The sequence below is a fragment of the Periophthalmus magnuspinnatus genome, chromosome 5, assembly GCF_009829125.3.
Source record: "Periophthalmus magnuspinnatus isolate fPerMag1 chromosome 5, fPerMag1.2.pri, whole genome shotgun sequence".
Classification (NCBI taxonomy): Eukaryota; Metazoa; Chordata; class Actinopteri; order Gobiiformes; family Gobiidae; genus Periophthalmus; species Periophthalmus magnuspinnatus.
In genome coordinates this window covers 28,741,895-28,856,571 of record NC_047130.1, presented here as the reverse complement: position 1 = coordinate 28,856,571, position 114,677 = coordinate 28,741,895, and the positions used below count along the sequence as shown (strand labels likewise).

Here is a 114,677-nt window from a genome sequence, read left to right as displayed (position 1 = left end):
GTGCACTATGCCACCACGTGATGGCGCACTTGCATCGTGTCCTGTAGCAGAACAGAGTCTCCACGATGAGTGTGAGACAAGACAGTTCATTTGGCTTTCACTAATTCATTATTGCTGTGATGTAACTGACACTGACAGAGGTTTGACTTTATGTGGAGACTATGATGCAAACTGATTTTAAACAAACAATTAACTTTCAAATATCATTAATGATCCTCATTTGTGACTGTGTTTATACTACATGTTAATTGTGAAATATAATATGTACCCACATCAGCTGGTTAAACATGTGGACAGTGAGAGCAGTGAAAACAAGGACATTTATACCTAAAATCAAAGAACTTTTTTTTTTTTTTCTAAAGAATAAGAAATCGTTCAGTAAAAAGTAGGAGAGGAGGTTCTAAGAGTAAAAGTAGTTTACGTCTTATAAAACGACTAGGCTGCTGAAAGTAACAAAGTACTTCCACTCTGTCCCTTTGCTCTGAAGCTTAAACGTGTAAAGGAACAGGTGCACGAACAGTAACAGATTGTTTTTACACTGCACAGGTGGCTACTACTGTCGGTCTTGAGTGATGTAATATTTACTGGATAATTCTCAAATCCTGTCCAATGTGAAATGTTTACAGCTTGTAATCTAAGACACGCTATTGATTTACAGAGGCTCTGACGCTTTATGGGTTATGTAAGTGTTATGTAAGTATGTGTTGTTGTGGAGAGCTGTCAGGTTAACACGCTTCAACATGTTAAAACCATTAGGTAATGACATTAAGATTCATCAGGGGAAAAAAAGCTTTATTAATATTCTAATGTATATCAATAATACATTATATACAAAATATATATACAACAAAAATCTTCATTTACTTTTCAAAATAAAAATCCAAAGTACCTTTTTTTCTTTCTTTCATTTTTTTTCGTTTTTTTTTTTACAAAACTATTATTTTTGTTTGAAATATTACATTCACTCTTTTTTGCCACATACACAATAAAGCAAACATAACCGAAACATCTGCCACTGTTGTGTTGTGTCTGCGCGTAAAGGCAACAGCATGAGCTAAAGGGAGGTCGTGAACTGACCAGGAAATGGGGAAAAATCACATCGTTATCTACACGTACAGATGGCAAACAGCAAACGACCTTCGGCTACTGAAACACTGTATCAAAAGTAAAGACGACACTTGACGGAAAATAGACACAGACTGGTCATGAGTATTTGTAAAAGCATGTGTGGTCAGCTCACTCCTTAGCAGATATGAGTGACACGCCTCTTACAGTGACAACGCCCTGACTCCAGACCTGTCAAATGTGTCAGAAAGTTCCAGGGAAATGAAGGAGTGACAGAGGCTACGAACTGGTCCTCACTAATAACCAGACCAACATTCTAGTCTAGAATAAACGTTGCAGTTAAAAGTAGATCACTTAGACCTACTGTATACATCAGGTAGCTTTAAGCAGCATCTACAAGGGGCTGTTTAAAAATGTACATTCATAACAAACCACTGTGTGCAAATGCATTCTGGGCTTATCTGTGCCTTACATTCCACTTGAGACATTCAACAGTGAAGCTCGCCAACTTTGCAAAAAAAAAATCCTCTTCATTGTTCACAGTGATTCCACGCGATAACCGGTCAGCTTTTTGAGCCTTCACACGGGCGCTAAAAATTGCCTCCGTAATAGTTTATTTTGGGTGTAGCGACTCAAAAAGCCAACAAACTAAGAGGACACCAGTGCATTAATCTTGAACATTCAAACTTCTGATATTCTAGTCTTTGGTTTCCACATTGAGAGGAGGGATTTTCTTTAAAGCTTTATGCAGCGTAGAGTCCACTGAGGTATGATGGAGCTGTGGCGAACCCGATCTGGAGGACATGACGAGAGATGAAGAGGGCAGCGTCTCCTGAGGTAAGCTGCTCACACACGGGTACATGACCGGCATGCCCCCCGGATACCAGCACTTGTCCAGCATGGGCAGGTAGGCAGAAGCCGCGGCAGCTGCTGTGGGTGGGATGAGGTAGAACGGCAAGCAAAATGGCGGCTGGTTGGGGGAGAAGTTGATATAGTTATCCCTGGCAGCAGTCTCTTCTGAAAGTTTGGATTTCTTGGTCGGAGGTTCGTTGCCCTCCTGCTTGATGTGTTCATTAGATTGGTCCCGTTTGTCCTGGTCTCCGCCGTAGCCGCTGTCTGTGTCTGTGTCACTGCCGCTCAGTTCTCCTGTCCCGTGAGGGTGAGTCCTTTGAATGACGGGAACGCAGTTTTTAGCCTGTGCTAGGGGCGGCATAGTGGCAGCTTTCTTCTCTGTTGTGTGAAGGGCTGGTGGTTCTTCAGGATGACCTCTGCCCTGATGGTGGAGGACCTCGTCCGCGACTTTGTGGATGTGGCTTATGACGTGGGACACGCTCAGCTGTCGGCTCTCCTGGCTGGCCAAGTAGTGCAGAACCTCTTTGGCGCAGAGGTGGAAACCAGAGCGAAACATCTCCTCGCTGTCAACTGAGCCGTCACCTCCATGGTCACCTTCGTAGGACAAAATTAGAAATTTAATATAATACAGTTGGTATTTCTGTTTGTGTAGTAGTGATAAAAACAAGAAGTAGGATTCCTGTGCCACAATAACGACACTGTAACTAGTTTATTTATGAAGCAGTTGTATATGCAGTTATTTTACTGTATATTACAACTATATTAAGAAAAAAAAATGGTGTTTTGGTTTTTATAAGAAAAACATTTGTAATGTCTCTAAAATGTCAATAGTGTAAATGCCCAGGAAAGTTTATTATATAAAACATTTTGCCTTTTTATGTATATCATAAATGTAAACAGCAGCATAAATAATGAACAGGAAAAGTAGAGTTTAATATAAATGTGTTCATTTGGAAACATACTTATTTGCAGATCTTTCTGCAGGGCGATGATCTTCTGCTGTTGTTGCTCCAGGAGAGTGCTCAGGGCCTTCACATGCTTCAGCGTGAGCTCCAGCACCACGGCTTTCTCCAAATGGCCCAGCGTCTAAAACAGGAACACCTCCGATAAGCATGTTGATCTTTCTTATGTAACGCATTCTGCAGCTGAACTGGGGACAAGTCTAGAACGTCTGTAAAGTCATGTAGTCCAGTACACACACACGCAGACTATTCAACCTCTATTTACATTTGTACTAAATGACCTGTACATTTGAACTTAAATAATATAGTGTTTAAAAATATTCTTGCTTATTTTGTATTACAGATGATACACTGCTGAAATTGTTTGGATATAATGCAGTTTAATGCATCACCTCATGTGTGTCAAATCAACACTTACTGTAAGTTTTAGATGTTCTGGCAGCAGATCCTTCAGCTGGGCGATGCACTCATTGATTCTGTCACGTCGTTTCTTTTCAATCAGCCTGTGTGGCAGCTTATATGTCTCCTGAAGATAAAGGAAAGTGTTATTTAAATTCCACTGAGGTAAAAAAAAAAAAAAAAAAAAAGTGCCTATTACACATACTACAGCCTGTTATTGTTTTTAGGCTGTTGTCGTTACCTTGTTCTCATCCCCACGCTTCATCCCTCTTCTGGACTTGTACACATAAATAGGAAAATCCATTCTTTGGAGAAAAGATTACAGCATTAGTTATTATTAGCTGTGATAATAAAGTTAAAGACACATGAACAATGGGCTATATTTAAGAGTTACTTTGCTTACTTACCCTTGCATGTCAGACATATCCAGCGATGGGTGTTTTGGCACACAGGGAGGCGGTTGCGCACTAGTTATCCTCTCCATGTCGCGAAATACAGACGGAAAACTTGAAAAAAAAACCTTTTAAATAATCCAAAGGTCCACCTGCTCCTGCACTTCAAACTCCCAAAAGCGAAAAAAATGAACTTAAACGTCCTGTAATCCGCGGAGAGCTGGACGCGCTGCTGTCACACTGAGGTCCGAACACTTCTGTCTGTCAGAGGAGTATCCACGCCCGATTCAATGTGAGAGCGCGCGGGGTGGGTTTTGACTACGTGTTAAATAAACCCTGTGACTGCAGGCACGTCCCTGGGCGAGAGACACACGCTCTCCGTCACATGAGCCTCACGTGTTGGACGGCGCTGCTCCCCTCCCTCCTCCTGGCGTCCACACACTCACAAACACTCTCCCTCCTCCCGCAGCTCAGAGAACAGCTCATTGCTGTAGTAGTTCTCGGCTGGGGCAGAGTCAGTCCCGTGTTGCACCATGCTTTGGCAGTACTGGGTGTTTACGCAGACGCAGAGGAACAGGCCGTGTGTATTAGGCTATTATTGGCAGGCTATTGTTAGTTGGCTGAACACTGATAGGCTATAATGAAGATAACTTGTTGCAACCAGGTTCAAAAATGTTATAAACTACACATTTCCAGCTCAGTTTACTGGTGATGACCTGGCACAGAGCTTGGTTTCTTACATGACATGATGTGCGCACCATTACTGACATAAAAAAAACATATTTATTCAGACTGGCCTTCAACACCTAGTAATGTTGTGACACATTATCATTATTTATATTTTGTTGTATTAATGTATTTTATTCTATTTTATTCTCCTATTTTACTGTTTTAGTATGATTTTAACTTGTTTTAATTTGATTTTACTGGAAAGCACTTTGGTCACCTTGAGTGTTGTAAAGTGCTCTATAAATAAATGTTGATTGATTGATTGATGACATTTCTGTAGGATTTGAAAAGGCCAACTACAAAGTAACTAAAACAAACCAAACAAAGTATAGTCAACTACCCGAAATAGCCCGTCCCCAGAGCTCCATGGGTTAAAACTGTTGCCTGGCACTCGTGGCGCGCGCTCATTTCATATTGTAACAGTTTAGTCGTTGGCACGTGCGCCTGGCTGCGGGGGGGATGCTCTGCTGTGTCTGCATGTGTCTGCGTGTGTCTGGGCTCCACTGGAAGCACTACAGCCGTGTACCCAACAGCTTGTCACGTTGATCTCCTCATGGCGGCGGCACAACCAGGATGGTGACGTCAGGCGCACAGATGCCGAGTGATCCCGAGCAGAGCACCGAGGAGCAGCTCTGTGCACCGAGGAACAGCTCTGTGCACCGGGGAGCTCCATCACAGACATAGAAATAACCAACATGGACATGGCTCCTAGCAGAAAACACCACAACACAACTGAAGGACAAATCACTATTACTGTTTTTGTTTGTTTTTTGTTCAAATGTTGGGATTGCTTTAATTATTTGCATCTGTTTGTCATGTTACGATTAAATTATTGTGTCATTGCAATAATAATAATAAAAAAAAATAGTCTAGGCCATTAACCCAAGTAGGAATAAAGAGTTGAAATGGGCTGTAGAAGCAGGAACCCTTCTTAAAATAAATGTAGCCTACTGTCAGGTGTCTACATCAAACTGGCATCCAGCAGTGCGCACTACATCAAACTGGTGTCTACATTTATTAAAGTAAATAACAAAGAGGACCCTCCTTATACACACACATACTCTCTCTCTCTCTCTCTCACACACACACACACACACTGAAGACACTATTAAAAACTATAAACTTGTCTATCTCAGGACTCTTTTCTGTCCTTTCTGTAGAGTCCGTTCACTTTACCTGTGGAACTCATTAAACTCTTCTGACTTTATGTTTCATACTCTTGGTCCTCTTTGACAGACACCAGAAACTGAAGAGATTTCCTGTCCTAATGACCATGTGCGGATTAAAAATACCCAGTTGAGGCCAAACATTGCTGGTTTTAGACGACACGGGACGTCACATGTCCATGATAATTATTTTTGTACAACTAACAAGGAGCGTTTTAGATGACTGGAGCACATCATTTTACTTTATATTTAGTTTATAAGACCAGAAATATGTCACGAAAGATGCACGGAAAATCTGTTTTACATGATGTATTTTTGATTGCGCTCCTGCCAGTGCAAGAACTGACAGAAAATTAACAATATGGATGTAAAAAGGCTATATAATAATAATAATAAAAATGCATTTATAAACCGTGTTACATATTTAGTGCAATAATATCCAAACAATAAAACCAAAACACAAAGGATAAATTCAACAGTTTAATAAATAGTTCTACTTCAATATACAAATTTCCTCATAGTGATTTCAAATTTATCCTAAACATACAGTTTGTGAAACTATTTCCTTTACTGCCGTCTATACAAAGCTCAAAGCTATACAAGCAAAGCAACATTCTCTAAAAATAATTACAATCGCAAAATTATACGAGTTTAACATTTACAAAAAAACAGAAATATGGACAAAAGAGGCACGTATGAGAAAAGGGGGAAAATGTGCTTAACTTTATAACTTCACAACTCCTGAGTCATAAAAGCATGGGCGACGATGAAAGACAAATATAATAAAACACACTAAGCCATTTTACACAAAGCAGAATTTATAAAACAATTTATCACAGAAATATGTCAATTATTGTTTCCGACATGTAAAAATCTAAATATATTGCTTTTGCCCAATATACTAATGTCTATTATCAACAAAAAAAAAGTCCAGCTTATTAAATACATCTACGTTAAACTAAGTACAACCAACATCCCCTTATGATATCCAGTTACAAAAACAAACATCAACGAGTTTGCATAAGTTTAGATATTGCACAACAAACAAAAATAAGATAAAATACTGATAATACAAAAGAAAAAATACCGCAAAGTAAGAATACAAAAGGCCTTGATCGTACTACTTAATTTGGCACCAATAAAAATACAGAACATAATGGGTAGAGTTTGAGTGCTTGGGTAAAGCTACACATACGCTAGGTTACCCTACCGTTACAGTGTACGTTTTATAAGCGACGGCGCTCCTTTGTCACTGTTCTAAGCGGGCTGCTGCGGGTTGACGTTCATGTGCTGAGGGTGTCCGAGCAGACCGATCCGCTGCTTCTGCTTCCTCTGCTCTGTCATCTACAAAACAAAACACACAAATATCGTATTAGAACTCGTACCTTTTTGGAAAACCGTCACCCCGTCCGGTCCGTCGTCTCTCGCTGTTTATCATATGGAGAGGTGCAGAAAGAGAAGTTGCAGTCAATCATTTACCATCATCTCTCTCTCTGACGAAAGCAGCGGTATATTTACACTAAGACTGAAACTTAATTTAAGAGACCAAGCAAAGCCTATGAGTCATTACACATTTGTTTTTTGTTTTAAGCTTAAAATTCAAGTTCGTTAAAATTGTTGGCATCAATTTATGCCCCAACACTGAAACAGAATGATTTAAAGTGAAAAGAAAAGTGGTCGTGTAATGAGTATTTAAAAAGAAATATTTGACAAAGAAATAAAGGTCAAAGCAGTGTCATTACAAAAGCACAGAGGCACAGAATATTATGATGTTATGTACATTTGTGTTTAATTAGAAATAAGGTCAAAGTTTATATTGGTTATTCAAATTAGAGTGTACTATTCTGTTTATTGTTTTGGAGTTTGTGCTCATGTGCAACTTTAAGCAACAATCTGTCTGGGTCAAAATGTCTTGGTGACATTCACTTCCTCACAGAGAGTTCTCATTTCAAGGGTAAAGACATTTATATAATGGCTTCACCAGGAACCCTGGAAAAAGAAGTGATTGTGTAAATTTGGTTTAAAGGTGGGAAACTGGTTTGTCATCAGAAAATTTCATTTAAATATAACAAAATGCTTCAGTCGAATATTAGTCACTAATGACCAAATGGACAATGTGTCAAACATAAAAGTCATGTTTTAAATGTATTCAGACTCAGAGATACAACATTATATTTGTGTGTGTGTTTCAGAATCTAAATCAACATTTTCCTATCCAAACCTCGCAATATAATTATTTGGATAAGTATTTATGGATAAAAAACACAGACCGCTAAATAAGAAAAGAAAAATGTTTAAATAAGAAAAAAAAAATGAAATGTGCATTAAGTGAACTGGATACACGTATTCATTGATCTGCTCAAAATAAGTAAATAAATAAACAGAGTTAAAGAATTGGACACATTTGTGTTGTGAGGTATGACTCATCCTCTTTTAGTAAGTGGTACGTCTGTCAAACCGTCTGCGTCTCTGGTCTGGGCTCTGACCTGTTCTTTGAGCTCGGTCAGTTGACCCGACAGGTTAGACACAAGCTTCATGGTGGACTCCAGCTTCTCCTGCAGGTTTCGGATCTCATTCTGCTCTCCGTCGGCATCGCTGCTCACCAAAGACATGGCCCGCATGCGAGGAAACCAGTCCAGGTTATGATCCTGTCAATAACACACAAGTGTGGTGCAGATAAAGTAACTGTTTTCATTATATTTACAAATATGTTCTTAATATGTAATTAACCTCACTAACTGAAATGTACAATGCAGTCCTGCAAATCTAATATTATCCTATTTGGGTTTATTAAAAAAATGCACAAAAATCAGGGACTTTCCGTATTATACTCACATGAGTACACGAGTATATTTAGAAACAGCCTCAACACACAAACACACAAGACACAATTTAACTATACAACTATACCCTAGAATATAAATTATTCTGTTGTTCATTTCCCAACTGAATTCATGCACAAGCAATTGAGGCATGAACAGTATGAAGTACAACGAGATAATTAAAATACAATTATTAACAGGTTATTTTTAAATACTTAATATGCATTTAGTTCTTTCACTTTGTTAGCATTTCTTCCTCTCTGTTAGATGTGTTTTCAGGCTTCATTTATCATTTAAAATCCAAACCGTCTTATGTTCCACTGTTATGGCTAATCTGATGCCTGCTTAGTGTAAATCAGTCTCTTTCTACAAAACACAAGTCATGGTCAGTGTGACTCAAATACTTGTGTTTATATCAGATTGTTGTTTTTTATTCCACAAAATATTTTCAGCAATTTGGAAACTTGCAGAAAATGAACACGTCTGGCATTACAACACTGTGTAGTTTGTCAAGTTTGTGTCGAATTTGTATTGGAGTGAAAAGTGAACCTGGACAGAAGGACGACATTCCTCCACTCTGCCATCTTCTCTGACCACTACATGCCAGTGTTATTGTGCTGTTTGAAGTCAAGTGACGGCATTCTCGTGTATTTATACCACACAGCACGCACAGATATTACACACAAGTACCATTAGATTGCAGAAGTACAAGTGCTACAGTAGCATGAATGAAAGATAATGTGCAAGCTCGCCAGATACTAAAAAAACTGTAGAAAAAGTCCCCCAGCTTTCAGTGGTTGTTTTGGAGATGGTTGAGGTGATGTCCGAACCACAAAACCCGACCTGGGTCAGACAGAAGGCCCAGGGGAATCACACAAAACTAAGATGATGCGCACAGAGGAGTCATTCTGAGAGGACCAAAAGATGCTGTGAACATGTTCCACTTCCTGAATGCTGTCTGTTTACGTTCTTCCATAAATATGCAAAATACAGCAGAAAACAGGAAGGTAACTATAAATGTTTTATTCAAAATTTTGAAACCGTGCTACCGTGCTAGGGTTTCTCTTGTGATAATCTTACATTTATATTTTGCTCTTAGAGTCTATTTTTAGTTTATTTTTAAATTCTATTTTTAAATTATTTAAGCTATTATTTATTATCTTGTTTTATTGCATGTTACCATTTTCCTGCTGTTCTTGAACTGTGCGGTGCAGTACTGGAATTTCCCCACTGCGGGACTAATAAAGGCATATCTTATCTTATCTTATGCATGTCCAACACATTTAACCTCCTCCTGGGTTGTCCTTACCATAAAGCCAGATCAATATTTCCTTCTGTATGTAACCTATGGCTCTATATTTTGCTAAATTTGATTGACCTTTTAATAATGAAATACTCACTCAACACTGCTTTCATATTCACAAACTGTACGAGGACCCTGGACCTCCGTGTTAGGTAAAAAAAAACCTAAAATTGTAAAATGTAAAATTGACTACGGCAAAAATTGGGTCACCGACATGCACACTTGCCCTCACTTTGCCCTGGGTGGGTGGACTAATAATGAATTTAATGATCAATGTTGGCATTATAGAAAAATAGAATATGTGCAAAATAGCAAAATTAAATATGAACCATTTATTTCAGGTCAAAGTTTCAATAAAAAAATCTGTATTTGTGACTTGAGTAGATCCGAAAAGGGTCTAGTACTAGTGGTCACTTGTAACTGAATCGTTCCTGGTGCCAAAAAGTCCACCGTTCACCGTCTGCTTAGCCCCTCTTTCCATCTCCAATGTTGACAAATGCGAGTGTTTCCAGTAAACAGAGAAATGCTGCCAGGACCTTAAGACTCAACATCGTTCTGTTCAATGGAAATGACGGAAGTTCAGTTTTCATTATTATAACCGCACGGGCCATGACAGAGAAACAGGATGCTCTGTGGTTAAAACAGCAACAAAAACCGTCACAGTCATGCCACAAATCACCTGACGGCCCACGCACTGACGATATGCTAAATAATGACCAAAATATTCACACATTTCGACAAAGAGGTGCTACTTGAACCTGGTAGTGTGAACGGAGAAAGGGAACTATTTTATGGTTTATGCTGCTTCTGTTTGGGCGTTTTTGAAGAAGGAAAAATGCAGTATATAAAGTTGCTATCTTTTGGCACCTTTGAAGTGACATTTAACGTAGAGCCAGCTTTGACGTCAGTCCCAGTCATTGTCAGAGTATGACTCCATTTACTCCTTTTATTTCAGTCTCCCTCCCCATTATTGCAGCATCAGATAAACACGATGGAAGAAGAGGGACTTTACACACTACAGAAGCACGACTGTTCACTCTGATCATTATTGAAGTACAGTATAGGGTTTAGTTTTTACACTGTGGGATCTACAGAGGCATACGTGTTGTTTTCAGCAAACAATAATTCATGTTGGATTGTGTAATGAAGAAGCTCATACCACTGTCATCTCAGCTCATTTTGAGCACCCTATAGTTGTTAAAAGTGATGTAGCCTGTATAACAAATAAACATAAATGAAGCCACAGAGAAACAGAGGCCTTTGTAGACAGCACATAGAGTGCATTGAGGCCAGTGCCAGGCTGCTGTGAAGGGCTGGGCTAATACTGGGGGTGACTAGGTCAGCTGACGGGTCACTGAGGTCTTTAGCACCTTGTGTGCCTCCCGCTCAGAACATAGCACTGAACTCACTTTGAGTAATGGGCAAAAGAATGGGCTTTGATCCCAAATCAGGTGATTCTTCACAAGACCCAGATTAAGAACAGAAATAAAAGCACCCAAGTGCCCCCGTGGCATTAAATGAGAAAATGTGTCCATTCTCAAGACCAAACCACAACATAAATGTATATATTATACACAGCCTCAGGTCATTTCTGTGCTGAAAAAGTCTCTTTATCTCAAATACAGTTGAAAAAGAACTAGTATTTATTCATGGATAAGATGCATGTAATATCACAACTGAAGGATTTTTATGCCATTTAAACTAAGGCATATTTGCATTAAATGCTTTATATCCTTTGACATTATGGGCTAATTGTATTTATTTAAATTCACTTTAGGTTGTAGAGCACATTACTGTCCCAGGTCTGTTACGTGCCAATGAGACGTGGATGATGTAGGTTAAGACCTGAGTGTACTGATTAAAGGGTGGCTGCTTTGGGGATTAACATATGTTAAGTAGTGGCTCTGTCTCAGTTTTAATGCTCCATTCACAAAGCTGACTAATGTGTTAATACTATGGTCACGGTGGAATTATATAAGAGAGTCTCAGGCCAGATTAGGCCATATTTACCTTTGTTTTGAACCATACATTTGCAGTAAATTCTACATTTGACTAGACTGAAGATGCAGTGTATATCCCTTACCCTTATCATTTCCGCCACATAACTTTCAGGTCCAGTGTATTCAGTGGAGTCTTTCACTTTCACCAACACAATGAAGAACAGGTAGTGCCACATGTTGTGCTCAACTTTAATGTGCTCCTCAAACGTCACAGTCTTATTGTCAAACTTGTCCCTTTCCAAACCTGAGGATAGAAACATAATTCATTAATGCAAACATGAACCAAACCGCATTTTGAATTAAGTTTTATAGTTTTATAGTCAGTTTTATTGGATTATTTCTTTTGGACAATTCACATTATTGACTTTAAATTTTATGTCAAGAAATCACAGCTAATCTTACTGACCGAGAACAACACTGACCAGAGTGACTGTATTGTCTATCATGGTCAAAACACATATGGCAACAGGAAGAAACAGAGCTCCTCCAAAGCAGCACCTGTCATGTCTAATACGCCGTTCTGGGAAGAGGAGGCGTTTTGGTGTTTATGCTACTCTGAAAAACACCTCCATTTTGTAACCAGACCTTATGTGAAATCAAAGGGCTGCAGACTCGTCCTGAACATACTTGATTTAATGGAACACAAGCAGCGATTTAAATTCACACCTGCCGCTCACATGCTGCAAATAGGTTTAAGGTGAGGTATCGATTTTACATTACACATAAACTCAATTTCCTCTTACAGTCAAGTCGGTTTAAAACACAACACTGAAAGCAAACTGAAAAAGGTTAGGGTTCAAATTAGTACGCACAGATTGTACGTAGATTATGAAAGCACCCACCGCAAATAAAACAAGTGGTCTTGAGAATTTCCTCCTTTTTCTGCTTCTCACTTCTTAAGTCTGCAAATGTGTCAATGATGACACCAAAGATGAGGTTGAGGACAATGATGATCACCATAAAGAAGAAGAGCAGGTCGTAGATGACTCTGGCTGCAAACAGAGGCTCCTGTCGAGGTAAAAACATGAGGAACATATTGTGAAATGGACCTCAATGACAGTTCAGGGACTAGCAACTCTGAATATCAAAATAATCGCACTGGTTCAAAACAGTTGAAATGCCACAAACAGTAACATGACCCTAGTTCCCTGTGGTTACTTTGCATCTCATTTCATTCTGCAACAGTTAGCATGGGTTCTTTGGTTCTTTCCAGGATCTCCAACTTCTGTTTATGTGTGAATTAAGGTCTTTAAATTGGCCCATGATGAATCAAATAGAGCAAATGGTTAAATCAAAACAAAACATTTAAAAAGGTGATGCTCAAGATTAAATTAAACACCGCTAGGCGTAAGTAGGTAATGCAAACCGAACAGATTCCTACATAAGTCAGCGTGAGTCATGTTCTCATGGTATGGGTCAATGTACGTTTACCCTGCAGTGTACCAAAAGTCACTGACACTTTTAAATCTTCAATAGCTCCTATAATTCTTAAGTTAAACTCACCAAATTTTAGCAGTAAGTTAAACTAAACCTTCCGAGATTTTTGGCAATATATATGGTTGTAATTGTTCACTTACACTTGAACTTCTCAATACTTAAACTAGGGGAAGTAAAAATGACCAAATTTTCAAAAATAATGTATCCACCATTTTCACACTTTGCATAACATTTGAAACCATTTCCGGGCTTATCGCTCTTATTTCATCCTCGATATCATGTTTTAATTCGTTTCTTGTCTGAGGTTTATTCACAAACACCTTTTCTTTAAGATCGCCCCACAGGAAGAAATCGGGACTAGTCAGGTCTGTGGAGATACTGCCCCCTCTCTTTGAAAAACACTTATTATTCCTTTAATGTCATTTACGCTCGGGGCATCTCTGGTATTAAAATGTCGACGGTGAATTTGGCCCATGTGACTCAAAGTTCCACTGTACAATGAGGGTTCGTTCCTCGGTGCTGGATTTGCTCAGATTAATGTGGGAAGGGTCGTTCTAAATGCTCTGAAAAAATAAAATAAAAATATTTAGAAACAAAAGAGTTATGCTTTTTTTCAACTGTCAGTGACTTTTGGGCCACACTGTATTTGTAATCTTGTCTTCCTGCTGCATGTGTACTACTACTACTTTTTAAAATCATGCTTGTAGTCGTTTTACGATATGCAGTATTTAAGACAAACTAACACTTTATAAATCCTCATCATATATTCATTACATTTATCACCATTTATTGACACTCTTGATGAAACTGATAATTATAAAACTTTGCAGCTGGTACAAACAAAAAACAAGATCCACTATTTTGGATGTTTACGTAGTTGAGTATTTATACCTCTTTGGAGGGTTTGCGCAGCACATCTCCCACGCCTCCTCCGCTCCTCAAGCCGTGACTCAGGACCGTGACAATGCACATGAGAAGAGAGTCACAAGTTCTCTCCTTGTCTTCTATGACCACGGCTGACGGCTGAACAGCGACAACAGCTATAAAAGACATATCAACAGAATTAACTGCTACTTCCTGCATGGGGATGAATGCACTGCTTTGTCTGCACGGGCTTTACCACCACGGGACATGCCTTTGATAACAGCAACCATGAAAACAGGCTTAAAAGACAGACTTAAAAATAGAACAAAATTAATTAATTACACTGAAATATTCAACGCACGTAATGAATAAATAAGATCAAATTTGCCACATATCAAATGTCATAGAAATACTTTTATACAAGTCAGCAGACCGCCCCAATTAGCCAGTGGAATGCATTAGCAGACACACACTAGTGACCTGTGCAGGATTTAAAACGGTTGACTTATTAGACCTGGTTAGGGTCAGTAAGTTTTCTGAAGTCACTGTTAGCAGCAAAAATGCGGCATCACGGAGCAGACGCCCTGAGCTTCTTATAGACCTGATGCTAAACTAATCGCTGACCTGTTGACTCCAGAAGCCTCACGTTAGGTTTTAGACTGAGTTTCACTGAAAAATAAAAAAACTAAAAAACATAGACAAGTCTAATCCGTTACCACCAGGCAGCCAGGTTTAAAGCCCTGCTAGATGAACTGAGTCACACATTCGCAGACAGTCATGCTAAACACTTAAGAATCCCCAAATATGCCAAAAACGTACTTTGAACTCTTTGACCCAGTTTCTACACAAAAAAAGATATTTGCTGTATTTTTTAGGCACCACACCAGTTTGCAATGTCCTACAATTACCTTAGAGTTTTTGACATCAGAAGTTTTTCTATTGTTCTTACTGCGTGTAGCTTGAAGGCACAAAAACCATGGAACAACCTCATTTCACCTGCGTTACTGCTGGTAAATACACTGTCTGGCCCCCCCCAAAAAAGGTCACACACTCTAATATTTCGTTGTTGCACCTTTAGCTTTGTTTACGGCACAAATTCGCTGCGGCATTGTTTTGATTTCGCTTCTCCAACGTCACAAGATTTATTTCCATCCAGTGTTGCATTAATTTTCCACCAAGATGTTGCATTGATGATGGTCGAGTCTGACGCTGCACAAAGCTTCTCCAGCACATCCCAATGATTCTCAATGGGGTTAAGGTCTGGACTCTGTGGTGGACAATTCATGTGTGAAACTGATGTCTCATGCTCCTGAACCACTCTGTCACTATTTGAGCCCGATGAATCCTGGCATTGTCATCTTGGAATATGCCCGTGCCATCAGGGAAGAAAAAATCCACTGATGGAATAACCTGGTCATTCAGTATATTCAGGTGTCAGCTGACCTCATCCTGCTGAACCTAGACCGGACCAACTACAGCAACCACAACATATTTGCTTCGTTAAATCCAGGTGGTGACTTTTTTTTGGCCAGGCACTGTGCATTTCTCACACTATGGAGTTGCTTAAGTTTAGCACTTTTAAAATCTCTATTGGTTAAATTTTTGTAGATGTGATGACACAATCTTGAGTGAACCACAACATTTAAATGGTCATTTTATTTGGCATGTTACTCGATGTTTTGTTGTGTATGTGACCTACCATCTGCTGGAGCCTGAGATGAGCAGTTTTCACCATTTTCTTTTCGACACACACCTCCTGAAAAGAACTCGCCAACCATGCTCGCTCCATGCTCTGTTTACGAGAGTTTTAATGAAAAATCATGAAGGATCTTGAAGTTAAAAAAGGCACTTTTACATTGTAATAAATGCTACATATACAGTAAATGGTTTCTCTGGTGTATTTCTAATGACATGCAAAATATGTATATGGTCTGTACCTAGTGTCTTGTTGGGTATCCTATCCACCGCCAGAATGAAGTCATCTTTAAAGAAAATGTATCCCACGATGGAGAAGAGGTACACGAGGATGAGGGCCAGCACTGCAGTCAGCACGATGGAGCGGCCGTTGCGGGTTACACTCTTTATCACATTCAGCAACGTCTCTTCTCGATAAATCAAATCAAAGAGCTGCGCGAGAGAAGAAAGCATGTTCGAGATTGCATCAACATGGACAATAACTGTGTAAAATAATACAACTTAAGGGTCACTTATGAGTCGTCTAAATGCGTACCAGCAAACTGTAGAAGAAGACGTGGACAAAGACGCCTAAAGTGCAGATGATCAGGTAGAGCAGGTGGTAAAGAAATTCCACATCCAGGATCATGGCTTTGTATCCTCTGGTGAACGTTCCACGATTTCCCACAAAGCTCATCAAGAAGATCACTTTATTACACAACTGAAGCAAAACAATTTGGGAAAAATACGTAATTGTGATTTGTTCTGACAAGCATTGTGGTTGTGATTAGATTTGCAATTTCTGTTTTAAAAATAGGATTCTGTTCAAAGTTCACATTTTAAACATGAAACAGACTGAAATATGAACTGAAAAACTAATACAAGAATTTCAGAACATGTTTTTAAAGATGTAAATCACAGAGTTAACAGGTTTTTATGCAGAATATGAACAGGATATTTGGTTGTTTATGGCATTTCAAAAAATTGTAGCTGTTGCAATTTGCTAATTAACAGAACATTATCTATGGACCTGTTGGATTTGTTGTTTTCAGTTTGTTGAATACACTGGTGAATACTTTCCAACTTCTACAGTCAAACCAGTTTCTTTCAGTACAGTACAAACTTTAATAATACTGTTTGGAAACTAGGCGGTTTACGGCAGGCACGTTTGGAAATAAACGCTTCATAACATATTTACGTAACAAGGATAATGACAAAGCATTTGACTAACCGTAGCAGAGTTGACTTACATTAAAACACCCGAGCAGCAGCAGCGTCGGTTCCAAACCCACAGAGAATATAAGGCGTAGGATGGTGGATGCTATAAGCGCCCGGATACCATGAGGTTGAGGCAGGATGATGACAATCCCCAGAGAAACAAACATGGCCACCCACAACAAAGCAGAAAGATGGGGCTCCAAAGTGCCTATTGAACGAGAAAAACATACAATTAGTCTCATCAATATAACAGTACTGTAGTTGCGAAAGCTCGGATCCACCAAACTACTCAAAATTCTTTACTAATTTAATCTGTGCATCACTCTTTGTACTCATTTTTAAAAATAGGTGAGACAGGTTATACTTTTATTCCTGTGAACTTTAACTTGACGTAAAAGTAGCACCATGTAATTAAAATAATAATTTGACTTGATAGTGCATTACATAAATAGTAAAGATAAACTGCAAACTGAATCCAAAACATAACACATCACGTTTTACATAATCTGTTTGCACAAGGAAATGATGAGATCCTTGTAAAGATCTTAATCAGTTCACAAACGTCTCCTTTTGAGGTGTGTGCGGTGTAAACATCACATGACAGAAGTTGCATAAGTCTAGCCGTCTAAAAATACTTCACGCTGGCTCAATTATCTGTGGACTGCAGTACTATATTCTTAATGACCAACCCAGCGTGCGTTCGGTCCAGACACACAGCCTGTCACGCCACCACGCCTAAGCCCATTCATGTCTTACCTTGCTTACGTCGCAGCTCTAATCAGATGATTCTGTTCCTCACTGTAAACCACTTCACACTTAACCAGAGTGCTTTCAACGTACACTTAGTGAATGAATATATTTATTAGAGCACATGACTAATAGCGAAATTATGCCTTATGAAAATACATTTACTGAAGACTGATTTCTGCAGATATTAATATAGTAGTACTTAGTAAACACCCATTAAACCAACGTCCATTATTCCACAGACATCTTCGTATCAGCGTAATAATGTTAAAACACATATAATTTAATATTTTGCAGCACAAATTCTTCTTCTTCTTCAGACAAGCCACATGTACGAAATACCACATGGGATCAAGCACACAGGTCTCCCAAGTTTTAGATGTGCATGGCTTTTTTCAATATTTCAGCTTAATCTGTCGTTTCTAAAAGGTCATTTTCAGTTCATAAAAGGTTCAGGCTTAAGCTTGCATAATACAGCAAACATGTTTTAATCCCGAGCGGGGCAAGTGAGATTGTGATCGTGGGAGAGGATGTGTAAATAAACAAACAAAGATGAACGTAATGAATAAATTAATTTAACAACAGAGGGTAAGATGAACCTTCAACACTACGCTCCAAAAGGTTCCTAAAATTAGAGTAACTAAAAAAGGAGTTCCTGCTTTTTGACCTCAAATAGAACCTTGATGGGCAACAACTCTCATTTTATCATGTTTAAGGAGTTGTTAAAATGTCACTGTCCACACTTATATTTTTCTTAACTGTCAGATTTTTGTTCCTCTTTAAATTAATGCCAACAAAATGACATGGCATGAGCAATAAATGCATAAAAATAGCACTTTTCTACATCAAATATAGCTCTTATTACCTCATTTGACCATGCAGACATTCTGGCAACGAGAAGGTCAACCGTGTAGATGCCAGAAAGAATCAATTTCCTTTAAGGATTATGTTGTTTACAATGCAGTAGAAAATCAAATTAAAAATATGTTACACTTATACAACCCATGACCAAGTATGTTAAAAAAATGTATTTATAGGATGTGAATTTTTGCAAACATCTCCTATTTTAAGTAGCGAAATGAGAAAACCGAGCACTTGCATTCACTATTACTGCATTAATTCCATGTTATCCTTTTTCCTAATTAGCTAAAGTGATACAAAAAATAACCAAGAGAGAGAGGTTATAGTTTCCAATCGTTAGAGCTTGTACAGTATCAGTAAACAGGGTCAGGCCGGAATATAAACAGGTCTTTTGTGACAGTGCTGCAGTGTGCGATCCAAATCTACAGCTTGTATTACAGGCTCTTCACACCTCCCCTTGTGGTACAGGGGCTGTCAGGCTACACCCAAACCACAGCACGCACTGAACTCAATGGCTCATGCTCAACTATAAAAGAAACGTTTAATGAAGCGGCAATTATGTTCACAATGACTTTTCAAATCCATTTTTGTTCAGAGTGTTCAGTTATGGATATATTATAGTTAGCTTACTGCACTGTTCACTCTTCTCTTGTGAACTTTGGCTTGGAATAATGATGTGTAAATAAAAAAAAACCCATAAATAATAATAGCTACGCAGTATATATGTTTATAGATAATAGAATAGGCCAATCTAAGGTGTGATTATACGACAATCTGCAGCGTCAGTGTGACTAATTCGACTAGCGAGTATGACTAAATGTACAGACAGGTTGGCAGATGGTACTAGTTACTCATCTTCTGAATGAAATGGAAGTCAGGCAGATGCATTAATACAATTAGTAAAGCTACAGACTAAATTAAAACCTCATTGTGCCAGTACCACACATTGTCGTTAGCTTATACTGTGCTTAAACTGCGCAGTCTGTGCTGGAAGTTCACTGACCTCCACGGAAACCTTCCAACGGATAAAAGAACGCCACCAGCAGGTTCATGAGGACGGCCAGGTTAAAGGAGATGCTGCTCCAAAAGGACATGTTCCTCGAGCACCAGTACAAGATGGGCTGAGCTGAACACAGAAGTAAAGTTTAATTTTAATCAGAAGTTAATAACGATAAGGGATTGTGACATTTCCTGTGAATAATTGAAGTTTATTAATTAAAAAATAAATAAAAAAAATACAAGCATAACAACAGAGTCTATAATGTATATGATTTATTTTAATGATTATGGAAATGTCACTATATTTTTATTATTATTATATTGTTAATGTTGGATAATTGAAGACAAAGCACAAACTGACAGTGCTGGAGAGTTTATAGATTATATGTTCCTCTGTAAATAAATTCTATGGGTTTTTACTGGGTCACACGTTGCAAAACTGGAGTGACAAAATGTTCAAGGGAATATGACAAAATCAAAACACTGAGGGCTATTCACGGCAAATCCCTTATATAGGCAAACAAAACCAATACTGTATACTCTTGTGCATTTTTCACAGGAACATTAAAGGCAGTATTTGTATCCACACCACAATATGTGACTTTGGAGTTTACTTTGACCCCATATGTTAAATGAGTAAAGACTGAAGTTGCACAAATATTTAACAGTCTATTCAACGAGCTCTTGGGACCAGGTCAAAACTATACTTCAAATCTGTCATTGATGCCTTTGAGCTAAATATATGTTTGTTACTTCTTGCTTGGTCTTTGTTGGCACTGCAGATGGAGCATGTTCTTGAGGCCTGAGCATGGCACATAACAACACAGCGTTCACGTCACAGGTAAACAAACACAACTACCCATCGTAAAAAAGGGAAATTGTGATGATCAGTGATGATTTGGAGTTCCTCACTGTTTTAACTTGTTAGTACTTCTAAATACAGCAATACAAACATGTGTGAACTGCATAATCTCCTGTTTATATGCTTTTTTCCCCATCCCTCCAGGTCCTCACGTTGTATATCTCAGTGTCATTTTGATGTACTTATTATGCTTCAATAGGAATTAACTAAAATGTTTATAATCAGGGGCTGTTTGAAGGTAATGAAAAAAGCTATTGAGCTAAATATGTATTGTTGTATTGTAAATTTTCATATTATTAAAAGGTAAAAGTACAATGGGATCTGAAAAACTGTGTGGAATTAGGAGGGATGCAGGAAAAATGCAGATATATGGAGATAAAAATAGGGAGGAAAAAGACGCACAGGGAACGTTGTTTGTGCTACCAGTGGCCTCTTGAGTACCTCGCAGCTTCTTCTGCCAGATCATTTCATTGAAGAGATCCTCAGAACGGAGGAAGAAATCATTGATCTTACTGCCCTGCTCGTCGCGCTCTGTGCTATAGTAGACGCGCAACTTGGACTCGTGTGTGAGGAACTCGCAGATATTGGGCACAGGAAAGACAATCTGCTCCATGGTGCGGTCAAGTCGGACAATCTGGAAGCCAAAAGTAAATAAATAATTAGTGGAGCAGTTTTTAAAAGAAAGTAAAGCTAATATCACATTTAAAAAGACAATTTGAATAGTCTCGCTAACATCAGGAGAATCTATATTGGCAACCTTCAACACGTACCATAAAACTAAAGATTAAACTGTTTTATTGTGCTTTGTATTCTTATTGTAATGTTTATGTTATGGTCTTCTGTGTTAATGACCGAGGGACAACTGATAATAACCAATAATGGCATATTCACCGTGCTGGATTACAGATTATATCATTATGCATTGTATGTCTCTATCTAATAAATACATGTAAAAGTTGTACATGTAAAAAATGCATGAACAGTAATAATAAGATGGACAAAAATATGAAGATGTGCAAGAGCCTGAACCAAACTACAGACCTCAATTTGAGCGGTATGTTTGGCGTAGAACTCCAGAGCCTCGTCTCCTTCTCCGTAGGTGCCTCCTGGCTTCAACATGGCCTGTAGCTCTTTGTTGTGACGCGCCAACTGCAATGACGTCACCATGAAACAGTTTGACAATGAGACACAGCCCTGTCATTGTCTGACTGCAAGCTGTTTGTTAGGAGTATTATTAAACTATCAAACACCAGGTGTTCTTAAAGGTGTGAACCAACATCTGATGGTGGACTGTGTTTATGTCAGGATGGCAATGTTGGCGTGTCTTTAGTATCTCATACTTACTTGATGTGCCAATATATAGATGTTATGTCCGACATTGCGTGGAGATGCAGAGTGCTCCTCTTCAGCGTCCTCACCTTCAGGGGGTTCCTCCACCTCTATCTCACCCTGCATGTAGGCCTTTTTAATCACCTCTACCTGGAAGATATAATTAAATATAATAATGATATAATAATTGAAAAGGCGTGTCTAATGATTTACAGGAAATTATATCATTTTCATTGTAAACCATGTAGTTAACTATCATCAGTGAATCTTTAAAACAAGGTGCATAAAACATATTTTTCAAGTTTTTCAAATACTGTGGTCATTTCACACTACAAAGTTATTTTAGAAACTCATTTTTAACCAACATTTTTCCCAATAAAAAACTCTGAGTTGTTTCATACACACCAGCTCTTTGGGCCTCATGTTGTAAAGTATTCTCTCAGCGTTCTCACTATCGTGTCGACTTTCCATTATAGCAAGAAGTAGCTTGGAGGCATTGTTCTACAAAACAGAAGTAAATTGACATTACGCTCTGTTCATGCAACACACAATCAGTTTCTACAATATGATCAGTTTCTAAAACATGATTTTTACTCACTTTTAGCTCAAGCACCAGGTCCATTCTCTTCTTGCCAAGAGGATTAATATCATTGAGGATGAGGGCGATGATGATGTCAATGCCATTGCACTCATGAGTAGCAATACAGTTCTGGAAGAAGGATAACCATTATGCCACATTACTTTTATTTGGACCGGCACATACTGACCACATCATAAACAACAAACACATTTAACACGCAAACTGTTTCCATCAGCTCATTTTTTAAGCAAGACGGAGTATTTAAACTATTAACCAACAAATTCCCCCATAAAATCTGTCACGAGGCAACGGGAAATGGGAAAGATCAAAAATGACTATTGTGTTGAAATAAAGACCTTTTGTAGCCTGCCACCTTCAGCCCATTTAGATTATGGGGAATTGAAATCAGTTCAATGGGTCCTGTGTTTAACCAGTTTCTAGTTTAGTCATGTCAGTTTCACAGTCACCAGTAAACGACCGCACATGAGCAGAGAGAGAGCAGTCATGTGAGCAGAGATAATGTTATGCCAAAGCACAAACACAGGCACACTGCCCAGAGGAGGTGAAGGAGGTTAAGCAACAAGTGCCTATCAACAAGTCACAGATATGGAAGCCACCCAAGCAGGATAAAGTGGAGAGCAAGAAACACGAGTAACTAAGACTGAAAATATAGCACTGGTAAAAGATGAGGCGACTGATGACTGTTTTCATGTTTGTTTGATAGCATCACCTAGTCACTATATCAAAATTATAGATGACCTGATGGAAGGGTGGCAACAAATCTCCCTCACACACTGCCATCAAGGTCCAAAGTTGCTGTTTTTTCCCCATCATTCACTTCAGCATGTGTAAGTACTAATTAAGTAACATTCGTAAGTAAATATGATTATAAAACCAAGTCCAGCACTTATCTTCAAAGTAATAAAAGCTGTGTTGCTGTACCTGGTTTTCATGGCATGGGCCCTGGCAGTATTCAGTCAAACTTTCAACAGTCTGGTTGATTAGTCCTACGTTCTTCTCATTGATGTAGAGTCCCAGAAGACCCAAGCCTCCGGTCGTGCTGCCACAAATACAGTCGAGAAACTGGAGAGTCTCACACACCAAGTTGTAGTTGTTTTTGTTATTTTGGTTGCGCAAGAAATTCTGTCAAATTCAATGAATACAAACCATTAGAAAAAAATACACAACTCATTACTACAGTTAAGAGATAAATAAAAGATTCATTGTCCAAAATAATTATATTTAAAATAACCACAATTTTGAATAGAACACACTAGGCCAAGTCATGTGAAACATTTGGCACTGTGCCTGACACTAATTATCTGTGTTGTTACATACTACAGGACTTTTTCACTGGTGAAACTATGAAACGAGATTAAGAGATTAGCCAAACGTTAAGTTATTAAGTGTGCATTTGATAAATACTCCATCCAGGCAGTCTGAAAATGTAGTAGATCGTACAGGAAGGGCATAACCCTTGTGCAACGAGTGAGACGACACAATCAGTGCAAAAAGGAAGTCTTCTGTCTAGGCTGCCTGATCTATTACTACACTTCATAGTGAAACCAGACCAAACAAGATATGGAAGCAGCTGCCAATGGTGCTAATTTTAAAAGTTTCATTTCAGTGTAAGTGATAATGTATATTAAAACTCACTTAATGGTAGCGTGCAATACAGTTAGGGGCATTTAGACGAGAACGATATTGAGAAAAATTCAAATCTACATTGTGAACACCCATCAGGAATGTAGTACAATGAACCTGTAAATCACATAAGCACACAGAATGGAAACGACTGCACAGTAATATCACTTTTCACACTTATTTGAAAGATAAGACGACATGTTTGTTTTATTTTTTATCATGTCTTTTTCCAGCCTTTTTAAATTCATTTTTATGACAAACTAATCATCCATTTTCTTTCGCTTTATCTGGAGCAGCAGTACAAACAGGAATGCTCAAGCCTCATTTTTGAATTTTGTATATCTTCAACAATTGCGAGGTTATACCTGTACATCTCCCATCAAATACACAACATTTTGTATATTTTTTGATACAGGTATTTATATAACTTCATTTAATAAGCTAAATGTAGACTTAAACAACTGGAATGAAATGAAGAAACAACAACTCATCAAAACTAACTGTAGCACTGACAGACAAGAGCAATATTAAAAATGTGAGGTAGCCTGACCTGTAGATCTCTGTTGTGGTTCTCACAGAGCAGCTGCATTAGGCGTAAGATGGGCTGCATGATGGTGATGATGACGCTCATCTCGTTCTCGTCCTGGCTCTTGTCAGCTGGAGCCAGGGGGGCGCCGTCTGCTCCTGCCTGATGCTCCTCTGCCTCTACCTCGCGCCGGTAAGTGTTAAAGGCCTTTTTGGTGACGACCGAAGCCTCCACCAGCTGCTCCTTCATCTCCTCTGTCACCACGGCCACCACTGGCACATCTTTCACTGGTAACAGAAAGAAACAGGTAATGCTTATACATATTTATTTGACATATTTACTGTGTCAAACTGCAATTCCCCATTATCTCTGTCTCTGAAAATGAGCACTAGGACCATCCCAGTTCGATGGACTATTGTCATCAGGACTGAATGATGGTAACACTTTATTTTAGGGCACACTAAAATAAAATAAACAACATTAACTAGCTGCTAATTCACAAACATGTAAGTGGTTAATTCTTTCTTATCAAGACTCCTTATGCACATGATCCTAATACGTTAAGTAAAAACTTCATTTCTCGTGGTTTTATTAACACTTAAAGGTACTGTATGTAACTTTCTGGAGGTGGCACATCACCTGCATGATTTATCCATGGAAACAGAAAGTTAAAACCATACTTTGGAACATTCTCCATTGAGTATACAGTGGTCCCTCGGGTTATGTTCTAAAAATAACCCACAATATGCAAAATCTGCTAAGTATCAGCTTTATTTTTTACAGTTATTCTATATGTTTTGCAGCTGTAAAACCCCTCACCACACACTTTATACACTTTTGTCACACAGGCATTAACATTTTCTCACATTTCTCTCTTGTTTAAACGCTCTCAAAGTTCAAACCTTCTTATATTATTTCCCTCTTCCTCGATGTTTCGCTTTAAATTTGTTGTTCACGTCCCCCTGCTCCAGCGGTATTGGCAGAGGCGCCTCTCCGTGTCCAAAAGCATTTCTTAAATTTGCCCGTGCAGAACGTTTCATCGACATTGTGGGTTTTGTCCGGGAAGAAAACTTGCAAACATACAGCACTTCAGAGAAATTCGTCTGAACACATTCTGTACTGTACAGGAGACACCGCACGGAGGAGACTGATGGACAACGCCAATCAGGACGCAGAACACACTGTGCGCTAATACGCTGTAAAAAAACCCCTGCAAAATAGCACCAAAAAAATCTGCGAAACAGCGAGACCGTGAAAGGTGAACCACGATATAGCGGGGGACAACTGTAGATACTGTATGTTTTATGCTATACCGTGAAAAATTGTGAAGGACTCATGTTTTTCTGTATTTTTTGTGCAATAAAAACAACAACGAAAAAACATGCTTTGACTTACATACTGTGTCTTTAATTAATATAGTTTACGCTTATATAACAAATTTATGAATACAAGTATGCAAATTAGCACCTAGTTAGATAAAATGTAGTGTTATCTAATTTGTGACATCATACCGTTTGGTTATGTCTGACAAGAGTGATTATAATTAAGATATGTTTAATTTAGTTGGAATTTTTGTAATAAACGTGCCTTTCTTCCGTGCTGGCGTGTCTTTGTCAGGTGGTTCCTCATCTTTCTTCTTGCTGCCCAGGTCACTGGTGTTGACTGTCACAGTGGCTTTAATCTCCTGCTGAGCGAGCTTCATGCGCTCATAGAAGACTTTGAAGAACTTCTCAGATTTATTATCACCCGTTAGACGATGGTAGAATGACCTCTGGAAAAATGGGAACAATATTATTTAATTATGTGTACTTCATTATGACAAGGAAATAATGTGTGAACGTGCTAAAATGTATATAAACTTTCAAGTACAAGGCTTACTGCTGTCTCTGTACTGAAATGCTCAGGGCTAATTAGCATTATACAACAGGATATATCATTTCATCGAGTCTTATTATTAGCTGGGCTCTGTGCCAGGCATCTATTCAAAGATGTTGCATAAACCCCATCAGGCGGTGCCAAGAGCTCTGTATGTTCACCTGAATCTACACCATCTGCTACGTGCCCTTTGGCCACAACACACTTTTGGCACATTGAAAATGACCATGGGCATCAAACAACTGTGCAGATTCAACAAGTGCAAACATGAGAAGAAGGTGATCCTGTTACCCACAGTATGCAAAAGAGTTATTCTCAAAGTCCTCCCCCAACAACACGTAGACAACCTCCATCAAGTGATATCACATAACGCATAAAAGGTTTCAGAATAAAAGGATCAGTCTGGAGATGCAACATTTTATAGAAACATCTGAAGGCACAAGTCTAAAATATGAGTCAATTTTAAAAGTTTTGTAAAACAAGTTGCAAATTCTTTTGCATTATGTTGTCAGTGCATGTGATTTATGTGTCAAGGCTGAATAATACATCTTGAGACAAAGCGAAGAGCAGAAGGCCACTCCGGTTGAGAAGTTGTTTTCCTGCAGTTCTACCATGTTCTGTCCCATTTTCCTGTCGACAATCCCTCCTTACATAAGCAGTGCCTGTAATCAGCTGAGTGGTTACAGTGAGGGCACAGTGTGCCTGACTGCTAACACTGTTACATCAGAGCACACAGGGCCAGCAAGAGGGAGAAAGGAAAACCCTGCCCTACTTTTTACTGCCAGAATGGCACGGAGCAAGTGCGTGGCGTGAGGGGTGGAGTCCAAAAGTGGAAGTAGAGGTTGGAGTAAGCAGGAGTTATCACATACACAGTTTCTGGGGCACTTTGAAAGTCTCTTACATAATACTCTTTCCAGGTTTAGTCCAACTGGGAGACTGAGGACTTGCAAAAATTGCAAGATCACTTGACTGCATTTCCTGGCTGCCATGACAGTAGCAGAATTCATTAGATTTAGGCTGTTTTTCTCCCTTCAAACTTTTATGCAATAGTTGTTTTTCCTGTGTTGGTTGACAAGAGAGGGTCATTCAGTTATACAGATCTGATTAGAGTCTGCTGAAGTCTTATGCAATAACGCCAACCTCTCGAGACAAAAACAACAACTGCAGGATAGAAACGTTGGCAGATTAGAATTGAAATGTATCTCATGATGAACCACATTTAAATAAATATCTGCACATTTTTAAATTGGACTATATGCAAAACAGTTGAGAAGCAAAAGTATATTTATTTTTGAAATACTGTGCATGCACAGTGTTGGTTACATAATTAACAGGGTGTAATAACAGGGTGTAATCTAATAGAACTCGCTGCATGTAGCACACAGACACTTTAATATTTTCCCAGCAGATGATTGCCATTGGATTGCCTTCCTTATGCAAGACCTCTTAATCAGATCAGAGTTACCTTGAAATATGTGGATCAAATTGCAGACTTGTTCACTGCCGAGTCATTATGGAAAAAATTAAAATTCTGTCAAAATCTGTCTTTTTCTAAGAGAGGCTTGTCCATCCATGGCCTACAGCTTTAAGCCTCCTGGGAACTGCACTGAGCCAGTCATGAAGAGGCTCCTTATTCTTTGCCCTGCTGTAGATTTGACATGTCAGTGTAACAGACCACAGTTTCCTGCACATCAGTAGTCACCCCAGTATTTGGCATAAACACAATGTACTTATGTAAGCCCTGTTTATACCAATAGCACTCCATCCATTTCCTTTTATCCGGCCTTTCACGCCTTGGTGAGTAACAAAGCCGAGCTGTTCCTTAATGGAGATCTACTGAGGGCACTCAGACACCACAGTGATGATCATCACCACTGACATGGACAGATGCATTACGCTGTACACCAAGCCTCACAGAGGAAACATGTGCTTTTGTTTAATAAATATTTATTTTTAATGATTAATCTGAATGCTTTTTATTATCAGATAATAGAAACCAACCCATTAAATAAGAGCTGCACAAAGACAACAAAGACATGTCAAGTGTCTTGCCAAAGAGCACAATAATAGTATGGCCTGCTGACATTCAGATAATGTGTTCAACACATTTACCAACTGCTGCACACTATTTAAAAATGTTTAAAAGTCAAAGATTCCCCTGTGCACCTTGTGATAGCACACATGTAGACACTTTATAGGCATATGCACAGTCTTTTTAAAGCTTTCCAAGAGGAGTGTACAGTGAATTTGACAGGGGAGCCAAACTGGGGGAGTGTAACTCACGCCTGGAGGGAGCAGCGTGCCACAACACGCCTATTGAGTAACAGCAGCGGCACCTGTTTGCTCTTGTGACAGCGCAGGGATCTGAGGTCATAAGGATGGTGTTGAGTAGAAAGATGAGGGGGGGGCTCAGAGAGCTGCTCTTTGGCACGTCTTCTCTTATATAAGCTGCATAAACAGTCTCTCTATGGAGCGCTTTTGGATAAGAGCTTTCTAGTCACTAAGTATAACCTGTGTGCATGTGCTGATGGGCTGCCCAAATGAATATGAAGGACAGGCCGTGGTAGATGTGTGCGCTACTAAATGTGAGCTACGTGTCTGCTTGGATGAGTCAAGAGGCAACTTATCGTATGCAAGCTTTGAATAACAACCTCCAGGAGAGTCATGTCAAAACACGCTATCTTGTCCTCATGATCTATGTATGCTGAAGTTATTTAAATCACACAGCTCATTAGGTCACTGATGAATCACAGACATTTGTATAGTATAGGGAAATGTTACACTACTTGCTTCACTTTGGTCTTCATGGTACTACTTTGCGTGGATTGATACATGTCTATCTCAGACTGTGATGTCCTGAGAAGATCTCGAGTTTACAACAGATATGTGGCATGTGAGACAACAGGGCCAACTCATACACAGTACAATGATAATGGAGGCCAGATAAGAAGTGGGAGCTCTGACCCATTTCCTTTTAAATCCAGTAACACTTAACCCATCCTTTAGGCTTGCCAAATCAGTTTCAGAAACAACAATGAAATATCCACAGATTCTTCTTCCTGCCAGCCGTTTCCCAGAATATTTCCAGTTTGCTGAGCTACGACCCTGTATTACCTCAAAAACCAAACAAACAGACCCCTTGAAGAAATCACTGGGCTTGTTTTTGTCCTGTTTTTCATTGGAGACAACAAGAAGTCTTCTGTGCAAAAAGGAGGCCAGACTAGTGCAGGTTATGTAAGATAGGGAAATGTGATGCATCTGGTGATATGTTGTAAATTCTCCCCGGACCCTACATGATCTCTGAACAAAGCACACTTGTGTTCGCATCATGGCAAAACAGATGCAAAACATTTGATACAAGATAAATCATGTTGACCTGGGCTTTGAGAAAAAATAAACCCAAATAATCTGCAAAGTGTTATCCGTTTTACTCTACATTTAGTTCAGGTGAGTTACCTATAATGAACCCATGGCCTGTTTCTTATTGCTTTCCTTTCAGCAACTGTGCATGATTAAGTCCAACTGGAATGTTTGGAAGCCTTGAGCATCATTCACTCGAGCAGCACCTTATGTAAAAGACGTCATGCGAGCACTTTTGTGGTCGCGCTCAGAGAAGTCAGCCTCTGTCAAATAATTGTTCTATGTAATTACACAACACAAACCACAAACACCAGAGTAAACAGCATGTGTGCACTGCTGACTGAACATGCAAGCACACTGCACTGACAAACAACAGTTCAATACTCTCACTCTACTGCGGAGCTGCAAAAAGTTACTGTGTCAACATGTGGTGAGCTACTTAAAGTAAAATGCTCTGTTAGAGTAAAATAACCGTTCTCAACAGCTTACCCATCCATTACAAACACATCTGCTTTATTTTTAAAAGCCAATACCATGTGCAAGTATTTATCATTGTGGCCAAACTGCTTCCGTACAAAAATGGCCAAATACACAAGTGCTTTATGGGAACCAAGCATGTGATGAAGCAGTATTTTTCTTTTTATCAGCCTCAACTCTTTTCATCTACAGTCAGTCTTTCAGATTAAGACTGAATATTTCAACTCTTGACAGCACTTCACAACTGTTAGATAACAGTTGGTTACTGAGGCGTAGCTGTGAGGCGCAGTGTAAGAGAATGCTTGGGTTACACTTGATCACAAGGCAGTTACTTCAGAGGTGACAGAAAGTGTTTAGTGTTGTCTTGAACTTTGTAACCTCACTCACCTGGATGACTGTGTTCCCGCCCTCCAGCAGCGCTATGGCCAATAGGATACTCTCCTGGAAGATCCGATCACTGGTGGCGTTCATGATGAGGTCGATCACCAGGTCAGATGCTCCCTCTCTGTCCAGGTGACACTGGACCTCAGCCAGACTCAGCTCTCCTCGGCCTCCGATCCCAGAACTTACAACTGCAAGTAAAAAACAAAACCATAGACTAAGTACTACATCAACTGAACACACACACACTGCCATTTACTGGATAGTTACTAGTTAATTTAAGCAGTTTGGATGATGTCAGAAAGTGCTCACAGTAGGATGTATGATGCCCCTCATTTCCTTTTACCTTTGTACGTTTATAAATAGTATCTGTATTTCCTCTTTTTCTATACATCTCTTATCTCTTAGTATTTGAGCATTTTCTTGTGCTACTGGCTCACCACCATGAATGTGTGGTCAGATTAAAGGCACCCATCAGAGACATCTCTGACTGAATGAGCCACTGAATCAACAACACATCCCATTCTAGAGACTGTTGCCAGGCAACAACACGTCCTTGGTTGTGCTGAGGAGACGGTCTCCGGCTCACTAGAACAAGCAAGGGCCAAGGGCTTAGCTCAGAGCGAGGCCATGACTGTGAATATGATCAGATTCTCCTCTCACTTTAAAGCGCCAGCCACGAACAATGAGTCACAACTGTGATGAGACAAGAAGAGACTGCAATGAAGAAATGTCAGTTACAAATAAACAATCTGTTACATTGTAAATGTCATCCTCGATAAAGCAAGATTAAGAAGCTGAGTATAATGGAAACACTTGCAGTATGTTGCTACAACCCATACAATTCATACTGCAATATGGAAATTCACATAAAGGTGTCTGTCAATTCACATCGAAGCATTCAGGACACTCCAAAGAATACAAAAGTTAGGCCTATCTTTAGCAGTTATACAAAATAAGAGCATAGGATGCTAAGGGAACCATTCAGTGCTTTAAGCACCGCCCTCTAGTGGTCAGAAGTAAAACTATATTTTTGTGTTGGACCCAAGCCTGGATAATTGACCACAGCTGTATTTATGCTTGCACTGTGCATATTGGCCTTTCAGAGAGTGTGGATTGATTTATACAATCATACAAACCTGTTGGTGATTTTCCTGTGGCGCCAGAAGTCACAGGTCCATTGCTAAAAGTGACGCTCTCTCGCCGTTGTCCAGATTTGACATTACCATAGTAACGGTTGACCAAGATTTGGCGCAGAGCTTCTCCCTGTTAGATATAATGTAAGTTACTGGTTTAAACACAGACTCTAGTTAGCAGTGACAAGGTGTAGCCTCCTGTTTACTTCTCCACATGATAACGTGTAGGTACACGCACAGCAAGTAAACTGAACTGAACCAGTTTATGTAAAGCAGTTTAAAGTTACACATAGTGCACATTTGTACCATTTGACAATCTCATGTTGCATTGCCCCAAGAGTTTTGCAGGCATTGGACTAGAAAGAATACACCTAAATTAAGATTCAAAAATATCCAGAACCTTGAAAAGCAGCACTCTTCTACTACACTCTTCTTAAAGCAATGCCCTACCTGTGACCCACCATGAAACAACATTAATTTCATGTAAGACTCAAGTTTAATAATATATCTGTACAGATATTTAAAGTGGACTCTAATATATCAAACCTTTATCATGTCATTTCCATCCTGAAACGTGGCACATGCATCTCAGCTGACACGCCCTTGAAATACATCAGAAAGTATTTCATTGCAACGAATGACGAATGCACAGTGACCAGATAAAGCTGTTCTAGAGTTCAATGATCTTCTGCTTTATCATAATCACAAAGCTATATTTAGATAGTGAGTAAACTGATTCAAACAAATGACCTTTAAGGCTCTGGATTTACATTTGTTGATTGAGCCGACTCTGTTGCCATAGTTACTGGTATCACATAACGGTGGCGATATTGGAAATTTTGATTGTTTCAGCTGATATCGGTTCAATCGATGATCTATTTTGGTCTATAAATATGTGTAATAAGACTCAACAATGCTGTGCCAGAATACTCTGTTATATCTTCACAAAGCCGTTCTGTATTTACTTACTGTTTTCACTTTTTTTTAAAACTCATATGCCGTTTGTGTTTAAAGGAAATAAAGTATATTTTCAGTTTCTGCCCTAGTATCGGATGATATTGAATAGCAGATACCAGACATCTTCAGATTAGAAATACCAATTTACGCAATCTTTTATTTTAAGAACTGTAGTTAACTTTTACCCCTGTACTTTTTGGACCATAGTTTCCACACTCTCTTGAATATTAATGAATTCCTTGTGTAATTAATAACCCAGTTTATGAAACAGACAGTGTGGTCATAAGAGACACTCGCACAAGTCTGAAACAGAGCTTGGACGGTCTAAACCCAGCACCTACCCTCTTTTGATCCTCCAGTTGCTTCTGTGGCAGGTTTGGATCAAGCTCCTTAAAGGTGAGGTGAGTAAGCAGCAAGCAGTGAGCAGTGAAAAGAGAATTGAAAGAAGATCCAAAGGGTAGTTGTGAAAAGATTAGAAATTAAAACAGCCAGTTAATACAGTGCACATTAGTTATTAAGCATGTGAAAGGAAATACATAGGTTTAACAAAGAAAGGGAAAAATCAGAGGAAATGGTGGGTATGTCATGCAGTGTTTCATGCAAGAAAGTTTAAAAAGTAGACGGTAAAATGGATGGGAAAAACATAACATTAGGCCATAATATAGATATACATTATGGCAATTCCTATCAAAACTACATTAGACTTTAGTTCTCTTGGGTTTATGTTATTTGTCATGTTCAATTTTGCTGACAATAGGTTTAGAATGGTTTAAAATAGTACCGTATTTTCCGGACTGTAAGTCGCTCAGGAGTATAAGTCGCACCAGCCAAAAAATGCATAATAATAAAGAAAAAACATAAGTCGCACTGGACTATATACTTTTGGGGGGAAATTAATTTTACAAAATCTGAGACCAAGAACAGACATTTTATTTTTAACCCTGGAAAACCCATGAGGTCAAATTTGGTCAGTGAAAAAAATGTCAAATTTAACTTCGAAAGCCCAGAGTGCCACTTTTGACCCCTGCATAGAGACACCTAGTGGATGAATGTTGAACTAAAATGAGCCAGAGTTGTAGTGACAAGATGAACGACCACATGCTGTTTTGCTGAGATGGAAAACGAAACAAAATCGTCTTCTCCGCAAATGAGCGGTTGGTAAAATTGTGTTTGTTTTTGTTAATCTTTTTAGTAATAGCTTGCAGAATGTCTAGACGTATGTTGAATTTATAGCAGTGATTTAATGCATTGTTCATAATTTTCCAAAGACGAAAATGGTTCTTGGGTTGGTTGAATATCAGTACAACGCGCTAACGTAACACATTTATATTTATTCAGCTACATGGAGCATAGACAGAACTGAACACCTGTCTGGTTTGTTAACGTAAGATATTAACAGTTAATCAGATAAATAAAGCAGAAAAAACAAGCAATAAGTTTACTTGACTCGCTTCTGAACAACTCCAGCAACTCCAGTAAATGAAACGCCGCTTCCACTTCCACGTGGTTGTCATATGGTACACAAGCCTAGAGTGCCCTCACACGGAGAAGATGTGAAACTATATATTTTAATAATTTCACATATAAGTCGTGTCTGAGTATAACACCCCTGGACAAACTATGAAAAAAAGTGCGACTTATCATCCGGAAAATACGGTAATCATCTGAAGCTGGTGTTTAGACTCTGCATTACAGGAGAAATTTAAAACACAAAGCCTAATTTCAGCATGTAGTCCCAGAGCTTTGGTGTGCCGGTTAAGCACTATGGAGATAACAAACAGCCACACAATCAAAATGAAGCAACTCTTATATTATTTAGTACAACTTTTAAAACTTAAACTTAACAATTTCCTCATATTGTGTATGATTTCTTGGCTAGTCAAGACCATCTCCTTGAGTTCAAATGGACGTGATCTACAGCTGAATTAGAGAAAAGCAGAACCAGGCCAAATAAATAAATAAAAACTGCTCCTTACAATGAAAAGAATAAATAGGCAAAACAATAAACTCTGATAATCTGAGGTGAGATGCACGGCTGCTTCGGAGTTTGGCCTGCGACTGATCTTCTGTGTTTGAAAATACACACACAACCTGGTCTGGTTTCCTTCCCCAACCACATTTGACGTGAAAATATGAAGAGAAGACACAGAATTGTATGGAAGGTTCAGCTGAGGGTTAAGAAAACGCAGGAAAAAAACACCAATAATCTATACAGTTATGATCTAGTTATAATGAGGTCTCTTTTGACACTGAACACATGTACACAATGCGCTAATGTGCGGATTATTTATGGTGAAATCTATTAGTAAACAGCCATCTATAATGAATGTGAACACACCTCAGCAGGGGTTTCGGGCTCTGGAGGAGGAGCCAGCTGGTTAAAACAGAAGGATGAGGTTAGTCAAAAGGCGAGTGTGAAGTTAATAATGCTGCTCTAAAGGGAATCCAGAGACTACAAATGTCAGGCACGATTAAATATGCAGTAAGGGTTTAGTCTAAACAAGAAGCTACGGGACTCTCACAGCAGACACAAACATGATGCTGTGCTCTGGGCAGAAAATGAAAGCATGAGTGATAAGCAGCAGCCAACTACTGCAGCAAAAAGCACAACATGTCTGCGTTTAAAGACAAGCGTAAGATCAGGATCCTTCCACCACGCTTCAGTATGTTAGCTACACGGCTGTCCAAAATGTTCTCAGGGGTCTCCAAAAACCACTGTCTGCGAGGTACAAAGCACTTCGTTTCCCCATTTCACGACACAACCACTGGTTTTCTTGTATCCTTAGAAATTTTTTAATAATAGAGCTGTTTAAAGACGTGGCCTCACAATTCAGGATTGTAAATATGTGCAAAAAAATTACAAAACCTGATGTGTATTTGAAGGCAATAACATAAATGTATGTGTTTGATGAGGATAAGACATAACATAAGTCAAATCTCAAAAATGTCTGACCTTTAAAATATTTTTAGAAGACTAAATAAGTCGAGCTGTTAGTTTGATTAAATGGATACAGATCAGGCATGCAAAAAGTAGTAAGTAAAGTTTAAGCTGATCTAAAAGGTAAACTTGAGCATCATAGACCTAACTTTGTGTTTAGATATTTTCACTACCGACTATAAGAAATACTGAATCAAAACGTTATTAAAAACAACTATTTAGAATTGTTATTTTAAATTAAAAAGCTATAAAATTGCCTTCTTGATGCCAAAATGCACAAAATCAAGATTCTACTAATGTTACTGTTTGTAAAAGTTTAAATCAAGAGACAAATGAATATCTGACACTTCCTAATATGGACAAGGGCTGTAGTTTGTTTTGCTGATTAAAAATGTGACTTACTGGAATTTCCCTATGATAAACATCCTTTTACATCAGTGCATTCTTAAGAAACGCAACAACACGGCACATTATACTGGAATATGACATCAAATGCCACATCCATTTAATGTTTGGAGCTGTAAGTGACCCACTTATTATACACGACTTCCGCGAGTTTCTCATGTATCATCCAGCACAGGAGTCCCCGGGAGCTATAGACAATATTTTTTCTTCCCGGAATTTGAAATACAATATTCAGACCTTAGGGACAATGATTGTGCAGGTGTCCGTAAGGAAGTAGTGTGAAAATAAACTGTACACAGTTATTTTAAATAATTAACATGTGGCTTTTGTAATCAAAGTAACACAGGTTTTTTAAGTTATTTCAATTAGAAGTGAGAGAAATGATGTGCTGATTTGTAATTCATAAATTACAATTAAATTTAAAGACAATAATTTATTTTTTTTTTTTTTAATGCAGCTTGTAAGATACTTCTCCTCATAATCAAAATATTAAAAAATGCAGCATTGCACAGTCACCGTTTTAATTCTGCACCTTTTTCTCCTGTGCATTTTGCTGACGAGTATCACTGAAGGTCAAATATTTGCTGAGTGAATATATTTCAAAAAACTGAAAAAAAAAATTAAATAAACCTGTTGCTGCTTATGTAACTGCTGCCAAGGACTTGGCCCCAGTCCAAGAATTGTGCAGCGTTTAGCAGTTTGGAATGTGGAAGAGCATTGTGCACACTTCAGAAATGTCTGCAGCGCCCCCCTCTGACCAAAAAGGACAACAGCAGCAGGTCTGTAAGAGATTAAACAGGACCAAGAGATGGATTCACATGGGAAGGTGAAGGTTAAGTAGAAACCTTTCCCCACCTGGTATTTGTTAAATGCTCAAAAAAGAAGAGACCAGAGCAGAAATGAGTCGACTTTAGGAGTAGTAGTATTTTAGGGTTAAGAGGATTTTTTTAAGTTCAGAATTACGGCTTGAAACATGAAAGATTAATCTATGTTAAAATGATCAAAAGTAAATTAATAATTCAATGAAATATAAACATTTGTGATTCTGTTTTATACATCGCCTTTGTGAGTGACCAGCTGATAGTAAACCCTGTCTAAAACGTTCTCACTGGTCCATATAGTTGCAATAAATGTATAAAATAATGTAATATTTTATAGATTTAAAGTTTTTAGTTTGTATTTAAATAATTTGAACTGTACAATTGTCCAACTACCTCCAAATGAGATTAACACTGAAATTATCTCTCAGAAGTGGCTTTTTCAAGGTGAACTTCCAAATAACTCTATATCATATACTGTGTTTTTTTTTGTCTTTTTTTTACTAAAACATATTATCCAAGTTGTCTGAAAAAGAGTCCAGATAACTGTGTGCACAATAACTGAGAAAAGACCAGAAAAAATGAGGCATGTGTGAGATTCTAGTCGTAGAAATGTGTCTGCACAGACCACCACTCCGTTTTAAAATAGCTCCTTACATAAGCTGGGCCATGGTTACGTACTCAGAAGCTCAGAAGCATCCTCAACACACCAGATAACATCACTAGAATAAGATATGATCCCTCGACCCCCATCACCCCCGCTCCCTCCCGAACAGAGGGATCATATTCCACACTCTGTAGCAACTGTGGATAATGGCAGATCAGTCGCGACAACGGAAGGGGACAGACGAGTCATGACTTTTGTCCGGGCTTCTACTGGATCATCTTTGATTACAGAGCAGTGACTGTGTGGGTATCCAGGGAGAGTGTATTTCTAGTGAGTGAGAGAACGTGCTTCAAACATTTACCGATGATGTGATAAAACAAACAGGGTAGCTGAACTCATCCTGAGATTCTTCAGTTGGGCCAGGGAGGTAAGTGACATAACACGTGTGATAGCTTACAACAGGTTTGGGCTATCTATTCTACTCAAAAATATCTCCCCTCTGCTTTTGTTTAGCTTAGCACGAGTGAATGATCCGGCCAAACGGTGTGTGCCAAGAGCTTCCACAGGGGAGTATGTGCAGATTTTTTTTTCAGCTTCACTATATGGGAGGAGCCAAGAGGACAAAGCACTTGTCTCCAGCAAGAACAGCCCATTTTTTTGTGCAAGCTGGGGATTTCCACTGTACTCAAGTGGTATGCAGACGCACTGTGAAGTATCAGTTGTGAACCGCAATATGGAAAGTGGGAATCAAATGCTTCCTGTCAATTTGGGAAAGACCCATACTACAAAAAACAACATCACATTCTTCACTTATCACACGCATCATGTTTTAAGGCTGAATTATGGAAAGTAGTAGTAGTAGTATAATACCTGTGTGTCAATGTCTACAACAGCAAATAAAGAAATGCCCTCACTTGCCCTTCTGATATTCAATGGGCAACAATAATAACTAATTTATTCTTTGTTTATTTATTATTTTTTTTATTTTACTGTTTTTTTTTTTTTTTCAATTTTAATACTGTTATTTTTTATTATTAATTAATTTTTAAATTTATTTATTTATTTGTGCATATTCTGTGTAGTTTTTTTTTTTTTTTTTTCATCCTGGACAACTTTTGTGCCCATATTATTGCTTTCCATAATATTACCACTTATAATGCTTACCACACTTAGCTACACTCAGCTATTACTATTATTTTATGTATTTTACTTTATGTATTTATTTATTATTTTATATGTGTGTATGTATATATGTAAGCATATATAGGGATGTATGTGTGTATGTTTATATACTTTATTTCTATTACCAGTGAGAGGGGTGGGGGGCTCTAAAATGTTAAAATGCAATAAAAAATGTAAATAATAACATTTATTTTATTTATTTAACCTTTATTTTACCAGGTAGGTCGGTTGAGAACCAATTCTCATTTTCAATGACGACCTGGCCTATAACTAGTAATAATAACTCATGAATGTACTGCTGTAAAGACGGGGGGGAGTAACAGACATTATGACTGTGCTTTCCTCTGCAACTCATTTTACACTTTTATACAAATAACAGGACACGTCACTATAAACTCATAATTTTGTTGATTGGAATTAATCGAATACTGTCACTATAAACACATTTTGAAGTGCGATATATTGCTTCAGAAAATATCACAAATAAAAATACTGAACCCGCCCTTTATTCTGCACTCTTCGGTTTTAATGTTAATTTTATGATGATTATTTATGTTTTGATTTGTTGTATTGTGATTTTAATGTCCTTTATATTCTGTAAAACGCTTTGAATGACTTTGTGTATGAATTGTGCTGTACAAATAAACTTGCCTCGCCTTGTCCTTAAACCAATAATCGCAGTGAACCCTTTTACTAAATGTACAAGATCATTTTGCACATGAGCTGCTGCAAATCATTCTCAAAATTAAATACTTATTGCATAGTAAAAACGTGACAAGAGCAAAGAAAAAACATAAACAAGTCTAAAAAAGTATTGTTCTGTCAGCTTTTCAATAATACACCAATTGTCAATATAGTTGATTATTCTAACAGGACGACTAACATCTACACTAAAGAGACAACTATTTCAAACTATTTTCAGATAATGACATTTCAGCAGACACACATAATGCACTGATAAGATTATGTGGCAGACAAACATGACTAATGGCATCATAACGCTAAAGGCTAACACAAGCAACAAGCACATGTTAACGGTTAGTAAAAGGTAAAAAATGACAACCTCAGCCCCATCAATTTCATCATCAAAAACAATCAGCTGCAAGAGAGGCATAGCGTTAGTAAAGTTAGTAAAGTTGTGACAAGATTAGACTGTTAATGCACAAACAGTTGAGCGTTTTATCACCGTTTTATGGCCTGCACATTTCTATTGCTTTCTACCAATTTAGCGTCAAATATGGTAGAGAACGAGTAAAAAGCAAAAAGCCAGTTGATTAGTCGAAGTGCAGGGCAGGGGGGCATTGTTAGAACATGCAATTATTACACGAGTTGGGAATTTTTTTTTGTAGAAGGTCAAGATGGAACCAGTTCTGTAATTTATCTGGTTAAATAATGACCATAAAAAGTTGCACTTCCTTTTATCAGATTCAGAAATTGTAATAAATTCAATGAAAAATCTTGGTCATCTATCGTGTTATTGTCAATAAATCAACACGTTTCAAGCATAAGTGAATACATGATTGCCAGGTAACCTTTTAGGGCTCATATTACGCTATTTTCTGATGTTATAATGTTGTTTCCTCATCAAAAACATAGCTGGAGTTGTGTTTTGTTTCATTCACACACGTTTAACACAAACCTCTCTAAAACACTCTGTTCCACTTTGTGATGTCATCATGTGGTAATACAGGAAGTGCTCAGATGTGTTTTTAAACTCCATACACCTTCATTTCTAGAATCATTTGGATAATTTTAACCCAGGAATTGACAATCTCGACTGAACTAAAAGGTAAAACGAGCTGTTCACTTGAAAACTACCACTTCATGACATCACAAGGTGGAACAAAGCATGATACGCTTTAGAGATGTAGACAGACTAATACAGAATATCGTGTGAATGAAATAAAACACAACTGTAGGTATGGTTTTGATGAGGTTACAACATTGGAACATGGATTAAAAAATGTAATATAGGATCTTTAATATGGCATTTCGATAGAAGATATATTTTGTACCTTTGGACATACTGATTGATTGCTACCGCTTGTCATCATAGAAGTGTTGTTTCATACTAAAAATTTAATCCTTTATCGATATGGATGTGTTACGTACCTTCTCCCCATAACCTCGGTCTTTGGACATCATTTCTCTCAGCGTCTGTAAGATTTTAATACAGAGCCTCTCTTCATTCTCCTCCAACAGCTGCTTCGTATGTTTGATAAGTCTGGTTAAATGAAAGCAAACAAATACATAGTACATTTAGGAATATATTTATGATTTATTTTAATCAAATACTTATATGTGCGTTAACATACTTTGATATAAAGCCCCCACTTTCACATTTTCTGCGAGCATCTGTGTTTTCAGGGAAGAGCAGCTCTGGACGATGCAGGACGTCAACGAGGACTGACAGTTCAGCTTGGACCAGTGGCCTCAGACGATCCTCTAATGCAGACACGATATCCTAAAGGCCAGTGGGATTATTTGTAGGATTAATATGTAAAAGTATTCAAAAATTCAAATCTGTCAACTGGACAAAAAGTTGTAGAAGTGAAGTTGAATTAATATTGTTACAACCACTAAAATCTAAATAAAACTATAGTGTGGTTTGAGTGAATTACAGCTTTTTTACAACTAATACTAGGGCAGTTTTCACGACTTTCCTCATGGCCTGCAGTAAAGCAACACAAATGTGTGACAAAGGAAGTGAACAAAGCCACTGAAGTTTTCTACTGAAAGCTGACTCATGGGTGTAACTGTCTGTTAATGATTTGTTCATGGCTTTGAGATTATGATAACAACATATTCTGGCAAGAAACAAAAATAATTACTCTTTGTTAATTCAATGTTTTACAGCTTTAGTTTCTCCTTTTAAAATGTGCAAACTAAGGACAAACAAACCTGCAGTCTTTCAATGATATTTCTATAATCCTTGGAGGTAGTCAGGCCCGAGTCTCGCCGTGAAGTGTTTTTAGCTGATAGTCTCCAGTTTAGGATGCTCTTCTGTACAACATTATTGGACTTGACAAAAAGATTGTTGACCTGGCTGTCCAGGTCCACTGGGATGGCAATGGCTCGACTCTTAGCTGGGCAAAGATACAGACATGTTTTGTTTGATGCCTAGTCCTTTAAACATCATTAAAGTAATGAATAAAATGCAGCTTACCCACATCTGAGAGAACTTTGATACAGGCCTCAACTGATGCTTTTTGAAGAGGGTTCAACCAGTTACAGTGATAAACCCTGAAAACTCCCTGAAGAAGTTGAACAAACACTGGCTGGCGAGTCTGAAAAATAACGAAACTACAAATAAATTAAAATGATAAAAAAAATTTGTGGACATAATTAACAGTATGCAAAAAGTGGAGATACTAATAAAACACCTAAGGTTTATTATGCTCAAATGAAGTTAATCTTTGTTCATACTAAACATTTTGATACAGGCATATGTACTACAATCTTGGGGTCCAAAGGGTTCCCAAAAGGTCACAGTCCCACCACAACACAACAGAATCAGTGCACTGAACTTTTAGGTCAAGTGATTACTACAACCACAAAATCTATCAGCTGTTCACAGCCAATACAGTACAATAAATACCTCCGATATCTTTCCAAGAAAGGCCGTCTGTTACAAGAAAAAGAGGGTTGTAACACGCTCATGACTGGGAAAATAACTATGCTAAGTTCTAAGAATGGGCAAGAGGTCAGAGGAATCTAATAAAACCAAACATGGCCATATCTAACAGACAGACATCATGTAATAAAAGAGAATGAAGGGGTTTTATAGAGGATTCAATCACTGGAGTCACTGTGGGCAACAAGAGGAAACCAAAAAGTGGGGAGATCACATTTCGTTAACCATATCCCAGTAAAACCTTGTGCAACACAGATCTGGGAACAAGGCATTTTATGTGCTGACTAAGCTACCAAAACTGGAGCTAGACACTCAGTGTTATACTTACATACATATAACAAGCCAACTATGCAACAGACAGGAAAAGGAAGGTTTTATGAACAGTTTTATACATATTGTATATTCTGTACCAGAAGGGGGGCATCAAGCAAAAAAGATTGAGAGCCACTGATTTACATGAGATCCTCCAATACTGCAGCCCACACAAAATCACTTTGACCTGATACAAAATATTCTGTTTGCTGCTCACATAATCATAACTGGGATGTGACTGTTGTCCGTTTACCCCTTATCCAACCATGTGTGAAGAGTTTAATATTTAATTTGCACAAATAAATCTCTGGATGACCTGACACTCTGATGAGACAAAGATTTACATGCATATGTTTACCTGAAGACTTGTGCTTTGGTCAGAGAAAGGAGAGCTGAAGAAACATGTGACGATGCTCATGACTGTTTCCGTTACATAACGCTCCAGCATGGTGTCCGCATGTTTCCTGTCGCTGGTGTTATTGCACACCTAGGAAAGAGCAGAACCAATCAAAAGACCTGTATAACGTGCAGCCAGCAGGTCACACTTCCTCCATGTGTGCAGCAGGTAACACACTGGATGTCCACTGAATGTGAAGCAGAAATAATCATGAGAGACATGGCATAAAAACATCTGAGAGGTCATGGAAATTTTACACCACCTACTGTTTGAACCACAAGTTTAATCTGACTCTATGTGGGGTGAAACTGTGGAATACTCTGGCATTGCTTTAGTTTTAAATCCAAAGTATTCATAAATTAAAGTTTTTATATAAAGACATGGTCTGGTCTGAAAATAGAAAGAGACCAGTTTAAATATAAAGTCACACTGCACTTTTCTCTGGATCAGTGTTGGTTCTACTTTATGCTCATTCCTTATCAATGCTGTATTCTTGTTTTTACCCTTTTTGGATGGAGATTATATATATATATATATATATATATATATATATATATATATATATATATATATATATATATATATTCTTTACTGAATTGGAAGCTTAAACAAAGCATTTCATTTATGTTCTAATGGACGATTAAGGTGGGATTTCATAGGTTTTCTTTCTTCCACTCCTTTTCAAGCTTAAATAACAAAAAAAAAGTGAAATGTGCATTAAGTGTACTGGATAAATGCGTTCATTGATCTGCTCGAAATAAATAATTAAAAGAAAAATGAATGAACAACAATAATATGGCGCACAATACAGTGTCCTACTTTGTGACAAGGCACCAGGAAGCACAATGCAGTGACCTATTTTATGACAATGTGATGTGATTGTCTTACCCTACAAATATCCACCAGGAAGTTCTCAAACAGCTTCCACATATGGTTGGATGTATAGATCTCTTTCATTTCAACTTCCGTATCCACGTAACAATGGTTCAGAAAGTTTATGTACGCGATCTTCACCTTTAGAGATCAAATATGAAAATAGTAAAACATATACATGAATAACAGGTGTAACAACCGTTGGGCCGTTTATTTTTACCGTAAATTTCGGACTATAGAGCACACCTGAATATAAGCCGCACCAGCTAAATTTGAAAAGAAAATCTATTTTGTACATATATAAGCCACACCTGAATATAAGCCGCAGGTTTTCATATTGTAACATGAGATATTTACACAGAAAGACGGTACACGGACACGCTTTTTTTAAAACTGTCTCTGAAAATTGGCACCAACACGTCATCAACACGGGATGAATATACCTGCAGGTTTAGAAAATAAAGCTGTACCAACACGGGCCATCTGCTTTTATTTCCTTTTGGCATCTTTTTATATTGACCAAGTTGGATTCATTGATGCCAAACTTACGTGCAGTGGCTCCATTTCCTTCTTTATCTTAAAAACTGCATGATATCCATTTCTTCGTGTACTTTCCATGATGAGGGCGTGGTAATGATGCGCAAAATGACCATTCAAAATCAAAACTAGTGAATTCTTCAGAGCATAATCTTTCCCCACGTCTGTCTCACTTTTACGTTTACAGCTAGAGAGCGCCCCCCCGTTGGCCGTTATCCAGTAAAATTCTATAAATAAGCCGCACTGTTGTATAGGCCGCAGGGTTCAAAGCGTGGGAAAAAAGTCGCAGCTTATAGTCCAAAATTTACAGTATATCTCAGTTTTAGGACATAAACAGCCTCGGACACACCTCAGGGATACAGTCTTCATGTGTAACAACTCTCACAATATCATCCAGTGGCAGCAGAGAGTTGCATTTGATCTCAGTGTAAACATTTTTGCCCTCGGTGCAGACGGCGAGCAGCTCCACCAGGTGAATGTGGTACATAAGCTGACTGTTTTCATCCATACGGTCCCGCTCCGATCGCATCATTTGCACTAAAGTCTGAAACGACGCCCTGTCATTGTAGAACACCAGAACATCTTCACCTGAGTTTACGAGCTAACGGGGAAACAACAGCAAACACATTCTTTACAGTTCTTACACAGACGGATAACTGCATAATGATTTATTTTCTAACCTCAGCCATGACAATATCCTGGCATTTCTTGATAAACTTATTCTCAGCTTTTACAATCGTCTGCAGGAACTTGAGGTACTGAACGTGTCGACCGTGAGACTCGATGCAGTGGACGAAGTGCTGAACTACGCGCTCATTGATTTCACTGCACAACTGAAAATTATTCATGAAGATGTGCTGCATGGTGATGGCCTCTAGAATCTGAAAGAGGAAACAATGATTTTACTCAAACCCAGTGAGTTATGTGATCATTTAAGATTATTTATGCGACTGGGAAGTGTAAGTAATATGTAATTTATAACGTTCAGTACATACTCACCCCTGGGTTTAGAAATAAGTTGATATGTTTGTGGAGAAGAATCTGGTTTGGTTGATTCCCTGAACAGAAGTTTTGAAGGAACTCGTGAGCCAGTTTCATTATCTCCTGCATTCGGATATCCTCACCCTGTCAAGAGAAGAAGTTCACTGGAATATTTGCATAATATCTGTATAGTATATGTAAAATACAGTATGTTAGTTACAGCCTGTATTGTATTTGTTTAGGGCCTGCAGTATTATATTATTATTGCAGTCCTGTCAAAATAAATATGATCAGTTTGGAGGAGTCATTTGTCACCTTCTCGTAGGGGATTTGTAGCAGCTCCAGAACCACACTATGAGCTCCCATGTTCCTAAGAAGTCTTTGCTGTTGCTTCCTGCTCTTCTTCCCTGAACTTCCTTCTTGAATACACAACTTACTGAGCCTCACCAGGATCTAGAAGTTGTATAAGTTTAGTTACAGAAGAAACAAAGACAAATCAATGTTTTTCTCACCTCTTTCACAACTCTATAGTTATAATTGCTGGTACTTTCAGAGTTCTTTCCATCTGAACTTGAATCACCCTAAAGACAAAAAGAAATTACTACAGGTCATTTTATTTTGAGCACATCGAGGCAGAATCTACCTTCTTTTTGCCGTCGGATTCAGGTCCATCTCCGTCCATTCCATCCTCTCCTTGCCTTTTGTAAACCCATAATTCTGATTTCTCAACTATAGATCGAAGCTGATCAAGATCTGACTTGATCTGCTTATAGTTGTCCACATCCTGACTGGTCACGAGCAGTTGTACCTAAAATGAGGAAATTATATTACGATTAAATGCACAAGCTTTTAATATAGTGGGTGTAAAGCTGGATAAATTAGCAGCGTACTTGTTTAAACGCCATGAGGACTTCCTGTCTCTGACTAAAATGCCTAAAGAGCAGGTGAAGTGCTCCAGACACAAGGGGAGGGTAGTCGTGCATGGTCAGGTGTAGCAGGACTCGGAGGAAAGTTCGTCCCCCGTGGTCATCAAGATCTAATGGGGTATTCTCCTCACTATAAACACAAACATCATTTAAAAACATGGCATTGGTAATTGCCTCATAGGACTGAATTGACCATTTCTTGAATTACCTTCCCCCAAAGATTCCTTCAGCTTGCTCTTCAATATTCTCAAAGTCCAAATTTCCTACAGTAGAAATGCATTTTGTTTGATTTAGAAGAGAAATCTAAGTGCAAAAACCTTACCATTAATATAACAATACCAAGTGCCTAACCAGGAATTTGTGGTGGGATGTTATTGCCTCCATTTTGGCTGACGGTGTTTTCATCTTGTTTGTTGTTCTCATCAAACTCCCTCTTAAAGATGCAAAGCAGGCAGGAAATCCGGTAGTCCAACCGTACATTGAGGATGAACTAAGGGATTAAAAAACATTTAAAGATAAAGATAAATGAAAATAAAAGATTAACTGTGAGTTACCTGTAGGATTTCAATGATCTTAAGCTTTGTGTCCATGACCATGATGTCCTCCCTTTCAGGCTCCACTTGTGTTTTGGGCACGTCTCCCTCAGGTTGGTGTGTGGGTGTAGTGGGCAGTAAACCTCCTCCCCGCAGCACCACCTGCGTCATTAGCTCTCCCACTCCATGAATGGACTTCATCACATTACTACCTGCAAACACACCGTGCACCTTTTCCTTCAGGTTGCCCTTATAAATAAATAGATAGAAATGTAACAGGACTTCAGTTTAGTGTACCTTTGCTTTCTTCACCCTTTTCTATCTTGTTAATGGGATATATTGTGCTGACGTGCACACAGTCTAAAATATTCAGTAATATTTTGGTCAATCGAAGCAAATCACTGAAGTTGTAAAAACCAAAGTAGATGAGGTTTCTTGCCAGGTTTACTACCTGTAAGAATAAAAAGATTATTGAACTTTCAAAATGGTCTTTCATCTGTCACACAATCCCAAAGAGTCCAGACCTCAAAAGTAAGCTTGTTTTTCTCCTTGTCTGAGAAAGGGATGTTCTGTGACACCACCTCTCGAAGGTAATTCTCCACAAAATCCATGGTGAGACAGAACCGTTCCTTGATCTCATCTCTCGTGGTCCCATCGTTGTCATAGCTGGATATTTAAACGCATCACTCAGTCAATATATTTTTAAAAAAATAATTTGAATAAAATGTAAACAAGTTATGATAATAAACCCACTCATCAATGGCAATTTCAGAAGGAATCTCAGACCACAGTCGGGCATATTTCACCGGGGTGACTTGTTCCTGGGGGTCTCTGTCCACATGCATGTGCAGCATCAGGCGGCAGAAAGAGGCACGCAGGTCAAAGGGCAGGTCCTCGTCAGACATGCAGCGCAGGATCAAGTCCACGTCCAGCTGACCTGATATTTTATTGATTGCAAGGTACTGGCGGTCTAGACACATCCTGGCAAACAGATTCAGTTGGCACCTGGAAAAACAAACATTTTGTTATTCAGTGCAACATGCATGCAGATATTTCTCCAAATATGATATTCACCTGTAGTAGCTGACCACTTCCAGATCCTCTTTCTGACCCTCCTTTGCATCCTGAGCCAGCTCACGGATGCTCTTACTCCTGATGTCTTTAGAGTTGTCCTTCCAGAAGAGCCACACCTCCTCCTCATCCTCTGCCTCTACTGGATTCTCTCCATTTGGTGAGATCTCAATCTCAAATCTGGACAGCACCAGTCTAAGAAGCAAAAACAGAGATTATTCTTATAATCTAAAATTATGATGATCACATGTTAAATGTGTTTAATTAAAAACCATGACTCACTTGGTCTCAATGAGGATGTCAGCATTACTTTGGTCCAGCACTGCGTTGCAGATGAGCTCTTGTGTTACAGGAATGGATTTGCTCATAGACACACAGAGATCTGACAAGTAGTCAAGAAACCTGGTCACAAATAAAACAAACACGTTTATAAAAGGCAAGAAACACAAAAATTCAAAAACATTCTTCAGTGCTGTCCATATCCAGTCTTTTACTTTTCTTGTTTTTTCTTCATATCTCACCTTGGTTCTTGGTTCTTCCTCACAAGAGTCACAAATGTGTCTATCTCAGCAGCAGTGATATGTTTTTCAAGTAATTTTCTGTTGTTATGCAATAAAGCAGTTATTGTGTCTTCTGCAAGAACATCATATCCAATTTGTTTTTGCATGAAGCGGAATTGTTTAGCTATATACTCCTGGAAACAAAGGATTATTTGAGATTGCAAGAAGGTCATTGTTATTAAGGGTCAAGGAGAGTTTTTTCCTGCCCCACCTGATTTTTTCTATAATCCTGCTGGGAATGTCGTAGGACTCTGTAGCATAGTCTGCAAATATGCCTAAAAGGTGCATGACGCTGGTCTCCAAGCTCCTCTAACCGAAGCATTGGTCCATCCCCGCTGTCTGTGAAAGGCGCCTGGAGTAATTTGAAAATCTGCCAAAACCAACAACAGTTGATATTTTTCCAAAGTAATAATATGGATAAATGACCAGAGTCAAACCTGCTTCAAAATATTTTGCTCTCTCATCAGTTTTTGCCGTTCCCTGTTGGGCTTGTTAACCATAATCTCCAGAACATCCTGTCCACTATTGGGAATGTCCACCACAAAGAAAACCAAATCCTCCAAGAGTTTGGTGACAAATCTGTAAAAATATACAAAAAAAAAATGACGCCAGAAACAGGAACAAGGCACAAAACCTTTTAATAATCATACCCACCTTCTTTCATTTTGTGTTATCGTCCCCTTTTCAAGTTTTCCAGCTATCGACGCCAGTACTTTACTCGCATCGTTGGCAAAGTCTAAATCTCGTACTTCTGCTGGGGGCACTGGCACAATGGCAAAAGCTTCCTTATCTTCTTTAACTGCAGATGTTCCTATCTGCAAAAAAACAAACGTCTTATTTTATCTGAAAGGAGTTTAAAACCGCTCTTGTGCACTCATCAACCTGCATGTCAGCTACTCACCCGTAACATAACAGGCTTCTCTTCCTCTTTATCGATAGGATTGTTTGTACTGTGAACCCATGTGTTTGTGCAGAGATGTCTTAGCCTCACGTAGGAACTCCTAAAAAATAAGAAATACAAATCCATGAAATATTGTAAAGCAGGGGTGTCAAACATTTTCACCGAGGGCCACATCAGCGAAATGGCTGTCCTCAAAGGGCCAGATGTAAAATAGATGTAACTACTTTTTTAACTTGTTAATTAACCGTTTCTGTATTTATTACTTATTTGAGTTTCAAATATTGCATATTAATTTGCATAGATGTAAAAATATGACTGTGTAATGACATATCTCTTGATAAAATGACATGTTAAGACCATCATATCTTTAAATTTACCATGTCGAAGGCCACACAAAATGATGTGGAGGGCCACATTTGGCCCCCGGGCCTTGAGTTTGACACGTGTTGTAAAGTATGTGCTTTGCGATGTCCACCAATTTACAATGTCACTGCGCTGTGGAATTGAAATAATATCCCTCCAGACTAACCATCCACAAAAAGTTGCTTCATAATGACAAACAAAAAGCCACATTAAAGTCTGCAACATTATTCAAACTACAATAATCAAACTGCTCCTCGTGAGGGTTTGCAAACTCACAGGACAGGCTCTTCACAATAGCTAGATGATGTTCAGGCCTTACATAACTACCTGCCAATACTAACAAGTTAACATTTGCACAGTGCTTCTCTCATGCAACAACTGGTCACACAATGATTGATAAGGAATAAGACACAGAGCAAAGAAATAGTAGAATCATTAGAACTAGAAGTACTGTTTGGCAGCACAAAAGGCCAAGATCCAAAGATACGTCATTTGTTTTTATTGGTTATATGGATGACATCTCTGTGGTTTATGGGCTAACCTTAATGACATACTTGGCATTTTGTAATACAGTTCTTTCCCCTAGATGCCTACTCACTGTGCCTTCTGTCAGCCTCATAATGAAAGCCCATACAGGGACTTTCCTTCTTCACTGCTTTTATAAACTGAAAGCATCTTAAAATGAAACGGTTTGTGGATTGTGGCTTTTAATTTCATTTTGAAAACAAAACCATAACCCATAACAACAAGAAACAAGATTCCTTTGTCAAGTATCTAAACCTCCCCAGTGATATTTAACCTGCACATGAAACCAGTTAAAAACAAAATAACCATGTGTGCATAATACCTTGGGACCATAGAGTCACCGCCTCTCAAAGTCGTTGGGTCCAGCTCAAAAATCGACGAAATATCCATGCCATCTGGAACTGGCACCAGAGTATACATGATCTTCTCCTGCGGTGCTCGTAGACGGCCCCTCAGCGCTTCATTGTCTGCATCTAACTGCAAAAATGAAACTATGTGAAGATGGGCCCAAAAAGTGTACATTAAAAATATATAGTAGAAGATAAAACAACTGAGGAAATAGGAATATGTTTGTTTTATGCCTGTGTAATCATCAGAGTATGTTTAAGAGCATAGGCCATAATGAGCCCTGGGTTCCCAATCAGTTAAACAAACTGATGCAACAAAAATGTGAGCACATAGACTGTATCTTGGATGTAAAATGTTGCACTACACTGCCCCCTATTGATTAAAATTAGAACATTTGTTTCAATGTGGACAAAAAGCAAACTAGATAAGAAATAAGAACAAGTTTACATTGACACGGTGGATTAAAATATATTTGTATGAAGATATTAAAACAGATTGTATACATTTACCTGAAAATTGAAGGGTGTAAAGTCTGCCACCTAAAAACAAAGCCACAGGATCAATATAAGTATGTGCTTTGACATGCATGGACCGTTTAATTATGAGTCTCTGGAAGAATAATATATGTCTCTGGTTGATTTAGACACAACAAAGATCGACTTACAGCAGATCGCTGCTCAGCACTCTCCTCCTCAAAGTCCTGATTAACCTGAGGGGGAACACAGAAGTAAACCTTATACAGAGAAGAACTATATGACTCCTGTATGTTACACGGGTTACACAGATAAGCAGAGGTAGCTCATACCTCACCAACTTCAGCAGCCAAGTAGCATCCTGTGGCCAAGTGTTTAAACCTAAACAGACTGTTCCAATAACCAGCGCCTCCTCTGCAGGGATCATGATGGACCACCTAAGAATTAAATTACTTAAAATTAATGAAATTTAAAAATATCAAGAAGACAAACCACACATGTGTTTAGCTCGTCACTCACCTCTATTTCCCACAGTGCTTTGCTGCTAGTGGCAGATGTTGCAGATTGTCGACCAGTTGTCCTTAGAAATACATGTTGCTTCTTTTTGTAGTCATCACATGTCAGAAACTTCTCTTGTTCTGCATGAAACAACCGGACTACATCCCCCTGTTGTAACAAACATCCACTTTAAATAAGAGGTTATTTTAGTAAAGTGCCACAGCTGTGATGTGACCCACCCCTTTTAATATAGTCTCCTTATTGTCACTCCACTTCATAAAAAGGACAACTTTCCAACTTGTGTTACAATTAACAGAATTAACCTAGAAAGAAAGAGGGGGAAAAAAAATGTAAATGTGTAATTTAATGTTTCAGACAATCTAGACTGTGTTTTCAAACCTCATTACAGCCAGGATTGTCCACGAGCTGATGGCTGCTGGCGTGAAGAGGCTGTCCAGCATTGACGGGATTAAGGACCACTTTATCTCCAATAACCACCTAAAAACACCAACATGTACAATCATTTAATACAAAACATATTTTTAAAAAGCTGTTGTAGTATTTTAACAGAAGGCAGCATATGGATTCTTGTTATAAAGTTGTTACTGTGAAGAATGGATTGTAGTGTCAAAATACAATCACAAGAGGGAGCCATTGACCCAAGTGTTGGTCTGTCAGGAGAGTCACTGTCCAGCACACTGTTGTAGCACAGTTTTGTCAGGTCCAGTGTTTTTATAGGCGTTTCTCAGATTGATCAATCCACCCGTTACATTCACAGCATTTGACGAGACAGGATACTTCCAAACCCACATGTCTCCTAACAGTTTATACAATAACTTTGAAGTAACACTGAAAATATGTAAAACAAACACCTTATAAGGTTTTCTGAGTCTATTTTAAGCTGTGATATAATTTTTTAAAAGTGCATTGAGTAAAAATGGCATTCCTATGGGTAGAATTACACCCTACGCTCAAATTAGAAGGATAAATTAACTACAAAGCTACATCTTGTTGTTGATGCTGCCTACAGAGAATAATTAAGCTGAAAGAGACACCAGGTTCTACCCACACTGTCTCCCAGGGAGCGCAGCTTGTAGAAAGGCTGGATGTAGAACCAGGAGCCCTCATTTCCCGCAGAATCCAGAGTCACTCTCATGGCGTTCTTCTCCAAAAGTGCAGGCAGTCGTTTGTTCACGGTCAAGTATTTATTGCTTTTCAAATGCAGTAACTGTTGACAGAAAATAAACACTGTTACTTAGATTTGATGCTAAATATTTCAAGACCACAAATGTTCTTCAAGACCGTATAATAATTTGCTTGAACTGTTGTAAACATAAACCATAATTACTAAAGTACTCAAATAAAAATATAACATTTTTAGATTATGTTTTTGTTTAAAATAAATTGAACTTATTTAGTGCTGTGAACTATTTGACTGCTCCACTAAAACAGTCCAACTCTACAGCAATTATTCAAAAGGCCTTGAGATAATCTTATTTCACTGAATGCTCGGCCAGTTTTATCTTAACTTACCTGAATGACATTTCCATACTGGATAATGGTTCCCAGCAACTTGCGGTTTTCAGACTCATTCTGTTTCTTTTCCAGATCGGCAGCGTGCTGGAACACAAAGCACAAGATCCAGTTACAAACCAAAAAAACATTATTGTGAGATTTACCTTGGAACCTTGAGAAGTTGGTTATCTTTTGCACTTAAGGTTTAACACTTAAGACTTGTGGTTCACTAATAGAAGACTATGAGTTGAGATAATGAAGCAGAAATTTTAATACTTTGGGGCAAGATTTGGTGGTTGGAGTTCATCCATGAAGCCAAGATAGAAATAGAAAAGCAAGGAATCATTATCATTAAATAATAATAAGCTGAAAACACTCAACAGTAAATCATTGGACTGAGTTGAAAGCATTTTATTTCAGCATAACGGTGACTAGGAATCACCTTGTACCTTGTGTTTGGTTTGATGACAGTTTAGAGAGAAGCTAAAAAGAGTTATTACGTGGAGTTTGTTGAGGAGGACTGCATCCGTGGTGCTGTTTCCTCCAGGTTTAGCAGCTTTCCAGAACTGTTTCTGTGCAGAGTATCTGTTCATGGGGCACAGCTTGAAAAGGCAATCTGGGGAGTGTGGACAGAGAATATAAGGAGGACATATATCACCAATGCACAATTCTACCAAGACAGTTAAAAGGCTGTGGAATTAAAACAGCATTCGAGTTCAAGCATAAGTCACGTTCTCGCCTTAGAAGTCTGCCTTTAAAGTCAGAATTTATGTTAGAAATTAGTATCCTTTGAACTGAAAGCTTCTCTTCACCCACTTAAGTGTCAGTTTTAAACAAGGCCATGGATCTAGTTTTCGATTGTAGGTCGTTTCAAAACTCGGTCAGTCAGGTCACATTGGAGAGGTTGGAGTGAGCTACTGCAGTGGGAGATCAATTGTGCCCATATAAGGAGGCAATTTGGACAAGAAACAACAAATGAAGATGATGTATTTAAGATCTGTTCCTATATTTTATCACCCCTTTCCGGTGCGCCTTTCCCAGAATACTTAAACATTCAAAAATGGGCCAGCTTCTATTAAACTTCTATATTAAACTCCTCTATGTATATTGTGTTTTAACTTAACCCCTTTCAGTGGCTGATCACATTATTTGGTGTGATAAGAGTAAGAGAAAAACATGTAAGGTATAAAAGGAAATGCGGTCAGCGTGTGTGTCCAGGGATTTGCCTTCACTTGGGTGTGCTGCTGTGAGCAGAGGGAAAGGAGAAAGCGAGAAAACGGGGCCATGTGAGAAGAACTGTGTCTGATAAACCAGGTTAGAGCAGAGAAGATAAAAATACTGTGGAGACGGAGGAACAGAAAAGAGTATATAGATGTTAAATGAAAAAAAATGACTCAGACAGGACCGTGGAAAGTAAATATTAATCTGACCGACTGATTTCCAAGTGAACTGACCAAGTAAATCGTGTCAAAGCTCAAATGTCATTCCTAAAACTATTTGTGAAGATACAGGTGATTAGGCGGAAGAGTAACTTCTCATCAGTTGATTCAATTATTCAAATAAATAAGTATTCAAATAATAAAAAAATAGTTAGACAGGAAAGTCCCACTGAGCTTTAGAATCTCTAGGGGAGTCTTGGCCCCAGAGGAGACACTTTGTTGTGAAGGGAAAAACCGAGCATCTGTAGGATACCAGAGCAGATACAGAGAGAAATATGCAACATCCAATTTATACAATTTATAAGCTCCTACACTTCCTCATAACACCGGCGTTAAAGCAGTACAATGTAAATGATAAATGTGAAGACAATTCAGAAAGGACCACACGAGGCACCAGCAAACATGACCTGTTGATACATTCTGACCAGAGGTGGTCAGTCTGTGGGTGTTGTCTGTCTAAAGTGGGAACCTGTGGAATATTCTTCCATTTATCTGTTGTGTTTACATTCATGTTGTATCATGTCTGTCCATACACTGTCCCAATCAAATAAATAAATACGTTAAATTAAATCCACACCAGAGAACTAGGCAAGAGAAAACCACTGTGTCACATTACACTCAATTAATTCACCTTAAAAAGGAACAATAACAAGGACCAAAATATACAGTAATTTCACTTGTCTCTCTTTTCTTTCTTAAAAATAAAATGCAGCTTTGGAATGTGTATTCATTTCAAACCCAAAAATAATGCAACAGTAGTTTTCTTGAAATGTACTTTGGCATCAGTTCTGCACAGCAGACCTGGTAAAGGGGGATGTGGTGCCAAGTCCTAACCTGCTCAGGAGAGAGTTAGATAATCCGCACCTGCAATGACTGTCTGTCTATCTATGTGAGCCGTGCTATCAGCCGTTAGCACCAGTGTGAGCACACAGCAGTTATGAATCTTTTACAAGATGAACCACTGAGCGAGAGAATAGCATTCATCTGCAGTGGTTTCATCCTTTTAAACAGCTTAAGTGGGCTATTATTACTCTGCTTGTCTGCGGGGATCGTAGGACTTAGCACAGGCCGCTTTTGCAATAAAGGTCAAACTGCTACTGACCTTATGGTGCAGTTTTCTATCAAAACTCATCAACTGTCTACTTGTTTGAATTTGTATCAACAAAAACACAATGTACCAAAGCATCTGCCATTTCTTTAAGAGGGTAATCCAGGTTAAAACTTGTTTAAACTTTTTACACTGACCAACAAAGCTGTGAGTAGTTTAATGTGACTCAAAGATCTAAAATAGATTCTGATCAAACCAGTGTCATTGTGCACAATGGCGATTAAAAACACAGAGGAAAGGTCAGTAGACCGGAGGATGTTAAGGATCATCTTGAGTTAATGGATCTAAAGTGGAAGTGTAATATGTCCAAACTGTGTGTTCCTTGTATAGTTTTAATTGGTTTTAAATGACTCAGCTGCAGGTCACTGGGTGGTTTCATTGACAGGACAGTTACAGCCTATTTTTCTTAAAACGCCTGACTAAAATTAACCTTGCACAGGGAGGGATTCTCGCGATATTTGTGAGTTCAGAAACTCACGAGAGTCCATCCTGAGAGAGTCCCGCTGTAAGGTTAATAAGACAGACGGACCAATCACAGAGCGGGAGGTTTGTGCTGAAGCCACGTACTTCAGCCTATTTTAGCAGCAATATGGAACATTTTGTTTGTGAAAAATGTGCAGAAGGTAAGCTCTTTGTGCATTTGTTTACAGCGAAGATGCAACTGGATGTAATAAAAGTTTGATTTATTTGGCTTGTTCCGCTGTTGTGGCGCTTCGAATAAATCAGATGTTCCGCGTTTTCCGATCGTTTTTCAGCGAGAGCCATCCCAGATTGATGAGTAGAACTCAATTCAGAGTGACACACATATCAATCTGACGTTAGCCACGTTAGACTAAAATTATTCCCAATTCAAACTGAACGTGTGTCTGAACCCTGTTAAAGTCTTATTACATTTTTGTGAATTTAATAGGACTGGTCCAGATTCTTCTCAGAAAGGTTGATTTGCCTGAAGATAAGTCAATTACATCTTTCCATTATTGTTTTACATGTCCATGAGCTTTATTGTTCCATTTTATCAGATAGTGGACAAAAATGAATAAATTAAGAAAACGTACAAGGGCCCACTCATAGTGTTCCATCAAAGGCCCAAAACAACACAGGTGTGATCAGTTATTATCTCTATCTGCCACTTTACTTTTTATTTTTACTTTTTAATTTAAAAGCTGGAATCAGACTAGTTGTTTTCCTTTTAGGCTCTTGAAAAATGAACAATACCTGAATGAAGCTGCATGCTGAATTCAAACAACACAAAACAACAGTTGTGCTTCTAAGGTTGTTTTCACACTGCCACTTGTTAGGTCGGCATAAAAGAGCATTTGTTCTGAGAGCGGTGCATTTGGGCCGGTGTGAACCCAACAGTCACACTCTGGACCGCAGTAAACAGCCGGTCCAAGAGCGCTTGAAACAGAAGGTCCCAGAGTGACTCCACTCACACTCTGGAGCAGGGTGAGTAAAGTGTGAATGAGGCCGACCTCAGGACAACCTAAGCAGTCCTCTGTGGCAGTAAAAGTGTTTGAAAATGATCACATTTATTTGTCTGAATGGTGCTACAGAGCTGCTGTTTGACACGTTTGACACAAGGCCATTTGGATCAAGTTAATATCAGAGACAGTGTCCTTCACCCTCTGTCTGCACAGAGACAGCGTCCTTCACCCTCTGTCTGCACAGAGACGGCGTCCTTCTGCCTCTGTGCGCACAGAGATGGCGTCCTTCTGCCTCTGTGCGCACAGGTGAGCCTGGGTCTGCCCTCTGTGTATTTAGTCGCAAGTGAAAGAAAAGACCACAGTGTATAAGGGAAGTGAGCGTCTGCATTTATCCCTTGACATATTTATACCCAACTCAGATAAGTAAGTTTGTGGATCAGCTGGTGAACTCTGTGGCTCATGTTGTGGTGTTTGGGGTGAATAATGTGCAGTGTGTGAACAAGTAAAGTAAACAGAACTAAAACTAGTGCACACGGGGGTTGCTCCACAGAGCGAAATAACGTGTGAGAAAACGACCTTAGAGTTTAAAAGGTCATTCATAAAATTGAGACTTGTGGTCGACATGTTACTTTGTGAAATCTCATGACATTTTCAGCACCATCAAAAACAGCAGCATTTTACAGCATAAATAGCACAACAGTAAATGACGGCTCTGACTCCTGCCCTTCTGCTAATTAGACCATGATTAGTCACAGCACAAGACCACGATGTGTGAGGGGATCTTTAACAAAACACCACTGTCATTTTAGCCTCCTGTCCGCTGCAGCCTTATGTGTTTAAAGGGTTTATATGTCAACATGACTTTACATATACAAGTGCCATTTCACACATCTGACTTTCTGAAAATTTGAACTGCCTAAACTACACTCTTATGCTGTAGAAAGTTTAGAGCCACAGCACAACTTTTATTTGGTTGATACTGTGTTTTAAAAGTCTCAATGTATAATAGTCATTAAAATAGCAATTATTTTTTTGACTAATTAAAAAAAAAAAAAACTCTGATAAGTCAAATACTAAATAATCAACGTGCAAAAACTAGAATGCAGTCTCTAGTTTTATGGTGTTTTATTATGTAATTTAAAAGGTTGAGCAAATGGACAACACACACACTAATATTTTGTAGGAAAACAACCAGACACTTACCTCTGAATTTCTTGGGGGGGTTGTTAAGGTCACCAGTGTCGGGTTGTACCACACAGCGGTCATCCACAAGCCTGAAAACATTTTATAATAGTTAGTCAACCAAGAAAATGGTATTAATTTTTTTTTTTTTTTTTTAATCACAAATGGCACTTATCAATTAAATTTTATATTACCTTTTCAAACACAAAGTAAAATAAAGCTTTATTTTAATTTTAGGCAATTAAATCAGACAGTCTTCTATTAAGTGCCATTTAACCAGTTTCTTTCTTGTTTTTCTTTCTTCCAAAGTCTAAAATCTGCTCCAAACTACATACTTTTACAAACAGAGGAACATCTGTAAATGCTTTGATCAAAAACACAACGATTAAAGTTGAGTGAACCTCAGTCTTGATTAAAATTGGATTAATTGCAAAGCGCTAGCATCAAAGTTATAAATAAGAGGTTAGACATTCTGCTTGAGAGTATTCCGTTATTTTTATGCATTTGTCTGATAAAAAACCTCACATCTAAAATATTCCAAACATAATCCTGGCCAGGAAGAAAAACACAACAAGGCCGTTTACGTCGCCCGGACTGGCGTTACCGGGGCCCCACCCTGGAGCCAGGCCTGGGGTGGGTGCTCGGCAGCGAGCGCCTGGTGGCCGGGCCTTTCCCCACGGGGCCCGGCCGGGCCCAGCCCGAAGGAACGACGTGGGGCCGTCCTCCCGTGGACCCACCACCTGCGAGAGGAGCCATGAGGGGCGGGTGCAGAGAGATCTGGGCGGCAGTCGAAGGCGGGGGCCTCGACGACCGGATCTCCGGACATGGAGACTAGCTCTGGGGACATGGAATGTCACCTCGCTGGGGGGGAAGGAGCCTGAGCTTGTGCGGGAGGTTGAGCATTACCGGCTAGATATAGTCGGCCTCACCTCCACGCACAGCTTGGGCTCTGGAACCCAACTTCTTGAGAGAGGCTGGACTTTCCATTTCTCTGGCGTTGCCCGCGGGGAGCGGCGGCGAGCTGGTGTGGGCTTGCTCATTGCCCCACAGCTCAGCTGCTGCGTGTTGGGGTTCACTCCGGTGAATGAGAGGGTCGCGTCCCTGCGCCTTCGGGTCGGGGACAGGTCTCTCACTGTTGTGTCGGCCTACGGGCCAAACAGCAGTGCAGAGTACCCGGCCTTCTTGGAGTCCCTGGGAGGGGTACTAGACAGTGCACCAACCGGGGACTCCGTTGTTCTACTGGGGGACTTCAACGCCCATGTGGGTAACGACAGTGACACTTGGAGGGGCGTGATTGGGAGGAACGGCCTCCCCGATCTGAACCCGAGCGGTGGTGTTTAGTTATTGGACTTCTGTGCTAGTCACAGTTTGTCCATAACGAACACCATGTTCGAGCACAAGGGTGTCCATCGGTGCACGTGGCACCAGGACACTCTAGGTCGGAGGTCGATGATCGACTTTGTTGTCGTGTCATCTGACCTCCGACCGCGTGTCTTGGACACTCGGGTGAAGAGAGGGGCTGAGCTGTCAACTGATCACCACCTGGTGGTGAGTTGGATCCGCTGGCGGAGGAGGACGCCGGACAGACCTGGCAGGCCCAAGCGCATTGTGAGGGTCTGCTGGGAACGTCTGGCGGAGCCCTCTGTCAGGGGGGTCTTCAACTCCCACCTCCGGGAGAGCTTCTCCTTGATCCCGGGGGAGGTTGGAGACATGGACTCCGAGTGGGCCATGTTCTCCACCTCTATTGTCGATGCGGCCGCTCGTAGCTGTGGTCGTAAGGTCTGTGGTGCTTGTCGCGGCGGCAATCCCCGAACCCGGTGGTGGACACCGGAAGTAAGGGATGCCGTCAAGCTGAAGAAGGAGTCCTATCAAGCCTTGTTGGCTCGTGGGACTCCTGAGGCAGCTGATGAGTACCGGCGGGCCAAGCGTGCCGCGGCTCGGGCAGTCACAGAGGCAAAAACTCGGGGTTGGGAGGAGTTCGGGGAGGCCATGGAGGAGGACTATCGGACAGCCTCAAAGAGATTCTGGCAAACCGTCCGACGCCTCAGGAGGGGGAAGCAGTGCTTCACCAACACTGTTTACAGTGCGGGTGGAGAGCTGCTGACCTCGACTGGGGATGTTGTCGGGCGGTGGAAGGAATACTTTGAGGATCTCCTCAATCCCACTGTCACGTCTTCCGAGGAGGAAGCAAAAACTGGGGACCCAGAGGCGGACTCGTCCATAACCCTGGCTGAAGTCACTGAGGTGGTTGGCAAGCTCCTTGGTGGCAAGGCTCCGGGGGTGGACGAGATCCATCCTGAGTATCTCAAGTCTCTGGATGCTGTGGGACTGTCTTGGCTGACACGTCTCTGCAGCATCGCGTGGCGGTCGGGGACAGTACCTGTGGATTGGCAGACCGGGGTGGTGGTCCCTCTGTATAAGAAGGGGGACTGGAGGGTGTGTTCCAATTACAGGGGAATCACACTCCTCAGCCTTCCCGGTAAGGTCTATTCCAGGGTACTGGAGAGGAGAATCCGACCGATAGTCGAACCTCGGATTCAGGAGGAGCAGTGTGGTTTTCGTCCTGGTCGTGGAACACTGGACCAGCTCTATACTCTCCATCGGGTCCTCGAGGGCTCATGGGAGTATGCCCAACCAGTCCACATGTGTTTTGTGGATCTGGAGAAGGCATTCGACCGTGTCCCTCGTGGTGTCCTTTGGGGGGTGCTCTGGGAGTATGGGGTCCGGGGCTCTTTGCTAAGGGCTGTCCGGTCCCTGTATGACCGGAGCAGGAGCTGTGTTCGCATTGCCGGCAGTAAGTCAGACCTGTTCCCGGTGCATGTTGGACTCCGCCAGGGCTGCCCTTTGTCACCGGTTCTGTTCATTATATTTATGGACAGAATTTCTAGGCGCAGCCAGGGGCCGGAGGGGGTCTGGTTCGGGAACCACAGGATTTCATCTCTGCTGTTTGCAGATGATGTTGTCCTGATGGCTTCTTCGAGCCAGGACCTGCAGCAGGCACTGGGGCGGTTTGCAGCCGAGTGTGAAGCAGCTGGGATGAGAATCAGCTCCTCCAAATCCGAGGCCATGGTTCTCAACCGGAAAAAGGTGGTTTGCTCTCTCCGGGTGGGTGGTGAGTCTCTGCCCCAAGTGGAGGAGTTCAAGTATCTCGGGGTCTTGTTCACGAGTGAGGGAAGGATGGAGCGGGAGATTGACAGGCGGATCGGTGCAGCGTCTGCAGTGATGCGGTCGCTGTATCGTCCGTTGTGGTGAAGAAGGAGCTGAGCTCAAAGGCGAAGCTCTCGATTTACCGGTCAATCTACGTTCCTACCCTCACCTATGGTCATGAGCTCTGGGTAATGACCGAAAGGACAAGGTCGCGGATACAAGCGGCTGAAATGGGTTTCCTCCGCAGAGTGGCCGGGCGCACCCTTAGGGATAGGGTGAGGAGCTCAGTCACACGGGAGGAGCTCAGAGTAGAGCCGCTGCTCCTACACATTGAGCGGAACCAGTTGAGGTGGCTCGGGCATCTGCTCAGGATGCCTCCTGGACGCCTCCCTAGGGAGGTGTTCTGGGCATGTCCCACCGGGAGGAGGCCCCGGGGAAGACCCAGGACACGCTGGAGGGACTATGTCTCCCGGCTGGCCTGGGAACGCCTTGGGGTCCCACCGGAGGAGCTGGAGGACGTGTCCGGGGTGAGGGAAGTCTGGGAGTCCCTGCTTAGACTGCTGCCCCCGCAACCCGGCCCCGGATAAGCGGAAGAAAATGGATGGATGGATGGATGGATAATCCTATCCTGTTAAAGTGCTGATAATAAGACGAGACGTATAAGTCCTAACATTAGACTGCAAACACATTAAAATAATAGCGCTCTGAATAAAGCCTCGGGAATAGTTAGACACCAAGAGTAGCACTAAACATAATTAGTCATATCAAAGTGAGTCATGTATTTGTTTACTGCTTCAGAAAAATAATATGAAAGCTGAAAATCGATAGTAAGGTAACTTCAGGACGTCAAAAGGATTTACTGAAAGAGGCAGAATAACTCAGAGTCAAAACTCCTCAAAAGGATGGGTTTTTTTCTGAAATAAGAGCACATTTGTAGCTAAAAAATAAACTCTGCGGTAACAGATAATCTCTTAAGCACTCAGAGCAGTGAACAGTAGAGGAATGAAAGTCATGACATGCTGATTTTTTTTTTTCTTAAATGGGTCAAAATGATGTTTGGTTTGATGAACATGGTGATGTTTTCTTCACATTGTGCATTGTGATTAGGCTATCCAATTAAAGTTCCGAAAGACTATAAATATTTCATTTAAACTATGATAACTGGATAATAAAAAATACAAAAAATAATCAATATATACTAATAATAATACTAATAATATTGTAACTAAAATCATCATACATAAGACACACATTTTACTATTATTCTTATTCTTATTATTATTCTCTATCTCAATCTAAATCCAAAATTAAATTCACAAATTGCTGCAAAATGGTGCATTATTATATATTTTTTTTAATTTAAATTATTCTCAATCTCAATCTAAATCCAAAACTAAACTGACAAATTGCTGCAAAATGGTGTATTATTATATTTTTCTTTATTTAAATTATTCCCATTCTCAATCTAAATCCAAAATTAAATTGACAAATTGCTGCAAAACGTTACATTCCCATTAGCATTTTTACTAAAAGCACCTATAAAACTCAAAAACTCTACTCTGTGGGGCCAATTGGTTAATTTATTATTCTTAAGGAGGTGTTAGTATTAAGCATAGAATTATGTGCAGAATTTTGGAAATGTGTAGCATAGCAATACTATAATTAGCCAAAAAATACTACAACCAACTCCAACAAACTTTTCATTTTACTAATAATAATCATCATCATCATCATCATCATCATCATTGTTCTAAGGGCAGAAATATGACATATCTTGGCACAATCTCAATAACAACCACAACTTTTTCGAGTGTTGCATTCGAGGCCTCACTGCAGCCTCGAACTGCATCAACAAATGAATATTCTTCCTCCTCTTTTAGCAGGACAGCTGTGAGTTTAGGGGTCACTCTTAGCAGCGTCAGCATCAGCATCACCTAATACAATGAATAGTGCTATTTATAACCGTGTCCTCTACCGTGTAATGTGGAGGACTCAACGGCAGAAGCACGGGGCAGACTTATCATCCGGCATAACCACACAAGATGAGAGGTTTGATAAACAAGCGCTGCCACGGTCTTCAAAGATGTGCACACATTCAGTTGCCATGGAAGGTGACGCACAGCACCCAACTGTGAAAGAGCAAGGATTCTGCGAAAAAAGGGACTCGCAAGTGGTAAACAGACCAGTGACACAGCAAGAGGAAGGAGACTCCAGCTCGTAAAGGAGAAAAAGAAGACAACACATGTGACGGTCATAGTAAAAAACGGCTGACGCGCAAAACAAACAAGAAACACAGCGCGGAACATTTTCACCAAAACATGGCAGATTGGGCACACGATTAGCCCCGATAATGATGCACTTCTGAACTCAGGCTCTAATTACAGAGGAGGGAAGATGTCAAGTGATGGTGCTAAATGGCTCTCAGTGCAACAGGAAGAGACGGGGTAATTTAAGGCCGGGCCAAAGATACAGCGAGCAAATAAAAATGATGGAGAATCGCTAGGATGTATCACCTCGGACAGACGAAAAACGCAGATATTCATTGCCAACAGTGGACCAGTTAAAAGCAAATTAATATTTACTGACAGTTCATCACTATCCTCAATGTTCTCAGTGCAGTAAAGTTACTGAAGAAGTAGTTTTGTCACGATATAAGAAGTTCAAACGATAAGGAATAGACTTGATGCTCAATACAAATGATGATAATAAAGAAAACACTCTTTCTTTAGACAATGTGATGTTCAAAACTAAATGATAGCACTTTCTTTTCTATTCCCATGTGGCCTTATATCTGTGTAATCCCTCAGTGTCCAGGTATGTTCCATAGTGGTCCATGAGTGTGTACTAGTCTATGTGTCTTATATTCGTTCTGATACAACTCAAGGTCATTCTAAAGCTGTTCAGGAAAGGCTCATTTTTAGTTTTAGTATAGATTATTATCTGGTTTTCGACAGCCCTCCACAAAGAACTCCATTTTGAAATAGACTCAATAATTATGCCGCAATGATATAAGCTTATACTTTCATTATTGTCAGCATGTGGTCTTACATAATAAAGATATAGATCATGGTAAAACTGTTCAGGAAAGATCAAATCTTGTTTTTTTTCAGCATCAGTCCCAGCTCAGAATATTATCCAGTTTTGACACAGGTTTTCGCACTGATTAGGCTTTTTGTTTATACTTTTATGCTTTTTTCCCCTCACAAAACTAACACAAATAACAAAAAACATGCAAAAAGTAAAACAAAGAATACATAAACAACATGCATGTTCCAGCTACAATGCCAATTACAGCCAGAGCTATTACTGTAGGCTACTTCCTGCAAATAATTACATTTTGTACCGCTCATTAGGAAAGTTACATCTCAACACAACATACCCTAAAGTGCTGATGAATCCAGCGGTGGAACCTTCTGCGTACAGGGAGCAAATGTCCCCTATGTGGAGGAAACTTGACATCTTGTCCGACATGATGCCTCTGGATTGGACTGGAATAGAGAAAAAAAAAAGAAAATATTAGATTAAATAACCTTGTGCATCTATGTATAACAATGTAGATTTCAGTCAGAGCGTGGATTATCCTTGGTTTGTGAGATGAAAAAGGTAAATATAAATGCTGGGTTGCTCCTGTGATACATTTGGGTGCTTTGAGTGGAGTCAGTAAAAAGGAAATTTGCAACACACTAAGTAATGACTGAAATAAACTAGATTAAAAGGTTTAAAAATGCACATTCAGTTAATTTAACAAGGAAAATTGCTGTCATGAAGCAGTAAATTGTGTTGTTTGTAGTAGACACTTGAATAAACTGCTGGAACATTATTACAGAAATGATTTGTCTGATAAACAAGACAAATATTGTGACAAAAACACGCACAAACAGATGCACGTCCCACATTCACTGTACGCTCTGGTTTTACTGTACAACATGCGCGTGGGCCACTTCCTTAAAAGGGATGCTGAAACAAAAAAGAACAATGCACGAGCTGGAAAACTAGGCTCGTTTTACCTGGCACGAAGCAAAGAAGGCGCAAAGACAAGAGCAGAGGCGTCCAAGTGGGTCAGAGAGGCTCCTGCACCGCGCGCTATCCGCAGGTTAAGTCCATGGTCCTGGAGATGTGCGCGCGGCGTTATCTCTGACAGCTGAACGCGCCCTCAGCAACAATCCGCTTCTTACCTCCTCCACATGTCACTGAGGAACGCCCCTTTCGGTACTATTTATATGGACCGCATAAGACCGCAAGGCTTTCTGGGAAATGTAGTGCAAACACAGAACTCACTGGGTTATGTTCTGCAGCTGTTTTTACCACTCAGGGTTAGATTTAGGTTTAAAAAAAGTGAAAATGTGAATGTTTGTAATGTAATTAAAGGAGGTTTATGCTAAAATAATGATAGATTTAATGTTATAGAAAAGGAGTGAGTAAAAGTGACTGTAGCCCTCTTCTCACCCTCAGCCCCCCTCCTAATCCTCAGCCCCCCTCCTCCTCATGCTCAGCCCTTCTCCTCCTCATCCTCAGCCCCAGCAACCTCCTCATCTTTAGCCCCCCTGCTCCTCATCCTTAGCCCCCTCCTCATCCTCAGACCCCCTCCTCCTCATCCTCAGCCCCCCTCATCATCATCCTCAGCCCCCCTCTTCATCCTCAGCCCTCCTCCTCTTCATCCTCAACCCCCCTCCTCATCCTCAGACCCCCTCATCCTCAGCCCCCCTCATCATCATCCTCAGCCCTCCTCCTCTTCATCCTCAGCCCCCCTCCTCATCGTCAGTCCCCCTCCTCAGATCCCCTCCTCCTCATCCTCAGTCCCCCTCCTCATCATCCTCAGCCCCCCTCCTCATCCTCAGCCCTCCTCCTCTTCATCCTCAGCCCCCCTCCTCATCCTCAGCCCCCCTCATCCTCAGCCCCCCTCATCATCATCCTCAGCCCTCCTCCTCTTCATCCTCAGCCCCCCCTCCTCATCCTCAGCCCCCCCTCCTCATCGTCAGTCCCCCTCCTCATCCTCAGATCCCCTCCTCCTCATCCCTCCTCCTCTTCAGCCCTCCTCCTCTTCATCCTCAGCCCCCCTCTTCATCCTCAGCCCTCCTCCTCTTCATCCTCAGCCCCCCTCCTCATCCTCAGCCCTCCTCCTCTTCATCCTCAGCCCCCCTCCTCATCCTCAGCCCCCCTCCTCATCCTCAGCCCCCCTCCTCATCCTCAGCCCCCCTCCTCATCCTCAGCTCCCCTCTTCATCCTCAGCCCCCCTCTTCATCCTCAGCCCCTCTTTGCTGAAGCACAGCATCCAGAGTCATTGATTAAACCCATGTCACAAACAGAGGCTCACACACAGTTTAACACAAATGGCTCTCGCTGTGTGTGTCCTTATGTGACAGGACAAAACTGGGAACATGGAAGTTATTAATTATAAGTTAGATTAATTATGTTAAATGTGTTTTTATTCTGCGTAGTTCAAATCTGGTCTACATTTCTCCTTTAATATTAATTTTATGATGGTTATTTGTGATTGTTTATGTTTTTTGAAAGCACTTTGAATTACCTTGTGTACAAATTGTGCTACAAATAAACTTGTCTAGTGTCTGTATAGTCAAATTTTACCAAACCTCAGTCCCCTTCTGCTCAAAACATGGGGTAAAAATGAATGATAAGCACGAGAACCATATGATGGCACCAATATGGAGAAACAAATGGAGCATAAAGCTGTTATGTCCAAAAGTGCATTTCTGCTCTGCCAAAAACACTTAGCAGATGTTAATGAGGTTTTCAGCTACAGATCTTGAACATTAGACTAAGTGGGGTTCACAAGTGTCCATTACCAGATATGTACTTGTTATTTTTTGTTACCTCCCACTTGTTCTTTCCAGAGATATAATGGCAACAATTAGATCATAGTTCGTAAATGTAGCAGCTCGTTGTTTTTTCCAGTTAAGCATCTTCCATTTCCTCTCCATAAAACCTAAGTTTGTCATTGGAAAATGCCTATCAAGAAAACATTTGTAAATTGCAGATGGATGCACTTGCAGACAGTAATTGCTCCCTTGGTGATTCAAATGTAGACATTTTTCAAGATAACAACAAAAAGCAACAACCTAAACTGCGTCTGCAAACTCAAAGTACCCACAATGCATTATTGGTCATGTTCTGACTCCATCAACTTAGCTCCAAGAAAAACCTTTATAAATATGCTCACAATTAACATTTTGACAGTAATTCAAAGTGAAATCACATACCATCAGTTGTCATGGATACACAAGTCAATATAGAGTGCATCAGACAGAATATAACAACACACAAAAATCTATATTTACTGTAAGTATTTTTTCATGAAATAAACTGTGAACCAGATTTTAGAGATCATTAATAATGTTTGTAGTTAAAATAGCAACTCCTAGCACAGCCTGGACTACTGATTATATATTATTTGATTTTGCATGTTATTTTGGTCCAAATGTAGCCCTATGCAAGACGACTAAAAGGTACAGTAGTATATGCAACAATTTGCCCGCCAACCATGGCTTTAAATCATTATAAACACCATAAGGGAGCAGTAAAAGTAATTTTCACCAGCAGATCGATATTTGTGCACAACCAATTTCTAAAACCGGTAATGACGTGGCACCAGGCAACAGGTGACAGTGATATAGGCTTTATATGACAGAATACATTCAAAGTACTGCCCCAGCGACCAAAGGCAAATTCACTGTTCATATCACTGTGTAAACATGGTGACAATAAAACCTTACAGAGTGATACTGTACACTTCCTCTCTCTCAGTCAGCGATGCACATAATGTCTCTGCTACATCACTGGCAAAGATTATTCACATTAATTACACAAAGCTAACCAGCATGTGAACTAAAAATGTGCAGCTTGACTTGGCAACTTTATGTAACACTTTGATTTAAGGTAGTTTTCATCTTCACTAAAAATAAGGACAATTATTCCACTTTAATGGCCTGAATATTCCCAGTAGGCGACAGATGATTAGACCTGCATATTCTAATTAGGCCTGTAATTTTGTGGCATAACCATCAAGCAGGTTGGAGAAAAAAAAAAGTTTTCCAAGCTTGATCATTGCACTATTTTTATTTTCTGTTGTGTGACGCTGATGATCAGAGGAAATTAGATTGATTTAATGGACACCTGCACAGAGCTGATCAGACAGTGAAGGATCGTCACCGTGGTTACAGAATAATCAATATGGCACAGTGTACACGAGTGCCAGGAGGATGTGCCAGGTGTTGGGCCTGTGAGAACAAATGCACTGTTGCTCTTGCACCTACACGTATGAGTTAATCCAATAGAAGGAAACATATCCGGGGATGCGATGGTCTGAACATCCAGAACATGTTGTATAAGCTTCTTTAACTACGTCTAATCCAATAGGCTCAGTCCAGTGGGGGGGCTCATGGACTCACTTTCACTCACTTCATTACCTAAACTTCCATTCCTGAAGTGTTAAACTCATTAAAATACAGATGTACAGGTGTCATAAAAAATCTGGGTGAAATAAGTGTTATAAATGTTAAGAGAGAAGAAATATATATCGACATATTTAACGTAAACACACAGATTTGTTCTATTAAAAAAGGTAAAGTTAATAAAACATTTCCATTGTACCTTTTTCCGCAGATAAAAAGGTTTTTTTTTCTTATTTTGTTAATATTTTTGAGATTTTTTTGGTTTTCCTGTTAAATCCTAAAATAAATAATTTTTCACTTTTTATTTGACGTATGGTGACTTAAAATGTATTGATACGTACGTAGATCTTTCTTTTTAAATCTCTTTTATTTGCAATTGTCATTTTGAGTAGGTTCAAGTATATTTTCTACTTTCTAAGTATTTTATTGTATTTTATTTTGCACATGCCCTTATTTGTATTTATTCAGTGTTTTTATGTTGCACGTTATTAACAAAGTAAGTTCGGAGTCTGAGCTGTGTTCACTGACAATGACAATAAAAGTCTTCTGATTCTGAATCTGATTTAAATGTTGTGGCTGGAAGCAGAAATTGTATATTGTGCTGAATTTGTGAATTTATCTTTCGAAAAGTGCTCGTGGGGGGTGGATATATTCTATTTTGTGGACTATATAGTAACAAATTTCTCATCGGGGACAAAGTTTACAACACCTTATTTAGGTTACAGGTACATAAGCTCCTGTTTCTAGCGACCTCTAAAAATGTGGGTAACAAGCTGCAAACCGTTTTGATCCAAGATGGTGATACTGGTCTGCTCGTTACCATGTCTAAAATTCTGAGCAGCACCTGTGAGTACATTCCACAGGTCCAAAGTATATCTAGGTCCAAAGTATATTTCCGACATGTTAGTGCCATATGAACCATCTCGCAATTTGAGGACTTCAGGGATCGGCCTCCTGCTGGTGCCCAGAGTCAGGACTAAACATGGGGAATCAGCGTTTAAGTTTTATGCAGCTAAAACTTGGAACAGTCTTCCTGAAGATGTGAGACAGGCCTTTACTTTGACAATGTTTAAATCCAGGCTCAAAACGGTTCTGTTTAGCTGTGCATACGACTGAAAGGTTTTTATTCTGCACTCTTCTCTTTTAATGGTAATTTTATGATGATTATTTGTGATTATTTATGTTTTGATTTGTGTGATTTTAATGTCTTTCTTATTCTGTAAAGCACTTTGAATTACCTTGTGTACGAATTGTGCTATACAAATAAACTTGCCTTGCCTATGTATTTTTCAATTTATAAAAACACAACATTTACTGTAACTATGAAACTATGGAATCCACGTGAAAGACATCTACTACCCCATCAGGGAGGCGCTCTAATTTAGTACTAATACATTCACACTAGTCTCCCCACTGCATCCTAAAATAGTTCTTGGCTTATCAATGTGATGGACAAGGAGACTTTCAAACATGGACTCCAGTCTTGGCAAGATATTTGTGCTCACTCAAACTCAAACTGGAGTAGACAGTAGTTGAGCAAATGGTACAAATATTCCTGATTACAAGTGGGCCATAAGCCACTCTGCAGACACTAATTGGAGGCATTATGTTGAGAGGATCATGCTCACTTGTGTTGTTTGCAAAGGGGAGGGGCTTTGAGATAGAAGTTCACCTCATGTGATTAACCGCTGGTTGCTAGGTGACCATTATGGAAAGGCGCCATTCATCCACTCTCTGTACCTCTGAACCAATCACTGTCACGCAGCGCAGTCGCCTCCTGTACACACACCCGATTGCCATGGAGATCTCAGGGACATCTGACACACAGAAAGATGTGGAACTCAGAGAGGCAAAAGCTATGGGCCAGTATTGACCATATGACTCTTGTGTAATAATTATTGTGTAGTTCCTCATTATATTATTATATGAAAGAGGTAACGCTCTAAAAACAAATACATCCACTATGTTTTTTATATTTGGTTATGTTTGATGGCATTTACATTATGTTTTCCCAAGGTCAAGGACATTCAGACATTCAAAGACATTCAGTTTCATTCACTTGATGCCACCATAGCACTGAGACATGGACAGGGCATTGCTGAATAGATAAACATAAAAAACATTCTATTTCCTAGTTTAAGTGCGTGGATTTGCTCCTGCTCAATAAGGATATTCTGGTTAACTGAGGACAGAACTCAAATAAAATCGGTTTTATTTCGTCTGACACACAAATCAATCACTCTGACAGCTGTCTCTGATCAGTGGCTGCTTCCATGTCTTCTATCCTTCTTCTGTCTCTCATGCCTGGGACAGCATTGGTCTCCTTTCTAATTAACCCAGATGTGGATATAAATAATCAGAAAGAAGGTCTAGACTAGAAGCAGGGCAGATTTCAGAATGGTCACACTAAAGTAGGACATCACAGTCCCTCGTTTGACGATGTTTCTATATAAAAACAGCCCTTGGCCCGATTTAATTGGTCTCACCTCTCCTGTGGTTTCATCTCTATGACAAACTCAAAAGATACGGTCAGGGGGAAAACTCTGCATGAAGATGATAAATACATAGTTCATTATTACTTTCTACTTGCAAGTAAGTACAGAGCAATGGGTGGATATAAGGGGTAGGTGAAAACAGATTTATTTTATTTTTTTTAGCACTCCAGCCTCAGCAAATACAGAATTACTCAAATTCAAACTGAGTCATGCAACTCTGAGTAAGCTAATGGTGTGTGGCCATTGTTATAAAATGTGATCCCTGAAGGTGATGTTTCGTTTTCCTATTGCATTAAGAAAGCCCAGGAATAAAAAACTCAGAGCAGTAAAAATGTAATAATATAGGTCTCACTTGTGCTAGTGTCAGATTGCTTTGGTCTGAAAGCTGCATAATTAGAAGACATGTATGTACTGGTATTTAAGTGTGCTGGAATGTCATGCAATGCTCCACTAATACTGATACAGTTTGTACAGAACCAAGTACAAATATTTCATAATAAAACTATCTGAGAATTGATAAATCTAGAGGAAGAACTCCTGTGCAGTTTTGTGAGCCACAATGGCAAATCTTCTGTTGGAGTCCATCTGTTCCAATAGCCTCAGTAGGATTTGCTGCTATGGACCATAACCCTTCTTGGCTACAATAACCCCTGTATCCTCCTGAGTAATCAAAAGTTAGTTCCTCTTTTGCGACAATGTCCCGTCCTGCAAACAGAGCCAGCCTGGGTACAACAGAGTGCACCCTCACAGGTACCATGAACAGGCAGGGTAGGCAGGAGTGGTTGAGGAAGCGCCCTACATTTCCAATCTGAGCTGGGTCAATAAACGTTTCTGTGATATTTTCTGTTCCTGCATGTTCCCTCACAGCAATGATGTAATTATTATCTGTTGGTCCTTGTGCAAGCTGTCTCCGCTTGGCCTCATAAAATCCTATCACTTCTCCAGCATATTCACACACAAAAGCTCCACACTGGATCGTCTCTAGAGTCCGCACACCCCAGCCCCTGTTTGTGGTCCAAAATACTTCCAGTTTATGTCTCACTCCCATCTGCACCAGGCGGTTTTGGCAGGAGTCGCCGCAGAGGCATAAGGCATTACATTCAAAGACAGGTGTAACGTATGGGTCCTCCGTGTGTTGGACTAACAGTGTGCCCTGGATGGTGTATGCCTGTCCATGAGTCTGCAGACAAGAGCAGCTTTCCAGAACACAGGAGTGGGAAACACAAGAGCATCCGGAAAGAGTGACTTCACTTGGGTCGACAGCACAGCCAGGGCCCTGGACATTCTCTGGGGAATACTGAAGAGAATATAAATAATCAATTTTATTCTGTTTAATATTATTTAAATGTGATTTTTAGGTTGACAAATAAGGAATAGTGCATATAATTTCTTATGGGCATGCAGTGAGTATTTTGGCATAATAACATAAATGCACAAATAGCAGTTAAATATTATCACCATTAAAGGCTGCACAATATATCCTAAGCCAAGTGTATATTATTCATACCTCGGACATTCCACTTCCACATGTATGAAGCAACAAGGTGCAAGATGGCATCTTTATTTATTTAATATGCTTGTTTTTGGTTTGCTTGTCTCTCTATATATACACACTCGCATTATTTATTAATAACAAAGAGTGTGGAGCCAGGTCCCTAAAAAACGGCACTGGGTCACTGAAATGGGTCAGCACTGCTTGAAGTTATTTTCCCAATCCCTGCCTGTAAAGCTTTTGGATGTTTGCTGCCACCTTGTGGTTGTTAGCCATACTGCAAAAATAGAGGCCATGACATAATAATAATAGTAATAATAACATAAATAAATACATAAATATATACATCAATTAAGAAAAAGAGAGAAGAGTAGTAAACCTATAAAACGTATACAATGCTATAATACCATATTGATTTTTGTTTTACTAGCAATTCCAAACAGCAAGCACATAATTTAATTTAGGGCCTCTACAGCCCAAAAATCTGGAGGTCCTGAGCTTTCTCTTAAGCCATAACCTGTACGTTTCTGGCTGGCAATACAGTTTAAGATGTGATGTGGTTGTTGTACTATTTTATTTTTTTATTTTAACAGTAAAATCACAGACTATCTTACAGACTACCTGTCTTTAAGTCTTACAAGACAAAAGCAGCTTCATTTGGCTTGCAGCAGGTAAATCTGTATTAGATCAAGATAAAACCTAATATTAATAATAGTAATTCATTCTAAATCCACGTTGAAAGGGACGAAAGTGCTACAGAAGTCTGAGTTGACAGAGAGCTTACTTGAAAATGAGGAATCGGAGATGAGACCACATTCTTTTCTATTAAAATAAGGACATTTTCTAAGCCACAACTTATATCGACAACTCCCCGGGAAGATGTCTCCATAACTAAAGGTGTACCCAAGCTCACAGCGGCTCAGAGCGGCTCACAGCGGCTCACAGCGGCTCAGACTTGTGCAGAGTCTCAAACACCAAGTCCCCGGATGAAAACAAACTGACTTCCGGTAGAGCACAGAAAAGCACTCCCTCTAGCGGCGAGCACGGTGTACTTTTGTATTGCACGCCCACAAGCTTTCATATTTTATTTTTTATATTATTTTATTACTATTTCTGTCACAATTATTTTTTATTATTATTCTAAAGATAGGGACATCATAGAGTTACAGGGTGATGGGTTTTGCTGCAGAATACAAACTGTCCAGCAGATGGCAGTGAGACATTAGATCAGTTTGAATTTGCATTGTCCTATAAGAAATGACTTCATTGACAAATCAGAAGTGAGAGACAAAATATAATATCATAGTGTTAGTATTTAGTTCAAATATAATCAGTTCTTGATATTTTCTTTGCATTGCCATTGCCTGTCTCTTAATAAAAGGTTACTCACCAGTGATGATGACAAAGAAGAAGATGATGATGATGAAGATGTTTATGATGATGATGGTGATGATGATGATGATTGCTCTTCATCGCTGTCTCCAGGCAAAAGCAGAACTGACATTTATTTGTGAGAGCATTGGCAGCCCATTCAGAGATGGCTGCAAACTATTGTACGACAAATATGAGAAATCAGTAGAGTTGATTTATTGATTAAAAAATTGTACCTGTAAAATAAAAAAAGTAAAGCTGAAAAGTAAGAATAAAAAGTAATTATATCAGTAATTGTTTTTCATGGGTATGACATCATTTAGTTTTCATGAAGCGCACTAGTTCTTCCCTCTGATACTAATCCACAGCATTTATTTCAAGTTTATCTGGGGAAAAAATTGACATTATTTGATATATATATATAACTAGAACAAATGAACAACAGTGCAATGATGTGTTTTAACTGACACAGAAAAGAAATTGTATTGATTTGTTGAAACAAAAGAGGCCTGCCCTTTTGTGACCCTCTGAGGACACCATTGACCTGAGGTGACCTGATCAGCTCACACAGTCATTAAAACACACACACGTTTCAGAGGAGAACTGATGAGACATTCTGCTCTCAGGGTCATCAAACTGATCATTAAAATGTGTGTATGGTTCACTCTTAAGTGTTTCTGATTTCATTATAATAGCTGTGAATTACCACTTACATTACAATGTTTACATTTGTCCAGTTTCTGTAGACTTCTCATTGACTGTTTTAATATCAGTGTACTCTGTGTGTTCGGTGATCCTGGTAAAATAAAGAAAAATGCAGGATGGAAATGAGCTTGTTCTCAGTATCAGGTTCACAGAGTGCACATTCACACAGCAGTGCTTTTTAATTGGGCCCTGGGAGAAAACAGCAATGAATCCCATTTGGCAGAGCATTATGGATTTATCATGTGAGTAACTTTATTGAAATACATTGTGATCTTACTGTTCCATTCTGATTTCTGTTTTCGTCATGATCTATTAGATAATGCAGTAAGACTAAAATCGATATGCAAACTGTTTTATGTATTTATCTTAAGATGGAAGTGAAGCAAAAACCTGACAATTGTTTTATCTGACAGGTCTTTTTTTTCTCAGAGCATGTGTGAAGGTGTGTTCACACTGTCTGCCAGCCAAAAATGCCAACCAGGCATCACAGCTATTACATGCCACAGAACTTTACATCCCTCCTGAGGTGTAACAAACTCCTGCTGAACGTGATGAAAGAGGCTCAGTGCAAAGTACTAAATAAAACATGTCTACTTCTTCTAGTTGTCATTAACATATTCAAATAATTTTCAAATCAGTTGATTGCAAGCTCCTGAGGAAACTGAGGACTTAAGTAGAAGCCTTTCGGTGATTGAAGTAATGGCTTTATAGGGTTATTTTAATTACCAAATAAATATCTAGTTTTATCTTGGTATCACATGTTGTGTTCCACTAATACAGTGAAGAGACAATGGATGTTTGAATCAGAATGAGCTGATCAATGTTCACATACACATTATTCTATTGGAAAAAAAAAAAAAATCTGAAATGCTTAAAAGACTGTCATTTTCACTTGGATTACTGGTGTGACTAGGAGCTTTGCAAAATTAAATGAAACTAGAACACCCAATGAATTGCAAAACAGTTGATATTCATTGAACATTTTGTTTTGCACATTGCCTCTTTGTTACAGTTCCTGTCACTCCTGTCAGATCTGTCTCCACACCTGTCAACACTACATCATGGAGCAGAGGACGAGCACCTGTAGGTTCTGACCTCGTCAGTAATACCTCAGACACAGGGGACCTCTTTCATTTGGTTGCCATGGGTTCACAGGTGGATGCAGGGAAGGAGTTGTCATAGAAACAGTGAGATGGGACACATTGCCTTTAAAAGGGCCTCCATTGACAGCTGCCCCAGTAAGCTGATTCGGGTGATATTGAGTGGAGACAGGGCTGTCCTCTGTAGAGCACAGAGCCGTCTCCAGTGGCAATGGGCAGCTGCAACAAATGCCACACGAGTGCTTTGGCACCTCTGCCGATCACTGTCACCTTTTAACCTTATCCTTTTAACTCGGCAAAACTAAATCATCATTACAAAAGGATTTGTTGATGCAAATCATCCACTGGACAATTTTTGCATTTATAAATCTATGCATTAGGATTTTGTGTGGTGCTGGAAGGCATATTGTTCAGTAATTATATTCTCCTGAGATTCAAATGTAAATTATTCTGTGATAATTGCTTTACACAGCCACAGCCTTCTCTCTATCAACACTTAGTGGAGGTTGAAAATGAGCGTTTACAGCTCTGCTCATCAGTCGCAATCGCTATTTCAGACGCAGTCATTTAATCTTCAGAGTTTTGCTTTTGATTGAAATAACATTCTCTTATATTTAAAATATCAAAATATTTGGAAATCACTCTTTAAAATGAGGAAAGATTTTATTGAATTGCTCCTCGAAAAACATGTTTGTGTAAACCACAACAAATTTAGTGATTGTATATGTTTTTAGCAAAAGAAATAAAATAAAATAAGAAATGTGGCTCATCTACAAACCTAGAATAACATTCATCATTCTACTGCTGGTTTACAGTCATGTCATTGTAGAAGTAACTCTAACTCAAACATGTGAAATTGTGTACAAAAGCTCTGTGAATTCAAAGTTAATACAACATTACATGGCCTTGAACTCTGAAACCAGGTATTTTACCCTGTATTTGAGATTGCTAAATCTTCAGTTAAAATTAGAACTGAAAGTTTACTTTTACCTTGTTAAGAGTAACTCAAAACTACAATAATGCTAAATGGAAAGCACCATAATGTTAATCCAACAAAAATGATGAACTCAACCCCTTAATAGCTCCGCTGGCTTCAGAGTACAGAGTCCTAAAGAGGTGCTAACATTTTCAATAGACAGCATATGAAGTCTAACTTTGTCAGCTTATATTAGACAAATTAGCATATATATCTCAGTGCACAACAGTAAACAGTGAAACTGTTTCACAAGTAAACAAAGTTCTGTCAGAGAAAATGGTTTTGTGTTCTCTGAAGCTGTGACAATACTCATGCTGTGTTCATCAAAACAGGTACTAAAAATAGAGAAGAGTGACTACCAAGTCCATGAAGCTACACAAAGCTGTTAATCCAGAGTTGAATTCAGACAGGAGGTAAAAAGGCAGTTTGCTAAACTAAAAATGTGGAATGTCTGCTCGACGTTCGCTACCATACGTCAGTCTGAGTAAAGAGAGGACAAATATTGTAAGAGTCACACAGTTCACTTGTTTATAAGTGTAAGTTTGTGCTCCTGCAGCAGACATGTACCAGGCTCACACATTACCACATGTAATAGCTGCGTGTAGTGTCCACCTGGCTGGGTTTGCTCTCTGCTGAGCCCTCCTTCTCTTTTTCACTGTCCACCTCCCACAGGTTAATCAGAGGAGGGTACAGTTCATTCAGTGGTATTGAAGAGGTTTTCTGCATGTACTTTTTCAACGAATGATGATAATTCTTCCTCTTCCACCTTTTGGCAATGTACACACCCAGCGTGGCCAAACTGATGATAGCAAACAGAGTCCCCATGACAACTGCCAGTGCTGTGTTTGTGCCCTGGACAGAGATTTCCACAGCAAAGGTAGCCTGCTTTGTTGTCACATTAACACAGGACTTCTGCATCTGCTGGCGGATATTGGATACAGTCAGGCAAACCTCATACTCCGTCGCTGGCTGTAGATGCGTGAGATTGTACTCATGGACATCCACTGGGACTCTGGCAGTGTATGTGATATGAGGGTTGTCAATTTTCATGGTGGCAGAGGACCATTTGAGATTAGAGGTCATGACATTTGAATTGATTTTCCAGGAAACTAATATGGAGTGAGATTCTGTCTGCTTGACATAAATCTTCATAAGCTGAGTGGTGTCTAACAACGTGCCATTTACCTGTATAGCAGTTACTCTAGTGTCTGCACCTTGTGAATTCTGAGCCACACAGGTGTACCTGCCAGAGTCCTCCACTTGTATATTTGTGATCCTCAGTGTTCCCTCAGTGGTGAGGCTGTACTTGTCAGACAGCATGTCCATCATGATTTTGTTTCCCATCGGCGTCACCCAGTAAATCTCTGGCTCAGGCTGTGACATGGCTCTGCAGTCCAAATCTACTGTCATACCAATATCCAAGTTCAGGTGACTAGGGAAGGTATCATGTGCGATCATGGGCAAACACTGGTTCACTAGCCCCTTTTGGACGACTTCCCTTACATGCAAACCCCGGACCTCTGGAGGCATGGCACAAAACATGGAGAGAGGTTCCATGAAGCGAACAGTTGTAGAATTTGATCCCATCCACTGGATCACACAGTCACAGCGTAGTGGATTACTGTGAATGCTGATCTCACGAAGGTTAGGAAGAGACTCGACAGTCGACTGGTACAGAGCGTTCAGGGAGTTACTATTGAGCATTAGACTTTCTAAGGCTGGAACGTCACGAAAAGCTTGACGGTTTATGAAGGAAAACTTTGGGTTGTTTGTAGCTTCCAATTTAGTCAGTTCTGGGAGATTATCCAAAGCATAGTGGTCAATAGAAACTAGCTCAGCCATGTTGTTGATAGCTAGTTCTTTTAACTGCAGCATGTTCTTGAAATCACCTTCTTCAATTTTGTGCACAGGATTTTTGTTTAAATCCAAAAATTTCAGGTTGGGTAATTTCCGCAGGGCTTTTTGTGGAATTCTAACTAGATTATTATCATAAAACGATAGACTTTCAAGATTGTCAAGTCCAACAAAAGCATTTGGAGGAACGTCGGTTAACTCCATCCCAGCCAAAACAAGACTCCGAAGGTTAATTAGCGATCTAAAATTAAAATCTACAATTCCAGTGACAGGGTTTTCCCCAATCATGAGGATTTCAAGGTTGGGTGTCGATTCAAACCATTGGCTGTTGATGCTTTGGAGCTTGTTGGAGTTGAGATGAAGCCTGAGTAGGTTCTGCAGACCTGAAAAAGCGTTGGACGAGATTGTGTTGATTTGATTATGATTGATGTAAAGTTCTTGGAGATTACTAAGATCCTGAAGACAAAAGTCGGGCATTTCTGTGATCTGGTTCTCTTCTAAGTGCAGGGTGGTTAGCTGTGACATATTGGTAAGTCCAACATCTCGTATGCTACTAAAGTTGTTCTGTGAAAGATCCAGTTCAGTGAGATTGAAGAGCTGCTCTAGTTCCTCACTGGTCCGTGCAATGTAGTTACTTTGAAGAAGGAGGACCTGGGTGTCGCTGGACAAGTTCCCTGGAATACGAGTTAACCGAAGATCATTGCAATCCACAGTAATCGCTTCCCTGTACGTCGACTGAGGAGTGAACCAAGGTCGGATCTCGCACACACACAATTGTGGGCATTCACTGCTCGTCTGGCCGTAGCAAAAACCTGCCAATAGTATAATGACACCAGAAAATAACTGTCCCAAAAGACACGTGTTGATCTTGAGTTTAGCCATGGTGGAGAGGGATGGGAGGGGCAGTCCACTTAAAGAGCTGGTGTATCACGATCATCAACCACAGTTTCCAAAGGTGAGGCAGCTTATGGGGCGAAGTTTAGGCGACGTCCAGCAATCTTCAAGAAGCAGAACCTGAAACATAAAGAGTAAAGCAAAATCTTTAAAAATACAAACAAAATGGTTTTCTAGTTTGTGTAGTTCAGAATACTTCAAAACCCACACATTATTCTTCCTCCATGGTTACGGTTGCTAGGCTAGACAACCTGTGAAAACGTATGCAGGGGTGTGAGATGACTGCATATGAACAAATCTGCTGCTCCAAAAGTACTTCTCCCATGATCTTTAAAAAGAACATTTTCTATTCACTATATTTGCCTCTGTTAAGCACACACAAATAACAGCTTATTAAAAATCTAGTATGAATCACAGTTTAGTATCCTTGTTCAGTGAGTGATGTGCAGCATCAACAGTTCTGATGAAAATGCATGATCAGCACCTCATCATAGTGTGAAAAACATCAAACTCTACTGGGGGCTTTCATCAACACACAAGCCCATAAGGACTAAATCATTTGTTTATGTGAAGTCCATTATCCATGCTGAGAGAACAGGGAAAAAAACTTGGAGGTATTCTGTTTCCTAAAATAGCAGTCCTGTATCTATGCAATAGTTATAGTCATCCTAATTTCTCCTGGATTGCTCTGGCACCACTTTTGGCACACTCTTGTGCTCTTGCACTATCCTACACAGCAACACTAAAGACATCATCACTCACGTGAGTCTATTTACTTAAAGAAGCACCCATGTGAAAGCATATGCTTGCACCATGTTGGCATGGCTCTATGGTCAACACCAGCTTAAGAAGATAGTGTCTAAGAGGCTTTCAAACAAGGGAGCTGACTAATTCATGTGAAGGAAAACTGCCTGGCAACAGTGTCCAGGAGACAGTGAGCTGAGCGAGTGCTTGTCCTATACAGGGGATTCCCTTGTGAGCCTGGGTGGAGCTGTGGCTGGAGAGAACTGTCTCTAAGCTAAAGTGGGGTATATTGTGATGCCTGTGTGCTCGCTGGGATTAGCGCATGGAGATCCTGGAGTGCAGATTAGCTGGGAGGAGTGCATTCATACCCAGAGGACGAAAACAGGTCACTCAGTACTTTAATTAAAATCAGAGCATCAGTGGTATCTAAGGCTGCACTGCACAGAAATGGAACACTATAATGTACTGCTAATCTTATTACTCAAATAAAGAGGGGATATTGGAGCAAAGCCTAAACAGCCAGTCATAATATGTTTACCAATACTCTCATAGCATCAGGGCCATGTCACTGTCCAGTAAACATGTTGATCAAGATAATTGGAACACTACAGCTAATGTGCTAACACTCTGTTATGTTTCTGTAACCAGGGACTAATCAAGACGAGATCTCCACACAGAACAGAACGTGCATGTGCATAAAGCAGCTGGATATGAACTGCTGTGGTAGGAGCGGAAAATAATCAGTAAATGCTATTTTAAAATTTTCATTGGTCAACAAGATATTAGTCCTACATTGCATTAACAAGTATCCACACGGAAAATGGCAAGGTAAACACAGGCCTGTTACTGGGAGATATGACTAAACAGGAGCACTTTTATGGCTTAATATAGTCAAATGTCTCTTTTAATCCAGGCAACGCATTAATATGAGGCTTCAATGTATAATAGGCCTAATCTGTGCTGGATACATTGGTCAAAATTGGGTTAATCTTCAGCCTTTACTACTGCCCCCCTTCAGTTAAGTTAAAATCTGTTGTTTTGATGGTGGTGGTGCACTACTTTTTAGCTGTTGTCCTGAAATAACAGCAAAAGACTAAGAATATCAGAGCTTGCATCCTGTTCTTTCTTTCTCCGGTCTGCTGGGACATCCTGACACAAGCTCCATGACCACTGTGCACCATGCAAAACACACAGCAGGTGTTCACAACAAAACACCAAAGACAGAAGAGAAGTGCTGGGAAATGGAAAGATCAAAAACATTTGAACTATGACAATTGTAACAGCTGCACATGTCCTGGCCAGTACTCAGTATTAAGAACAAAATCTGACCTGAATAAATGTAAATGCACTTCTAGTAGTTTGATAAAGGAAGGTAACCATGACTCATCCTCACTTCAATTTACCTGTCAGGAAGCTGATAGAGCAAAGGTGTCAAAATCATTTTCACAGAGGGCCACATTCACTACGCTCTAATCTTGTTAATTAACTGTTTCTATATTTATTACTTATTCAAGTTACAAATATTACATATGGATTTGCATAGATATGAAAAAATGTCTGTTTAACTGTGTATCTAATGACAAACTGACATTTTAAAACAGTCATACCTTTTAATTTACTTTGTCACGGGCCACATAAAATGACGTGGCGGGCCGCATTTGGCCCACGGGCCTTGAGTTTGACACATGTGTGATAGAGGGATGAAACTAGGACTGGGCACCTTATTGATAGATTTTACTTTTTAGTTGGATTTTATTTTGTCTATCTTTTCAAAAACAAAATAAAAATGTGTCTTAGTATTGATTTCATGAACGTAAACAATATACACTTTTAATGTTTGTTATTTAATCCAAAAAATAAAAATTTTTCCCCCAGAGTTTGACCTGTGGATAAAGGATTGGCTGTAGACGTTTCAGTTCAAAAACTCTGTCACTGATTCAGGATCTCAGCCCTAGAAGAACCCACACACTTAAAACAGTATAGAAATAGTACAGGGCTATTCATTTATATCATTTATCAGTATCTTCTATCCATTCACTACATATTTTAGAGTTCAGCAAACTCATAACACGAAGAACACAGTGGGGAGCGCACATTTCCCTCTGTTTTAGATTTAATTGTACAGCTTGTTATAGTAAATACAAATAAACATTAACGGCTGCAGCTTTTAAAAGTGCATTCATCTCAAAAAACATGTAACCACAACCTCCCTTTGTTTCTGCTCCTGATTTTATTCATCTGCACTGGAGTAACAGATGAAAATAGAATAAAGGAAAACAAATTACAGGTTGAAGCAGTTGAGATAAACAAGCCTCCAGGAGCTCGTAACACAACCCACACAAATTTGCCAAAAGTGATGAGATAAAACAGGCCAGGATTAGTTGACTGGCAGAAAACAGAAGAGAAACTGACTGTTTTATTTACCAAATCAAATAACGTTTCAACAGACTGTTAAAAATTTGGAAATGGGTTAATGATTGGAAAGGTACAGTCTGACATGTTTTCTTCACTCATACACTATCAAAACTACACACAGGGCATTAAATAACATGAATCCTGCTTAACCACAGCTACAAAACCACCGTCTTAATGGCAGTTTGCAGCTCCTGTCCTGTAATGGTTGTACCTATTGATTAAAGCGGTAAAACAGTGGCAGCTGGTGGTGGGCTCCCGATGGGTGTTAGCACAACCCACTCTCATTATACAAGAAATAATGAGACTACACTTCAAGACGAGTAAAGTCACTGCTTTCATATTTGTCTTTTTGGGGTTTTGAGATGTTTTGAGTGGACTGGTTTTGTTTGTAGTTTGTGAAGGTGGTACTTGACATCACTGCTTCTTCTTTTAATCTTTTTGTGCCTCCTGTAAATGAAGACTAATTTCCGTAGTAAAAAGTGTCGGAAAGTTAGTTAAGGGCCATGTCTAACACTCTGGGAGAACAGGTGCGATTATGGGCTAAATCTCATGGTTCTGTATGTCAGATTACACATTATTAGGGGCTACTACACCAAGGTACGCGCACAAAACCAAGCGACGTGTTTTCTTTTAAACTGGATAAACTTTAAGCCACAATCTGTGACACAAGACACTGAGATCTCATGTTAATAATTTGCTCGCTTCGTTTAGCCTGGATTAGACAAAACTCATTCACTTTAATCTTAATTTGATGATGATTATTTACGTTTTGCTTTGTTGTATGGTGATTTTCATGCATTTCTTATTCTGTAAAGGACATTAAATGACTTTGTGCACGACCAGATTTGATATTATACTTATATCTCTTAAATAGATTTGCACTGGAGTCATCTCTAAATTAAATTCTTCAAATAATGAATAATTTATGACAGCGAGGTCTTAAAAAAAGTGTCCTATGTGTGCTGAAATCTCGTTTGCGTTGAGAAACGGAGCAAAAATGAAAAGTCAGGATATACAAACATAGTCTACACATTATCACGATGTTTCTTTAAACTAAAATACATTATAAAAATACATATATTGTCAATAATTGGACAATATACCTCCTTTACATTAGACTCACACCTTCATTTCATTTGGCTTGTGTCACAGATATGTCAATTGCGTTGTATAATTTACGATCACACGCAAATTCCCCTAAGAACACATAAAAGTCTGGTGTCCTCTTATAGGCCGTGAGCTAAGCCCCTCCTCGTGCTTCTCCCTGGGGATCTGAAGCTGATACATCGACGTGTTGGGGGTGTTCTCTTACGCCTGCGTCCCAGTCCGACACCTGCCGACACCCCCGCTGCTTCTTAGCACAAAAAAGCAGCTTAATTTCAACTGTGTCATGACGACGTTATGCAGTATTTGTGAGAAAGGGCTGGGCCACATGACGGTGGGTGTGACCTCATGTAAGATAAGATAATCTGTAAAACATGAAAACCCTCCTAACTCTGAGAATTTCTTGGTAAAACAAAAAATAGATGCTGTTTACATTGAGAACAGTGAACACTTTCAAAAGCCATAGTATATAAACAGTGTATTGTAGGATAGAGATAGTTTATTTAGGCTCTGACGTTTAGATTGTGGCGATTGAAGTGATATCCAGTGGAGTTAGTGGGTCACTGTATTGCCGCTGACTCAGCATTGTCTTTTCTATGACCCGGAGGTCCCTGGAGAGCTCGTGTCAGTGTGCGCTTGGATACAATCAAAACCCATAAATCAAACTGTCAAGCTGAAATGGACAAAATCAATAATATGAATTAATCTTTGCTGTATTATAAGATGATTACTGTATATTTTGCTTGGCTTGTTTCCAGTGACCTGCTCTTAATGCATGCCTTTATTTTGTATTTTTATTTACAGATATTATTCATTATTTTATGTTGCATCACACCATATGAATTGTGTTTACTGAAAATGGCAATAAAGCTGATTTTGATGTTTAGCAGCTGCATAAAAATAGTATGAGACCAGATTATAATGCTGATCCTGATCCTGGGCGGTAGTTTGGATGGTTAGGGTTGTCCAAACTACGACCCAGGGGCAAAATGCGGCCCGCAGACCAATTTTTGTTGGTCTTCTTCCTCCTTCTCAACTGACCCAATTGATCAGGAAGTGTTTTTTACTGCAAACTGAAGATATTTGACCTCTATAACCCAAAAAAACCATCACATTTCATTGAGACACAGACAAAAAATGATCTTCCAAGTCTTATTAACAGCAAAATGTCCCTGTTAAAACTGTGTTAAGTGCACTTTTTGACTCGCTGTATCAACACTGCTTTGTGGCCCTCGGTGAAAAAAGTTTGGACACCCCTGGCATAGTCTAGATTATTTAATTACTGCTTATCTTACTACATCATATTAAGCTGCCAAGCCAAAATTAGAATTGGCCTAGTGGCTCTCCAGGCTCTGACTCTGCAAATAAATTTCAAGCCCATCAGATTCCCACGAGCCCATTGATGCCAACTCCTCTATATGAGCACATCAGACCTGCTGAAGTCGGCCTAAAGTTGCCATGATCAGGCGCCATCACAGAAGCGCAACAGCTGCAGTAACAGAGACACAGAGACAGCGTGTCCATCTAGACCACAATGGACCCCCTGCCACCAGCACAACAGACCCCGGGCTTCTCCTGGATACGCAAGCTCCCCTCACAGCGCAGAGAGGCACAGAGGCGCACAGACATCTGCCCACATACTTACACATTAACATGCAAATCACATTTAGACAAGGTTCCTCCATCCTCCAGTCCTCCAGCCTCAGCTAAAGCGCAGCACCAGCACATCAAAGTTAAGTTTCAGTGACGCATTGGGTGAGACTGATATGTTTTAAACCACACACGAAGGAGAAGCCAAACCCCAAGTCTAAGCTCCACAGGACTCAGCGTGCTCATAGATGCCCTTGGATATGTCTGGGAATCATTTGATCCATTTGTACACTGCATGCAAAAGGCTAAAACAGGCAACTAAAGTGATGAATGTTTGGTGTTTGTCCAGCAATGACATCTGCAATCCACAGTTTAGGTTTGAATGCACTATCAGTACCACATCTCCAATGATTTTACAGTAAATAAGGCCACTTAGTACTAACTTAATGTGGTTAAACAGTTCAGCAGCACAGAATAGCACAGTGGATTATGTTTCCATCAATATCAGAAATCAAAATAAAGAGCTTTAGCACAGTGGTGTCTGGAGCACAGTGCAGAATACGTTAGATGGAGCCTAAACACAATAAGGCTGTGACATTCTTACTGCTCTCACCTTGTTGGGATTCCACTGTGTCTCCACGCCTTTCCCCAAACACACGACTCCTTCAGATGTGATGAATATTCCCGTGGTGAGGTTGGTTTACAGAGAAGAGAAGCTGCTTTGTGCGCGCACGGAGCGGCATGGTGCGTTTTTGCGCGGTTATATCCTCTCTTATCTCTGTTCTATCGCGCTTCTCGGACACCACCGCTGCTGCTGCTGCTGCTGGTGATTCTTCTGTGTAGGATGCAGACGAAGAGGCAGAAGAAGCGTCAAAACACCTGGCGCTGAGCTGGGGACCGGTCAGCTGATCCCGAGGCAGGGGATTGGCTGAGAGCGTCTGTCTGTCACCGCGGGGCAAGCCACCGCAAGTGCCATCTGCTCCGGCTCGGCTTCTTGTTTGTGCAGAGAACAAAGGCGGGAGAGGAGCAGGCGGCAGGGGGTGAGACTGTGAGAGAGGGGGGCAGTGGGAGGGCTGGGGAGGGGATGGGTGGCACATGGCACACACAAACCCACCCTCTCGCCTGTGGCTCAGCTCAACCCTCGGGCTGTGTCTTTGTGCATCACTGCATCTGCTGAGACTGAGATTTTTAAGGAACCACAAGTTTTTACTGGTAGCACACTCAGGTGTTCCGTTGACATGACCTTTGGCTGTATTAGGTATTTTTTTTAAAGTCCAAAATCGCCAAGGAATTCTATTTAGTTGGGATATCACTTTATAATTCACTCTTTGACAGAAACATGGTCAGGACTTTGATGCAGTAGAATCACATGGCCACATTAAAGCCGCATTAGCATATCCCTGAGCACTACTACATCACTTCAGCTTCAAGATAACGTAAAAATAGCACTTGCCTTTATGAGGGTTTTATGCTACACCATTTCATCCAGCATTGGGACATAGAATTATAATGCAAAAGTCATAGAATCAATGTGCAATCAGTTATTATTGAGCCACTATTCAAAAAAGATGAAGTTAAATTCACTTTTTTACTGATGGATGCCAAACTGAGATCCTATATGCGATATATGAGAAGAGAGAGCTCAGGAGGCTTGTTCTTGGTAGGGATGCATAAAAGTATTACTGGTATCTGATATTTTTTGCCAATACAGCTGCCAGTTACCATTTCAATCGATGTCGTAGTTGGAGATCTGAATTGATGTAATAAGACAATTTACTCATAATGTTTGAACTTTTATTTACTCAAATCTGTTCTGTGGTTACTTGAGAGATAAATAACAGCTACAGAACTCATTCAGATATCTTATTTATTTTTGATTAAAGGAAATAAACGCTCTTTTCAGTCTCTGCGCTGGTATCGGTTGACATCACGCATGACCGATACTTAAAACTATACTTCTCTAGTTCTATGGCTGCCTTTTTAAATTGGACTGCTTTTATTAATCTGTGTCCAACTATTTTACATCTATGAATCATTTAAGCAGTCAGGAGTTTGCAGGTTACTTTATAAATGTAGTTTTAAAGTTTGAACTGTTGCGGATGTGAAATGCCCGCTTCAGCACCATGGACAGCACACATGCAGAATTACTTTTTTTTATTTTTCTGTTCACAGTTACTTCATAAGCTTGAGTTAATAAGTAGTTGTTTGGAGTTGTTTAGTTGTCTTGAATGTTGCGGAGGCACAGGGTAAGCCGTCTTTGTCTGTCACACATGGATTTTGGAAGAAAGTTGAAGTAAATTAAATTACAGCTGATTCCGTTCAAACCTATTTAGTTTACTTGGAAAAAGGTTGTACTTGGTCACTTTGCATCTCTTGTATAGTTCTTTTATGGAAATACGACTAATATGGCATCACATAAGAACATAATTTATACCATTTTGCCCTGCTCAGCTCATAAACCACCAAGAAATATAAAACTAAATCATATATACTGTAATCTGTCTTATCTGTTTGTTACATATCACTGCGATTTCCACGGTTGTATAATTATCGTAGTGATTCTTAGACGACATATTACTTTTGCTCACTGATTGCTCAACGATACTACAAATATTCATAGTGTTTTTATTGCAAACAGCACTCCGCCCACACAATCCTAAAGATACTGTATACTCAATGATGTATTCAAAGTATTGAGTTTTCCCATTGATTTCCTTTGTTAACTCGTGCAATAAACACTGTGGTTTATCAGCTTCCACCATCTCAGGGGGCGCAATGAATGCTTCGCTTTACATCCTGCATCTAACAGCTACAGCAGTAAAAACAAAGCAAAAAAAAACCCCAAAAAACATGGCGTCTGTGTATAGAACGGCATAGAATTGGTGGAGGCACACACAGGCTGCTGGTGTCTAATTGAATGGACAGTGTGAAGGGGCTGTGAGGAGGTGGTGTGAATGTGATTGAAGGACCAAGGAGGAAGAGGCCAGAGCTGATGTGTTGTGGCATTTTACTGGCAGGCTTATATAAGGGCAAACTGTCAAGACTACAGCAAGGCCAAGTCATAAATTGGATATATTTATCTATACGGTGGGTGGATGGAATTGATTGTTTAAGAGTAATATTCAATTCACGAAACTTGGGTAATCGACACATGTACAGATATTTTTGTTTTAGACTAAATAGTTTTACGCTGCGATGTATAATGTTGTGGAATTTCTAATAATAAAAACCTTAAAAAGTATAAAATCAATAGAGAAGTTGTCACAATCGTCAAAGAGCCGTTGTCTCTAATAGTGTCGTCTTGCCCTCAGCTCACAAAAGAACATAAAAACAGTGGGTTTATACCATCAAAACAGTTTCGAAACACAATCCTCTCGTGGGCTAACAGACAAAAAATACACCCGTGCGTAATAACAGATTGTATCACGAAGGTTAGGTTAAAGAGATTCATATATATACAAGTAAAGATTTAGAAAAAACAAAGCCATGACAATTTTTAGAGGACGTTTTGTGACACTAGACATATGCAAAGTTATGAGAAAAAGACACATTTTACTGTCCTGCTGCTAACAGGCAATAACAGCTTTGTGCTTTTTATCTCCCTCTCAGCCTCCCTTTCTCTTCCTTCTTCTCCCTCTCTCTCTGTCTTTCTCTGTGTTCATGCTCCTGATCCACTCTTTCACAATTTGAGCCCGATGAATCCTGGCATTGTCATCTTGGAATATGCGTGCCATCAGGGAAGAAAAAATCCACTGATGGAATAACCTGGTCCATCCATCCATCCATCCATTTTCTTCCGCTTATCCGGGGCCGGGTCGCGGGGGCAGCAGTCTAAGCAGGGACTCCCAGACTTCCCTCACCCCGGACACGTCCTCCAGCTCCTCCGGTGGGACCCCAAGGCGTTCCCAGGCCAGCCAAGAGACATAGTCCCTCCAGCGTGTCCTGGGTCTTCCCCGGGGCCTCCTCCCGGTGGGACATGCCCAGAACACCTCCCTAGGGAGGCGTCCAGGAGGCATCCTGAGCAGATGCCCGAGCCACCTCAGCTGGTTCCTCTCAACGTGCTGGAGCAGCGGCTCTACTCCGAGCTCCTCCCGTGTGACCGAGCTCCTCACCCTATCCCTAAGGGTGCGCCCGGCCACTCTGCGGAGGAAGCCCATTTCAGCCGCTTGATCTTGTCCTTTCGGTCATTACCCAGAGCTCATGACCATAGGTGAGGGTAGGAACGTAGATTGACCGGTAAATCGAGAGCTTCGCCTTTGGGCTCGGCTCCTTCTTTACCACAACGGACGATACAGCGTCCGCATCACTGCAGACGCTGCACCGATCCGCCTGTCAATCTCACGCTCCATCCTTCCCTCACTCGTGAACAAGACCCCGAGATACTTGAACTCCTCCACTTGGGGTAGGGACTCACCACCCACCCGGAGAGAGCAAACCACCTTTTTCCGGTCGAGAACCATGGCCTCGGATTTGGAGGAGCTGATTCTCATCCCAGCCACTTCACACTCGGCTGCAAACCGCCCCAGTGCCTGCTGCAGGTCCTGGCTCGAAGAAGCCATCAGGACAACATCATCTGCAAACAGCAGAGATGAAATCCTGTGGTTCCCAAACCAGGCCCCCTCCGGCCCCTGGCTGAATAACCTGGTCATTCAGTATATTCAGGTGTCAGCTGACCTCATTCTTTGAGCACAGAACCTAGACCTGACCAACTGCAACAACCCCAACCTGTTTGCTTCATTAAATCCAGGTGGCGACTTTTTTTTTGGCCAGACAGTGTATCTATAGTGACTGTCAGAGGAATTAGAGAAGCAAAAATAGGGTTAAATGCTTAGAGAATATCTAATAATATAAAGAATGCAACTGTGGTCAGCGGACTTTGTTGTTCCTTTAGACAAATTGGCTTCTACAGTTTGACCGACCCAAGAAAAACACGTAACCTCCACACTCAAAGCTCGCACATTGTCAACCAATCAAACCCAGGACTTTGCCTTGGGAAATAACACATTTTATTGATGAGCGCTTGGTTAACTGCAGATTGCAAATGTTTAAGTTTCTTCACCACTCGATTTGACATTTTTATCTGAAATCCCATATTCCAAGTTACTGAAATCCTGTGCTTTAATGATGAAATCAATGGCGCTGGTTAATGATCTACTTCCCTTCTTGTGCGGCACGTTTCTGCGGTCAATAAACAACCAACATATCTCCGTAACTCCCATGTGTTTAATGTAACCACCGACCTCTGATCTCACAGTTTTATCATTCCTCTTGAGAAAACTGTGCTACAAACAGCTAATATTAGTTATATAAGAAAGCATGGCATACGGTTTGAACCTTATAATAGTTTAGCAGGGCAAAACTGCAATTGGTCACGTATGATATTGATAATAACTTTAACTTCGGACAAATTTTGTAGCTTTTCTGGTAAAGGATACGTCACTTGCTTTGTCTCCATGGAAATGCATTTGTTTGGCAATAAAATCACCTGAATAAATCCCTGATAGAGATGTGTAATTAATGTAACAGCATTCAAAACAAAGCAATATCATCAGAATCCTGCACCAGAAAGTTGCACATCGTCATAACACCTTTCCCATATCTTCAACTTAAACTTGAACTGAACTGGCTAATGTTTATTTTTGCCGACATGACCAGGCAGCAACCTCGTTTGACACAGGGACACGCGCAATAACAGAACAGTTTGGATTGAAAAGGTCAGTGGGGGAAGCTTACAGAGGTGTGAAGGCTTAAGTCAGCTGACGGTTACTAAGCTAACCGTGGTTGCCGGGCAGATTTAGATAGAGAAGTGTGCTTACTTCTCACATGCGCTTTTTCCACCTCGTTCCCACCTCTCCTCCCTATGTCACAGCTTCAAGAGGTGTTTCATTACCATCACTTTCTTCACAATCCTGCATTAAGACGAGCATAAGCGGGTCTGAAACTACAGGGTTTATGCAATGTAAGAGAATTTTGTGTTTTTGTAGAGAAGATGTGTGCGACGTAAAGGTACTATATTACGCAAAATTAAGACAGGTTAAAATGTTGTAACCTCCTCAAAAACATGCTTGAAGTTGCGTTTTAACTTCATTTACACATGCGTGAGTAATCGTTTCTACATCTCCAAAGCTCAAAATGCTCTGTTCCACCTTGTGATGTCATGAAGAGAGCGTTTTAGCTCCTTTGACATGGTGTACAGCTGAAGAGTAGAGGTAATTCCTGGGCTGTGAAAGTCTGTGGAGGTTAAAACACAGAGGAGCACTTCCTGTTTTGCTTCATGACATCACAAGGTGGAGCAGCAGAGTGTTTTCTGTTTGAAAGAAGGACTAAAATGTGCAGGGTTTGTGTGTTAAACTTGTGCGAATGAAACAAAAACGCGACTCCAGGTCTGTTTTTGATGAGGAATCATTAAAACATAGATCAGAAGACAGCATATCGTGGTTCCTTGAAATATGTCGTGCAGGCAGGTCTACCCAGTATAAGAAGCTTATTATTTTAGTATCTGCTTACACCTCTGGGCTATATGAATAAGCAAACGTGCAGTAAAAGTATTTCATTGTACTCTGTCAATTGTACGGCAGTGACACAAGGAACAGTCCCTATCCCGTGGCGATGGCTCAGCTTTTACACTGCAAAAAAAACAATTTTACACCACAGTATGCACAAGACGTCTTTAAATATTTATAACATCTGCCTAGTAACCAAACAAGAGCCCTCAGAGGGATGTTTCAGCCCATGAAGCAGCGAGACACAGCACAGTCAAGACAGAGGTCAGCCGCTCAGTCAACTGGATGAAGCCGGGGAAATCTGTTCAGTCCATTCATTTACCAAAGCTTTTCACTAAATACAAATACTGTTCAGAATAAAGCGGCAAGATTAATCGCAATCAGATTGAAATAGCAGTTTGAATGGGTGTAATCAGCAAATCGCAACGGATGCAGTTTCTGAAGTACAATAATTTCCTCCACAAACAACTAAATATCCTCGTATTCTGCATAAAAACTGCTCACCCTGGAGTTTAGATCTGTGCAAATATGTTCTGAAATGTGAATCTGGTGTTAGTTTGTCAGTTTTGTAGTACTGAAATGATAATTATCACCTTATCGTTCAATTCAGGAAGGCTGGGACAATATATTTTTGAGCTCAGTGTTTATCATTTGTACATTTTCTTTGCAATAGTGGTGAGATTTTTGTTGTTTTTGTTGCTATATGATAAGATTTGAGATGTAGAGGGTTGAATAAGTTGCTTCTTTGGCTATTTTTTTGTTCATTCTGCTCTTATTGTTGGAGCTCATACTTCTTAATGATATTTAATCATGTTTAACTGGGATTATCCTGCTTTATTGTTAATAGTGATGGAAGGTAACAAAGTAAAAGTAGTACTATAGTTGTTGTGTTTAGGTATCTGTAGTACATTTTACAGTGGATACGTTGAACTTTTCCTTCACTACATTTGAGAGCAGTATCTGTACTTTCTACTTCACTACATTTTTTAACTGGACTAAAAAGTAAAAAGTACTTTTCATATGATCTGAGGGGTTGTTTTTACCATGTTCGTGGAAACATCCTGACTAAATGTTTCAAGTTCAAGCTTTGGCTTTGAGCAAAACAAAAATAAATACACAAAATTCATGAGAAAATAAAAAAAAATGATTACGTATTGCAATTACTGAGCAAAAATATGTATCATTTTTTATCAGTATCACTACATTTAACACAAATTAACAACACGAATCGACAATACTTTTAACACTACTTTAATACTTTTAGTTGATATTTCATGTGACACTTTTACTTGAGTAACTTTTTACCTCTGTATCTGTATTTTTACTTAAGTAACAAAATTGAGTACTTCATCCACCACAGATTAAGATTATTCTGTCAGAGCCATAACATTGTTTCAATATTACTGTTTATTGCAATTTATCATGTTTTGAAATGCGTTATCTTTGTAAATTCTTCTAGACGTGTTTAAAATGTGAACTTTGAACAAAATCACATCACCACAACATAAAACACCATTCAATATTTTACCCAAACTGTTCAGCTCAAGATCAGTGGCTGGAGGTGGTGAAAATGTGAAGAAAAGAAGGAAATGAAAGATATTTTGTACAGCTGAAATGATTGTTCTTAGTCAGTAATGTAAGGCATACGGTATTATAATTAAAGAACGCTGCACCAAAAACACTACCAGCTCCGTCCTTGTTATCTGTCCTATGTCATCAAAGGTTATATTAGGGTCTGTCAAAAATAGTTTTAAGGGTCAAGAAGAGTTTAAAGGCCCTATTTTACATTAATGTCTGATCTATGTTATAATCTCACACATGTTTAACACACAAACACACCTGCATATTTAGGCTGAGTTCTCCTCTCAAACAGAAAACACTCTGTTCCATGTTGTGATGTCATCATGTGGTGATACAGGAAGTGCTCCACTGTGTTTTTAAACTCCACGCACCTTCACTAGAATCATCTGGATCATTTTCTCTATTGACAAGCATGATTTTTACTTTACTCTTAAGCATTGAGGTGAACTTGTTTCTCTGTAAGAATGCGACACGTGCTTATTTTAAGATGTCTTCAGTAGAACCAGCTGCTTCGGTCACACGATAATGGTATTCCTTTTCAAGTTGACAAGAGGTCTTACATCAAATACATCTTTTTAGTGACTGCATGCATCTGTTATTGACGTATTCTACCTCTGTGAACAGCTAACTATACATCCCTTTGTGACCTTGTACGGACAGTATGTAAAATGAGTGAAGTCCTTATAAGACCTGCCTTCTCTAGATAGTACCTTTATACCTTTATAGTACCTGCTGTCTGTAACTTCAATCATCTGATCAGATAAACTTCTTTCAACTCTCTACCTGGTCTGCAATCTCTTCCTTCACAATTACAAGGTAAAACGTAGCTGTTAACTTGAAAACTACAGCTTCATGACATCACAAGGTGGAGCAGAGCATTCAGAGCTTTGGGGATGAAGACAGACTAATATTAAAGGTGCAGGGTGTGTTTGCTGCGTGTGTGTGTCTGGTTGGTCGAGAGCCGAGGGGGCGGGGCTCACATGGACAGGTGTAGGTGCACATAGGAGTGTAAAGAGCCGGATAACTGTTATTTTTGTTATTTCTGTTAGTTTCACCTCCATTTACCCATTTTACCATCATCTGTTGTATCCATCCATGTTCTTTCTCTGTGCTACGCTGCTGATAGCTGTGTATTTGTCAATAAACATCACAAAACGCATGTTAGATCTCAGCGTATTTGTCTGAAATAAGCTCCCAGTGTGACACAAAGCTACAAAGCCAAAACTCACTCTGGTTGTTAAGGGAAGAGGCTGTACCGGGTATGTTTTTAAGGAGGAAACAACATTATAACAAGGCTTAAAGCTCACACGAGTCCATTTTGCTTTAATGTTTTATCCATCACAAAACAGGTTATTTAGGGACTGGTGTTAACTGTTCACATTACATGCTCTTTAAATCATTTAAAGCTTGAACAGTCTGGTTGTTAACGTGGATATTCAGGTCAATTTCTGTTTAATACATCAATGTGTTTTCTGTTCTCTCCTCTCTCCTCACTTTACCTGAGATATAAACCCCTGCTGCTAAATGATGAATCTCCAGGCGCCTTCTACAAGATATTCTTAGATAAAAAGCAATATGGTGCGATGAAGCGTTTGTGAATGTTGTAAATGCCTCGGTGCAGCAGTGTTTACACCTCGTGCGATGAAGCTGCTCATTTCAACACACTGGGGAGGGGAAGGGGGGGCATTTGTAAAAGAGGATTGTGCATGTTCACCCCCTCCTCAAGCCCACCCTCGACAGCCTCCATTGACTGGCTCTGCAGACGTAAAGAGCTTAATGGCTGACCCTCGGAGGATCACCCAAAGAATGGACGCACCGCGGAGCAGTCTGGTGGTAAACAGCATGACCACAGCAGCTCCAAAGTCCCGCTTATGAACACGAGCCAAAGTGTCATTACGATGATTGATGTTTGTTTAATTTATTTTGCGTTTAAAGGGTGAAGCTAAACTTTCAGGAATACATGGATTAAGTGGTTTTAATACAGTTTTAGTCCATTTTTTCTATGGTAGTAATACAGGGAGCCCGGAAAGTCCATAAATATCTTAATCAGACTTTTTTTCCTTCTTATATTCAGTGGTTTCTAAAGTTTTTACCTCATTTCTTGCCATGTTTGCTGTAGCAGAGCCTCATCAATGGTTCAATCACGTCTGTATCTTTTGCTTTAGTCCAGTAATGTCCCGTATTTTTGTTCAATACACAATATCGTTAAGAAGAAGAGAAAGAAATCCAGAGGAGTGAGATCTCGTAAACATGGGAGCCACAGAACTGGTCCATCCTTTCCAATCCAAGGAAAGGATGGAGTCTGCATTTCTGATTTTGTCTCAATAAACTGTGATACATATTGTGCCTTTACTTGAGGTGTAGCCATTTCTTAGAGGTTCATTCAAAAGGACACGTCTTTAATCAACAGGATGCTTGAAATACGTGTGATTAAAATTGTTTTATAACCACTGAGCGCAACTGAACAATAAAACAAATGTAATTAATATATCTCATCAATTGCCTGTGTAATTACATGATACTTTATGGACACTGTGTATTTTAATAACTAATTGTATCTTAATGTTCTTGTCATTTCTGCTTTGGTGAACCCACATATGCAATTACAGTAATAATTTGTCATAGAATCCAACAAAAACAAACCAAATTCCCAACAAAAATGTCTTGTATTGCTGGATTTCAGACGTCACAACAGTCTATAGACCAACAACATTTAATTATTTGGTTAAAATGCAGATTTTTGTTGCAATACAGTGAGGTTTTGGGTTTAATATTAAAAAAAAATCCCGTTTAACATTTGTGAATCCACCGTTTGGATATTTGATCACAAAGTACAGTTTAATCAAGAGGAAAATCTGACTTTTCCCTCCATCTGGGACTGCAGCATCAAGACGTAGTTTCAAATTGTTAACAGACCTACTTCATCATCACTCTGAAACCCATGGATAAAATAAATGAACAAAATGAACTGAGCGTATCAAATGTGTCGGGCCTGAAGGACACTGTGTTTAAGAATGATTTATGTTATAATTTCTGTGAAGTTTATTGTTTAATCCCTTCTTTATAGACAACCAAAGCAAACCTTGAAGCGATCTACAGCTATTAAAGTCAAATTTAGCATGGATTTAAAAGTACTGTGTTTCTTGTCATGGTATTTTATTTTACACTAAATCACTTGTGGCAGTATTCCTGTCAAATGAAATGAATGTTTGTGTGTGTAGGTCAAGGCCCTTCAAGTTGCCCATTTGGTGGCTTTAATTACATTTCACTGTGACAAATTGATTTATCACGAAACAATACAGTCTCTTTTCAGTATGAACGCAGACCTGGGGCGGAATAAGAATGAGATCTGCATTCACTTGTGTCACAATGGGCGTGAAGAAAGCAGATGAGCTGGCACTGCGTTAAAGCTGGGGGGATTTTTACAGGCTAAGTGTAGCGCACCCTGTAGCTTGGCATAAATCCTCCACTTTGTGACCAACAAGTGGAACTGGGACTGTGTACGGTCTGAGAGGGGTAGTCACGACCTCACTGGGGCTGGACACTGGGCTGGACAAGTCATCACATTTAAACCAAGATTGAGGTTCAGTCATTTTTGATCATTGATGTGTAAAATCTACATCCAAACGTTATCAGTACATGATTTTTAATTTTTTTAATTTTTTTTTTTTTGTATTTGAGCAAACTTTGTCTTGCTCCAGTTGTATAAGCGACTCTGGAGGTCAAAATAAGTGTTCAGTAATCAGGAAGTGTGTGTTAGAATGTTAGTTGTTGTTAGCTTTACCATCACAGCTAATTTTTGACTTCAGCATAAACCCTTTCGGTCATGATAGAAATGTTATGTACAACCTTATACAAGTTGAATAATGATTGATTTTGAATGTAATGACTGAATAAAATAAATAAAATAAAACTAAACTAAACTAAACTAAACAAAATAAAATAAAATAAAATAAAATAAAATAAAATAAAATAAAATAAAATAAAATAAAATAAAATAAAATAAAATAAAATAAAATAAAATAAAATAAAATAAAATAAAATTAATAAAATTAAAAAATAAAATAAATAAATAAATAATCCAGTCTGGTGTTTGAGAGTTGTGAAAAGCTCATCATGCTGAATAAGTAAAATGAATAAGTCCTGTTTTTTATGTTTTTAAATCACTTAAATCTGACACACTGCCTATAAGCCAGGACTAAATCAGGACTAACTTTGTATGTGACAAAACGTTACTTTGGTCAAATACATTTCCCAGAGCAGAACTTTAATGTGATCTAAAATACACTGAAAAGATTCCTGGATGCTTTAAATCTGCAAATCCCTCATAAATATGTGTTTAACTTTTGACAGGTGCTTTCAGAATCATAATTTTGCTTTGAACAAATATAAACATCTCAGTCAGTGTTTCTCTCCCTTTGAGCAGCAGCAGATGGAGCGGCTTTCGTCCATATGCATGAGCCCAGCCTTTCACCTTGACCCCTGCTAAAGGACTGTGACCTGGGCCTCAATGGAAGCAAAGTGTGATCAGTCTAAGTGCTGGTGTTTAAGCATTAGTCCACAGATGGGGAGAGGGGCTGAGACTTTGGACTTGAGTCTTTTGAGTGACGTTGGTTGGATGCAGTGAAGGAATCATTCTCTCGACACCTGCTGACTTGTAATTGAACTATGCGAGCTGATGGATGAAGGGGGAGGATGCCACGCCACAAAGACACTTCTGTGTCTGAGCAGACGGCATTTAAAAGGAGCAGAAGATGCAAGCCACGGAGCTGAATGTTGCTTTTTAAAACAGACAGAAATCTGGAGTGAAAAGGCTTCATAAGTTTGAAAAATGCAACAGAGAAAGTAATGTTTCTCTCATTGTGCAAAAAAGTTTGTGAGGGAAGCAATATAATAAAAAAATGCATGGAAATTATTAAATGATAGTAACATATTAAAAAAATGAATGAAAAAGCAACATGATAAATGACATTAATTAAAAAACAAAGAACAACACCATATTTTTTTAACAATTTACTTAAAATTACCTCTATATGTATCCATGAACTTCAAAACGATGTAAAATTTGACTACTTCCATAACAATTATCTATAAAACAAAATGCGATAAGTCCTCAAAATGTCACGTATCATAGGAGGCTGATCCTCATGAAGCTCTAGGTATTTCCTTGTAATAACATAACCTTAAGTGCAATATAATATCTAGGGGTAACAATGGACTCAGACTTGAACTTTAACAGCCACATCAAATCAATAACATCTGCAGCTTTTTACCATCTAAAAAACAGCAAAAATCAAAAGTAAACTCTCAAAACCAGACTTAGAGAGACTTATCCCTGCATTTGTGTCCAGTAGGTTAGTCGACTGTAACGTCCTGCTCACTGGCCTCTCCAAACGAGTCTTAAGACAGAACAGTACATCCAGAACACTGCTGCTCAGGTCCTGACTAGAACCAGGAAGTACTTCACACATGTGTCCTGTGGCTCAGGTCTCTGGCTCCTGTGGCTCAGAGAATAGACTTTAAAGCAGCTCTGTGTGAACAAGTCTCTCCATGGACCAGCACCAAAGAACATCTCCCACATGTTAGAGCCACATGAACCATCTCACATGAGGAGGACTTCAGGGATCGGCCTCCTGCTGATGCCCAGAGTCAGGACTAAACATGGGGAATCAGCGTTTCAGTTTTCTGCAGCTAAAACCTGGAACTTCCTGAAGATGTGAGACAGGCCTCTACTTTGATAATGTTTAAATCCAGGCTCAAAACAGTTCTGTTTATCTGTGCATACGACTGAAAGGGTTTTATTCGGCACTCTTCTGTTTTAATGTTAATTTTATGATGATTATTTGTGATTATTTATGTTTTGATTTGTGTGATTTCAATGTCCCTCTTATTCTGTAAAGCACTTTGAATTACTTCATGTACAAATTGCGCTATACAAATAAACTTGCCTAATAGGTTGCGTTCACGTGACATCACAACATGGGATCCCTATAGTTTAGTTATAATTTGTTGATGTGGTTTGTGGTTAACATCTGTTTTATGTGGATAGGTCCAGTCGACGTATTCACATCAAACTAAAACCGGCACAAAGCTCAACATCTTCTCTGTCAGTGCAAAGAAACAACAGTGAAATTATTCTGTCACAATATTTTCAGAAAGTGGTACCTTCATATCGCTCCACAGGTGTGATTTTTATGTGTCCGTTTATATGATTAATATGGCAAACTGTGGAGCCAATCCCTTCAGCGTTGGATATTTCTTCCAAAAACAGTCAATCTCCCATATGCCTCTGCCATCCATCTGAAATGATTATAATAAAATTCATTGCAGGTATTTTAGCGGCAGCAGTAGTCACAATATTTCCCAGAGTGATCTTTGAAAGGCAGGTGCTGTAAACTGCTTTTAGGGACACGTGTTGGCTCCGATTCTTTCCGTATGCTCTTTGTTGTGCACCTGCAGGAAACTGACATGCCACAAGAACAGGTGGGTAATCATCTTCTATAATTCCCGTTCTCCTGAGACAACAGCCATATAATTATACAATTAACCTTTCCACAGGATAGAGAAAACTCGAATAATCACCATGCAAAACAGAACGGACAAGAGCGCAATAATCCATAATTCAAACTTTAAACTGGCGGGTGCAGTGCAGTGGGCGGCTGACTTCTCTCGCAGTGCTAATTTCAAATGTCCGCCGCAGAATGCCAAGTGAGGTGACCTTTGCATAAGAGATGGAGGCAGACTTGTTTAGGGATGGAACTGCAGTGAAATTACGATGGTCCAATATGACTTCACCTACGAGCTACTAACGACCACAAACCTGTGCTAAAAACTGTGCTGCAAAAATGGGTGAGGAGGTGCTGAAATACACAGAAATGCAAAAAAAAACCAAAAAAAACCCCACAAAAAAACCAACCAAAAAACAGAAAAACAACAGCAATAACAACATGCATCTATTTCATGTTGTTCCATTATAATCTTTTATGGGCAGTAGTTAGATTATTTTACACACTACTGGATATTTTTTTTCCTTTAACAGTTGTTATCTCACATTAATTGTTAAAGAAATAATAGCGACAATGGAATTTTGGCTTTCACTAATGAATAACACAAAAAAGGTCTAAAATTGTGTGAGAGCGCTAATCATAAAAATAAAAAAAATGACTCCCTTTGCATTGCAGTAAGTGTTCCTGTCCATCACAGTTTATCTGTTTGACATTCATGGGGTTAATAGACTTGAGATCTTTGGGATGATTATTGAGCTGTTATGTCAGAGATAACCATATGCAGTACTTATACGTAAAATACACCAGTACTGTTATAATTAGCTTTTTCTCTACATCTCTTTGGAATTTGCCGTATTTGTCACAATTCCCGGTGCATAAAGTGACAGCAAATTACTCAAAGAAACTGAAAGATTCCCATGTGGAGGGGACATATTTCTTCTCAGACGGTTTGTGAAAGTAACTGGAGAGAAGACAGAGTAAAATGAGGGCAAAGCAGAGCTGCTCGGAGCCTTGAGCAGAGAGTCCTCAGAGGAGAGAGCTGAGGCAGGCAAAACAAAGACAGAAATGAGGCTAGGAGATGACGGCGTATTGGCGGCAACAGAAACTACTGGAAGAAGTGCATGTTTGCATGTTACCTTGGTTGACTTTGCATCTGAAAGTTCAGCCCAGAAGCGTCCACATTTTAGTTATAGAAAATATTTTTATGTGCTTTCCTTTTTTTGTGTTTGTGTTAATGGCTTAGTTATGGAAGGTGTTAAGCCTTTGAAATATTTATGGGGCGGTGCATGTTAATGAACATACATCAGATACAAGATACATGTACACACGCCGGATTGTGGTCTTGGGCTAACCTCTGTTTCACATTCACTCTCACAAAACACTCTCATTCATAAACCAGTCAACCTCAACACTGTAAACAACCTGGGTGAAGTGTTTTGCCCAAGGACACAACCACAGTATGACCCATCAGAGAAAGATTTGAATCACAAATATTTTGGTGCTCCAACAACTGCATCGGCTGCCCCACTGTGACACCTCCTGGTAGTCCCAGTGGCCTCCTGTCATCAGCCAGGCCCAACCTTACTAAACTTCAGAGATTACATGAGATTAGGCCTTTTCAAAGTGTACTGCAGAACACAGATATATATTTGAATGACTAACATCATTTTAGGATAAAACCTTTATTTTATCCATTTATGTTTTATGTTTGTTTATGTTTGGTCGTCTGCATTAGTAAGAAAACTCCTTTTAGAGTTAACTCTTGATTCACCATGTCAAAGTCTCTGTTTGATTCAAACCAGAGTCATACTGGCTGTGACAGGCGTGCAGAGGGCCTGTCTCCTCTCTCCACCTCACTCACACTGTTTGGACTGCCACTGATGCCAAGAACAGCCATAAGAAATGCAAATGGCATCAGCTAATACAGGTGGCCTTGGAGAGATGCAGCGTGTCCAATGGAAACAAATGAGCAGAGCTTCAGTACTGTGTAATGAGTCCACAGAGGGTGAGCCAGGGAGCTACCTGCCCACATCCCACCCTGTTTGGTCTTATACAAAGGTTATTAGACTAAAGTAACTGAAACAGCATTTTCTCCCATCATAACTTTTATTTGGCATATTAATGGTTTACTTAATAGTTAGAAGAAATGATTTGAAATCAGAAGAGAAGTATGACAGTGAATAGAACACATTTGAAGTGCATTGCTATAGCACATGAATAAATGCATTAGTCTTGATAGAGAAAATAAGTTCTGTATATAATTATCTCACAGTCAATTAAGGATTGTATTTTTTCACAGGGCAGAAGTCTCTGTGCGTCTGCACACACTGGGTTTGCACCTTTGCCTGATAATAAAATGTCACATAGTACGTCATGGATGTGATGCATGTCACACTTACGCAGTGGCTGCTATATTTCAGAAAATGATTCAACTGTAGACAAAAACATACAGTTAAAAAGGAAAACTATAAGTCTGGATAAGTTTGTCATTTAAACATCTCAATAATTGAGGCACACTTTATGTCACATTAAACCTCATGCAATGTTTCAGATTCCTGGATTTGCTCGTTTCTAGTGGCTCAAGATCTTAAGAAAGATTCTCAAAACAATAACCCACTCTTCTCTTTGTCTTAACCAAACAGTACAGTGGGTCATTGTTTTTACCTTCTGAATACCAGTCTAACACAATAGGCAAATAAAACTGTTCACTGTTGAATACTTAAGTACTTCATTTTGTTTTTAATTACATTGATGTCAAAGTTATACTGCAGAAACATGCTTAAGGATTTAAATTTGACAACAAAGAAGATTTTTTATTCAAATACAATTCAGTTCCAACTACTCACTGGTCAGTGCTTGCAAACCCCCGGTTGAGAAACACTGCTGTGAACTTAGATTTTGACTACAGACTGACTTTAACTCAAAATAAACCATGAACACCAACACATAAAAGCTGTTATCTGCGTCCTGCTGTGAAGCCCGACCTGCAGTGGGGCTGAACAGGTGCTATTATGATGACTAACACACTGTTCATTTGCCTCAGGGGTATGAGACGAGGCCCTGGGCGAGACGGTGCTTTAATAACAGAATAGAACTGATGCTTAAGTTTTGAAAGATCTTTCTGCATCATAATGTTCATAAATACAAGACAAGGTAGTTCAAAATAAACCACAAGTGCAAATGTTCACTGCAATTCACTGGGCCACTTCTCTCAGATCAGTAATGTGAAGGGGCCATAAAAGCTCTTTTATGGCTTTATTTAGGCACAGAGAGCCACACACTCCAAAAAGAAGGGTTTGTTTCTGTGCAGATTTATCAAAGATAGGCTCTGTAAATCAAAGCAAGTAAAAATGGAAGCTGATGCACATTAGTGATGGCTAATTAGCTGGTGGCACTGATGGCTGGAGGCTGTCTGCTGCCGTATGTCTCCTGAATGAGATTTCTGAACGCTTCTGGAAGCAGCACACTGGGGTTTTCATGGGCCATTTTACACATCCCCAAGACGCTGTGAAACACCACAGTTTAAGATCTGCTCTGGTGAAATTCAAGAAGTTAAATCAAGCAGGAGAGTAGCACAAATGTGTCTATGTTTCACTGATAATATTTCAGTGATGTCTGAATTCTAACACGATGCAGGTTAATGACCGGTTTCAGTGTATTTAATAATAACAGTCAGGCACTTTATATAACATCATCTGCCATTGCACCAAGAACTAGATTCATGGAGCCCGTCCTCACATGATTCCTCATGATTCCCTGGTCATAACCTGCTTTGGTGGTTTATCTTGTTGGCAGCAATGTCAGTATCCAGGAGAGATCTTTGCTCAGATGATTAATTCTGAGGACACATTCTTGTCAAGAGGACCTTTAGTCTGCTGCAGAGGCAGCGTGTGGTGTTTGCTCTTTGAAATTCAAATGATGACTCTCACTCTGGTGTCCCACTGACGCCTTTGAAAGTTCTCATGAAAGCCACGCTGCAGAGATGCTACTGACACGAGCTGAAAGAGAACACAGAGAAAAATCAGATCCCATTCCAAAAATAGATGGTGCAGTCAACTTGACACGACGTAAATAGAAAACCAAAATGGCACTTCACTACAGTGCAGGCATGAATTATATGAGCAGAGCTATTTTTGTTCCTTTTAAGCCCTATGTAAGGTTGCAGTAATGTGACAGCTTGGTATTTGGCTTTTCATGGTTTTGTAATGGGTCTTGACTCTTGTAGGCTGCTCAGTCTAATCCTATCATTGTTAACTATCATATTTTGAGAAAAATATAATCTGTGCCAATGGACAAATGGAAGGCCTTTGAAAGGTGTGATAAGAACAATAACCCTGTGGAAAGACCCAGCAGATACTTTTATGCAGTTGATGAAAAATAAAGGCAGAAGATACTAGGCCAGCTATTCTGTTTGAACTAAACTAGTCAAACAATTGTTCATCCTTATTATTATTTTTTCCCAGAATAAACAATCTGTTGCCATAGAGTAGAAACAACTCTGCCAACTGACCCATGTTGTTGACCAAATGGGTGTGTGCTCTTTTCTAAACTGTCCCATTACGGCACATGACCAACTTCAATACAGCTGGAAGGAAACTGCTCCTTACACTCATAGTCTGTACTAAGTGTAGTTTCCTCTGAACCTCAGGGCAGTCAGATAACAATTTGCATTCAATTATTCAACAGTTAGAGCCCCAAGCAGCTTATGATCTATTATTTAAACTGTACAATATCTATAATGGCACAGCTTGGTCCTTATGAAAACTTTTACATCTGCGATTGACAAAGCAGCAATCACAAAAATAACTTGATACCTCCAAATTTGTAAGAGTTAATATGAGACACGCTCTAATTTAAGAGGGAAAAGAAAATATCTCAGTTCATCAGCCATTTGTCATTGTGTTGTCATTGCATTTCAATAGTGTATATACAAGAGGAAATATGTCTACATAAATATTTCTAAATAAGTCTTGGCAAATGTTTGTGCAGAGTATTATCTTAATGAGGTTGGAGGTCATTGCTTATTTCTATCAATAATTAGTTTATGAAGTTTACTTTTTACTTTTTATCAGTCAGCTCTGTCACATGTGTAGATCAGATTATATATTTTATATTTTTACATCTCTGAATAAGGGAGCAGAATGTTCCATTTTCTGAATGCATTCATATTTTAAACATTTAATGTTAATTGTGACTGAATACTTAAAGCTACCATTTGTAAATAGATTAGCCCGGTCCTGTTGTATTCTCAGATATCACCACTACATGTTATATATGTTACTGCAGTCGTGTAGTGTGTCAGTTTTACCCTCACAGAAGAAGACCAGAGAGCACAGGTGAGACTGAACAAAGACCTGGAGAGGGACGGGGAGGGGGCATCTACTAGTAAATAAACTTACAGATTATAGCTTTAAATCCACACCATGTAACTGTCTAACAAAAAGTAAAAGCATGTTTGTTTGTTTGTTTGTTTGTTTGTTTTCATTTTGGTTGCGTTCGTAACACATGCGTTCTTCCTTTTCCACAAACCTGACTCTTATTTGGCCTGGAGGAAGTCCTGCTCCAGCTTGTTTCCATGGAAACATTGTTCCATTGGCTTTAATCCTCCTATGGCATAAAACATATCTATCTCCATGGAGAATGTTCTGAAGTATGAGTTTAACTTTCTATTTTCATGGAATCAAGCAGGTAACACCTTCAGAAAGTTACAAACTGTACTTTCTAAGCTGAACAAACTTAGAAAAACATCTCGTTGTTGCCTGCATTTTTGCTCTTTTGGTAAATCACACTGTTCTGTTTCTCAGTTCCACAGGTACGACTCTGCTCATCAGGGGCTTCAGAAACATACAGCTGGCATGTGACTCCCTGCTGACATCTTCTCCAATTACCTATAACATAAACAAATTCACAGCACTGAGCTCGGAAAATGCCTGACCCAGAACATGTATAAAAGGGAGTTGTGCCTGATCCCCAGCTGCACCTGTGGACCTTTTACATGCACTGGATTGGAGCCAGTGAATAGTGTTTTGCTGTAATTGGAGTGATTATTATAAAGTCCCATTTACTCTCCAACAGCAACTTTTGCACATATTTGAGAGTTCCTGCATGTGACCCGTTATCCTTTTTCTCTCCTCTCCTCCAGGGTTCATATGCCTTCACCAGAACATTCTCTTGACTTGGACTGATGACTGTAAAGATTCAGATTAATTAGACCTGCAGTCATTGTGAAAATGTTCTAGCTGTATCAAAAACATGAGAGTTACTTCCTTGAATGTAATCTTGTATATTCTGGAAAACCCTTGTCTGAGATTGAGAGCTGAGGTGGTTCGGGCGTCTGTTCTGGGTTCCTCTTGGACGTCTCCCTGGAGAGGTGTTTGTTTCAGTAACACACACTTTTGAAAGAAAGATAGATGTAGATATCATGTAGTTATTATGTTCAAAGTTCAAGGTTCAGCAGTTTATTAAGAATCATTCAGGCTTAATAACTACACTGTCTGGCCAAAAAAGTCACCACCTGGATTTAACTAAGCAAATAGGTTGGTGTTGTTGCAGTTGGTCCGATCTTGGTTCATCAACAGTCTGACTACCTGAATATACTGAATGACCAGGTTATTCCATCAATGGATTTTTTCTTCCCTGATGGCACGGGCATATTCCAAGATGACAATGCCAGGATTCATCGGGCTCAAATTGTGAAAGAGTGGATCAGGAGCATGAGACGTCATTTTCACACATGGATTGTCCACCACAGAGTCCAGACCTTAACCCCATTGAGAATCTTTGGGATGTGCTGGAGAAGCTTTGTGCAGCGTCAGACTCGACCATCATCAATGGAACATCTTGATGAAAAATTAATGCAACACTGTATGGAAATAAATCTTGTGACGTTACAGAAGTGAAATCGAAACAATGCCACAGCGAATGAGTGACGTAATCAAAGCTAAAGGCGGAACAACCAAATATTAGAGTGTGTGACTTTTTTTTTTTTTGGTGACTTCTTTTTGGCCAGGCAGTGTACTTCATTAACACCCTAACTCCTAACCCCATCTCTTATAATGTATTTGTTCTAATAAAGTCTTTGTTCATGCTGTAATAAGGTTTTAAAGTTGGTATTATAAAGTGGCACCCTCATTTCTTAAGTGCTTTGTTATCAAATGCCACAAACTTGTGCTTTATGTTGATCATTAGTTACTATGTCATTATGTATTATGTTTCCATACAGTTTCCATTTGTTACTGATCATGCAGGACAATGTAGCTGTAAACCTCTGTGTGTGAATGAAAATATGTTCAGGAAATATTCTCTAAATCAGCCATGTCCCAGGTGAGTCATACACACTACTGTAAACTCCCACTGTGCACTGCAGTTACATTCTGCCTCCAGGACTCACCACATGTTTATGTTCCATTCTGTTTTGTTTAGCTCAGATAATTCACACATCCATATTAATGATGAAAGAGATATTTGCAGCTTTATTAATCCCGGGGCAAGAATTCACTGAGGAAAACAAATTAGGAGTACAATCAGATTACTTCCTACACTGAAGCATAAATGTTTTGTAATGTCGGGACATTTAGGGAGTGAACATGGGGGGCACATGCAACTTTAATAGTCATCACACACAGAGAGGCTAAAGATCGGAAATAAATAACCAGTTTTGTCTAATTTGATTTATAATATTGATCCAAATTAAAACAAAGGAGATACTAGACATACTTATACATATTTATACTTCTTACTAGTGTTTTTGTATTCACTCCTGTAGTTGTGTTTGTTTCATTCACACATGTTTAACACAATAATCCTGCATATTTAGCCTGTGTTCTTCTCTCAAATGGAAAACACCACCTTGTCATGTCATGTTTTTAAACTCCATGCACCTTCACAAGAATCTAATTTCAGCTCTGTCTCTGCTGAACTAAAGGTAAAAGAGCTGCTACATGACATCACAAAGTGGAACAGAGCATTTTGACAGACTAATAATCCAGGATTACTGAAACATGTATGAACGAAACACAACTCCAGGTGAGTTTTGAGGAGGCAACATCATATCATGGCTTAAATCTTACATCTTACGAATCATTTAATGTAATATTGGATCTGAAAAAGCGGCTTCGATGAGCAGCAAAACGTCTTCACTCTTACAGCGATTTGTCCAGTTAACAGATTTAAACTTCGTCTTTTGCTATGGAACAGACCTGGACGACTGAGCGTTTACACAGACATAGAATCTTTAAGTGATAAATGCACTTAAACCAAATTTCATTCAAAAGTTTGAGGACTATCCAACTGAGAAACATCTGGACACACCCTGTTGCAATCTTTATAATCCCGATCTTTATTCTACTCATAATTGAACTACTATGTGCAAACAGCTCTTTACATCTCATTTTCAGACGTCAGCAGCTGTTTGCACCAGATACGCTCTTGTATTAAAGCTGTGTATTTGTGTTTTGTTTTGCTTTAATGGTTGTTTGTGATTGTGGTGCAGTAAGGCATCCCCTAGTCCCAGCACAGCCCCTCTCAAAACCAGCTTCTTGTCCAGTTCTGGCCAGAAAACATGTCATTTAGCTTGTATCCCCAATGGTCAAAGGAAAAAGACTGAAAACGTCGGTTCATTCCCGTCTATGCACCGTCCTCTGTGATTCCAGCAGCAAGTGATCCCTGGTTAGAGCGAGGAAGAGTCGAGATCTCCTGCACACATGAATATTTATGTAATACAAGAGTTGAAGCAGCGGACCAGTCGCAGCGGGAATGAACAATTAAAGTACGCATAGCAGGAAGACATGACAGAAAAGGAAACGATCTGGAGTCTAGAAGAGGTTATCAACGCAGATCTGAACAGGGTTTAAACACACATGAACTCAAAGATGTATGTGTTGTGTAATGGTGTAGTAAGTCTTAAAGCGTCAAGATAACTTAATAACTGTTAGTCAATATAAAAGACAGAAGAGTGTTCTCTTTTTCTCTTTATTCTTGTGGGAAAGCTGGCTGGATGTGGTCAAAGTTGGAGGCAGACATGCTTTTACCAGACAGAAATTTATTTAAAAGATGACTTCGGTTGGACGCCAAAATAATTTAAGAAAATAACAAACTGCTCACACGAAAACAGAACATCTATCCTTTCCTCCGCTTGTCCGGAACCAGGTCGCGGGAGCAGCAGTCTAAGCAGGGACAGACACCACCCCAAACACTTCCTCCTGCTCCTCTGGTGGAACTCTAAGGCTTTCCCAGGTCAGCCGAGAGACATAGTCCCTCAAGCGTGTCCTGGGTCTTGCCCGGGACCTCCTTCCTGTGGGACATGCCCGGAACACCTCCCTAGTATAAATCTGCACTAGCTAGCCACCTGTGTCTGTGTTAGCGTGTTTTTTAAATTTGTTTTGTGTTAACCTTCCTGAACAGCTGCTCCTCTCGACGTGTAGGAGCAGCGACTCTACGCCGAGCTCCTCCCGTGTGACCAAGCTCCTCATCCCGTCTCTAAGGGAGCGCCCAGCCACCCTGCAGAGGAAGCTCATTTCAGCCGTTTGTATCCGCGATCTTGTCCTTTACCCAGAGCTCATGGAGATTGACCAGTAAATCGAGCGCTTTACCGAAAACAGAACCAACCAACCAAACCAACACATGCCACAACTTTGTCTGAACCATGTAGAGATTCACATAAGCATAGATGCATATGTTAAACTGAATTGAATACATTTAACCGAATAAAATATTTTTAAAGTAACAGGTGTAAGTGTGATGTTTAAATTAAAGGCTGACCATAACTAAAAGACTAAACAAAACAACAACAAAAAATTGCGTAATATGATCCCTTTAATAAATGATTGTTAAAGAATGGATCCAGTCTAGATCTTGTAGCAGGATGTTGCACAACAAGATAGAAAATCCTGTAGGATGTGTGTCCGTGTGTAGCCTGACGTGTGCAGTGGAGGAGAGCGAGCTGATGCCGGATTTGGAAGTGCAGAAATCCCTGGTAATTGATGACAGAGACTTGTTCCCTGCAGCAAATCAGTTTAGCAGCTGCTGACGGATGGAGACAGCAGTGGACGAGGGAACTCTGCTCCTCTGTGTGTGTCTCTGTGTGTGTGTCTCTGTGTGTGTCGTCTACGTGGCCTCAGTGTCTGTGTCTGTCTCTCTGTGTGTTTGTGTCTCTCTCTCTGTCTCTGTGTCTGTCATCTTCATGGCCCCAGTGTCTGTCTCTCTCTCTCTGTGTTTGTGTCTGTCTCTCTGTGTGTGTCTCTATGTGTTGTCCACGCGGCCTCAGTGTCTGTGTCTGTCTCTCTGTGTGTTTGTGTCTCTCTCTCTGTCTCTGTGTCTGTCATCTTCATGGCCCCAGTGTCTGTCTCTCTCTCTCTGTGTTTGTGTCTGTCTCTCTGTGTGTGTGTGTCTCTATGTGTTGTCCACGCGGCCTCAGTGTCTGTGTCTGTCTCTCTGTGTGTTTGTGTCTCTCTCTCTGTCTCTGTGTCTGTCATCTTCATGGCCCCAGTGTCTGTCTCTCTCTCTGTGTTTGTGTCTGTCTCTCTCTCTCTGTGTTTGTGTCTGTCTCTGTGTGTGTGTCTCTATGTGTTGTCCACGCGGCCTCAGTGTCTGTGTCTGTCTCTCTGTGTGTTTGTGTCTCTCTCTCTGTCTCTGTGTCTGTCTCTGTGTGTGTCATCTTCATGGCCCCAGTGTCTGTCTCTCTCTCTGTGTTTGTGTCTGTCTCTCTCTCTGTGTTTGTGTCTGTCTCTCTCTCTGTGTTTGTGTCTGTCTCTCTCTCTGTGTGTCTCTATGTGTTGTCCACGCAGCCTCAGTGTCTGTGTCTGTCTCTCTCTGTGTTTGTGTCTCTGTCTCTGTGTCTGTCTCTGTGTGTGTCATCTTCATGGCCCCAGTGTCTCTCTCTCTCTCTGTGTTTGTGTCTGTCTCTCTCTCTCTGTGTCTCTATGTGTCTCTCTCTGTGTCTGTCTCTCTCTTTGTGTTTGTGTCTCTTTCTCTCTCTCTGTCTGTGTCTGTGTGTCTGTTTCTGTGTGTCTGTATGTGTCTCTCTGTATATCTGTGTGTGTCTTTGTGTCTCGGTGTATCTGTGTGTTTCTCTTTGTGTTTGTGTGTTTCTCTGTGTGTCTGTGTGCATTTGCATCTGTGTGTGTCTCTCTATGTCTTTCTCTGTGTGTATGTCTCTATGTGTCTCTGTATATGTCTGTGTGTATGTGTGTGAGGGTACGTGTCTGTCTCTGTGTCTCTGTGTGTTGTGTATGTGTGTCTGTGTCTCTCTCTCTCTTTCTGTGTGTGTCTCTTTGTGTGTCTCTCTCTGTGTGCATCTCTGAATGTGTCTGTGTGTGTCCCTCTCTGTGTGTCTCTCTGTGTCTCTGTGTGTCTCTGCTTCTGTGTGTTTATCTCTCAATGTGTGTCTATGTGTGTCTCTGTATATGTCTCTGTGTGTGTCTCTCTGTGTGTGTGTCTCTGTGTCCGTGTGTGTATCATCTTAGTTTAGGTGTTATTAATATGTGTTAATTACAGTATATTTACTGTACTTATTGGAAACAAGCAGTTCTGATCAGGCCAAGTACAAGCCAAGTCTGTGGAGAGTGAGGATGCATGTTTTCTACTCTTCTTCTCTTAAATGTGAATAGCTATTAAAAGAAGCTAAAGTTGCCTGAGTGAGTTTAAACACACTTTTCACTTTGACTTTGCGTAACAGTAGAATTTGATTTAGCAGCATGCATGTTTGAAAAAGAGACTTGAACACTAGTACTGTCAAGCAAACACTATATCCTGAGTTTTGCATTCTTATGTGAGCATTAAGCAGAGTTTGAGGGCACACATGAAGCAGCCCTGATGAGACTGCAGTGTGGAGAAGAGCTGACTCATGTAGTATTGTACTGGAGTCCTGCTCTGACCTTGTGAGGTGTCTGTGGCTGATTGATGGCAGAAGGATGCCAAGCACAACAAAGACTTAAGAATCGATCTGCGGACTCTCTCTGGTCCCACAGAAGCCTAAACCAGACATGTCTCTGCTCACGACGCTCTGTCATATACTCTAGACTCATAAATATGTAAGTGTACTTATTAGACTCCTTCAGTTGTTTCTCAAATCAATCTGTAAAACCTATAAACTATTCATTTGAAACTTAAATCAAGAGGGTTATTAAAACTTAATGATTCAAAGTGCACAAAATAAGGACATTTGGCATTTCAAATAGTGTTCTTGTTGAGTGACTGACAGGCATAACCCAGGCTCCCTTGTCTTTCTAATACTGACCTCTGTTGGTTGAAGTCTAAAACTGCACCAAAGGACAGCAGATTGTATTTTATGGTACATTCACTGAACCTCCACTAGAGGGAGCTGTATCATTTTAATTTACAGTGGCCACATAAGAGACAGCATGGAAAAAGTGTGTTTGACCTGTGGAGCTGGACAGTGCAGAATGGTAGGCTACTTTTATAGTTTGTTGAAAATGCATTTGTTGCTACATTGTTCACAAACACTAAGAACACTCGATAATGACAATAAATAAATGATAATCACTTTTTATTTTTTTTATATTTATTTATTTATTTATTTGTTTATTTATTTATTCATTTATTTGATTGGGTCAAGGCATGTTATTGCATTGCTTTCTGTAAATGGATGGATTAGTCCTGGACACATCTGCAGTTCGTCCATGGGAATGGATCTCTATTTCACTGTGGTTCTCCTCCCGGTTTCTCTTTTTCCCACTGGCTTTTTTTCAGTTTTTCTTTGCTGAGAAGGAGGGTTTGAGGATGGGGGATGTTCTGGGACAGTTCTCCATTTGCTTGTTTTCTGTTGATTAATTTGCTTGTCTGTTTCATTGTTGATTGTTTAACTTTCTGTTGGTTAAATTAATCATCACGTTCAGGCCTAAGAGGAAACTGCTGTTGTGACTTTGGGCTTTACAAAAATAAATTGAATTGAACTGAATTAATGAAGAGACATCACACAACATGGACGTAAACACACAGGATTATAGTCAGAGGCTCATTTCCACCAGTTGTCTACAAGAAACTACATGATAATTTCAGAGATAAGAAGTTTAACCTGTAGAGAAACTATTTCTACCATGTTATAATTTTGTTCCCTCATCAAAAACATGCCTGAAGAGGTTTTAGACATCATCCATACATGTTTGAGTAATCTAGCGATCTCTCCTTGGTCATATTTGAACCGTCTATACTGTTAGTGGTACGATCCTGTACAAAGCTCCGCCCACAAACCAATGTCACCTTTGCTTCTGCGCTTTTTTTCATAAGCAGCGACTCAGAGCATGAAAAACAAAACTGAAATGAAGTGATTATACATTTTAATACACTATTTTCGGCTAAAACAGCATTAGCAAACAATGGTAGCATGGTGATTGAAATATGTTATGCGTTAGGAATTAATACCCCATAGAAGCGTAATACTCCCTTTTTAATTATGTTTTGTGACACTTTCTCAGTGGAATTGATGAGTGAGGGTCAGAACGAGCTTCTATATCACTCTGAGCAGATGTTCACTAATAATACATTCAAATACATTTATAAAGCAGTGTAATATTGAAATATAAACTGAGGTATGTATTTGAATTGTATGCTAATGTGACCCAAGCAAGCACAAGCTGTATAATATGTGACATGAATATATTTGAGTGTATATGTGCAGACTTCATTAAACATTCTGCAGACTATGTGTGTGCTTAAAACGGGAAGAGAAATGCTTATCTCGGTATGCCAAACACAACTGAATATTGATGGTCACACTGAAGGTGGTAAGAAATGGAGAAAAAAAAAGAAAAATAGCTTAAAAGAAAAATACCCATGGTTGCTTTCATGTGACATAACACACAAATCTGCACATATGTTTAAACTGAGGTGGGAGAATTGGTCTTTTATTAAACGAAACAAAGCTTTGAACGTTTCAAGGCAAAAAGTGACGCATTATTGAAACACAAAGGCAGCAATATTGTCAGTGTTAATATTGAAAGTGTTTTAATGCAGTTGTATAATATAAAGTAACTGCAGTGCTCTAGTTGTGGCTGTAATCAACGTGTTAATATCATAAAGCTAATCATTACACTAATCCACATGTGTCAAACTCAAGGCCCGGGGGCCAAATGCGGCCCGCCATGTCATTTTATCTGCGACAAGGTAAGTTTAAATGTATGACTGTCTTAAAATGTCAGTTTTTTCAGGAGTTACGCATTTACACACATATTTTTTATATCTTTGCAAATTTGAGACGAACCATTTTGCTGATGTGGCCCTCGGTGAAATTGAGTTTGACACCCCTGCTAATCCATTACATTTGGAAATTACTGACCTAATTTACAGACATTACTTATAGTTACTTACTCTTTCTTTCTGCCCTAAGCTGAGCACTGCATTGTGTTTTAATTTGCTCAAATGCAGGAACTTTAGAATGTGAAGCTGTCAGGTTTAACTATTTTAGCACGTGATGTGGAGTGTTAATAATGACATGGGGCTGGATTATGCCTCAAAGTGTGATAAACCTTCCGTCTATTATCTCTACACTTCTGTCTAAATGTCAGGCAGCAGATGGCTTAGATCAGTGTCATGTATAGAATGAGGTCAGGCTCACATAAACGTGATTTTTTTAGGTTGGGTTGAAGTACTATAGCTGGAGGTGTAGT

The 114,677-nt window shown here is 39.6% G+C and overlaps 4 protein-coding genes across 5 annotated transcripts; all 4 read right to left on the bottom strand.

The window, feature by feature from the left end:
* Nucleotides 1–778: 778 nt before the first annotated feature.
* Nucleotides 779–4,176, bottom strand: bhlhe40 (basic helix-loop-helix family, member e40). Its single transcript, XM_033966605.2, has 5 exons — nt 3,686–4,176; nt 3,520–3,583; nt 3,298–3,405; nt 2,880–3,003; nt 779–2,511 (listed from the first exon to the last, which is right to left on the bottom strand). Exons 1-5 carry the CDS (start codon nt 3,760–3,762, stop codon nt 1,763–1,765), a joined length of 1,122 nt encoding a protein of 373 aa, XP_033822496.1. The 5' UTR covers nt 3,763–4,176; the 3' UTR covers nt 779–1,762.
* A 1,858-nt stretch (nt 4,177–6,034) lies between these two features.
* On the bottom strand, nt 6,035–65,506 carry itpr1b (inositol 1,4,5-trisphosphate receptor, type 1b). Of its 2 annotated transcripts, XM_055221637.1 has the most exons (62): nt 65,322–65,399; nt 64,694–64,802; nt 58,189–58,259; nt 53,515–53,630; nt 53,033–53,119; nt 52,569–52,727; nt 51,899–51,997; nt 51,739–51,822; nt 51,521–51,667; nt 51,334–51,438; nt 51,193–51,237; nt 51,038–51,067; nt 50,503–50,657; nt 49,293–49,392; nt 49,046–49,206; nt 48,829–48,970; nt 48,603–48,761; nt 48,353–48,525; nt 48,114–48,233; nt 47,835–48,026; nt 47,514–47,765; nt 47,285–47,426; nt 47,058–47,211; nt 46,782–46,972; nt 46,579–46,717; nt 46,436–46,490; nt 46,192–46,357; nt 45,945–46,109; nt 45,814–45,882; nt 45,617–45,754; nt 45,320–45,445; nt 45,001–45,201; nt 44,670–44,921; nt 43,799–43,924; nt 42,872–43,000; nt 41,734–41,854; nt 41,469–41,653; nt 40,883–41,031; nt 40,680–40,791; nt 39,631–39,666; nt 34,956–34,991; nt 32,959–33,006; nt 31,664–31,790; nt 30,531–30,715; nt 26,019–26,202; nt 24,456–24,718; nt 23,204–23,404; nt 22,280–22,390; nt 22,087–22,182; nt 21,697–21,831; nt 21,394–21,501; nt 20,794–20,986; nt 19,495–19,617; nt 16,916–17,091; nt 16,222–16,386; nt 15,929–16,118; nt 15,691–15,783; nt 14,019–14,167; nt 12,533–12,698; nt 11,774–11,934; nt 8,052–8,213; nt 6,583–6,909 (listed from the first exon to the last, which is right to left on the bottom strand). In XM_055221637.1, the coding sequence occupies exons 2-62, from the start codon at nt 64,783–64,785 to the stop codon at nt 6,823–6,825; spliced, it is 8,304 nt and encodes a 2,767-aa protein (XP_055077612.1). In that variant the 5' UTR covers nt 64,786–64,802; nt 65,322–65,399; the 3' UTR covers nt 6,583–6,822. The 2 variants fall into 2 exon arrangements, with proteins under 2 accessions (XP_055077611.1, XP_055077612.1); XM_055221636.1 differs by lacking the exons at nt 32,959–33,006; nt 34,956–34,991; nt 39,631–39,666 and having other exon boundaries at nt 6,035–6,909; nt 65,322–65,506.
* A 6,019-nt stretch (nt 65,507–71,525) lies between these two features.
* Nucleotides 71,526–73,639, bottom strand: setmar (SET domain and mariner transposase fusion gene). The gene is made up of 2 exons (XM_033966651.2): nt 73,495–73,639; nt 71,526–72,515 (listed from the first exon to the last, which is right to left on the bottom strand). The coding sequence occupies exons 1-2, from the start codon at nt 73,597–73,599 to the stop codon at nt 71,721–71,723; spliced, it is 900 nt and encodes a 299-aa protein (XP_033822542.1). The 5' UTR covers nt 73,600–73,639; the 3' UTR covers nt 71,526–71,720.
* A 2,894-nt stretch (nt 73,640–76,533) lies between these two features.
* lrrn1 (leucine rich repeat neuronal 1) lies at nt 76,534–86,467 on the bottom strand. The gene is made up of 2 exons (XM_033967090.2): nt 86,077–86,467; nt 76,534–79,730 (listed from the first exon to the last, which is right to left on the bottom strand). The coding sequence occupies exon 2, from the start codon at nt 79,596–79,598 to the stop codon at nt 77,442–77,444; it is 2,157 nt and encodes a 718-aa protein (XP_033822981.1). The 5' UTR covers nt 79,599–79,730; nt 86,077–86,467; the 3' UTR covers nt 76,534–77,441.
* Between the last annotated feature and the right edge of the window lie 28,210 nt (nt 86,468–114,677).

Coding starts and splice junctions, on each gene's coding strand:
- lrrn1 (XM_033967090.2), bottom strand. CDS start 79,598: ATGGCTAAACTCAAGATCAACACGTGTCTTTTGGGACAGTTATTTTCT.
- bhlhe40 (XM_033966605.2), bottom strand. CDS start 3,762: ATGGAGAGGATAACTAGTGCGCAACCGCCTCCCTGTGTGCCAAAACAC. Junction 3,004..3,297: donor CAGAACATCTAAAACTTACA/GTAAGTGTTGAT, acceptor TTCCTGTTTTAG/ACGCTGGGCCATTTGGAGAA. Junction 2,512..2,879: donor GCAGAAAGATCTGCAAATAA/GTATGTTTCCAA, acceptor TGTCCTACGAAG/GTGACCATGGAGGTGACGGC.
- setmar (XM_033966651.2), bottom strand. CDS start 73,599: ATGGAGACATCTTCCCGGGGAGTTGTCGATATAAGTTGTGGCTTAGAA. Junction 72,516..73,494: donor CTCCGATTCCTCATTTTCAA/GTAAGCTCTCTG, acceptor TATTCTCTTCAG/TATTCCCCAGAGAATGTCCA.
- itpr1b (XM_055221637.1), bottom strand. CDS start 64,785: ATGTCGGACAAGATGTCAAGTTTCCTCCACATAGGGGACATTTGCTCC. Junction 46,110..46,191: donor TCCTCATGGCGTTTAAACAA/GTACGCTGCTAA, acceptor TCCTCATTTTAG/GTACAACTGCTCGTGACCAG. Junction 15,784..15,928: donor GATACCCAACAAGACACTAG/GTACAGACCATA, acceptor TCTCGTAAACAG/AGCATGGAGCGAGCATGGTT.